General features: G+C 38.4%; 1 protein-coding gene across 1 annotated transcript; it reads left to right on the forward strand.

Moving 5' to 3' along the window:
• The first annotated feature begins 8,106 nt into the window (after positions 1-8,106).
• Positions 8,107-82,787, forward strand: CYLC1 (cylicin 1). The gene is given in 8 exon segments (XM_037004824.1): positions 8,107-8,274; positions 8,330-8,493; positions 55,268-55,308; positions 56,853-56,971; positions 58,322-58,412; positions 58,415-59,755; positions 59,758-59,897; positions 82,566-82,787. Coding segments are annotated over 8 exon segments (2,286 nt in total).
• The last annotated feature ends 61,392 nt before the right edge of the window (positions 82,788-144,179 follow it).

Below are 144,179 nucleotides of genomic sequence, written 5' to 3' on the forward strand. Positions count from 1 at the left end.
ATAGGGAGGGGAATTATTATAGTTTATTTCATTATTCTTTAAACCTGCCTTCTTCAGGCCTTATACATCACTATTACTTTGCACTGCCCCAGAGTAATATGCTTCCTACGAGGGCACATAAAATAACAAAATATATTGGGCATGAAGAGAAACTACTAAGTTTCATTCATATTTATTTGTAAGTACCACTTCGTAACTTCTTTTTTTGTACATGTTTTATTGTGCATGAAATATTTTTCAGTAATAATGCATTTAATATGTATTTATACATAATATGTACAGACAATGTAAATTTCCACCACAGGTCTGTCGGACCACCCAGTTGGCTAGGTGGGAAGAGGCACCCAGCCCTTCAGCCCTGTAAGGGGGTGTGGTGGTGGCTGCGGGGTGAGGGCAGAACTGTAGTCAGCTACAACAGGCAGGAGGATGCATGCTAGGGCAGAGGACGAGGGAACGGGCCGTCTTTGTCCAACACTCTGGGACACGTGGGAGCCATGATATGCCTGAGTGGCCAGCCAGGGGACGCCTTTGGATGGCCCCTACAAATGGCACCTGGCCGTCACCCGGTCGAAGCTGTCACTGCAGAAGTTACTCAGTGATGGGATCCTGAAGGCCGGGAGGCTAATGCAGTCTGTGTGCCCGTTTGGAGGGTGCTGGCTGCCGTGAGACCAGCTGACTGCGAGCTCACTGTGCATGCGTGAGTTGTCTGGGCGTCATTGGTAGCGGCTCACAGTTGTCAGGGCAACGGGCTGGCAGCATTGGGCAGCTGTGTCGTGAGTCTGCTCAGTGCTGCTGGTCGTTGCTCGAACAAGCACTCCAGCCTCTGCCTCCACCCGGGTCCAAGCCCAATCCCATGCCAGTGCTGGAACTACCATTTGTAACTACAAGGAGAGGAAATCCTGGGGCAATAATACCTTTAAAACTGAAATCAGTCAAAGGAAAAGATGAAGTTTAAAACCCATTTATTGCTTGCAAACTGCAGTCCTCGGGCCATCTCTTTCCTACTCTGGTAGAAGCAAGCTAAGCCTCCCCAAATCTCTCAGGTTCAGATAAGCACTTGGTCGCCCAGGTAATTATCCAGTCATATGGAGATGAGCTACTACTCTCTATGCCTCAGGAATGCCCGTTGATATGGAGGTGCACTAAAGCCAGACAAGACATTCTGTAAATTCTGAAATTTTACCCACATCCATGAACAGAAAGCTGGAGAAAGGAGTCCAGGCATCTATGGCAAGACTGGGCAGGGCCAATGGACTGCGTGGCTATCCTTCCCAACAACACCCCTGGGGAGCTTGGTGGCTGCTGCCATCATACATGGGGCCCAGTCGTGCCGCCAGACATACCATCAACTGCTGGTTGCCAGGCTAAAGCAGCTGCCTCTGAAACCTCTGCTGACACACGTCCCTCTGCCTAAAGGCTAGCCAGGAGACCAGGAGAGGCACAGCCACTCTAGGAAAGAGTAGATACAGTTTCTTAAAAAACCAAACATGCCATGACCACATGACTCAGCACTGGCACTCTTGGGTATTTATTGCAGAGAAACGAAAACCTTAAATTCCCAGAGAAACCTACATAGGGGATGCAGACCGAGCATGCGTGGGCAACACAGTTCCCCTAATGCAGGGGCCCACCTCTGGTCAGGGGATGGCTGGCCTGCGGGGGCCAGCAGTGGCAGGGTACTTGGCATGTACTGCGTTCCAGTCCATAATTTACTCCAAGGTGCATCTTCCCTGCGAATGGCCAAGTAGCAGGAAACTGGTCCACAGTGCCAGGGTGTGGATGTGCCAGGCGCCAGACGTTGCGTGAGCCTCCAAATTAGGACACCTGCGAGCCTGTATTGTTGCTCAACCCGGCCTGGGGGTGGACTGACTCTCCCAGTTTTCATGGGCCTCCTCTAGCCTAAGTCCTGTGCCCAGTGGTGTCCCCTGGAGCCTGAGGCCACACCTCTAGACGTGTGCTGCACAGGCACCAGACCCGCGGGCCATGCAGGTCCCAATGGCCATAGAACAGAAGTCGGGCAGCTGTAGGTAGGCAGGGTCTGTGTGCTCACCGGACGGGACTCCCTGTGGGTTCCTAGCAATCGGCCTCCTTCCAGGTCCCATCCAAAGCAGTGGTGCGTGTTTGCCGTGGAGACGGAGACGGAGGAATATGCACTGCCTGGTGCGTACCCCAGGAACCTCTGGAATGAGGAACTCCTGGGCCCCAAGGCTGCCCTAGTTGCCATGGTCCCCATCTTGCAGCCAGACCCACAGTCGAATGCTGGCCTCTAGGCTCAAGTGGCTGCCTCAGGACCCTCTGCTGACATGCGTCCGTCTGTCCAAAGGCTAGGCCAGGAGACTGGGAGAGGCCTAGGTACCCACAGCCCAGTAAAGGGTTGTGGCTGTGGCAGCAGGATGGGGGTGGAGGCCTTGTCATCTTACACAGACAGGCAGATGCAGATGCATGCTGGGGCAACTGATGAGGAACTGGGCCATCTGTAGTCCTAAGGTCAGGGTCACCTGGGAGCCACGATTTGCCAGAGCAGCCAGCTGGGAAACCCCATCGGATGGTCAGGTCAAAGTGCTCTTGACCCTCTCAAGGTCCACGCAGCCGCCCCTGACGTTTCTCTATAGAATAGGACACGTCTGCCAGTGAAGCTAATACAGGCCTTGTTGTTTGGGCTGGGCCCCAAGTCCCAGGGACTGGAGAGTGCCTGCTGCCGTAATGCAGGCTGACCATGAGAGCAGCGTGTATGCGCGACCTGCACATTAGGGGTGCAAGCTCATGGTTGCAAGCTCACAGGGCTGGTGGCAGTAGGCAGCTGTGTCACCAGGCTGTCTCACCGCAGCTGTCAGCTTCCTCTACAACACCTCTGGCTCCCACCTACACCCATTTTTAAGCCTCCATCCATGGCAATGCCAGCATTGCCCCTCAAGACAAAAATGGAGTAAGTCCAAGAGGGCTTTGGCAAGATAGGGCCATTCCTACGGCCTGCACAGCTATAGTTCCCATCCACACTCCTGGGGAGGTTGGTGGCTGGTATCATCAATCCTGGGACCCAGTCATGCAGGCAGCCAGTGCTTTTGCGGACTGTCCCAGAACAAACTACAGCTCCTGCCTCCCAGAGAACTCAGGCTGGATACCTGCCTGAGCTCCATAGGCCTGTGGCACTAGTGGAAGTTTGGGAGTGGTGCGGGGCTTGGAGTTTTGGCATGGGTGTTTGGGCCGTGGGTGTAAGTGAGCAAATGCCCAGGGCTGGCTTACCTCGGGCACGAACAGCACCAGTTTGGTGTTGCTGGGTATCTGGGAGGTGGCATAAGCCTGCATTGGCAGGGTGACTGGACTTCTGCCTGGTTCCAGTGCTCAAACTTACACAAATTGGCTTACTGCCCCTGAAGCATGAGCCATAGGTAGATGGTTGGACTAGCCTGCGTGAGACCCATGGTCAGAGGGCCCTGCGCTGAAAGAAAAATGGGACCCTGAGCACTGGAGGAACCCAGACACCCCAAGAGGCCCCCTACAGTACCCAAGCTCTAAGAGGATCCACAGGAGTGTTCTCAGGCTGTGGGCTTTTCACAACCACAGGCTCTTTGGGTGACTGTCCCACATCATTTCCAAAGGCCTAGAGTGGTATCTCCACTCTTTGGTCTTTTACCGAAATGGTGCTTCTCTAGGCTGTGTTCATGGTAGAGGAGGTGTGTTACAGGTTTTTACATTGAGATCTAGCCATTGCCTTATCTTGGGTGGGCTTCAGAAGGAGGTGCATGGTGTAGGGTTCTCCTGGTTGACTGCCAGTCTTGGTTGTGATGACAGTTTGGCCAGATAAAGAAGGGGCATTGATGAGCAGTCTGAGTTTCTGCCATCTGAGGCCACAATCATGTGATGGCTTAGATCAGATGGGGCACTTGTTTGCTGTATAAGTGTGTACAATCCTCTAGTACTGCTTGATCAATGACAGGCACATTTCAGCACAGGTGAGGGCTTAGAGGCTGCCTTGGTTATATCTGAATTTGTGTACACCCATACTCTTCCCCTATCTGTACTATCTATATTCAGAAGGAATGGAAGGAACAACATTCTCCATCACCTCCAATCCTGGAGTCTTCTATAAGTTTCCCTGCCACTGGCTGAGTGCTTTAGTTCTGAAAATCATCTTCTTTCACTTATAATTTAGTTGCTCTTTTTTTTTTCTGTGGCCCAGGACAAGTGAAACTCCAATCCAGTTCCTCAGTGACATCTTTCTCTGCTGCTGGGCTACACTGGAGTAGAGATTTTGCCATTACTGTGTCTCTGTTCTTACTGAAATTTTAATGTGGTTTTTCTATCCCTTGTTGTGCATTAGATGTTCAGTCATGATTTAGTTCTTCATCAGGAGGAATTGCTCTGTGTGTAGGTGTAGATTCAGTATGTACTTTGGAGATGAGTTCATGGTCTTTCTATGCAGTTATCTTGGACCTCTTTATGTTGGGAAATATTTTTTTATTACAAATTGGGTGTTATTGCTTGTACTCTGCTCATATTTTCTATTTCTTTCTAATTGAGTCTTAGGAGATTGTAGCTTTCAAGAATGTATTCATTTTTTCTAGATTGTCTAATATTTTGGTGTATAATTTTTCATTTTAATCTCTTTAAATCTTTTGTTTATCTGTGGTATCAGATGAAACTTCTTTCATTTCTTATTTGATTTATTTGAGTCCCTCCTCTTTTGGCTTGATTAGTCTGGCTAACGTTTTATTGATATTCTGTATCATTTTAGCCCCTAGTTCATTTATTTCCACCTTGATCTTTATTATTTCCTTCATTATGCTAACTTTGGGCTTTGTTTGTTTTTCTTTTTCTACTTCCTTTAGGTGTAAATTTGAATTTTTTATTTTAGGTATTTCTTGTTTATTGAGGGAGGCCAGTTTCACTATAAACTTCCCCTTTAGAACTGCTTCTGCTGAATCCCAAAGATTTTGAAACATTGTGTTTCTATTTTCATATCTCTTCAAGTAATTTTTTAAAATTTCCTCTTTGATGTCTTTTTTTATCCTTTGGTTGTTTAGTAGTATGTTATACAGACTCCATGTGTTTGTGTATTTTTCCGGTTTTCTTCACGTGAGTGATTTCTAGTTTTATAGCATTTTTTTCAGAAAAGATGTTTTGTATATTCAGTCTTCTTAAGTTTATTGACACATGTTTTGTTGCATGACATTAGATCTATCCTGGAGAATGTACCATGTACACTTAAAAAGAGTGTGTATTCTGCTGTATTTGGATGGAATGTTTTATATATATATGTATATGTACATATATATACACACATATATATACATAAATATACATATATATACATATATATACACACATATACATATATATATGTATACACACACATACATCTGTTAAGTCCATGTGTTCTAATATGTCATGCACAGCCAATGTTTTCTTATTGATTTTCTGTCTGGATTATCTATCCCTTGATGTAAGTGGAATGTTAAAGTCCCCTACTATGGATGAAATAAAAAGATGCATCTATATACTGGCTACAAGAGACTCACTTCACACTTTAAATTACATATACACAAAATTCGCTGTAGACATAAAGACCCTTAGTATGATTGCATTACCCTCAATTTCTCTCTTTATCTGTTCATAATTGCTTTTATATATTTAGATGCTTCTATATTGGGTGCATACATATTTTGAAGTGTTATATCTTCTGGTTGGATTGACTTCTTTGTCATTATGTCCCTTGTTACACTTTGTTTTAAAGTCTATTATTTATCTGGTATGTGTTGCTATACCAGCTTTTTTTCACTGCTATTTGCACAGAGTATCTTTTTCCATACCTTTACTTTCATTCTCTATGTGTCTTTAGGCCTAAAATGAGTCCCTTATAGGAAGCATGTAGCTGGGACTTTCTTTTCCTTTTTTATCCACTCAGTCACCCTATGTTAATATTGGAGCATTTAAACTATTTACATTTAGAGTAGTTATTAATAGGAATATATTGCCATTTGTTCATTATTTTCTGGTTGGTTGATTTTGTGGTTCTTGTCTGTTATTCTGTTCTCCTTTTGATCTTTTCCTTTGTTATTGGAAACTTTCTTTAGTCTATGTTTTGCCTATATATTATAGGTTTTTGGTTACCATGAGGTTCATACGTGATATCCTAAGTATATAGCAGTTTATATTAGGTTGATGGTCACTTAAATTCAAATGCATTTTAAAAGCACTACTTTTTACTACCCCTTCACTTTTTATGTATGTGTATATGTATACACATAGATAAATACACATATTTTTTTATTTTGTGAATCCCTTAACTAATTTTTTAGATGTCATCAATTTTTTTTTTGAGAGGGCATCTCTCATATTCATTGATCAAATGGTTGTTAACAACAATAAAATTCAGTATAGGGGGGTCAATGCTCAATGTACAATCATTAATCCATCTCAAGTCTAATTCTCGTCAGTCTCCAATCTTCTGAAGCATAACGAACAAGTTCTTACATGGTAAACGAATTCTTACATAGTGAATAAATTTTTACATGGTGAACAGTACAAGGGCAGTCATCACAGAAACTTTCGGTTTTGATCACGCATTATGACCTATAAACAATCAGGTCAAATATGAATATTCGTTAACTTCATACCAGCTTTTAAGTGATTGATCTATTACCTTTACTATATGTTTGCTTTTACCAGTGAAATTTTTCCTTTCATTATTTTCCTACATCTAGTTATGGCATCTTTTTCTGTTTGAAAAAGTCTCATTAACATTTCTCATAAGGCCAGTTTTATTGTTATGAACTCTTAATTTTTGTTTGTCTGAAAAATGCTTTATCTTGCCTGCAATACTGAATGATAACCTTGCTGGGTAGAATATTTTTGGCTATAGGTATTTTTCTTCCAGTACTTTGAACATATCATGCCACTCCCTCCTGGCTTATAAATTTTCTGCCAGAAAAATTAGCTAATAGCCTTATGGGGTTTGTGTTTTATGTAAGCAGTTGATTTTCTCTTGCTGTTTTCAAGATTATCTTTTTATTATCTTTAATATGATATTTTAATTATTATGTCTTGGTTTGGAGCCCCTTAGTTTCATTTTGTTTGGAGATCTCTGTGCTTCCTAGATATACGTCATTCCCCAGGTTAGTGAAGTTTTCAGGTGACAATTCTTCAAATAATTTTTCTACCTCTTTCTCTCTTCTCCTTCTGTGCCCCTATAATGCAAATGTTAGTATGCTTGATGTTGTAATAGATGTTCTTTTACTTATCCGCACTTTTAAATTCTTTTTTCATTTTTGCTTTTCAGTTTGAGTGCTTCTAATACCATGTCTTCCAGATTGCTAATCTGTTCTGCATCCTTCAATCTGCTGTTGATTTCCTCTAGTGTATTTTTCATTTCAACTATCATATTCTTCAATTCTGATTGGCTCTTTTTTATATTTCATTCTCTTTTTTTTATTAAGATATCATTGATATACACTCTTACGAAGGTTTCACAAGAAAAACAATGTGATGATTACATTCACTCTTATTATCAAGTCCCTCCCCATGCCCATTGCAGTCACTGTCCATCAGTATAGTAAGATGCCCCAGAGTCCCTATTTGTTTTCCCTGAGCTACACTGTCTTCCCCGTGACCCCCCACATACCATGGCACCAATCATATTTTCATTCTCTTTTTTCCAAATTATCACTGAGTTCATCCACTTTTCTCTCAAGTCTGGTGTGTATCTTTACGACCATTGAATCAAACTCCTTATCAGTTAGATTGCTTAACTCTTTTGTTTTCCTCTTTTTCTTGTTTTAACATGGTCTTTCATTTTCAGCATATTCCTCTATCTCTTTTTTGTTTATCCTTCTGTGTTTTTTCTATGAATTAGGTGAAACAGCTACTTTAACCAGACTTACAGGTGTGCCCTTGTGTAAGAACATGCCTTGTGTAGTCTGTGTCAGTCTGGTGGCTTTGGCTGTCTGGCTGGAACTGTAGTGGCCATGGGCTAGCTTTACTTGGCTCCTTGCAACTGAGCCACCCTGGTTGGGTGATTAGAGTGGGAACCAAGGGGTCCCAGGTTCTCTGAACAGGGCCAGCTCTTGTGGGACTCCTGGAACCAAACTTGGGGTGGGCCAGGGTACCATGGTGCCTTTTGAAAACAGTGCCCTGAAGCAGTGGCTGGAGCTCAAGCAGGTGCTGGGGTATACCAGGGTGCTCTGTGTGAGGGGTGCCCTGGCAGGATGGGTTGGCTGGAGCAGAAGTGGGCATTGTCTGGATATTCCTGGGGCACTCCATTCTGGGAGTTCCCTGGTATGATGACTAGAGCTGAAGTAGGTGCAGGCTTGCGGTGTCCCATTGTGTGCAGCACTGGTGCAGCCATTATGGGGTGTCTGGAGCTAAGGCAGGTGTGGGCATTGTGGTCACCTTTGTGGGACATCTGGAGATGGTTTGGGCCAGGTTTATGGGGCTTGCTGATGTAGCAGGCTGGCTAGTGTGCTCAGATCCTGATCACCTCTGTGCTATCAAGATGTAAGTAGAATATAATGATGCTCACCATCACCTATGATCCCAGAGAGATTTCCATCCATTTCCTCTCCATTTGGTGGACTATGTAATATTAGCAGATGTACTTCCTTTACTTTTATTATAATTGCCCTTTGAAAAATTTATTTTTCTGTGTCCCTGTGTATGTGACAGTTGAGTTGAGGCTCTTAGTATGCTGCCATATTGGATCAAACCTCCATATGCATATATGATTACATATTGCTTGTTTGCCTCTTAACATATACATATATTAGAATTTTAAATGTAAAACATTATATGAAAACATAAAATTATCCATAACCCAATGATTACCATTTTGATGTATTAACTTCCATTCAATTAATAATAAATGTATTTGTTTTGATATAATAGATATCGCACCGTACATAAAGTTTTATGTTCCTGGTTTTCTTCATGCGAATGTTGGGGATACAGTGATGAGCAAAATAGACATGATTCCTATCTTTGTGGAGTTTTATTTATTTATTTATTTATTTATTTATTTTGTTATTTTTATTTTGCTATCATTAATGTACAATTACATGAACAACATTATGGCTTCTAGACTCCCCCTATTATTAAGTCCCCACTACATACCCCATTACAGTCACTGTCCATAAGCCTAGTAAGATGCTATAGAATCACTACTTGTCATCTCTGTGTTATACTTCCTTCCCCCTCATGGAGTTTTAATATAGTGATTTACTTAAAATATTCCTTAATCTTGGACATCACGAGTATTTCCAAATTGTAATATTTTGTGTAAAACTATAATGCATGGCTTTGTGCTGAAATAATAAGTTCCTTAGGAAGCATTCCTAGGAGTGGAATTGCTGGATTAGAGGGAAGGAAAATTTCTCAAGTTTCTTTATACATAGTTGATATTCGTTTATTCTTTTATATGATGGTGGTCCTTTTTTTGACTTAAAAATTAAATGGCTTTGCATGAATTCCTCCAGAAAGTAATACTATTTGACAGGCTTGTGAACTTAGTTTGGCTGATGGAAGGGTTCTGATATATACTGCATAGTATTGCTCAAGTGAAACTAATTTGGTGTCTTTGATCACATTTTCTTTCCATTTTGTAAAATAGGGTAAGTATGATATAATAAATATAACCTTTCAAAAATAAAGAAAAATTTAATGACAAAAGAAGTCAAAAAAAATTAGAATAACTAATGAATTGCTTCTCTTCCAGTAGCCGAAACAATGTTCACCTTCTATTATCAAGATCACATAAAAAGCAGTTGTGCCTGTGCACATCCTTAGCTACTTACTGAGTTTACATTTCATACAATGACAAGTTCACATTTGAAAATTTCCTACAAAGTAATGCTTGATAACTTGTTCTAACAAACTCCATATGGTTTGGGGAGAATAGAAACTATTTCTCAGACTTCTTTGTACTATTTTAATAGACATTTTATCTTTGCTTAATTTATACATCTAAGAATAAACTATATACAAGTTATTTTGAGTAAAATCACTGTGAACATATAATAGTTTTTAGGGAGAAAAGCCTCAATGTGAAGAAAATGTATGATTACAGTTACCTTTACACAGAAGAATGTTTATAGTGTTTTCATTTCAGCCCATATAATTTTTTCACACAAATATAATGTATATTTGTATACATATATATATAATGTATATACAATTACTATATATATATATGTCCCATGTGTACACATACATGCTCAAAACTGTTCAAATATGCTTATATCAAACAATTAGGTGTTTGTTAAACAACCAGATTGATTCAGTCAATGAAAAACTGATTTTTTAAATTCAAGCAGTAAAATATTGTGTGTGAACACAGCTACAATTTTGGAATAAATTTCAGAAGCATCCGTGTACTATAAAATACAATTACTCTGTCTTTCCCCTTTAATTTTCTGTTCACAGTCCGTTTATGATGTCATTACTCAAACATTACCAGTTTGAACTTACAATGCTAAAGTCCTGACAACATATAGGCAGGGGAAATGTCTCTTCCAAGACTATAAGTCCTCTTTTTAGTACTTTTTAGTGTTTTTAATGACTACTAGGCTCAATTTAGCTAAATATTTACATTGTAAAATGTAAATAATGTTTCTCTCATAGTAATTTTATTTATAGATTATAAGTATTTTAAGCACAGGTATGAAATACTCATCAAAATCTTGGTTGTTTTGCTTTGAGATTTAGCTAGTCCAGACTCTTTCACAAAATAGTTGTATGTCTCACCAGTCTATCTTTCTGAGTACTTTTAACCATTATAACTTTCTGAGTATGTGACTTATAACTACATCTTATTTTAGGGAATAAGGGAAGTAATTAATGTGTGTAAAGGCACTTCAAATGTAAAGCAGGATACAACATAGTAAGACTTTATTATACTACTTTATTATAGTTAATTTCCTATGTAAGGAAAATTAGATCATTCAATTGTTCTGATATAAAGGGAGACATTATTTCCAATAAAGGAAAATATTGTGAGCTGATTTTTTAAGCAGTCATTAAGTGGATGATAAAACATTATTTTTATAGAATTAAATAACTCTTTCTGCAGGCTTTGGTGGCTGCATCTTTTAATGTTGTCCTTTATTTTTAAAGCCAATCTCCTCTAAAAGAATATTACTTCGATGAGGATTTACTTATGTGGGTAACTGTTGAACCATTGTATTGTGTACTTCAAACCAATATAACATTGTATATCAACTATATGTCTTTAAAAAAAATTCTAAAAAGTTCTAGGTATGAGCTAAAAAAGAAAATTACTTAAAGTAACGCAACAATTAGGATAAGATAGACCATACCGACTTCAAGCAACTAGCTAATATCCATGCGTATTAAGTTGAACCACATGAGATTGTCGATATTCAACAATTTTTGACCTACAGAAATGGAAAGTTCTTGTGGTACAATATAATATAAACAGCTTATAAAAGTTAGCCAGAGACGGGTAAGATTCCTCAAGGGAGGAACAACCTAAGACAGGCGCAGTCGCAGGGGGCCATCAGGTGAGAAATTGGGGATCAACAGAGGTGAGGCCTAGAACCTCACCCCCCCTGTTTTGAGAGAAATCTTCTGCATCCGTGGATGTTTTATTGCCCTTGTCTAGCTTGGATTAACACTTAGTCTACAGGTACACACCTGATCATCTACATTTGCTCTCTTACAGCACTAAACTATGTTTTCTACCTTTATCTTGCATCTACCTACCACTTCAGCATTTTATTTAAAAAAATAATAGTAATAATAATAATAAGTAATAATAATAATAAGGATTCACATATAAATCAAGTATAAAAATCAAACGGATATTCATATTTGACCTGATTGTTTATAGTTCATAACGCGTGATCAAAACTGAAAGTTTCTGTGATGACTGCCCTTGTACTGTTCACCATGTAAGAACTTATTCACTATGTAAGAACTTGTTCACCATGTAAAAACTTGTTCGTTATGCTTCAGAAGATTGGAGACTGATGAGAATTAGGCTTGGGGTGGATTAATGATTGTACATTGAGCATTGAGTCCCCTATACAGAATTTTATTGTTGTTAACAACCATTTGATCAATAAATATGAGAGATGCCCTCTCAAAAAATAAATAAAAATAAATAAAAATAAATAATTAATTAATTAATTAAAAAAATAAATAAAATCTATAAGAAATATACAATTAAGATGGCATACAAATAGCTGGAGGATATAACAGGTAATGTATAGAAAAAGAAATGTGACTGACAGGTGAATATATGAAAAGGTGCACAACCTCAATAATGAAAAGAAAATTTAGAAAATCTTTGACTCAGAAATTAAAATTCTAAAAAATTACAGTTATTTTCCCTTTTCAAATGGTACATTCTTATAGTGTTTGGATTTTTTCAATGAGTATGTGTTGCTTTTAGAATCAGTAAATTCAATACAGTTTAAAAGAAGGAGAATGATTTGATCTAGAAATTAAAATTGAGCTCCCAAGTGCTTTTATAAAAACATTTGTAGTTTCATGCTTCCTATATATGATCCTCCCTCTTACATTACAAAGGATTCAGGATTATGTCACCTTTGGGCATCATCTTTTTGAAACATGTTGTCATCATCAAAACCCTCTATATCCTCCACTGTCTCTTCTGAATGATACTAACACATTCTTGCTCTATTTGAAACCTGGATCTCTCTCAAACCCACTGCTTTTCCTGAGGCTCTTTCAAGTGGGGATATATTCCTTCCCACAACCCCTCCTATCACTGGACCCAGAGGGGCAGCAGGTGTTTTTCTTGTTTCCTCAGTGACATTTCCAAATCATTCTCCTTTTCTGCTCCCTATAAATACCAGATTTGAATCTCAGGCCATAAGATTTTATCACCTGCTACCTTTCCACATTATATTAATCTGCTGACTCCCAGGTCACTCTCCTTTCTTTTGTCATGATTTTCTGTCTGACCCACTGGCATTTCCTCTAACAGTAATCTTGTCTTAATTTTTGGTGATTTTACTGTGTAGATAATCACTCTCATACCCTAATATATCAATTCTTGGACTTTGTCTTCTCCAGTTATCTTATTTCCCATCTTATTTCAGTGGCTCACCTCCATTACCTAACCTCCAAAATCAGTTTCAAACATTTCACTCTCCAAACACTGCCTCAGGTATTTCTAACATCTTCACTCCAACAATTATTCCACCCATCTAAGACCTTCCAATGATGTACCACCTTTGAACTATCACTAATCAATGGTTTAACTATGGGTTTACTTCTGTTCTCACCCATTATAGATCCCTACCTATTTTAGAGTTTTTACAGGTTCATGGTGAATCAGCACAAATACTTCCCTGCACACATCAATTCCCTTTTGCCCCTCTCCTTGTGACATCTGCTGAAAAACCCTAATTTTAGATAAATTCAGCTCTCCAATTACTCCACAGTGGTACCTTCAAAAGCTGAATGTGCTTGAGGAACAACATGTAACCACGATGACCATCTTCAATTTAAATTTATGGTGGTAGCAAACTGCAAGTGAGCCATCAGTGTTATGATGCTTGGCAATGGTATTAAAATTCTCCCATCTATTGAAGTCTCTACTCTTCTTGAAGACGAATTTTTATCACCTTGTCCTCTTTTCTCAATCCTACAATGCCTTCTCTCTACCCTGCTCTCAGCCAACAGAGACAAATGGAGGAAATTTCACTATTATCGTAACTGGATATGCTAGCCTACATGCATACTTATATCCCTGTTCCCTGCTTTCCTTCCTATTAGAGTGGATGTTGTATTCTTGCTCATACCCAAATATAACTTAGGGTGTATTAGTTTCCTAGGGCTGCCAAAAGAAATCACCACAAACCAGGTGGCTTAAAATATCAGAAGTTTGTTTTCTCACACTTCTAGAAGCTAGCCAAAATCAGAATGTCATTAGGGTTGCCTCTTCCTGGAAGCTCTGAATGAGAACTTGTTCCATGCTTCTGGTAGTTGCTGGCAATCATTTGCATTCCGTGACTTGTAGATGCATTACTCCAATCTCTGCCTCCATCATCACATGGTACAATCTCCCTTCCTGTGAATGTCTGTGTCCAAACTTCCTTCTTATAAAGACAGAAGTCATTGCATTAAGGTTCACCACATTCCAATATGACCTCATCTTAATTTGATTACATCTGCAAAGACCCTGTTTCCAAATGAGGTGAAGTTTACAGATACCAGATGGTAGGACTTGAATATATCTTTATGGGGGATATAACTCAACATGCAACACTGGGAACTGAATTTTCTTCACTACTTATGGATATAGTTTCTGTAATTAACTCTTCTTCTGTATACTCATTTTTTCTTTCTTACCAAATTTCTAGTATATAATATAGTGTTGTTAACTATAGTTACCACACCATACATTAGATCCCCAGAATTTATCCATCTTATAACTGGAAGTTTGTACCGTTTGAATGGCATCTCTGCATTTCTCCCACTCCCAAATTCCAGGCACTCACCATTCTCCTATTTGTCTGTGTTTAGCTACTTTAGAATCCACACATAAATAAGACAATACAGTATTAGTATTATCTTCCTCTGTCTGACTTGTTTCAGTCAGCATAATGCCCTCAAGTTCTAACCATGTTGTCTTAAATGGCAAGATTTCCTGCTTTTTCATGGCTGAATTATGTATATCACATCTTATCAATAGAGTGATTCCATTTCCTTTGGATATGTACCCAGAAGCAGGATTGCTGGATCATATGGTAGTTCTGTTTTTAATTTTTGAAGGACGTCTGTGTTGTTGTCCATAGCAGCTATAAAAGTTTACATTTTCACCAAGAGTGTACATGGTTCTCTTTTCTTTAAAGTCTCACCAATACTTATTTCTTCCATTTTTGATAAGAGACATTCTAACAGGTGTGAGGTGATATCTCATTCTGGTCTTGATAAAGTATTATCCTGATTATTAGGGATGTTGAGCATCTCTTCATGTACCTGTTGGTCATTTCTAAGTCTCCTTTGTGAAAAATGTCTATTCAGTTATTCAGCATACTTTTTAATCACCTTTTTTAACTCTTAAGTTTTATGAATTATTCATATATCAGATAGAATGGTTTGAAAATATTTTGCATTTATATTTTGATGATTGTTTCTTTTGCTGTTCAGAAGCTTTTAAGTTTGATGTAGTCTCACTTGTTTATTTTTGCTTTGTTGCTTGCACATTTGGTGTATCTTTTCATATACATGTCTACCATTTGAGGTTTTCTTTGAAAAATTTCTATTCTGGTCCTTTGTCCATTTTGTAACCAGATTGCTACTTTAGTGTTGAGCTATATGAGTTCCTTAAATATTTTGGATATTAACCACTAATCAGATCATTGGTTTGCAAATATTTTCTCCCATTCCACATGCTACTTTTTTCATTTTATCAGCTGTTCCTTTGCTGCACAGAAACTGTTAAGTTTGGTGTAGTACTACTTGTTTATTTTTGCTTTTGTTGCCTATACTTTTGGTGTCTAAGCCAAACAAAAAATTAGTATCAAGAGAATATGAAAGAGCTTTTCCCCTGTTCTCTTCTAGGAGTTGAAAATTTTCAGTTATTATGTTTAAGTATTTAATCAATTTCAAGTTAATTTTTATGGATTCGACTTTTTCTTTTGCACATGGACATCCAATTTTCCCAGAAATATTCAATGGGATAATCCTCTTCCCAGTGTGTGTTTTTGGTGCCCTCAAAAATTATTAGTTGACCATATATGCATGAGTTTATTACTGGGTTCTTGATTCTGTTCTATTAATCTATGTTTCTGTTTTTGTGACAGTGCCATACTGCTTTTATTATTACAGCTTTATAGTATAGTTTGGAATCAGAAAGTGTGATGTCTCCAGTATTATTTTTCTTTCTCAGGAATGCTTTGGCTATTGGTAGTCTTCTGTGGTTCCATAAAAATTTTAGAATTATGTTTTCTACTTCTGTGAAAAATTCCATTGAAATTTTGATCAGGATTTCACTTAGACCACAAATGGCTTTTGGTAGAATGGACATTTTAACATTATTTGACTGATCCATGAACTTGAGATATTTTCCATTTATTTGTGTTTTCTTCATTTCCATCAACATATTATAATATTCAGTATACAAATCTTTAACTTGGTTAACCATTTTTGTAAGCATTTCTATTGTTTTTTTGTTTTGTTTTTATTTTGGTATCATTAATCTACAATTACATGAGGATCATTATGTTTACTAGACTCCCCATATCACAAAGTTCCCCCCCAAAACCCATTAGAGTCACTGTCCATCAGCGAAGTAAGATGCTCTGGAATCACTACTTGACTTCTCTGTGTTGCACAGCCCTCCCCGTGCCTCCCCCCACATTATAAAATACATGCTAATTATAATGCCCCTTTCTTTCCCCCCCACCTTATCACTCCCTTCCCATCCATACTCCCCAGTCCCTTGCCCTTTGGAAACTGTTAGTCAATTCTTGGGTTCTTTGACTCTGCTGCTGTTTTGCTCCTTCAGCTTTTTCTTTGTTATTTTACTCCACTGATAAGTGAAAACTTTGATACTTGTCTTTCTCCGCCTGTCTTATTTCACTGAGCAAAATATCTTCTAGCTCCGGGGGCAGAGCCAGGATGGTGGTGTGAGTAGAGCAGTGGAAATCTCCTCCCCAAAACACATAGAGCTATGAAAATATAACAAAGAAAAATCTTCCTAAAATAGAGACCACAGGACACAGGACAACATCCAGACCACATCCATACCTGCAAGAACCCAGCGCCTTGCGAAGGGGATAAGATACAAGCCCCAGCCTGGCGGGACCCGAGCGCACCTCCCCCCGGTTCCCGGCAGGTGGAAAGAAACCGAAGCAGTTTTTTTTTTTTGCAAGTGCATTTTGGAAGCCTTAAAGGGACAGGGACCCCATTGCTAGGGAGGCAGGGTGGTGGGACCGGTGAGCGGGTGCCTGGGACCGGCGCCTGAGGATAAAGAATATAGCGCATTTTTCCCTATGGGACCGGTGGGAGGGTGCCTGAGACCAGCGCCTGAGGACGGAGGAAATCGCGCATTCCCCCACCTTTTTTTTTTCTCTTTTTGGCGAGTGCTTTTTGGAAGCTTTAAAGGGACAGGGACCCCAGTGCTAGGGAGGCAGGGTGGCGGGACTTGTGAGCGGGTGCCTGGGAAAGGCGCCTGAGGACAAAGAATATCGCGCATTTTTCCCTGCGGGACCGGTGGGCGGGTGCTTTTTGGAAACCTTGAAGGGACAGGGACCCTGGTGCTAGGGAGGAAGGGCAGCAGGACCAGTGAGCAGGTGCCTGAGACCGGCGCCTAAGGACAAAAAAAATCGCGAGCTTTTTCCTTTTTTTTTTTCTTTTTTTTCTGTTCCCTCTCTCATTGTTGCTGTTGTTATTTTGGTTTGGAGAGTGCTTTTTGGAAGTCTTAAAGGGGCAGGACAGGTCACTTAGACCAGAGGCAGGGAATCTGGGGATCTCTGGGCACTCTAACCCCTGAACAGCAGGGAGCACAGAGGCCCCTTATGGAGATAAATAGCCTCCCGGCCGCTCCCCCTCCAACGGGGCTCCACCATTTTGGAGGAGCAGCCCCAGGCAGGCCACGAACACAGCAACAGCGGAGATAAACCCTATAGCAACCGGGCAGGAAGCAGAAGGCTGTCTGCGCACAGCTGCCCAGCACAAGCCACTAGAGGTCGCTATTCTCCCAGGAGAGGAAGGCCACAAACCAACAAAAAGGGAAGCTCTTCCAGCGGTCACTTGTACCAGCTCTGCAAACTATCTCTATCACCATGAAAAGGCAAAACTACAGGCAGACAAAGATCACAGAGACAACACCTGAGAAGGAGACAGACCTAACCAGTCCTCCTGAAAAAGAATTCAAAATAAAAATCATGAACATGCTGACAGAGATGCAGAGAAAAATGCAAGAGCAATGGGATGAGATACAGAGAAAAATGCAAGAGCAGTGGGATGAAGTCCGGAGGGAGATCACAGATGTCAGGAAGGAGATCACAGAAGTGAAACAATCCCTGGAAGGATTTATAAGCAGAATGGATAAGATGCAAGAGGCCATTGAAGGACTAGAAGCCAGAGAACAGGAATGTATAGAAGCTGACATAGAGAGAGATAAAAGGATCTCCAGGAATGAAACAACACTAAGAGAACTATGTGACCAAGCCAAAAGGAATAATATTCGTATTATAGGGATACCAGAAGAAGAAGAAAGAGGAAAAGGTATAGAAAGTCTCTTTGAAGAAATAATTGCTGAAAACTTGCCCAAACTGGGGGAGGAAATAATCGAACAGATCATGGAATTACAGAGAACCCCCAACAGAAAGGATCCAAGGAGGACAACACCAAGACACATAGTAATTAAAATGGCAAGGATCAAGGACAAGGAAAGAGTTTTAAAGGCAGCTAGAGAGAAAAAGGTCACCTATAAAGGAAAACCAATCAGGCGAACATCAGACTGCTCGACAGAAACCCTACAGGCCAGAAGAGAATGGCATGATATACTTAATGCAATGAAACAAAAGGGCCTTGAACCAAGGACACTGTAACCAGCATGACTATCACTTAAATATGATGGCAGGATTAAACAATTCCCAGACAAGGAAAAGCTGAGGGAATTTGCTTCCCACAAACCACCTCTACAGGGCATCCTACAGGGAATGCTCTAGATGGGAGCACCCCTAAAAAGAGCACAGAACAAAACACACAACATATGAAGAATTGAGGAGGAGGAATAAGAAGGGAGAGAAGAAAAGAATCTCCAGACAGTGTATATAACAGCACAATAAGCGAGCTAAGTTAGGCAGTAAGATACTAAAGAAGCTAACCTTGAACCTTTGGTAACCACAAATCTAAAGCCTGCAATGGCAATAAGTACATATCTCTCAATAGTCACCCTAAATGTAAAGGGACGGAACGCACCAATCAAAAGACACAGAGTAATAGAATGGATAAAAAAGCAAGACCCATCTATATGCTGCTTACAAGAAACTCACCTTAAACCCAAAGACAAGCATAGACTAAAAGTCAAGGGATGGAAAAACATATTTCAGGCAAACAACAGTGAGAAGAAAGCAGGGGTTGCAGTACTAAGATCAGACAAAATAGACTTCAAAACAAAGAAAGTAACAAGAGATAAAGAAGGATACTACATAATGATAAAGGGCTCAGTCCAACAAGAGGATATAACCATTCTAAATATATATGCACCCAATACAGGAGCACCAGCATATGTGAAGCAAATACTAACAGAACTAAGGAGGGAAATAGACTGCAATGCATTCATTTCAGGAGACTTCAACACACCACTCACCCCAAAGGATAGATCCACCGGGCAGAAAATAGGTAAGGACACACAGGCACTGAACAACACACTAGAACACATGGACCTAAAAGACATCTATAGAACACTACATCCAAAAGCAACAGGACATACATTCTTCTCAAGTGCACATGGAACATTCTCCAGAATAGACCACATACTAGCTCACAAAAAGTGCCTCAGTAAACTCCAAAATATTGAAACTCTACCAACCAATTTTTCAGACCACAAAGGTATAAAAGTAGAAATAAATTCTACAAAGAAAAAAAAAGTCTCACAAACACATGGAGGCTTAACAACATGCTACTAAATAATCAATGGATCAATGAACAAATCAAAATAGAGATCAAGGAATATATAGAAAGAAATGAGAACAACAACACTAAGCCACAACTTCTGTGGGACGCAGCGAAAGCAGTCTTAAGAGGAAAGTATATAGCAATCCAGGCACACTTGAAGAAGGAAGAACAATCCCAAATGAATAGTCTAACATCACAATTATTAAAACTGGAAAAAGAAGAACAAAGGAGGCCTAAAGTCAGCAGAAGGAGGGACATAATGAAGATCAGAGAAGAAATAAACAAAATTGAGAAGAGGGAAAATAGAAGAAGAGGGAATACTTCCAAACTCATTCTATGAAGCCAACATCACCCTAATAACAAAACCAGGCAAAGACACCACCAAAAAATAAAATTACAGACCAATACCCCTGATGAATGTAGATGCAAAAATACTCAATAATATATTAGCAAACAGAATTAAACAGTATATCAAAAGGATCATACACCATGACCAAGTGGGATTCATCCCAGGGATGCAAGGATGGTACAACATTCGAAAATCCATCAACATCATCCACCACATCAACAAAAAGAAAGACAAAAACCACATGATCATCTTCATAGATGCTGAAAAAGCATTTGACAAAATTCAACATCCATTCATGATAAAAACTCTCAGCAAAATGGGTATAGAGGGCAAGTACCTCAACATAATAAAGGCCATATATGATAAACCCACAGCCAGCATTATACTGAACAGCGAGAAGCTGAAAGCATTTCCTCTGAGATCGGGAACCAGACAGGGATGCCCACTCTCCCCACTGTTATTTAACATAGTACTGGAGGTCCTAGCCACGGCAATCAGACAAAACAAAGAAATACAAGGAATCCAGATTGGTAAAGAAGAAGTTAAACTGTCACTATTTGCAGATGATATGATACTGTACATAAAAAACCCTAAAGAGTCCACTCCAAAACTACTAAAACTGATATCGGAATACAGCAAAGTTGCAGGATACAAAATTAACACACAGAAATCTGTAGCTTTCCTATACACTAACAATGAATCAATAGAAAGAGAAATCAGGAAAACAATTCCATTCACCATTGCATCAAAAAGAATAAAATACCTAGGAATAAACCTAACCAAAGAAGTGAAAGACTTATACTCTGAAAACTACAAGTCACTCTTAACAGAAATTAAAGGGGACACTAAAAAATGGAAACTCATCCCCTGCTCATGGCTTGGAAGAATTAATATTGTCAAAATGTATATCCTTCCCAAAGCAATATACAGATTTGATGCAATCCCTCTCAAATTACCAGCAACATTCATCAATGAATTGGAACAAATAATTCAAAAATTCATATGGAAACACCAAAGACCCCGAATAGCCAAAGCAATCCTGAAAAAGAAGAATAAAGTAGGGGGGATCTCACTCCCCAACTTCAAGCTCTACTACAAAGCCATAGTAATCAAGACAATTTGGTACTGGCAAAAGAACAGAGCCACAGGCCAGTGGAACAGATTAGAGACTCCAGAAATTAACCCAAACATATATGGTCAATTAATATTTGATAAAGGAGCCATGGACATACAATGGCAAAATGACAGTCTCTTCAACAGATGGTGCTGGCAAAACTGGACAGCTACATGTAGGAGAATGAAACTGGACCATTGTCTAACCCCATATACAAAGGTAAACTCAAAATGGATCAAAGACCTGAATGTAAGTCATGAAACCATTAAGCTCTTGGAAGAAAACATAGGCAAAAACCTCTTAGACATAAACATGAGTGACCTCTTCTTGAACATATCTCCCCGGGCAAGGAAAACAACAGCAAAAATGAGCAAGTGGGACTACATTAAGCTGAAAAGCTTCTGTACAGCGAAAGACACCATCAATAGAACAAAAAGGAACCCTAAAGTATGGGAGAATATATTTGAAAATGACAGATCCGATAAAGGCTTGACGTCCAGAATATATAAAGAGCTCACACACCTCAACAAACAAAAAACAAATTACCCAATTATAATTGGGCAGAGGAACTGAACAGAGAGTTTTTTAAAAAAGAAATACAGATGGCCAACAGACACATGAAAAGATGCTCCACATCGCTAATTATCAGAGAAATGCAAATTAAAAGTACAATGAGGTATCACCTCACACCAGTAAGGATGGCTGCCATCCAAAAGACAAACAACAACAAATGTTGGCGAGGCTGTGGAGAAAGGGGAACCCTCCTACACTGCTGGTGGGAATGTAAATTAGTTCAACCATTGTGGAAAGCAGTATGGAGGTTCATCAAAATGCTCAAAACAGACCTGCCATTTGACCCAGGAATTTGACTCCTAGGAATTTTCCCTAAGAACGCAGCAATCAAGTTAGAGAAAGACAGATGCACCCCTATGTTTATCGAAGCACTATTTACAATAGCCAAGAATTGGAAGCAACCTAAATGTCCATTGGTAGATGAATGGATAAAGAAGATGTGATACATATACACAATGGAATACTACTCAGCCATAAGAAGTGGAAAAATCCAACCATTTGCAGCAACATGGATGGAGCTGGAGAGTATTATGCTCAGTGAAATAAGCCAAGCAGAGAAAGAGAAATACCAAATGATTTCACTCATCTGAGGAGTATAGGAACAAAGGAAAAACTTAAGGAACAAAACAGCAGCGGAATTACAGAACCCAAGAATGGACTAACAGGTACCAAAGGAAAAGGAACTGGGGAGGATGGGTTGGCAGGGAGGGATAAGGGGGGGGGGAAGAAGAAGGGGAGTATTAAGATTAACATGCATGGGGGTGAGGGAGAAAGGGGAGGGTGGGCTGCACAACACAGAGAGGACAAGTAGTGACTCTACAACATTTTGCTAAGCTGATGGACAGTAACCATAATGTGGTTGTTAGGGGGGACCTGATATAGGGGAGAGCATAGTAAACATAGTATTCTTCATGTAAGTGTAGATTAAAAATTAAAAAAAAAGAGAGGTACTCTTTTCTGATAATATTCCTTTATCTTAATAAAAAAAAATAGCAGTTACTGTGTGCTGACCTCCAATGAGTTCTGCACAGTGGTATAGAGGGCATGTCAAAGTGTGGGCAAAATTTCTGTTTGTTTCTATGCAGAAGATCAAGGCCTAGCTTGGATACCCAGAAAATGAACTAAGATACTATATGAGGAGGAGCTTCCAGCATCAGCACTCTCTGGAGGACTTGTGCCGGGGGATGATCATCAAAAAGCCTCCATAGGGATCCAGACGATGCTGCGCTTGTGGCTGCATCCAGCCCACCATCTCCTGGACTTGCCATAGGAATGAGGAGGGAGATGTCTAGGCTGGCATGTGCATACAGTGAGACAACGAATTTGACCGGATCTGTACTGTTGGAATTCAACCAGGAGTTGGGAGGGGTGCAAATTGTAGCACTCCAAAGTCTTACGACTATAGACTATCTACGGTTAAAAGAACATATGGGATGTGAACAGATCCCAGACATGGGCTGCTTTAATTTGTCTGATTTCTCTCAGACTGTTCAAGTACAGTTGGACAATATCCATCATATCATAGACTAATTTTCCCAAATGCCTAGGGTGCCTAAATGGTTTTCTTGGCTTCACTGGAGATGGATGGTAATTATAGATTTGCTTTGTTTATGTCACCGTATTCCTATTATGTTAATATGTGTGTGCAAATTAGTTAGTAGTTTAAAACCTATATATACTTAAGGTACTCTACAAGAAGATATGTCAAAGAAATAATCAATCCTCCCATGTTTCCTTCCATATGCTACCTCTATAGCTTTTCTTCTTCCTTCCTAATTACAACCCTTAAATAGAATTCGTGCCTCATATCGAATTTACTGAGTATCATAATTCCTCCAGGTGGTAAAGATACCTCGAGACAAGTGCTGGGCATAGAAGCCACAGGGCATAAATCTGCAAAGAATTAAAAAGCTAACCTTTTCAAACAATATGGCTTCTCTCTCACTTACCAACTTTACATTTCCCTGTATGGCCCCGGAAGATGACTGGTTAGCCAGAGATGGGTAAGATTTCTCAAGGGAGGAACAACCTAAGATAGGCACAGTTGCAGGGGGGCCATCAGGTGAGAATTTGGGGATCAACAGAGGTGAGGCTCAGAACCTCACCCCCCCTGCTTTGAGAGAAATCTTCTGCATCCATGGATGTCTTGATGCCCTTGTCTAGCCTGGATTAATACTTAGTCCATAGGCACACATCTGATCATCTGATCATCTACATTTGCCCTCTTACAGCACTAAACTATGTTTTCTACCTTTATCTTGCATCTACCTACCACTTCAGCATTTTATTAAAAAATATAATAATAATAAAGGGAGAAATGTGGGATCAACATATAAATCAAGTACAAAAATCAATCGAATATTCATATTTGACCTGATTATTTATAGGTCATAATGCGTGATCAAAACCAAAAGTTTCTGTGATGACTGCCCTTGTACTGTTCACCATGTAAGAATTTATTCACTATGTAAGAATTCGTTCACCATGTAAGAACTTGTTCGTTATGCTTCAGAAGATTGGAGACTGATGAGAATTAGGCTTGAGATGGATTAATGATTGTACATTGAGCATTGACCCCCCTATACTGAATTTTATTATTGTTAACAACCATTTGATCAATAAATATGAGATGCCCTCTCAAAAAAAAAAATCTTCTAGCTCCATCCATGTTGTTGCAAATGGTAGTATTTGTTATTTTCTTATGGCTAAATAATATTCCACTGTGTATATGTACCATATATTCTTTATCTATTCATCTACTGATGGACACTTAGGTTGCTTCCATTTCTTGGTTATTGTAAACAGTGCTGTGATAAACAGGGGTGCATCTGTCTTTTTCAAACTGGGCTGCTGCATTCTTAGGGTAAATTCCTAGGAGTGGAATTCCTTGGTCAAATGGTATTTCTATTTTGAGCTTTCTGAGGAACCTCCATACTGCTTTCTATAATAGTTGAATTAATTTACATTCCTACAAGCAGTGTAGTAGGGTTCCCCTTTCTCTACAACCTCACCAACATTTGTTGTTGTTTGTCTTTTGGATGGTGGAGATCCTTACTGGTGTCAGGTGATATGTCTTTGTGGTTTTAATTTGCATTCCTCTGATGACTACTAATGTGGAGCATCTTTTCATGCATCTGTTGGCCATCTGAATTTCTTCTTGGAGGACTGTCTGTTCAGCTCCTCTGACCATTTTGTAATTGGATTATTTCTTTTTGTTTGTTGAGGTGCATGAGCTCTTTATATATTTTGGATGTCAACCCTTTATCATATCTGTCATTTATGAATATATTCTCCCATGCTGTAGGATGCCTTTTTGTTCTATTGGTGGTGTCCTTTGCTGTACAGAAAATTTTCAGCTTGATATAGTCCCACTTGTTCATTTCTGCTTTTGTTTCCCTTGCCAAAGGAGATAGACTTATGAAGAAGTTGCTCATGTTTATGTCCAAGAGACTTTTGCCTATGTTTTTTTCTTAGAGTTTTATGGTTTCATGACTTACATTCAGGACGTTGATCTTTTTTAATTTACTTTTGTCTATGGGGTTAGACAATGATCCAATTTCATACTCATACATGTAGCTGTCCAGTTTTGCTAACACCAGCTGTTGAAGGGGCTGTCATTTCCCCATTGTACATCCATGGCTCCTTTATCATATATTAATTGACCATATATATTTGGCTTATTATCTCAATACTCTATTTTGTTCCACTGCTCTGTGGGTCTGTTCTTGTGCCAGTACCAAATTGTCTTAATTACTCTGTCTTTGTAGTAGAGCTTAAAGTTGGGAATTGGGATCTCCCCTGCTTTATTCTTCCTTCTCAGGATTGCTTTGGCTATTCAGGTCTTTTGTGGTTCCATGTGAATTTTAAAACTATTTGTTTCAGTTCCTTGAAGAAAGTTCTCACTATTAAGATAAGGATTGCATGGAATCTGTAGATTGCTTTAGGCCAGATGGCCATTTTGATAATATGAATTCTTCCTAGCCAATAGCATGGGATGAGTTTGCATTTGTTAGTGTCCTCTTTAATTTATCTTGTGTGTCTTGTAGTTTACAGGGTATAGAGCTTTCACTTCCTTGGTTAGGTTTAATCCTAGGTATTTTATTCTTTTTGATGCAATTGTGAACGGAATTGTTTTCCTGATTTCTCTTTCTGCTAGTTCATTGTTAGTGTAAAGGAACGCAACAGATTTCTGTGTATTAACTTCATATTATGCAACATCGCTGAATTCAGATATTACTTCTAGTAGTTTTGGAATGAAGTTTTTAGAGGTTTGTATGTACAATATCATGTCATCTGCAAATAGTGACAATTCGACTTCTTCTTTACCAATCTGGATGCCTTGTATTTCTTTGTTTTGTGTGATTGCCGTGGCAAGGACCTCCAGTACTATGTTGAAAAACAGTGGGGAGAGTGGGCATCCCTGTCTTGTTCCCGATCTCAGAGGAAAAGCTTTCAGTTTCTCACGGTTAAGTATGATGTTGGCTGTGGGTTTGTCATATATGGCCTTTATTATGTTGAGGTACTTGCCCTCTATACCCATTTTGTTGAGAGTTTTTATCATGAACTGATGTTGAATTTTGTTGAATGCTTTTCAGCATCAATGGAGATGATCATGTGGTTTTTGTCTTTTTTGTTGATGTGGTGGATGATGTTGTTGGACATTTGAATGCTGTACCATCCTTGCATTCCTGAGATAAATCCCACTTGATCATGATGTGTGATCCTCCTGATGTATTTCTGAATCGGTTTGCTAATATTTTATTGAGTATTTTTGCATCTACATTCATCAGGGATATTGGTCTGTAATTTTCTTTCTTGGTGGGGTCTTTGCCTGGTTTTGGTATTAGAGTGACGCTGGCTTCACAGAATGTATTTGGAAGTACTACCTGCTCTTCTATTTTTAGGAAAAATTTAAGGAGAATGGGTATTATGTCTTCTCTGTATCTCTGATAAAATTCAGTGGTGAATCCATCTGGCCCAGAAGTTTTGTTCTTGGGTAGTTTTTTGGTTACAGATTCAACTTTGTTGCTGGTAATTGGTCGGTTTAGATTTTCTGTTTCTTCCTCGGTCAATCTTGGAAGGTTGTATATTTCTAGGAAGTTGTCCATTTCTTCTAGGTTTTCCAGCTCGTTAGTATACAGATTCTCATAGTATTCTCTAATAATTCTTTGTATTTATGTAGTTCCATCATGATTTTTTCTTTCCCATTTCTGATTCTGTTGATGTGTATAGATTCTCTTTTTCTCTTAATAAGTCTGGCTAGAGTTTATCTATTTTGTTTATTTTCTCAAGGAACCATCTCTAGGTTTCATTGATTTTTTTCTATTCTTTTATTCTTCTTAATTTTATTTATTTCTTCTCTGATCTTGATTATGTCCCACCTTCTGCTGACTTTAGGCCTCATTTGTTCTTCTTTTTAAAGTTTCAATAATTGTGACTTTAGACTATTCATTTGGGATTGTTCTTCCTTCTTTAAATAGACCTGGATTGCTATATGCTTTCCTCTTAGAACGGCCTTTGCTGCATCCTGCAGAACTTGGGGCCTTGTGCTGTTGTTGTCATTTGTCTTCATATATTGCTTGATCTATATATTAATTTGGTCATTGATCCATTGATTATTTAGGAGCATGTTATTAAGCCTCCATGTGTTTGTGAGCCTTTTTGTTTTCTTTGTACAATTTATTTCTAGTTTTATACCTTTGTGGTCTGAGAGGTTGGTTGGGAGAATTTCAATCTTTTTGAATTTACTGAGTCTTTTTTTGTGTCCTAGTATGTGGTCTACTGTAAAATGTTCAATGTGCTCTTGAGAAGAATGTGCATCCTGTTACTTTTGGGTGTAGAGTTCTACAGATATCTATTAGGTCCATCTGTTCTAATGTGTTGTTCAGTGCCTCTGTGTCCTTAATTATTTTCTGTCTGGCGGATCTGTCCTTTGGAGTAAATGGTGTGTTGAAGTCTCCCAGAATTAATGCATTGCATTCTATTTCCTCCTTTAGTTCTCTTAGTATTTGTTTCACATATGCTGGTGCTCCTCTATTGGGTGCATATATTTTTATGATGGCTATATTCGATTGTTGGACAGACCCCTTTATCATTATGTACTGTCCTTCTTTATCTTTTGTTACTTTCTTTGTTTTGAAATCTATTTTGCCTGATATAAGTACTACAACACCTGCTTTTTTCTCCATATTGTTTACATGAAATATCTTTTTCTATCCCTTGGCTTTTAGCCTGTGTATGTCTTTGTGTTTGACGTGAGTCTATTGTTAGCATCATTTGGATGGGTCTTGCATTTTTATTTATTCTATTACTTTTGTCTTTTGTTTGGTTCATTCAGTCCATTTACATTTGGGCTGATTATTGAAACCTATATACTTATTGCTATTGCAGGCTTTAGATTCGTGGTTACCAAATGTTCAAGGGTAGCTTTTTTACTTCTTTACTATCTATCCATCTAAATTAACTTGCTTATTAAGCTATTATAAACAGATTCTGATATTTCTTTTTATCTCCCTTCTTATTCCTCCTCCTCTATTCTTTTTATGTTAGCTGTTTTATTCTGTACTCTTCTGTGTTTCCTTTAACTCCTTTTGTGAACAGTTGATTTAATTTTTTGCCTTTAGGTAGTTGGTTGGTCTCCTTTCTTTGGTGTGATTTTATTTTCTCTGGTAACATCTATTTAGCCTTAGGAGTGCTTCCATCTAGAGCAGTCCCTTTAAAATATCCTGTAGAGGTGGTTTGTGGGAGGCAAATTCCCTCAACTTTTGCTTGTCTTGGAATTGTTTAATTCCTCCTTCATATGTAAATTATAATAATGCTGGATACAGTATTCTTGGTTCAAGGCCCTTCTGTTTCATTGCATTAAATATATCATGCCATTCTCTTCTGTCCTGTGAGGTTTCTGTTGAGAAGTCTGATGATAGCCTCATGGGTTTTCCTTTGTAGGTGACCTTAATTCTCTCTCTGGCTGCCTTTAACACTCTGTCTTTGTCTTTGATCTTTGCCATTTTAATTATTATATGTCTTGGTGTTGTTCTCCTTGGGTCCTTTGTGTTGGGGGATCTGTGGGATTCCATGGTCTGAGAGACTATTTCGTCTCCCAGTTTGGGGAAGTTTTCAGCAATTATTTCTTCAAAGATACTTTCTATCCCTTTTTCTCTCTCTTCTTCTTCTGGAACCCTTATAATGCAAATATTTTTCTATTTGGATTGGTCACACAGTTCTCTTAATATTCTTCCATTCCTAGGGATGCTTTTATCTCTCTCTGCCTCAGATTGTCTGTATTCCTTTTATCTGATTTCTATTCCATTAACAGTCTCTTGCACCTCATTCAGTCTGCTCTTAAGTCTCTCCAGAGATTGTTTTATTTTGGTATTCTCCCTCCTCACTTTATCCCTTAGCTCTTGCATGTTTCTCTGCAGGTCCATCAGCATGGTTATGATCTTTATTTTGTATTCCTTTTCAGGAATATTGGTTATATCTATCTCCCCAGTCCCTCTCTTGGTGTTTGCCTGGTTAGTTTTGGACTAGACCAGAATTTTCTGCCTTTTCATGGTGATAGAGGTAGTCCTAGGCAGGTGGCATGTGTATCAGCTGGGAGAACAAAGTCCCTTCCTGCTTGCTGTTTACCTTGCCCTTCTCTGCTGCCTGTGTCAGTTACCCCACATACCGGGATCAGTATCTGTGTTAATAACCTGAGCCGCCATGGGCGGGGAAGCCCTCAGGTTAGCCCAGAGCCTTTCACAGAGTGGCAGCTATGCTGTGTGTGCTCTCCTGAGAGAACAGAGCCCCTTCTCACCTTGCCCCAGCTTCCTCTGCCTGCTCCATGTAGCTGCACGCCTATGGCAGCCTCTTGGTCTGGCCCAGGTGGCTATACACCTGGAGGAGACACTGTGTGGGGGTTGTGCTGGAGGAGGAATGAATGGCAGGCTGTTTATCATCATGAGGGACTTCAGAGCTGTGTTGCCACCCAGGTGGCTGGGGTGCCTGAAGTTCCTCAGGATTCCCAGCCTGCTGGGATGAGTGTGCCAGGACAACTCCATCCAGCTATGAAGCCCCTGTCCCTTTAAGACTTTCAAAAAGCACTCACTTTTCTTTTGTCCCAGGGGAGCTGGCTGTGGGTGCCTGCTCTCAGATTTACTTTTCCATTTCCCTAATGTCAACACACCATGCAATGTGTGTCTGTGCTCCCAGTGCGGATTACTAGGGCTGGCTAATTAGCAGTCCTGCACTTCCACTCCCTACCCGCTCTGACTCCTTTCCTCCCACTGGTGAGCTAGGGTGGGCGAGCACTTGGGTCCCACCGGGTTGTGACTTGTATCTTATCCCCTTCATATGATGCTGAGTTCTCGCAGATGTAGATGTAGCCTGGCTGTTGTACTGTATCCTCTGGTGTCTCTTTTAGGAATAGTTTTATTTGTTGTATTTTCAAAACTATATATGGTTTTGGGTGGAGTTTTACACTTCCCTACTCACTCTGCCATCTTGGCTCCTCCCCCCAATTCTATTGCTTTTAACTACTGTGAATTAGATTATTTTTATGCTTATTTTTCAGATTATTTTGACATCTGTAGAAATGCACCAGATTTCTGTATGTTGATTTTGCATACTGCAACTTTACTGAATTAGGTGGTTATTTCTAACATTTCTTGTGGAGTCTTTAGGATTATATATATATATATATATATATATATATAAGATTGCATATCTGCTAAGAAAAAATTTTAATTCCTGATTTTGCTTGCCTTTTATTTAACCTTTTGCCCAGTTGCTCTGGCTAGAACTTCCAGTGCTATATTGAGCAGGAGTGGTAAGAGTGGGCACACATGTCTTTTTCCTGATCACAGAGGAATAGCTTTCAACATTTCACTACTGAGTTATAACAGAAGATGTGGGTTTGTTGTATATGGCCTTTATCATATTGAGGTACATTTCTTCTGCACCCAATTTGTTGAGTTTTGAAATGGAAGCATGTACTTTGTCAAGTGTTTCTTCTGCATCTACTGAGATTTTTTATCTTTCATTCTATTATTGTAGGATATCACACTTACTGATTTGCATATATTGATTTGCATCCTTGTATCCCAGGGATGAGTTCCACTTCTTCATGGTGTATAATCATTTTAATGCATTGTTGAGTTTGGTTTGCTAATATTTTGTTGAGGATTTTGCATTTCTATTCAGCAGGGATATTGACCTGTGTTTTCTTTCTTTGTAGTCACCTTATATGGCTTTGATATCAGAGAAATTCTTCCTTGCATTGTAAAATATGTTTGGCAATATTATTTCTATTTTTCAATTTTTGGAGGTGTTTGAGAAGGATTTGATTCATTCTTCTTTAAATGTTTGGTAGAATTAATCAGAGAAACAATTTGGTACTGGTTATTTCCTTGTTGGTAGGTCTTAACCACTGTAGCAATTTCTTTACTCATTATTATTTCAAATTTCTATTTCTTCTTGATTCAGTCTGGGTATGTTACATGTTTCTTGGTATTAATCCATTTATCCTAGGTTGAAATTACAGGCTTTTCTATTTACCATCCCACTTTATTTCATCTTTATGTAGCAAAACCCTTTGAAAGAATTATCCATATTAGTTATCACTACTTTTCTCCATTATCAATGTCTATTTTAACTGGATTTTAATTGAATATTTTAATACATACATATAGTATAAAAATTAAAAAGAATAAAAGTACAAGTGATAGAAAGTTACTTTCCCATACTAGACCCCCAAACCTCTTCCTTGGATTTCCAGTGTACTCACTATTACTAGTTTCCCTTCTCCCTTGAACTTATCCTAGACTTTTGTCCTTACCACTCCATGGAAATAAAATTCTCTAGTAACTTTCATATTTTCAGATCCACTAGCAGCATTTGTTACAGTTGATTCAATCCTGTAAATTATTTTCCTTTGGTTACTGTATCACTGTGTTTTATTTTTTCCCCATCTACTATACAGTTATTCGTTTTCAAACTCTGTTGGTGATTTTTTTCTGTCTTCAAGCTTTATGCATTGGAAAGCCCTAAAACTCAGCCCTTGGATCTTCTCTCTTTCCTATCTATAACCATCCAGCATATTACACCATCCAGTCCAATGGCATTATTTGTCATGCATATGCTAATTAATTCCAAATATGTATTTCTATCCCACCCATACCTCTCCTCTAATTTCCTTACTCATATATGAAACTGCTTTATTGACATCTCCACTTGGATGTCTAGTAGATATCTCAAACTCGGTATGAAAACAAAAATTTTGCTTCATTCCAAACCTGTTCATCCATATATATTCTCCTTCTCAGAAACTGGCACGACTATTCACTTAGTTTCTAATACAAGCACACACACAGAGATATACATACACACATACCAACATGTCTTTGGTATCATCCTTGACTTCTCTTACTAGCAGCTCACATTCAGAACATCAGTAAATCCTGCTGTGACTATCTTCAAAACATCTAGAATGGTGTTACTTCTCATCACCAATTCTGTCACTAATGCTGAATCATCTTGTTCGTTATGTAGATTATTGTGAAATCCTCTTCACTTGTTACCTTGTGTATGTTTCCAATTGTCTCTGTGCACATTACAAGAAGGAAGTCATGTTTATAAAAACTGGATTTGAAGTAAGGGTATCAAGGCTACATTCTTCTTTTAGATCAAATAAGTGTTTCACACAATAATTCAGATTTTCTACTTACCCTTACTTCAGCTTTCATATGTGTTATTTTTTAAGGAATTTACCTACTTAATCTAAATTAAAAAATTTGTAGGCACAAACCTTTTCTTTTCTCTTTCAGTGTTTTCTTTTGTTATCGTTATTATTTTTTTCCTCCTACTTAAGATGGCTTCAATTTACTGTTCTATTTCTAGCTTCTTGAGATGGGTACTTAAATTATTGATTTTTAGCCTCTCTTCTTTTCTAACATATGAATTTAAAGCCATAAAATTCTAAATAAGACTTTGTGAACCATTAAGTATGCAAATATATTATTCTTTTGATATCCAAAATATTGTTTAAAATTGTTTCTAATTTCCATTGTTATTTATTTCCAAATGTTTAGGTATTTTTAGTTTTCTTTTTATCAATGATTTCTAGATTTATTCAAATGGTCAGTAAACACATGCTATAGGATTTTAGTATTTTGACACTTTCTGAGACTTGCTTTATGTTCCTGTCTATGAGCACTTTTGTTAAATATTCTATCTGAACTTGAAAATAATGTGTAGTGTACAGTTATTTGATATAGTTTCTATATTATGTATTTTTGTTAATCATGTTATTCAAATTTCTATACCTCTACTGATATATGTTATCTTCTTGGTCTATTAGTTACTAAAGTAAGTATGCTAAAGGCTCCAGCTATAATTCTGAATGTGCATATTATTACTTTGACTTTTCTATTTTTTCTTTATGTATTTTAGAGCTATGTCAGTGGGTACACAGAAATTTAGAATTGTTACATCTTCCTATTGGATTAACACTTTTACCATTTTAAAATGTCCCTACTTATCTTTATCTATCTTAAAGTTAGCTTTGTTTGACATTAGTATAGCTCCACGAATTGGCTACATATTAGTGTGAGCACAGTATCTCTTCTCCACTTCTAAAAATACTTAAACTTTATGTGTAATTAAATTTTAGGTGTATCCTCGTAATTGACTGTGACATTTTTGTCTCTTAAACTGTGTATTTAGTCCATATGCTTTTTTATGATAAAAACACTTAAAATGAGGTCTACACTCTTAACAGATTTTTAAGTGTACAACATAGTATTATTAAATATAGGCACTATGTTATTCAGCAGATCTCTAGAATTTATTCATCTTAGTCTACTTAATTTTAATATAATAACTTTATATTTGGATTGAATCTAATATTTCATTTTTATTTAGTATTTGTCCCATGGTTTTGCTCTTTATCTTTCCTTTCTTGCTTTCTTTTGTATTAATCAAGGATTTTTCCTCCATTTCCCCCTGTATAATCTTGTTATACAGCCTTTCATTATTCTTTTATGGTTATCTTAGAAATTAAAACATATTTCTTTGATTTATTAGCATTTGCTTCATATTAGCATTTTTACTACTCAGACAATGCAAGCACATTATGACATTTTAACTCCATTTATTCCACCCACTTGTATGCACTATTTCATCTATAAATTTTACTTTCATAAAATTTGTATTGTATTTTAAACTCAACAGATTATCATTATTATTTGTAAATACTTAATATTAATATCATATTATATACCCACATATTTGTTCTTTCTGATGGTATTTATTTCATTTTGTATTAACTGTGCATCTTCTTTGGTCATTTCCTCATACCTGAAAAATCATTATTTGTATTGATTTTAGTGCTTTTCTCTGCTGGTAATGAAACTCTCAATTTTCATTTGTGTAAAAATGCTCTTATTGTATGTTCATTTTGGAAGAATATTTTTGCTGTATTAAAAATCTTAAATTGGTAGATTTATTTTCCTTTACAACTTTAAAAATATCATTCCAGTTGTCTTCTTTCATTCATTTTTCCCAATATGTCAAGATATATTAGGATTACCTATGTACCAAAGAAATATATAATAATCATTTATAACATAAAATCTAATAAACTCTGAAATAAAGAAAACTGTTCAGAGTCTTAACTATATTTGAATTTCCAATAATTTGAGACAAAACACAAACATATATGTATAAAGCTAGAATGTTATGATATTTGGTTAAATTCTCTCTTTCTAACTTAACTGTACCTTGATTGACTTTTCTAGTGTCTTCTAAATGATATACTTATGCAAACAATGCATTGGAATGTGAAAATAAGATAGAACTTCAATTTATATATATATTTTTTCACCTTTCAAAATTTTCTCTTAATGTATTATTTAGAAGGTATATTGTTACAGCAGAATATGATTTCAACACACACATACTGAGCTGTGCTCAAAGAAAATTTGGAAAACACTATTTTTGACTGTAGAAAAGAAGTAGAAATCCATGCAGGTGGAAAATGTTTACCCAGAATATGAAAGGATCAATCAAGCCAGTATGTCACACTTCTAAAATGCTAAATTCCCAACATCCCAGGCTATAAAATCTTATAGCTACTCTTTTGAATGAATGTGGTTTCAACAGAGTAATAGATCATTGATCAATTGCTTTTTGGAGAAGCAAAGAACAAAAGCTTGAACTATTTTATAAATCTATGATGTTTTCTTTTTCAAGACCATTCAGAGCAGTGATTGTTAACCAGAGCTGAGTACCCAAATCAACTTGGAGAGTTTTTAAGTCCAGATTTCATTAAGCCACACACACAGATTCTGCTTCAAAAGTCTAGGAGTAGTTCTCAGGCATGATTACAGTTTTTAAATTTCCAAGTTAATTCTGATGTTTACTTCCAGTTGAGAACCACCAGAGTAGATATTTTTTATTACTCAGTTTCTCCAAAATCCTAAGTATGTCAATAGTTTTTTGAAAATTTTGTTTTTTGGTATCATTAATCTGCAATTACATGAAGGACATTATGTTTACTAGGTTCCCCCCTTCAAGAAGACCCCCCACATACCCCTTCACAGTCACTGTCCATCTGCATAGTAAGATGCTGTAAAATCACTACTTGTCTTCTCTGTGTTGCACAGCCCACCCCATGCCCCCCGCCCCACACACTATACATGATAATCATAATGCCCCCTTTCTTTTTGCCCACCGTTCTCCCTCCCTTCCCACCCATCCTCCCCAGTCCCTTTCCCTTTGGTAACCGTTAGTCCATTCTTGGGTTCTGTGATTCTGCTGCTGTTTTGTTCCTTCAGTTTTCTTTTGTTCTTATACTCCACAGATGAGTGAAATCATTTGGTACCTGTATTTCTCTGCCTGGCTTATTTCACTGAGCATAATACACTCTAGATCCATCCATGTTGTTGCAAATGGTAGGATCTGTCTTTTTCTTATGGCTGAGTAATATTTCATTCAGTATATGTACCACATCTTCTTTATCCATTCATCTACTAATGGACATTTAGGTTGCTTCCATATCTTGGCTATTGTAAATAGTGCAGCGATAAACATAGGGGTACATCTGTCTTTTTCAAACTGGAGTGCTGCATTCCTAGGGTAAATTCCTAGAAGTGGAATTCCTGGGTCAAATGGTATTTCTATTTTGAGCATTTTGAGGAACCTCCATACTGCTTTCCACAATGGTTGAACTAATGTACTTTCCCACCAGCAATGTAGGAGGGTTCCCCTTTCTCCACAACCTCGCCCACATTTGTTGTTGTTTGTCTTTTGGATGGTAGCCATCCTTACTGCTGTGAGATGATATCTCATTGTAGTTTTAATTTGCATTTCTCTGATGACAAGCGATGTGGAGCATCTTTTCATGTGTCTGTTGGCCATCTGAATTTCTTCTTTAGAGAATTGTCTATTCATCTCCTCTGCCCATTTTTTCATTGGGTTATTTGTTTTTTGTTTGTTGAGGTGTGTGAGTTCTTTATATATTTTGGATGTCAACCCTTTATTGGATCTGTCATTTACGAACATATTCTCCCATAATGTAGGATATCTTTTTGTTCTATTGATGGTGTCCTTTGCTGTACAGAAGCTTTTCAGCTTGACATAGTCCCATTTGTTCATTTTTGCCTTTGTTTCCCTTGCCCAGAGAGATATGTTCATGAAGAAGTCACTCATGTTTGTGTCTAAGAGATTTTTGCCTATTTTTTTTTCTAAGTTTTATGGTTTCATGACTTACATTCAAGTCTTTGATACATTTCGAGTTTACTTTGTGCATGGGGTTAGAGAGTGATCCAGTTTCATTCTCTTACTTGTAGCTGTCCAGTTTTCCCAGCACCATCTGTTGAAGAGACTATCGTTTCACCATTATATGTCCATGGCCCCTTTATCGAATATTAGTTGACCATATATGTTTGGGTTAATGTTTGGAGTCTCTATTCTGTTCCATTGGTCTGTGTCTCTGTTCTTGTGCCAGTACCAAATTGTCTTGATTACTGTGGCTTTGTAGTAGAGCTTGAAGTTGGGGAGTGAGATACCCCCCACTTTATTCTTCCTTCTCAGGACTGCTTTAGCTATTTGGGGTCTTTGGTGTTTCCATATGAATTTTTGAACTATTTGTTCCAGCTCATTGAAGAATGCTGTTGGTAGTTTGATAGGGACTGCATGGAATCTGTATATTGCTTTGGGAAGGATGGCCATTTTGACGATATTAATTCTTCCTAGCCAAGAGCATGGGATGAGTTTCCATTTGTTAGTGACCTCTTTAATTTCTCTTAAGAGTATCTTGTAGTTTTCAGGGTATAGGTCTTTCACTTCCTTGGTTAGGTTTATTCCTAGGTATTTTACTCTTTTTGATGCTATTGTGAATGGAATTGTCTTCCTGATTTCTCTTTCCATTACTTTATTGTTAATGTATAGGAAAGCCACAGATTTCTGTGTGTTGATTTTGTATCCTGCAACGTTGCTGAATTCCGATATTAGCTCTAGTAGTTTTGCAGTGGAGTCTTTAGGATTTTTTATGCACAATATCATGTCATCTGCAAATAGTGACAGTTTAACAACTTCTTTACCAATCTGGATTCCTTGTACTTCTTTGTTTTGTCTAATTGCCGTGGCTAGGACCTCCAGTACTATGTTGAACAACAGTGGAGATAGTGGGCATCCCTGTCTTGTTCCCGATCGCAGAGGAAAAGATTTCAGCTTCTTGCTGTTCAGTATGCTGTTGGCTGTGGGTTTATCATGTATGGCCTTTATTATGTTGAGGTACTTGCCCTCTATACCCATTTTGTTGAGAGTTTTTATCATGAATGGATGCTGAATTCTATCGAATGCTTTTTCAGCATCTATGGAGATGATCATGTGGTTTTTGTCTTTCTTTTTGTTGATGTGGTGGATGATGTTGATGGATTTTTGAATTTTGTACCATCCTTGCAACCTTGGGATGAATCCCACTTGGTCATGGTGTATGATCCTTTTGATGTATTTTTGAATTCGTTTTGCTAATATTTTCTTGAGTATTTTTGCATCTACGTTCATCAGGGATGTTGTTCTGTAGTTTTCTTTTTTGGTGGGGTCTTTACCTGTTTTTGTATTAGGGTGATGTTGGCTTCATAGAACGAGTTTGGGAGTATTCCCTCCTCTTCTATTTTTTGGGAAACTTTAAGGAGAATGGGTATTATGTCTTCTCTCTTTGTCTGATAAAATTCCTAGGTAAATCCATCTGGCCTGTGTGATCTGCTCTAGGGTAGTTTTTTTTATTTTGGATTCAATTTCGTTGTTGGTAATTGGTGTGTTTAGATTTTTTGTTTCATTCTGGGTTAGTCTTGGAAGGTTGTATTTTACTAGGAAGTTGTCCATTTCTCCTAGGTTTCCCAGCTTGTTAGCATATAGGTTTTCATAGTACTCTCTAAAAATTATTTGTATTTCTGTGGGGTCCATAGTGATTTTTCCTTTCTTGTTTCTGATTCGGATGATGTGTGTTGACTCTCTTTTCCTCTTAATATGTCTGGCTAGAGACTTATCTATTTTGTTTATTTTCTCGAAGAACCAGCTCTTGGTTTCATTGATTTTTGCTATTGTTTCATTCTTCTCAATTTTATTTCTTCTCTGATTTTTATTATGTCCCTCCTTCTACTGACCTTAGGCCTCATTTATTCTTCTTTTTCCAATTTCAATAATTGTGACATTAGACCATTCATTTGGGATTGTTCTTTCTTCTTTATATATGCCTGGATTGCTATATACTTTCCTCTTAAGACTGCTTTTGCTGTATCCCACAGTAGTTGGGGCTTTGTGTTGTTGTCGTCATTTGTTTCCATATATTACTGGATCTCCATTTTAATTTGGTCATTGTTCCATTGATTATTTAGGAGCATGTTGTTAAGCCTCCATGTGTTTGTGGGTCTTTTTGCTTTCTTTGTATAATTTATTTCTAGTTTTATACCTTTGTGGTCTGAAAAGTTGGTTGGTAGAATTTCAATTTTTTGGAATTTACTCAGGCTCTTTTTGTGGCCTAGTATGTGGTCTATTCTGGAGAATATTCCATGTGCACTTGAGAAGAATGTATATCCTGTTGCTTTTGGATGTAGAGTTCTGTAGACGTCTATTAGGTCCATCTGTTCTAGTGTGTTGTTCAGTGCCTCTGTGTCCTTATTTATTTTTTGTCTGCTGTATCTGTCCTTTGGAGTGAGTGGTGCGTTGAAGTCTCCCAAAATGAATGCATTGCATTCTATTTCTTCCTTTAATTCTATTAGTATTTCTTTCACATGTTGGTGCTCCTGTATTGGGTGCATATATATTTATAATGGTTATATCCTCTTGTTGGACTGAGCCCTTGATCATTATGCAATGTCCTTCTTTATCTTTTGTTACCTTCTTTATTTTGAAGTCTACTTTGTCTGATACTAGTGTTCTAACATCTGCTTTTTTCTCTCTTTTGTTTGCATGAAATATCTTTTTCCATCCCTTGACTTTAAGTCTGTGCATGTCTTTTGGTTTGAGGTAAGTCTCTTGTAAGCAGCATATGGATGGGTCTTGCTTTTTTATCCATTCTATTACTCTGTGTCTCTTGATTGGTGCATTGAGGCCATTTACATTTAGGGTGATTATTGAAAGGTATGTACTTATTGCCATTGCAGGCTTTAAGTTTGTGGTTACCATAGTTTCAAGGTTAGCATCTTTACTATCTTACTGCCTAACTTATCTCGCTTATTGAGCTATTATAAACACGGTCTGATGATTCTTTATTTCTCTCCCTTCTTATTCCTTCTCCTCCCTTCTTCATATGTTGGGTGTGTTGTTCTGTGCTCTTTTTAGGAGTGCCCCCATCTAAAGCAGTCCCTGTAAGATGCCCTGTAGAGGTGGTTTGTGGGAGGCAAATTCCTTCAACTTTTGCTTGTCTGGGAATTGTTTAATCCCTCCTTCATATTTAAATGATAATCGTGCTGGATACAGTATTCTAGTTAAAGGCCCTTCTGTTTCATTGCATTAAGTATATCATGCCATTCTCTTCTGGCCTGTAAGGTTTATGTTGAGAAGTCTGATGATAGCCTGATGGGTTTTCCTTTGTATGTGACCTTTTTTTCTCCCTGGCTGCCTTTAATACTTTGTCCTTGTCTTTGGTTTTTGCCATTTTAATTATTATGTGTTTTGGTGTTGTCCTCCTTGGATCCCTTGTCATGGGAGTTTTGTGTACCTCTCTGGTCTGAGAAGCCAGTTCCTCCCCTAGTTTGGGGAGGTTTTCAGCAATTATTTCTTCAAAGACACTTTCTATCCCTTTTTCTCTCTCTTCTTCTTCTGGTACCCCTATAATGCGGATATGGTTCTGTTTCAATTGGTCACACAGTTCTCTTAAAGTTCTTTCATTCCTGGAGATCCTTTTATCTCTCTCTGCCTCAGCCTCTCTGCGTTCCTGTTCTCTGTTTTCTAGTCCATTAATGGTCTCTTGCATCTCATCAATTCTGCTTTGAAGTCCTTCCAGAGATTGTTTTATTTCTGTGTTCTTCCTCCTTAGTTCTTGCATATTTCTCTGCAAGTCCATCATCATGGTTAGGACTTTTGTTTTGAATTCTTTTTCAGGAAGACTGGTTAAATCTATCTCCCCAGGTTCCTTCTCAGGGGAAGTTGTAGAAGATGTTGAAGCTGTCTTGGTCAGTCTTCTCTGAATTTTATTTTTTTGCCTTTTCATGTTTATAGGTGCAGTGGTATGCTATTGACGCATCTGTCAGCTGGGAGAGCATAGACTTTTTCCAATTGCTCCTGGCCTTTCTCTTCTGGGACAACTGCGACCCCTAGTGGCTTGTGTTGGGCAATTGCATGTTGACTGGGTCTCTGTATTGTGCCCAGCAGGTATGGAAGGAGCTCCCTTGCTGTGGGCATGGCCAGCCTCAGACTGCTGCTCTGCTATGGCAGGGCCCTGGAGGGGTAATGGATGGGGAGCTCTTTGGCTGTTTACCTCTGTGAGGGATCTCAGAGCTGTTGCCCAGGGGGTTAGTGCACCCGGAGTTTCCTGGAATTTCCAGCTCCTGGAATGTGACCCAGGATGCTTACATCTAGCTGTGGGGTCCCTGTCCTTTTAAGACTTTCAAAAAGCACTCGCTTTTCTTTGTCCCAGGAGTGCCGGCTGCAGGACCCGCTCACAGGTCTTACTGTCCTGCTTCCCTAGTTTCTGGCACCCCACGCACGCACTGTGTGTCTGTGCTCCAGTGTGGATGGCTAGGGCTGGGTGTTTAGCAGTCCTGTGCTCCCTCTCCCTCCCTGCTCCACCTCCTCTCCTCCCGCCAGGAGCTGGGGTGAGGGGCCTCGGGTCCCGCCAGGCTGCATCTTGTATCTTACCCCTTTCACCAGGCGCTGGGTTCTCACAGGTGTGGATGTAGTCGGGCTGTTGTCCTTTGTCTTCTGGTCTCTCTTTTAGGGATGGTTGTATTTGTTGTATTTTCAAAGATATATATGCTTTTGGGAGGAGATTCCCACTGTCCTACTTATGCCGCCATCTTGGCTCCACCTCCAAGGTGTCAATAGTTTTTTAATGATGAGTATGTTCTAGGCTTTTTGCTGGGTATTAGAGCTTTACTTAGGAAATGAACATAGATTTCATTCAGATAAACACACACACATGCGTATTTGCATATATACATATATATATACATATACATTGGACATTCTGACTTATTGTTGTTTTCATTTACTAATCTGATGGGCTAGGTCAGTCAAAAAATAAAGTTCTAGGGTATATGTGTATATAAGTACAATCCCATTATTAGCAATGGTGGCAACTCCCTGTTACTGCTTATAAGGAAGTAGTATTTTTAAAACAAATTATACCATATGCATCCTTAATAGGCAATATGATTATTACCAAATCAAATGTAGTATTACCCAAATGGAAAATATTATGAACAAGTTTTCCTGAGTGTAGGAACAATTTAAAATACAGATAAACACTTATATGTGTCCTTTCCACACACTATTAGTGATGATATAAGTTCTGAAAACATTCAATAGTTGTGGGGATTTTTCAGAAATTATTTAATGGATTTAGAAATATTATGGTTTCACTACTGGTTTGACTTTTTCACTAGAGGACTGGGTGAGGACTAGTTTGATTTACTACCCTGTATAATTAAATGAGATTTTATATATTTTAGAATTTGTCTAATCAGTATTTTTACAGATTTGGGTCTTTGGTTTATTCATTTTTTAAATTTCAGTTTTATTGAGGTATATATATAATTGATATATACATTTGTAAATATTTAAAGTGTACATCATAGCACTGATTGTGAAAGGATTCTCTCCATTTAGGTAATTAATACATCCACAAATCCATCATCCCATATAGTTATCTTTGTGTGTGTGTGTGTGAGAACATTTCAGTTCTGTTCTCTGAGCCAAATTCAATTATACAATACAGTGTTTTCAACTACAGTCCCCATGTTTTATGTTAGATTCTGAGACCTATTCATCTTTTTATTTTATTAAGATATCATTGATATACAATCTTAGGCCCAGGTTTCACATGAGCAACATTGTGGTTACTGCATTCCCCCCTATTATCAAGTCCCCACTGCATAGCCCTTAATAGTCATTGTCCATTACCATAGTAAGATGCTATAGTGTTACTACTCTTCTTCTCTGTGCTATACTGCCTTCCCTGTGCCCCCCATATATTATGTGCACTAATCATAATATTCCTTAATCCCCTTATCCCTCCCTTTCCACCCACCCTCTCCAACTCCTTTCTTTTTGGTAACTGTTAGTCCATTTTTTTTTTTTTTTTTTTTTTTTTTGAGAGGGCATCTCTCATATTTATTGATCAAATGGTTGTTAACAACAATAAAATTCAGTATAGGGGGGTCAATGCTCAATGTACAATCATTAATCCATCTCAAGCCTAATTCTCGTCAGTCTCCAATCTTCTGAAGCATAACGAACAAGTTCTTACATGGTGAACGAATTCTTACAGAGTGAATAAATTCTTACATGGTGAACAGTACAAGGGCAGTCATCACAGAAACTTTCGGTTTTGATCATGCAATATGACCTATAAACCATCAGGTCAAATATGAATATTCATTTGATTTTTGTACTTGATTTATATGTTGATCCCACATTTCTCCTATTATTATTATTATTTTTATTTTTAATAAAATGCTGAAGTGGTAGGTAGATGCAAGATAAAGGTAGAAAACATAGTTTAGTGCTGTAAGAAGGCAAATGTAGATGATCAGATGATCAGGTGTGTGCCTATGGACTAAGTATTAATCCAGGCTAGACAAGGGCAGCAAGACATCCACGGATGCAGAAGATTTCTCTCAAAGCAGGGGGGGTGAGGTTCTGAGCCTCACCTCTGTTGATCCCCAAATTCTCACCTGATGGCCCCCCTGCGACTGTGCCTGTCTTAGGTTGTTCCTCCCTTGAGGAATCTTACCCGTCTCTGGCTAACCAGTCATCTTCCGGGGCCATACAGGGAAATGTAAAGTTGGTAAGTGAGAGAGAAGCCATATTGTTTGCAAAGGTTAGCTTTTTACTTCTTTGCAGATTTATGCCCTGTGGCTTCTATGCCCAGCACTTGTCTCGAGGTATCTTTACCACCTGGAGGAATTATGATACTCGGTAAATTCGATATGAGGCACGAATTCTATTTAAAGTTTGTAATTAGGAAGGAAGAAGAAAAGCTATAGATGTAGCATATGAAGGAAACTTGGGAGGATTGATTATTTCTTTGACATATCTTCTTGTATAGTACCTTAAGTATGTATAGGTTTTAAACTACTAACTAATTTGCACACACATATTAACATAATAGGAATACGGTGACATAAACAAAGCAAATCTATAATTACCAGCCATCTCCAGTGAAGCCAAGAAAACCATTTAGGCACCCTAGGCATTTGTGAAAATTTATCTATGATATGATGGATATTTTCCAACTGTACTTGAACCATCAGACAAATTAAAGCAGCCCATTTCTGGGATCTGTTCACATCCCATATGTTCTTTTAACCATAGATAGTCTATAGTCATGAGATTTTGGGGTGCTACAACTTGCACCCCTCCCAACTCCTGGTTGAGTTCCAACAGTACAGATCCAGTCAAATTCGTTGTCTCACTGTATGCACATGCCAGCCTAGACATCTCCCTCCTCCTTCTTATGGCAAGTCCAGGAGATGGTGGGCTGGATGCAGCCACAACCGCAGCATCGTCCGGATCCCTGTGGAGGCTTTTTGATGATCATCCCCCGGCACGAGTCCTCCAGAGAGTGCTGATGCCGGAAGCTCCTCCTCATATCGTATCTTAGTTCATTTTCTGGGTATCCAAGCTAGGCCTTGATCTTCTGCGTAGAAACAAACAGACCCTTTGCCCACACTTTGACATGCCCTCTATACCACTGTGCAGAACTCATTGGAGGTCAGCACACAGTAACTGCTTTTTTTTTTTTTTTTTTAATTAAGAGAAAGGAATATTATCAGAAAAGAGTACCTCCATAGCTGATCATCTGACACCCTTTAAGTGATCAACATTAAGGATATTTAAAGCATGCGTTGATCTTTGATTTACCAATAGTTTTATCCTGTTAAGGAGTAATCCCCCTTTTCTTTCTTTCTTTCTTTTTTTTTTTTTTTAAATTTTTAATCTACACTTACCTGAAGAATACTATGTTTACTATGCTCTCCCCTATATCAGGTCCCCCCTAACAACCACATTACGGTTACTGTCCATCAGCTTAGCAAAATGTTGTAGAGTCACTACTTGTCCTCTCTGTGTTGTGCAGCCCACCCTCCCCTATCTCCCTCCCCCCCATGCATGCTAATCTTAATACCCCCCTTCTTCTTCCCCCCCCTTATCCCTCCCTGCCCACCCATCCTCCCCAGTTCCTTTCCCTTTGGTACCTGTTAGTCCATTTTTGGGTTCTGTAATTCTGCTGCTGTTTTGTTCCTTCAGTTTTTCCTTTGTTCCTATACTCCTCAGATGAGTGAAATCATTTGGTGTTTCTCTTTCTCCGCTTGGCTTATTTCACTGAGCATAATACTCTCCAGCTCCATCCATGTTGCTGCAAATGGTTGGATTTTTCCACTTCTTATGGCTGAGTAGTATTCCATTGTGTATATGTACCACATCTTCTTTATCCATTCATCTACAGATGGACATTTAGGTTGCTTCCAATTCTTGGCTATTGTAAATAGTGCTGCGATAAACATAGGAGTGCATCTGTCTTTCTCAAACTTGATTGCTGCGTTCTTAGGGTAAATTCCTAGGAGTGGAATTCCTGGGTCAAATGGTAGGTCTGTTTTGAGCATTTTGATGCACCTCCATACTGCTTTCCACAATGGTTGAACTAATTTACATTCCCACCAGCAGTGTAGGAGGGTTCCCCTTTCTCCACAGCCTCGCCAACATTTGTTGTTGTTTGTCTTTTGGATGGCAGCTATCCTTACTGGTGTGAGGTGATACCTCATTGTAGTTTTAATTTGCATTTCTCTGATAATTAGCGATGTGGAGCATCTTTTCATGTGTCTCTTGGCCATCTGTATTTCTTTTTTGGAGAACTGTCTGTTCAGTTCCTCTGCCCATTTTTTAATTGGGTTATTTGTTTTTTGTTTGTTGAGGCGTGTGAGCTCTTTATATATTCTGGACGTCAAGCCTTTATCAGATCTGTCATTTTCAAATATATTCTCCCATACTGTAGGGTTCCTTTTTGTTCTATTGATGGTGTCTTTCGCTGTACAGAAGCTTTTCAGCTTAATGTAGTCCCACTTGCTCATTTTTGCTGTTGTTTTCCTTGCCCGGGGAGATATGTTCAAGAAGAGATCACTCATGTTTATGTCTAAGAGGTGTTTGCCTATGTTTTTTTCCAAGAGTTTAATGGTTTCGTGACTTACATTCAGGTCTTTGATCCATTTTGAGTTTACCTTTGTATATGGGGTTAGACAATGGTCCAGTTTCATTCTCCTACATGTAGCTGTCCAGTTTTGCCAGCACCATCTGTTGAAGAGACTGTCATTTTGCCATTGTATGTCCATGGCTCCTTTATCAAATATTAATTGACCATATATGTTTGGGTTAATTTCTGGGGTCTCTAATCTGTTCCACTGGTCTGTGGCTCTGTTCTTGTGCCAGTACCAAATTGTCTTGATTACTATGGCTTTGTAGTAGAGCTTGAAGTTGGGGAGTGAGATCCCCCCTACTTTATTCTTCTTTTTCAGGATTGCTTTGGCTATTCGGGGTCTTTGGTGTTTCCATATGAATTTTTGAATTATTTGTTCCAATTCATTGAAGAATGTTGCTGGTAATTTGAGAGGGATTGCATCAAATTTGTATATTGCTTTCGGCAGGATGGCCATTTTGACGATATTAATTCTTCCTAGCCATGAGCATGGGATGAGTTTCCATTTATTAGTGTCCCCTTTAATTTCTCTTAAGAGTGACTTGTAGTTTTCAGAGTATAAGTCTTTCACTTCCTTGGTTAGGTTTATTCCTAGGTATTTTATTCTTTTTGATGCAATGGTGAATGGAATTGTTTTCCTGATTTCTCTTTCTATTGATTCGTTGTTAGTGTATAGGAAAGCTACAGATTTCTGTGTGTTGATTTTGTATCCTGCAACTTTGCTGTATTCCGATATCAGTTCTAGTAGTTTTGGAGTGGAGTCTTTAGGGTTTTTTATGTACAGTATCATATCATCTGCAAATAGTGACAGTTTAACTTCTTCTTTACCAATCTGGATTCCTTGTATTTCTTTGTTTTGTCTGATTGCCGTGGCTAGGACCTCCAGTACTATGTTAAATAACAGTGGGGAGAGTGGGCATCCCTGTCTGGTTCCCGATCTCAGTGGAAATGCTTTCAGCTTCTCGCTGTTCAGTATAATGCTGGCTGTGGGTTTATCATATATGGCCTTTATTATGTTGAGGTACTTGCCCTCTATTCCCATTTTGCTGAGAGTTTTTATCATGAATGGATGTTGAATTTTGTCAAATGCTTTTTCAGCATCTATGGAGATGATCATGTGGTTTTTGTCTTTCTTTTTGTTGATGTGGTGGATGATGTTGATGGATTTTCGAATGTTGTACCATCCTTGCATCCCTGGGATGAACCCCACTTGGTCATGGTGTATGATCCTTTTGATATACTGTTGAATTCTGTTTGCTAATATTTTATTGAGTATTTTTGCATCTACGTTCATCAGGGATATTGGTCTGTAATTTTCTTTTTTGGTGGGGTCTTTGCCTGGTTTTGGTATTAGGGTGATGTTGGCTTCATAGAATGAGTTTGGGAGTATTCCCTCTTCTTCTATTTTGTGGAACACTTTAAGGAGAATGGGTATTATGTCTTCTCTGTGTGTCTGATAAAATTCCGAGGTAAATCCGTCCGGCCCCGGGGTTTTGTTCTTGGGTAGTTTTTTGATTACTGTTTCAATTTCTTTGCTTGTAATTGGTTTGTTTAACTTTTGTGTTTCTTCCTTGGTCAGTCTTGGGAGGTTGTATTTTTCTAGGAAGTTGTCCATTTCTTCTAGGTTTTCCAGCTTGTTGGCATATAGGTTTTCATAGTAGTCTTTAATAATTCTTTGTATTTCTGTGGAGTCTGTCGTGATTTTTCCATTCTCATTTCTGATTATGTTGATTTGTGTTGACTCTCTTTTTCTCTTAATAAGTTGGGCTAGAGGCTTATCTATTTTGTTTATTTTCTCAAAGAACCAGCTCTTGGTTTCGTTGATTTTTGCTATTGTTTTATTCTTCTCAATTTTGTTTATTTCTTCTCTGATCTTTATTATGTCCCTCCTTCTGCTGACTTTAGGCCTCATTTGTTCTTCTTTTTCCAGTTTTAATAATTGTGATGTTAGACTATTCATTTGGGATTGTTCTTCCTTCTTCAAGTGTGCCTGGATTGCTATATACTTTCCTCTTAAGACTGCTTTCGCTGCATCCCACAGAAGTTGGGGCTTAGTGTTGTTGTTGTCATTTGTTTCTATATATTCCTTGATCTCTATTTTGATTTGTTCATTGATCCATTGGTTATTTAGTAGCATGTTGTTAAGCCTCCATGTGTTTGTGAGCCTTTTTGTTTTCTTTGTAGAATTTATTTCTACTTTCATACCTTTGTGGTCTGAAAAATTGGTTGGTAGAATTTCAATATTGTGGAATTTACTGAGGCTCTTTTTGTGAGCTAGTATGTGGTCTATTCTGGAGAATGTTCCATGTGCACTTGAGAAGAATGTATATCCTGTTGCTTTTGGATGTAAAGTTCTATAGATGTCTATTAGGTCCATCTGTTCTAGTGTGTTGTTCAGTGCCTGTGTGTCTTTACTTATTTTCTGCCCGGTGGATCTATCCTTTGGGGTGAGTGGTGTGTTGAAGTCTCCTACAATGAATGCATTGCAGTCTATTTCCCTCTTTAGTTCTGTTAGTATTTGCTTCACATATGCTGGTGCTCCTGTATTGGGTGCATATATATTTAGAATGGTTATATCCTCTTGTTGGACTAAGCCCTTTATCATTATGTAGTGGCCTTCTTTATCTCTTGTTACTTTCTTTGTTTTGAAGTCTATTTTGTCTGATATTAGTACTGCAACCCCTGCTTTCTTCTCACTGTTGTTTGCCTGAAATATGTTTTTCCATCCCTTGACTTTTAGTCTATGCTTATCTTTGGGTTTAAGGTGAGTTTCTTGTAAGCAGCATATAGATGGGTCTTGCTTTTTTATCCATTCTATTACTCTATGTCTTTTGATTGGTGCATTAAGTCCATTTACATTTAGGGTGACTATTGAGAGATATGTATTTATTGCCATTGCAGGCTTTAAATTAGTGGTTACCAAAGGTTCAAGGTTAGCTTCTTTAGTATCTTACTGCCTAACTTAGCTCGCTTATTGAGCTGTTATATACACTGTCTGGAGAGTCTTTTCTTCTCTCCCTTCTTATTCCTCCTCCTCCATTCTTCATATGTTGTGTGTTTTGTTCTGTGCTCTTTTTAGGGGTGCTCCCATCTAGAGCAGTCCCTGTAGGATGCCCTGTAGAGGTGGTTTGTGGGAAGCAAATTCCCTCAGCTTTTGCTTGTCTGGGAATTGTTTGATCCCACCATCATATTTAAATGATAGTCGTGCTGGATACAGTATCCTTGGTTCAAGGCCCTTCTGTTTCATTGCATTAAGTATATCATGCCATTCTCTTCTGGCCTGTAGGGTTTCTGTTGAGAAGTCTGATGTTAGCCTGATTGGTTTTCCTTTATAGGTGACCTTTTTCTCTCTAGCTGCCTTTAAAACTCTTTCCTTGTCCTTGATCCTTGCCATTTTAATTATTATGTGTCTTGGTGTTGTCCTCCTTGGATCCTTTCTGTTGGGGGTTCTGTATAATTCCATGGTCTGTTCGATTATTTCCTCCCCCAGTTTGGGGAAGTTTTCAGCAATTATTTCTTCAAAGACACTTTCTATCCCTTTTCCTCTTTCTTCCTCTTCTGGTATCCCTATAATACGAATGTTTTTCCTTTTGTATTGGTCACATATTTCTCTTAGTGTTGTTTCATTCCTGGAGATCCTTTTATCTCTCTCTATGTCAGCTTCTATACGTTCCTGTTCTCTGGCTTCTATTCCTTCAATGGCCTCTTGCATCTTATCCATTCTGCTTATAAATCCTTCCAGGGATTGTTTCACTTCTGTGATCTCTTTCCTGACATCTGTGATCTCCTTCCGGACTTCATCCCACTGCTCTTGCATTTTTCTCTGCATCTCATCCCACTGCTCTTGCATTTTTCTCTGCATCTCATCCCATTGCTCTTGCATTTTTTTCTGCATCTCTGTCAGCATGTTCATGATTTTTATTTTGAATTCTTTTTCAGGAGGACTAGTTAGGTCTGTCTCCTTCTCAGGTGTTGTCTCTGTGATCTTTGTCTGCCTGTAGTTTTGCCTTTTCATGGTGATAGAGATAGTCTGCAGAGCTGGTACAAGTGACCGCTGGAAGAGCTTCCCTTCTTGTTGGTTTGTAGCCTTTTCCTGGGAGAATAGCGACCTCTAGTGGCTTGTGCTGGGCAGCTGTGCGCAGACAGGGCTTCTGCTTCCTGCCCAGTTGCTTTGGGGTTTATCTCCACTGTTGCTGTGGGCTTGGCCTGGCTGGGGCTGTTCCTCCAAAATGGTGGAGCCCCGTTGGAGGGGGAGCAGCCAGGAGACTATTTATCTCCGTAAGGGGCCTCTGTGCTCCCTGCTGCCCAGGGGGTTAGAGTGCCCAGAGATCCCCAGATTCCCTGCTTCTGGTCTAAGTGACCTGTCCTGCCCCTTTAAGATTTCCAAAAAGCACTCTCCAAACCAAAACAACAACAGCAACAATGAGAGAGGGAACAGAAAGGAAAAAAAAAAGAAAAAACACGCGATTTTTTTTTTTTTTTCCTCAGGTGCCGGTCCCAGGCACCCGCGCACTGGTCCTGCTGCCCTGTCTCCCTAGCACCAGGGTCCCTGTCCTTTCAAGGCTTCCAAAAAGCACCCACCCACCGGTCCCGCAGGGAAGGAACGCTCAATATTCTTGGTCCTCAGGCACTGGTCCCACGCACCCGCTCACCAGTCCCGCCGCCCTGCCTCCCTAGCACCGGGGTCCCTGTCCCTTCAAGGCTTCCAAAAAGCACTTGGCAAAAAGAGAGAAAAAAAAGAGGAAAAACGCGCGATTTCTTCCGTCCTCAGGTGCTGGTCTCAGGCACCCACCCACCGGTCCCACAGGGAAAAATGCGGGATATTCTTTGTCCTCAGGTGCCGGTCCCAGGCACCCGCTCACCAGTCCCGCCGCCCTGCCTCCCTAGCACCGGGGTCCCTGTCCCTTTTAGGCTTCCAAAAAGCACTCGCAGAAAAGAGAAAAAAAAGGGGAAAAACGCGCGATTTCCTCTGTCCTCAAGTGCCGGTCTCAGGCACCCGCCCACCGGTCCCGCAGGGAAAAATGGGGGATATTCTTTGTCCTCAGGCGCCGGTCCCAGCCACCCGCTCACCAGTCCCGCCACCGTGCCTCCCTAGCACTGGGGTCCCCGTCCCTTCAAGGCTTCCAAAAAGCGCTTGCCAAAAAGAGAAAGAAAAAAAAAAAAAGGGGAAAAACGCGCGACCTCCTCCGTCCTCAGGCACCGGTCTCAGGCACCCGCCCCCAGGTCTCGCAGGGAGAAACGCGGGATATTCTTTGTCCTCCGGCGCCGTTCCCAGGCACCTCCTCACCGGTCCCGCCACCCTGCCTCCCCAGCAACGGGGGCCCGTCCCTCTAAGGCTTCCAAAAAGCGCTCGCCAAAAAAAAAAACTGCTCCGGTTTCTCTCCACCCGCCGGGAGCCGGGGGGAGGGGCGCTCGGGTCCCGCCGGGCTGGGGCTTGTATCTTACCCCCTTCACAAGGCGCTGGGTTCTTGCAGGTGTGGATGTGGTCTGGATGTTGTCCTGTGTCCTGTGGTCTCTATTTTAGGAAGATTTTTCTTTGTTATATTTTCATAGCTCTATGTGTTTTTGGGAGGAGATTTCCACTGCTCTACTCACGCCGCCATCTTGGCTCCCGCCCTGTTAGTCCATTTTTGAGTTCTGTGAATCTTCTGCTGTTTTATTCTTTCAGTTTTGCTTTGTTCTTATACTCCAAAGATGAGTGAAATCATTTGGTACTTGTCTTTCCCTGCCTGGATTATTTCACTGAACATAATATACTCTAGCTTCATCCATGATGTTGCAAATGGTAGGATTTGTTTACTTTTTATGGCTGAATAATATTCCATTGTGTATATGTACCACCTCTTCTTTATCCATTCATCTACTGATGGACACTTAGGTTGCTTCCATTTCTTGGCTATACTAAATAGTGCTGTGATAAACATAGGGGTGCGTGTGTCTTTTTCAAACTGGGCTGCTGCATTCTTAGGGTAAATTCCTAGCAGTGGAATTCCTGAGTCAGATGGTATTTCTATTTTGAGTTTTTGAGGAACCTCCATATTGCTTTCCACAATGGTTGAATGAATTTACATTCCCACCAGCAGTGTAGGAGGGTTCCCATTTCTCTGCACCCTCACCAACATTTGTTGTTCCTTGTCTTTTTGATGTTGGTCCTCCTAAACTGGTGTGAGGTGATATCTCATTGTGGTTTTAATTTGCATTTCCCTGACAATTAGCAATGAAAAGCATCTTTTCATCTGCCTGTTGGCCATCTGAATTTCTTCTTTGGAGAAGTGTCTATTCATATCTTCTCCCCAGTTTTTAATCAGGTTAGTTTTTTGGGGGGTGTTGAGGCACATGTGCCTTTTATATATTTTGGATGTCAACTCCTTATCAGATATGTCATTCATGAATATATTCTCTCATACTGTAAGACACCTTTTTGTTCTAATGATGGTGTCCTTTGCTGTATAGAGGGTTTTTAGGTTGATATAGTCCCACTTGATCATTTTAGGCTTTTGTTTCCCTTGCCTAATGAGATATGTTCATGAAAAAGTTTTTCATGTTTATATTCAAGAGAGTTTTGCCTATATTTTCTTCTAAGATTTTTATGGTTTCATGACTTACATTCAGGTCTTTGATTCATTTCGAGTTTGCTTTTGTGTATGAAGTTAGATAGTAATCCAGTTTCATTCTCTTACATGTACCTGTCCAGTTTTGCCAAAACCAACTGTTGAAGTGGCTGTCATTTTCCCACTGTATGTCCATAGCTCCTTTATGATATATGAATTAGCCATTTATGTGTGGGTTTATACCTGGGCTCTCTATTCTGTTCCATTGATTTATGGCACTGTTCTTGTGCCAGTACCAAATTTTCCTGATTACTGTGGTTTTGTAGTAGAGCTTGAGGTTGGGGAGCAAAATTCCCCCTGCTTTATTCTTCTATCTCAGGATTGAGAGTTCTTTTGTGGTTCCATATGAATTTTAGAAATATTTGTTCCAGTTTACTGGGGAATGCTGTCAGTGTTTTGATAAGGATTGCATTGAATCTGTACTTTGCTTTAGGCAGGATGGCCATTTTGACAATACTGATTCTTCCTACCCAAGTGCATGGGATGAATTTCCATTTACTAGTGTCCTCTTTAATTTATCTCAAGAGTGTCTTGTAGTTTTCAAAGTTTAGGTCTTTCACTTTCTTGGTTAGGCTTATTCCTAGGTATTTTATTCTTTTTACGCAAGTGTGAATTGAATTGTTTTCCTGATTTCTCTTTCTGCAAGTTCATCATTACTATATAGGAATGCAGCAGAATTCTGTGTATTAATTTTGTATCCTGCAACTTTGCTAAATTCTGATATTAGATCTAGTAGTTTTAGAGTAGATTCTCTAGGGATTTTTAAGTACAATATCATGACTTCTGAAAACAGTTTACAGTTTAACTTCTTCTTTACCAATCTGGATGCCTTTTATTTCTTTGTGTTGTCTGAACTCTGTGTCTAGGACCTCCAGAACTATGTTGAATAAAAGTGGGAGGAGTGGGCATCCTTGTCTTGGTCCTGATCTTAGAGGAAAATCTTTCAGCTCTTCACTGTTAAGTATGATGTTAGCTGTGGGTTTGTCATATATGGCCTTTATTATTTTGAGATCCTTGCTCACTTACAGATTTTGTTGAGCGTTTTTATCATGAATAGGCATTGAACTTTGTCAAATGCTTTTTCAGTATCTATGGAGATGATCATGTGATTTTTTGTCCTTATTTTTGTTGATGTTGTGGATGTTGTTGATGGATTTTCAAATATTGCACTATTCTTGTATCCATGATATGAATCCCACTTGATCATGATGCGTGATCTTTTTTATGTATTTTTGAATTCAGTTTGATAATATTTTGTTGTGAGTTTTTGCATCTGTGTTCATCAGGGATATTTGTCTGTAATTTTCTTTTTTTGTGGTGTCCTTGCCTGGTTTTGGTATTAGAGTGAGGCTGGCTTCATAGAATGAGTTTGGAAGTATTCCCTCCTCCTCTATATTTTGGAAATCTTTAAGGAGGATGGGTATTAGGGCTTCTCTAAACGTCTGATAAAAGTCAGTGGTGAGGCCATCTGGAGATTTTGTTCTTGCACAGTTTTTTGACTACAGATTCAATTTCATTATTGGTAACTGGTCTGTTCAGATATTCTGTTTCTTTCTGGGTCATTCTTAGAAGTTTGTATTCTTCTAGAAAGTTGTCCATTTCTTCTAGGTTATTCTGTTTGTTAGCATATAATTTTTCATAGTGTTCTCTAATAAATATTTGTATTTGTTGCTGTCCATAGTGATTTTTCCTTTTTCATTTCTGATTCTGTTTGTGTATGTAGACTCTCTTTTTTCTTGATATGTCTGGCTAGGGATTTATCTATTTTGTTTATTTTCTCAAAGAATTAGCTCTTGGTTTCATTAATTCTATTTTTTTATTCTTCTCAATTTTGTTTATTTCTTCTCTGATCTTTATTATGTCCCCCTTTCTACTGACTTTGGGCCTCATATGTTCTTTTTCCATTTTCATTAATTGTGAATTTAGACTTTTTATTTGGGATTGTTCTTCCTTCTTTAAATAGGCCTGAATTGTTATATACTTTCCTCTTAGAATGGCCTTCACTGCATCCCACAGAAGTTGGGATGTTGAGTTATTATTTTCATTTGTCTTCATATATTGCTTGATCTGTTTTAATTTGGTCATTGATCCATTGATTATTTAGGAGCACGATGTTATGCCTCCATGTGTTTGTGATCCATTTTATTTTCTTTGTACAATTTATTTGTAGTTTCATACCTTTGTGATCTGAGAAGTTGGTTGGTATGATTTTAATGTTTTTGAATTTACTGAGGCTCTTTTTGTAGCCTAGTATGTTATCTACTCTGGAAAATGTTCCATGTGCACTTGAGAAGAATGTGTATCCTGTGTCTTTTGAATGGACTGTTCTGTCGATGTATTTTAGGTCTATCTCTTCTAACGCGTTTTTCAGTGCCACTGTCTCTTTACTTATATTCTGTTTGATCTGTCCTTTGAAGTGAGGATGTGTTAAAGTCTCCTAAAATGAATGCATTACATTCTGTTTCCTCCTTTAATTCTGTTAGTATTTGGTGTACATATTTGGGTTCTCCTATGTTGGGTGCATAGATGTTTATAATGGTTATATACTCTTGTTGGACTGACCCCTTTATTATTATGTAATATCCTTCTTTGTCTATTGTTATTTTCTTTGTTTTGTAGTCTATATTATTTGATACAAGTATTTCAACCCCTGCTCTTTTCTTCCTATTTTTTGCATGGAATATCTTTTTCTATCCCATCACTTTTAGTCTGTGTATGTCTTTGGGTTTGAATTGAGTCTCTTGAAGGTAGCATATAGATGGGTCTTGCTTTTTTATCCAGTCTGTAGCTCTATGCATTTTGATTGGTGCATTCAGACCATTTACATTTAGGGTTATTATCAATAGATATGTACTTATTGCCATTGTGGGCTTTCGGATTTCCTTGATTTATTCTTATTCAAGTGTCTGGTTAGACTACACTTTTGTTCATCTATAACTTAGATTATGGGTAAGGAACTGTGATGTGAATTACTGGCAGACATTCTTAGAAAATGGAGTTCAGAGAATGAATAAAATTTCTCAAAGTGTTACTGTTGAAGACTTATTAACATCATCATTATTATTATCCATATTGCAAATTCAATTAAAAGATTTCTTTTTATTAAACAGACAAGAAGTAAACATCAGACCTTATAATAATTATATACCAAGTAAGAATTTACTCTTTGGAGTTCAATAATATTCATATTATATTTGAGAATAATTTTAGGGACAACTAACACCTTCCATTCGATGTGAAAAAGCATAAAATGCCCTGAATTTTTGTGATAATTTATGGGAATCCTGTTTCTGAGTATATTTGTATATTTTTATGTGGGTTTGTTTATAATATTTCTGGTATTGATGTGGATTTGTATTAGTTATTTTATAAGGCCATATTTAGTTTGTTCTTCATTATTATAAAAAAGCAGCCTTAACTGCATAAGCTTTTCATGTTTAAAATGCACAACCACAAAACACAAAGTAGAGAAGGAAAATGTAGTCAGAAAGATGAAACTGGACAGTCCATTTATTAAACAGCTACAACTTTAGGAAAATTCTCCTTAATGTATTGAGCTGAAATATGCCTGAACTGCTACAACTTTTACCCATTGGGTCTAGTTCTTCCTCAGGAAACACATAAAATAAATCTTTAACATTGTTTTTAAGAGCACAGATGGTAAAGCTAAACTGTGTTTGAATCTTACCTTTTCAACTTTATGATTTTGGGCAAGTAATTTGACCTCTCAGTACTTCATGTTTCTACATCTGCAAAGCAGAGGTGATTATCAACTATCTAATTAATAGAGTTGCTATGAGGATTAAATGAGTTGATATGTAGAAAGTGCTTAAAACGCAGTCTGGCACATAGTAAGTACTATGTAAGTATTAGCAGTTTCTGCCATTCTATTACTATTACTACTACTCTTCTATATAACAGTTATTTAAATATTTGAATATGGTGAGCACATCTTTCATTGTCTCCTTATCTCCCGGAAAACTATCCTGAGTTACCTCACCAGTTCCTCTTTTTATATAGTTCCTAGATACTTTGATTCTCCTGATTACTCTATTCTGGATCTACTCAAGTGTGTATATTTGCCTGTGTATATGCTGTTCTTTAAACAAGGTTCCAAGAACTGAATGCAATATTTGGGTCTGTGGCTCTAATTTCTATGGCTTGAAATATCATTGAAGTGAGAGGAGGGCTAAAATTAACACCTAGATTTAATCAATAAAATCTTTAATTCACTACTTTATGCTTAGCATTGTGTTGGCTATTATGGGGAGTGTATAGAAAAAGTCATATTTTCTGCAATCTAACCAAAACAATGTAAAGAAAAATAAACCAAATAGAGGAGAAAATGGAGATGTTTGAAAGGAAACAGTGAATCTTTCCCTATTTTCCATTCCTACTATTTGATTGTATTATTTCAACTATTATGATTTAAGTAACTATCTGTGAAAATTGGTTTAATCTAGAAAATAAAATTACAGGTGTGATTTTAAACATAATTCAGTGCTAAATGAGGAAACCAACTTTTATTTTCCTTAACTGATATGCAAGTAAAGTATAAACTCTAGGGGGGAAATCTGTAATTTAGGTTACAACTTAGTTTAATTTAAGCAGCATATTTCTTATTCAAGAATATTTCAGTGCTGATGAAAGTCTGGCTATTAACTGCATGTTGCTTATTAGCCTCTCTCATTTTAGTCAGTGAATCAAGCAGAAAATTATGGAATCAAGTATACTTTCTTTGACATTTTCCAAACTACCAAAGCCAGGTGGAAAAAAACAGGTCAAGAATGTCAGAATTACAAATCGCAGTTCCCGTAAATATTGAAAAAGTAATTTTTAAACTAAATTATGATGACATAACAATACATAAATATAAATAATATATACATAATTTGAATTTTGATACCTACTGGAAGCACATTTTTAGTTTATAATTTCCTGTACAACAGATTACCCCCACATGTTTTAGATTAAATTTTTATTTATAGATGGTTATCCATTTCTAAGTCATTACATAGCTAGTAGTCTAGGCAAACTGAAGAACCTAATGGTGCAATTGGTAAGATGTTTTAGGAAATATTAACCAGCAGATAGAACAACTAAAATTTGAATCTTAGAACAGGAGGCAGTCTTGATAAGGTTTTAGGTCCTCTCCATTTTCTTTAATTTGGCACTTAGGACACTAGATACTGAGAAATTCAAGTTTTTTCCTGCTTTTATAAAGTAGGATAACAATTATCCTTAAAAGTAGGACAGAATAGGATACAATAGGAGTTACCCTATCAACTTGAAAAAGTAAAAGGCCTACAGAAGTCACCTAATCATATCAAAATATATTATATATATATTAAAGGCATCACCCAAAACAGAGTTATAGCCAATGTTTTTTATTCAAGGGCATCCATTACATTCATGATGATCCAAATTTCATGTTTCTTTTCATGGCCCTCCTTTAATTCCACATGAACTTTTTATTGACTGTGTGCCCCACTGTATAGCTGAAGAAATGTAAGAAGTAAATGTAAAAGTAGTCTATGTGGTCACTATCACAACAAGATTTGACAAACATTTGTTTGGGAGTGAAAAAATTACACTACTGATAAACAAAGTAATGTACATCAAACATTTATTTCATTTTATATCCTTATTTTTGGCAGTACTGCTCTCCAGCTGGCAGCAATGCTCTCCAGCTCTCGATTTGATCAGAGACTTTGAAGGCAGGAGTAGAAATCAGACTAGGCCTAAAGCATATACTTTCACAAGAGTTTTCATAACAAACTTCAAGGGATCAACTTATTTCTGAGCTATCGTGAGGGTGACAGGTGCTCCAAAATAAATCTCCTATATAAGGGTCCAAAAGGAGCCCACTATTAATTAATTGTGAGGATAGGTCCTGAGATGTCATGGATCAAAGTAAGTCTGCTCCAATCCCAATATGAATCATTAAATAAATCCTAAAATTTCTCTTGAGGTTATTTTGTTTTCTAAGTGGTGTTACATCACATACATACAAAAACACACACAGAACATTGAAAATTTTTAAATATATATATATTTAAATTTTAACTAGATGGTTAATGAAAAGCTAGACTACTTTTATGTTTCAATATAAAAAGATATAACCCATTCAAAAAATCTTGTCATTATTCTAACCAATTTTTCAGCGATATAACAAAAGAAAGGAAGTTAAAAAGCCAGCTCATATATGGATAAGACATTCTTTAAGAAAAAATTTCCAAAGGCCATCTATTTACTTAACTTTAGGAGAGAGGCTCCATTCTGAAGTCCTTTTACTCCTAAAACTCATCCTGAAAAGGCAGAATCTGAAAAGCCCAATGACAAAAAGGAGCCACTTTGGAGAAAATTTTCAAGAAAAATACAAGGTCATATGAATAACTCCAAAATCCAAAAAAGTGTAAATCATGAGAAACCTAAAAGAGCAAATAAAGAAGATGAAACTTCATCAAAATCATCACATTAAAGTAAACTTTCTAAAAGGCCAAATTCTAAATCAGAAACAAACCCAGAATCCAAAGATTTTAAGCCAGTCTCAATGAATGATCAAAATAAAGATAAAAGAGATTCAAGAAATTCTAAGGAGACAGGTTTTGAATCCATATATACAAAAAAGTATTCTAAGAGCTCAAAGAACATTTCTGATGTCAAATCAGAGACTTGCTTAAAAAATAGTTCAAATATGGATTTAATTATATATTTAGAGGAGTTTGGTGCAGAATCAATGGAATTTGATATGTGGTTAAATAATTACTCACAGAATAATTCAAAGAAGCCTTCAAAGAAGGATGCAAAGAAGAGCTCTGGTGCTGAATCTGTAGATTCAAAAGATGTGAAGAAAGATGCAAAGAAAGATAAGAAAAGTGCAAAGAAAAACAGCAAGAAGAAGGATACAAAGAAGGGCAAAGAATCTACTGATGCAGAATCTGTGGACTCAAAAGATGCAAAGAAGGCAAAGAACGATTCAAAGAAAAATGACAAGCAAAAGGATGCCAAGAAGGACACAGAGTGTACTGATACAGAATCTGTAGACTCAAAGGATGCAAAAAAAGATTCAAAGAAGACTAAGAAAGATTCAAAGAAAAATAACATGAAAAATGATGCCAAGAAGGACACAGTATGTACTGATGCTGATTCTGAATCTGGATGGGACTCAAAAAAGGGTAAATAGGATGAAAAGAAGAATAAGAGAAGTTCAAAGAAAAATGACAAAAAGAAGTATGCAAGGAAGTCTGAAGAGTCTACTGAAACTAAATCTGATTGGGAATCAAAGAAGGGTAAGAAGGATTCAATGAAGGCTAAGAAAGGCCCAAAGAAAGATGTGAAGAAGCAGGATGCTAAGAAGGGCATAGAGTCTACTGATGCTGAATCTGATGAATTTTCCAAGAAAGGTACAAAGAAGCCTGAGATGATCAAAAGTGCAGATGCTGAATCTGAAGAGTTGTTTTATAAACATGGGGCTAAAAAGAGAGGATTTTATGAATCAGATGCCACATCTACAGATTCAAAGAAGGAAGTACCTGAAATAAAGAGAGAATTCAAAATTTCATACAAAAAGACTACATTCAAAGAAAAAGGGCAACAACAGGAAAAGGTAGAGTTACTCCATCAAGAGAAAGACCACCACTAGCTCCTTGTGAGCCTTTACTACTATCTCCTAAGGTTAAACATCTCTGTCGGTGCAAGATGCCTCTTCCACTTCCAAAACCAAGATGTGCTCCTTTGGTATGTTTACTCCTGTTTTATTTTTAGAGAAATTTGCATTTAAAAATGAAAGATATTTTCAAGGTGTGAGTTTATATTTTCTCTAAAGAACAGTTCTCCTTTAACTTTTGTCAAGAATATTGATAAGATTAGATTGGGACTTGAAGGTAAGAAAGATGGAGAATACTTCAAAAGGACTCAAAAGAGTTGCAAAAGAAATGCCAAAAAATAAGAATAATATTCACAGTGTATCAGAGAGAGCTGAATTTTGATTTAAGAAAACATTTAAAATTATTTGTAAGGAGAGCCCTATTACAAAAGTGGTTAATTGTTCTGTACCTAAGAAAGAACAGTAATGAAAATTGATATTTCTAAAGGAGCAGATTTAAAAGACAAAGATATTTCCTATGAAGTTGCTGAATATAGTAAACATTTAACTGAAATCCAAACATAGCAAGATAGAAGTATACTAGGATTCAGATAAGCAAAAAATTGAATTATTTAATCCATATCTGAACTGAATTTTTGATACATTTTTTGAAGTATAGTTGATATACAATATTATATTGGTTTCAAGTACACAATGTAGTGATTCAACAGTTATACATATTATTAAATCCTCACCTCAACTAGTGTAGATGCTATCAACATAGAAAGATGTTAGGGAACCATTGACTATATTCTCCATGCTGTACTTTCATCCTCATGACTAATTTATATTATGAATGAGATTTTGTGCCTCTTTATCTCCCTCACACACCCATCCCAACCCTCCCTCATGGTGACCGCCAGAAACTTCTCAGTGTCTATGAGTCTATTGCCATTTTGTTCATTTGTTTTGTTTTGTTTTTAGATTCTATATATAAATGTTATCGTATTTCTCCACCTGGCTTATTTCACTTGGCATAATATTCTCAAAGTCCACACATGTTGTTGCAAATGTCAGGATTTATTAATTTTTAATGATTGAATAATATTCAATTGTGTATATGTACCACAGTACCACAACTTACTATCCATTCATTTATTGATGGGCACTTTGGTTGCTTCCATATGTTAGCTATTGTAAATAATGCAGCAATAAACATAGGGGTGCATATAGCTTTTTGAATCACAGATTGTGTTTTCTTCAGGTAAATTCCTAGAAGTGGAATTACTGGGTGAAATGGTATTTCTATTTTTAGTTTCTTTGAAGAACCTCCATACTGCTTTCCACAGTGGTTGTACCAATTTATATTCCCACAAGCAGTGTTAGTGGGTTCCCATTTCTCTTCATCTTCACCAACACTTGTTATTTCTTGTTTAGATTATACTAGCCATTCTGACAGTTGTGAGGAGATATCTCATTGTAGTTTTTATTTGCATTTCTCTGATGATTAGCAATGTGGAGCACCTTTTCATATGCCTGTTTGCCATCTGTATGCCTTCTTTGGAAAAATGTCTATTTAGTTCCTCTGACCAATTTTTAATTGGGTTACTTGATGTTTTTATTTTGTGTTGAATCATATAAATTCTTTATGTATTTTGGATGTTAACCCCTTATAAGATATATCATTTTTGAATATATTCTTTCATACCTGTAGGTTGCTTTTTCTTTTGTTGTTGGTTTTCTCTGCACTACAGAAGCTTCTTAATTTGATGTAGTCACACTTGTTTATTTTTTCTCATTTCCTTTGCCAAGGAAATGTGTACTGGAAAAAATTGTACATGCTTATATTCAAGAGATTTTTTCCTGGGTTTTCTTCTAAGAGTTTATGGTTTCAGGCCTTATATATAGTTCTTTAATCCATTGCAAATTTACTTTATTGTATGGTGTTAGACAGTAATCCAACTTTATTCTTTTGCATGTAGCTTCCAGTTTTCCCAAAACCCATTATTGAAGAGACTGTGTTTTCAACATTTCATATTCTTGCCTCCTTTGTCATTTATTAATTATGTGTTGATTTATGTCTGGGCTCTCTATTCTGTTCCATTGATCTATGGGTCTGTCTTGTGCTAGTAACATATTGTTTGATTACTGTAGCTTTGTAGTATTGCTTGAAATTGGGGAGTGTGATGCCCCCAGCATTATTCTTTCTCAAGATTGCTTTGGCAATTCAGGTCTTTTGTATCCCCATATAGATTTTAGGATTATTTACTCTAGTTCACTGAAAAATGCCATTGGTATTTTGATAGGTTCTGCATTGAATCTGTAAATTGCTTTGGGCAAGATGGCCATTTTAACAATATGAGTTCACCCTATCCGTGAACATGGGATAGGATTCCATTTATTTTTCTCTTTAATTATTTTCATCAGTGTGTTACAGTGTTTAGAATACAGATATTTCACCACTTTGGTTAGGTTTATTCAATTTTGTGTTTTATTCTTTTTGATGCAATTGTAAATGGAATTGTTTACTTGGTCTATCTTTCTGGTAGTTTTTTGTTAATATACAGAAATGCCAAAGATTTGTGTATGTTGATTTTGTATTCTGAATTTGGCTGAATCCAGTTATTAGCTTTAATAATCTTTTGGTGGAGTCTTTAGGATTTTCTATATGTAGTATCATGTCATCTGCAAACAGTAACAGTTTTAATTCTAAGTGAATTAACAATGTGGATGCCTTTTATTCTTTTGTTTTGTCTGATTTCCATTACCAGGACTTCCAGTACTATGTTGAATAAAAGTGGATGATGGGAGGGATTCATAGTTGTAAACTGGCATGATAAGCATAATGAAAGGTTGAAGTGTATAAAAACAGCAGTAGAGGATTGTAATGCCTCTATGAGTTTTTTGTTTGCTTGAAATGCTAAACTATAAAATAAATGGAGGGAAAATGAACAAAGGTCTGATTTGTATGAAGATTTATTTGACTTTTTAAAATTGTATACTTTCAAGATATTTTTTTCTGTTTTATAACACTATTCATGTGCTACTGCTTTGCTGTGTTGTAAATGTGCAATTATTCTACCCCTTTCTCTTCACTCATTATTAGGTTTGGTATCTTGTGTTTGACCTGACTGTCATGAATAAACTCTAATTCCAGGACCTGCCTTCCTAAAACAATATTCCATTTTCTGAACAGTCCTAAAACTCTTTCCTGTATGGAAAAAAATTCTATCACTTACTACCACTACTTGAATTGTTAACATAAATCCTCATTAAGTTATTAAAAGCTTTACTTTGATTACTGTCTTAGTTGGCATGGATGCTATAACAAATAATATAGAATGGGTGGCTTAAACATTTCTTTTTCACAGTATTGGAGGACAGAAGTCCAATATCAGGGTACAAGCATGGTTGGGTTCTGGTAAAGGTCCTCTTCCTAGCTTGTAGATGCCATTCTCATGCAGTATTCTCACATGGAATTGAGAGAGAGCTTTGGTGTCTTCATTCCTTTATAACACCAGCAATGCTATCATGGCAGTTTCACCCTTATGACCTCACATAAACCTAATTATATTCTAAAGGCCCTACCTCCAAATACCATCATATTGAAGGATTAAAACTGCAAAATATGGATTTTAGGGAGATACACACAGTCCATAAGAGTAATCACTCATGTGTTAACTATAGTTTAATTGAGGAATTCAAAAATCTTAAAGCCAAAATATAAGTGAATTTCAGATGTTTGAAGTTAGGGTAATGTTAAATGGTTTAGAAAGTAGTATTTCTAGTACCTCTTCCAAATCACAATATGTACTTATGTTATACCACTTATATTTAAGGTCAATCCAGTCAACCTCCATCCCAATTATTTGAGAAGCATCATGATCTAGGAAAGAATACTGAAATATGAATCAAGAGTGTTAGTGATAAATACAGTTTTGAAAATAAAATCAAGGTGATTTTATTAAATGTTTAATAGGAACAAATAATTTATACAGGAGGAAATAAATATAAGAAACAAAATCATGAAAAATTATTGACCATGGTTTTCCAGGAAAAGATGGCAGAGTAGGAGGGAAATGTGGAAACATCCTCACATAAACACATGAAAGAAGAAAATACAGCAAATACAAATAAACCTGAAAATGACCTGAAGACTGCAGAATAGACAACCTACACCTGAGGAAGAAGAGAATACCACACAGAAAAGGGTAAAATGGCAAGAGCCAAGATCAAGAGTGGGACTCAAGCCCTGCCCCCACACCGGCCTATAGTCAGGAGAAAGAGGAACAGAATTGGGAGGAAATAAGAGCCCAGAAGAACTGTGCACACAACCCTGGAGATCTTCCCCTAGATCATGAGCTCACATTACATTGGATCCTGGTGGTTAGAAGGGCTGGACACCAGAGATAAGTCGAATACTCTTGGAGGCTTGGATTCTGGCCATTGTGGAGAATGGGAGTACCCTACCAGTCTGGAGACCCAGAGCAGAGGCAGTGGTTTGAAAGACTTTGCTGGCAGTGGGAGGGGTGCCAAAGGGGCTATGGTTGGATGGAACTCTCTCCACAGGATAAAGAGCAAGTAGAGGATACCACCCCAGCCCTTCTTTGCTCCAACAGATCAGAAAATCTCAGGAGACCCAGATGATTGATCCCCAAAACTGGCAATGCAGCCCTGAGGCTCCTCCCTCTCTGCACTGCCAGGAGTCAAACCACTCAGCCCACAGCATCGGACTTTGCTGGTAGGAAGAGGGAGATTCTCCCAGCTTCCTTGGCTCTTTTTTAGCCCAAGTAAGGAGGTGCTTACACCAGCCCCAAGAGCTCCTCACTCCCTGTGGGTGTCCAAGCCCAGTGCTGCACATCCAGCTTTACAGGATATCGGCCTACACACCCCTTATCCTTGCATCCCTGCCATTGCTGCCATGCCCATAGAGCTCAACAGAGATACTCCTGAGCTGATCACAAAGGCAGAGATCGATGAAGTAAACTGCCCACATAGATGGAAAGTCACCCCACCCACTGCAAAACAACTGCTGGGACACCAAAAAAATAGAACCAAACACTAGAGAGTAAAGCATCTTGAGGTTCTGTGTACCATAGGTGTCAGATGCCTTCTTCTTTATGATGCCTTTTTCATAAAGCTATTACTCTACAGGCCAGGAAGCATAGCAGAGCCATCTAATACAAAGAAGAGAACACCAAAACCCTGTCAAAATGAGCAGGCAATGGAATACATTCTAACAAAACTACAGGACCAGATACCAGAAAGTGGGCTAAATGAAATGGAGATCACCAAACTTCTTGATAAAAATTTTAAAATAAAAGTCATCAATATGCTCACAAATTTACAGGAAAGTATTCAAGATCTCAGAGAGGACTTCAACAAAGATAGAACAACTGCAAAAGAACCACTCAGAGCTGAAGAATACAGTATCTGAATAAAACATACAGTGGAGGGATTAAAGAGTAAATTAGTGCAGATAGAGGACATGGTGGATGAAATGGAAATTAGAGAGTAAGAAAAAAACAAGCTGAGGGACAGAAAGAAAAAAGGGCCCCTAGGAAAAAATGATAAAAGAGCTATGTGACCAATCCAAATGAAACAATATTTCCATAATAGAGATACTGAAAGGAGAAGATAAAGGCAAATGGAAACCAAGTCTCTTTGAGGAAATATTTGTTGAAACCTTCCTCAATATTGGGAAGGAAATAGACACCTAGTCCATGAAAGCACAGACATCTGCTAGCAAAAGGAACCCCAGGAAGACAACACCAAGACATATAATAAAAATAGCAAAGATCAAGGGTAAGGAGAGAGTTTTGAAAGCATCCAGAGAGGGAAAAAAATTTACTTATAAAGGAAATTCCATCAAGATATCAGCAGACTTCTAAGCAGAAACTCTTCAGGCCAAAAGTGAATGGCATGAAATATTTAATGTACTGAAACAGAAGGACCTCCAGTCAAGAATCCTGTACCCAGTAAGATTATCACTTGAATTTGAAATAGGTATTAAACAATTTCCAGATAAACAAAACTTGAAGGAATTCACTACCACTAAGACAGCTTTACAGGGTATGTTAAGCAGACTGCTACAGATGAAAATGTCCTTAAGTCTAAATAGAGTTCACCAGTTAAAATAAATGCACAGTAAAGGTAGTAGGCCAACTAATTATCAAGCAAGTATGAAATAAAACAAAACAAAAGAAGCAAAATCACCTATATACAAAATCAGTCAAGGGAAACACAAAAGGTATAGATTATGACACTAATACGAAAAATGTGGAGGAAGAAGAAGAAAAAATAGAGTACCTTTAGATTGTGTTTGAAATAGAGTAATCATCAATTGAAGATAGACTACTATAGATGAATGGATAAAGAAGATGTGGTATATATACACAATGGAATATTATTCAGCTATAAGAAGAAAACAAATCCTAGCATTTGCAAAAACATGGATGGAGCTACAGGGTATTATGCTCAGTGAAATAAGCCAAGTGGAGAAAGACATGTACCAAATGATTTTCTTCATCTGTGGAGCGATAGAACAAAGCAAAAACTGAAGGAACAAAGCAGAAGCAGGCTCACAGAACCCAAGAATGGACTAACAGTTGCCAAAGTTAAAGGGACTGGGGAGGGTAGTTGGGAAGGGAGGGAGAAGGGGAATAAGCGGTTTTGCGATTAGCACACATAACATGGGGTGGGGCATGGGGAAGGCAGTATAGCAGAGAGAAGACAAGTAGTGACTCTATAGCATCTTAATATGCTGATAGTGACTGTAATGGTGTATGTAGTGGGGAACTGATAATGGGGGGAATCTAGTAACCACAATGTTGTTCATGTGATTGTATATCAATGATACAAAAATTTAAAAAACAGCAGAAATTTTAAAAAAGAGGGAGAGAGAGAGAGAGATCCTTCCATTTGCAAAAGTATGGATGGATCTAGAGGGTATGAAAGCTCAGTGAAATAAGCCAGGTGCAGAAAGACACATACACACATAAACAAAAGATAGACTTCTATATAGCAAAGAAGCTAGCTATCCTTGAACATTTGATCACCACAAAACTGAAGCCTACAGTAAATACATACAAACACACAAAACTAAATAAAAAGAGAAGTCCAATTACAACACTAAAGAAAACCATCAATAAAAGAAAGAGAACATAGAGAAAGAAAAGAACAGTGAGGAAGTATTAAAAAAAACAGCCAGAAAAGAATTACTAAAATTTAAAATAAGTAGATATCTACCAATAATCACCTTAAAAGTAAAGGGACTGAATGCACCAATCAAAAGACAGAGTGGAAAAATGGATAAGAAATGAGACCCAACTATGCTGCCTACAAGAAACTCATTTGAAACCCAAAGATATAGAATAAAAGTGAAGGTATGGAAAAAGATATTTCATGCAAATAATGGGGAGAAAGAGGATGAATAGCAGTATTTATATCAGAAAAATTTGATTTCAATACAAGGAAAGTAACAAGAAAGAAAGAAGTATATTATGTAATGATAAAGGGATCAGTCCAACAAGAGGATATAACCAAAATAATTATCTATGCATCCAACATAAGAGCACCTAGATATGTAAAACAAATACTAACAGAATTAAAGAGGAAAACAGATTGCAGAGCCTTTATGGTAAGAGAATTTAATACACCATTCACTTCAACAGACATATCAATGATACAGAAAATAAGGTACAGAGGCACTGAATACATTAGATCAGATGGATTCAAAATATAGCTAAAGAACACTCCATCCAAAAGCAGCAGGCTACACATTTTTCTCAAGTGCACATGGAATGTTCTCCAGAACAGATCACATACTAGGCCACAAGGAAGCCCTCAATAAATTAAAAAAGATAGAAATTGTATCAAGTAGCTTCTCAGACCACAAAGGTATGAAGCTAGAAATAAATTACAAAAAGGAAAGAAAAAAGTCTACAAACATATGGAGGCTAAGCAACATGCTTCTAAATAAGCACAGGATCAATAAACAAATTAAAACAGAAATCAAGCCATACATTGAGAAAAATTAAAACAAAATCTCAATAGCCCAAAACCTTTGGGATACAGTAAAGGCAATTGAAAGAGGAAAGTACATCACTATACAGGCCTGCCTCAAGAAACAAGAACAATCCAAAATAAACAGTCTAAAATCAAAATTAAAGAAACTAGAAAAAGAATAACTGAAGCCCAAAGTTAGTAGAAGGAGGGACAAAGATCAGAGCAGAAATAAATAAAAATAAAGAAAAAAATCAGTGAAAACAGTAGCTGGTTCTTTGAGAAAGTAAACAAAATAGATAAAGCCCTAGAAAGACTTATCAGGAAACAGAGTATACACATGTAAACAAAATCAGAAATGAAAAAGGAATAATCACAATAGACACCACAGTAATACAAAGAGTTATTAGAGATTATTATGAAAAATTCTATGCCAATAAATTGGACAACTAAGAAGAAATGGACAACTTTCTAGAAAAATACAAACTTCCAAGACTGACTCAGGAAGAAATAGAAGATCTAAACAGACCAATTACCACAATGAAATTGAATCTGTCATCCTAAAACTAACTAAAAAAAAAAAAACCCAGGTACAGCTGGCTTTACAGACAAATTCTACCAAAGATTTAAAGAAGACATAATATTCATCCTTCCTAAGTATTCCAAACAGTTGAAGATGAGGAAGTACTTCCAAACTCATTCTATGAGGCCAGTATCACTTTAAATCAAAACCAGACATCACGAAAAAGAAAATTACAGACCAATATCCCTGATGAACATAGATACAAAGACCCTCAACAAAATATTAGCAAATTGAATTCAAGAACACATCAAAAAGATCATCCATCATGATCCAGTGGAATTTATTCCAGGGATGCAACAATAGTAAAATATTCATAAATAAATCAATATTATACACCACATTAACAAAAAGAAGGATGAAAACAACATGATCATCTCAATAGATGTTGAAAAACCATTTAACAAAATTCAGTTTCCATTCATGATAAATTCTCTCAACAAAATAGATATAGAGGTATGTACCTCAATATAATAAAGGTCATATATGACAATCCCATAGCCAATATCAGACATAATACCAAAAAGCTGAAATTTTTTCCTCTAAGATGAGGAACAATACAAGGATGCCCATTCATCTTTTATTTAACATAGTACTGAAGGTCCTGGCCCTGGCATTCAGAAAGCACAAAGAGATAAAAGGTATACAAATTGGTAGGGAAGTAGTTAAACTGTCACTATTTCTAGATAACATGATATTATACTTAGAAAAACATAAAGAATTGACAAAAAACTATGAGAACTAATAAGTGATTTCAGCAAAGTTGCAGGATAACAAATTAATTCACAGAAATCTGTTGCATTTCTATATACTAACAACAAACTATTGGAAAGAGAAATCAGGAAAACAGCTTCACTTATAATTGGATCAAAAAGAATAAAATACCTAGGAATAAACATAACCAAGGAGGTGAATCATCTATACTCAGAAAACTTCAAGAAAAACCCTAATTAGAGAAATTAAAGAAGACACCAACAAATGGAAATCTAACCTGTGGTCATGGATAGGAAGAATTAATATTGTCAAAATGACCTTCTTTCCCAAAGGAATTTACAGATTCAATAGAATCTCTATCAAAATACCAATAACATTCTTCAATGAACTAGAACAAATAGTTCTAAAATTCATATGGAAGCAAAAAAGACCATGAATAGCCAAAGCAATCCTGAGAATAAAGAACAAAGCTGGGGGTATTATGCTCCCTAACTTCAAGCTCTACCACAAAGTACAGTAATCAAAACAATTTGGTACCAGCACAAGAACAGATCCACATATCAATGGAACAGAGTAGAGAGCCCAAATATAAACCCACAGATATATGGTCAATTAATATATGATAAAGGAGCCATGAATATACAATGAGGAAAAGACAGCCTCTTTAACAACTAGCTTTGTGAAAACTGGACAGCTACATGTAAGAGAATGAAATTGTATTACTGTCTAACTCCATACAAAAGAGTAAATTTGAAATGGACAAAAGACCTGAATATAATTCACGGAACCAAAAAACTCTTAGAAGTAAACATAGGCAAAAGTCTCTTGGATATAAGCATGAGCAGTTTTTTTTTCTGGACAAATGTCCTTGGGCCAGGGAAACAAAATATGAGCAAGTGGGACTACCTCAAACTAAAAAGATTCTGTACAGCAATGGACACCATCAGCAGTACAAAAGCAACCTACAGTATGGTAGAATATATTCATAAACAACTCATCTAGCAAGGGATTAACATCCAAAATATATGAAGAACTCATATGCTTAACACCCAAGAAAACCAATAACCTGATTTAAAAATGGGTGGTGGACCTGAAAAGACACTTCTCCAAAGAAGAAATACAAATGGTCAACAGGCACATGAAAAGATGCTCCACATCACTACTCACCAAGGAAATGCAAATTAAAACCACAATGAGATACAACATCACATCAGTTGGGATGGCCAACATACAAAAAAAAAAAACAGGAAACAACAAATGCTGGTGAGGATGCAGAGAAATGGGAAGTCCCCTACACTTTTGGTGGGAATGTAATTTGGTGCCACAACTGCAGAAAGCAGTATGGATTTCCTCAAAAAACTAAAAATAGAAATTGATCCAGGAATTCCATCCTAGAAATTTACCTGAAGAAAGCAATCCCTGATCAAAAAGGCATATGCACCCCTATGTTTATCATTGCCCTATTTGCAATAGCCAAGAAAAGGAAACACTCTAAGTGCCCATTAATAGATGAATGGATAAAGAAGGTGTGGTAAAGATGCACAATGGAATATTACTCAGCCAATAAAAAGACATCCTGCCATTTGCAGCAACATGGACAGATCTAGAGGGTTTTATGCTTATTCAAATATGCCAGGCACAGAAAGATAAATACCACATGATTTCACTTATTTGTGGAATATAAAAACAAAACAAAACAGAAGGAAGAAAATAACAGTAGACTCATAGACACTGAGAAGTGACTAGTGGTTACCAATGAGGAGTAGATGGTGTGGGAGGGGGCAGGGGGCTAAAGGGGTACAATAATTTGCAATCACAACATAAGTTGATCATGGGAACTGCTGAACCACTGTGATGTACATTAGAAACCAACATAAGATTGTATATTAATGATACTTTAGTAGAAAAAAATTGACCATGGTTAGTAATCAAAGCAACTCTATATAATTTTTCATCTAATAATACAGTAAAATATATATAAATTACAGAAATACATAATATATAAATTTCATATGTATTCTATATGTAAGATAATTTACATAGAAATAAAATGTTTATGTTTATCTTATATAGAACTGTTGCAGTTTCAGGGACACTGGTACATTTATTTATGGCTGATTACATTAATGGAACAGCAAAAATGGTTTAAACTTCCTCTGGACCCATGTGGGACTATATAGGAAGAGTAAAAAATCTGACAGTAGTATTTGACTCAATAATCCCATGACTAGAAATGTAATAAAAAATAACAGAAGAGAGTAGGGATTAAAGATGGCAGCATGAGATGTGAGACAGAGGCTTCTTCCCAAAACTGCATATAATACCAAAATATACTTAATACAACAAATCCTGAAAAAGCAACAGGGAAGAGTGCTGTGCCAGACTGCATACACCTGGAGAAAAGAGCAGACCTCATGGAACAGGGTAATGTACCAAAGCCCTTCCCCCACCCCAGCTCACTGGCAGGAGGAAGAGAAATGGAGCAGGGAGGGAGTGGAGGCCTGGGACTGCTGAACACCTAGCTCTGGAGATCTGCTCGGGGATCACAAACCTATATTGAATGGTGCTCTGGTGATTTGGGGGTAGGGGTAGAAAGCTAAGACAGGTAGAATACCTAGAGAGACTAAGGTTCCAGCCACTTGTGGAAAACACAGATCCATATCTGGCTACTCTGGGACAAAAGAAAGGTGGGGAGTCTGAGATATTTCTTATCACTGAGAAGGATGCTAAAGGGGCAAGGATTGCACAGAGCTTAATGCTCAAGAGAAAGGACAGGTAGACAAAATTGTGCAGGTGCACTCTGCCCAGAAGATTAGGAATTTTAATGATCTTCAGGCGCTCCAGCTCCTTGGCTGGCTATACAGCTCCATGGCCCCCTACCATGAAAGGCAGCCTACTGTGCCTTCCTCCTGGCCAGCCCACACCTGGCTCACAAACTGGCAAACCCTGCCCTGGCATCAGGCCAGCCAGATGGAAACCCCACCTACAGCAGCTACAAACGCAAAGCATAGAGGCATACCTGTGGCTTGACCCTCTGGTTCTGGCAGTGGAGACAGGCATAGCAGCTGGGAAGCGGGAAACAGCTCTTTCCTTGCCCCAGGCACCAACACCTCTCCCCTGTGAGTACTGACATTGCTCCAGGGGCTGCGCAGTGCCAGAGATTAGAGCTTCTGGGCACCAGAGGGCGCCACATACAGATATGAAAAGTCAAAGGAACCTGGTTCAAAGCAAAATCATAAATACATTAAAGAGTCAAATGAAACAGATCTCATGAATCTTCCTAAAGGAGATTTCAAAATGAAATCATAAACATGCTCATGGAGGTAAAGAAAAATATTCAAGAACTCAGGAATGAATTCTGGTCAGAGATCTAAACATTTTGGAACAGAGTATCAGAAATAAAAGGTACAATAGAAGGTTTTATAAGCAGATTAGATATGGTTGAGACGATAAATGAAATAGAAATTAGAGGAGAGGAATACAAAGAAGCTGAGGCACAGAGAGAAAAAAGGATCTGTAATAATGAAAGAATACTGAGAGAACTGTGTGACCAATCCAAATGGAACAATGTTTGTATTATAGGCATACCAGAAGAAGAAGAAGAGAGAAAAAGGGATAGAAAGTGTCTTTGAAGAGGTAATTCCTGAAAACTTCCCAATCTGGGGAAGGAGATAGTCTCTCAGGCCATGGAAGTGCACAGATCTCCAAACACAAGGGACCCAAGGAAGACAACATCAAAACATATAGTAATTAAAATGGCACAGATAAAAGATAAAGACAGACTATTAAAAGCAGCCACAGAGAAATAAGATCACATAGAAAAGGAAGTCCATCAGGCTATCATCAGACTTCTCAGCAGAAGCCTTACAGGCCAGAAGGGAGTGGCATGATATATTAAATGCAATGAAGCAGAACAGACTCAAACCAAGAATTCCTCATCAAGCAAGATTATGTTTTAAATTTGAAGGAGAGATTAAACAATTTCAGATAAGCAAAAGCTAAGAGAATTTACCTCCCACAAATCATCTCTGCAGTGTATTTTGGAGGAACTGCTATAGATGGAAGTATTCCTAAGGTTTTGATAGCTGCCACCAGAGGTAATAAAACCATATTGCAATACAGGCCTAACTCAGGAAAGAAGAACAATCCCATATGAACAGCCTAAACTCCCAATTAATGAAACTAGTAAAAGAAGAACAAATGAGGCCCAAAGTCAGTAGAAGGAAGGACATAATAAAGATTGGAACAGTAAAGAAAGTTAATTACTAAGCAAATGCAAAATTAAATCAACTACTCCCAAAGTCAATCAACAGAGAGACAAAGAGTACAGAATATGATACCTAATATATAAAGAATAGAGGAAGAAGAAAAAGGAGGATAAAAAAACATCTTTAGATTGTGTTTTTAATAGCATACTAAGAGAGTTAAGTTAAACTCTTTGATAGTAAGGAAGTTAACCTTGAATATTTGGTAACCATGAATCCAAAGCCTTCAATGGCAGTAAGTACATACGTATTGATAATAACCCTAAATGTAAATGGTCTAAATACACCCATCAAAAGATGAAGATTCACTTAATGGATAAAAAAACAAGACCCAACTATATGCTGCCTACAAGAGACTCACTTTAAACCCAAAGATATACACAGACTAAAAGTGAAAGGATGGAAAAATATATTTCATGCAACTAATAGGTAGAAAAAAACAGGAGAGGCAGTACTTGTATCAGACAAAATAGACTTCAAAACAAAGAAAGTCACAAGAGACAAAGAAGGACATTACATAATGATAAAGAGTTCACTCCAGCAAGAGGATATAACCATTATAAATATCTAAGCACCCAACACAGGAGCAGCTAGATATATGAAACAAATACTAACAGAATTAAAAGGGGAAATAGAATGCAATGCATTCATTATATGAGAACTCAACACTCCATTCACTCCAAAGTACAGATCAACCAGACAGAAAATAAGTAAGGAGACAGAGGGACAGAACAACACATTAGAACAGATGGACCTAACAGACATGTATGGAACTCTACACCCCAAAGCAGCAGAATACACATTCTTCTCAAGTGCACATGGAACATGTTCAATAGTACATCATATACTAGGCCACAAAAAGAGCCTCAGTAAATTTAAAATGATTGAAATTGTACCAAACAGCATCTCAGACCACAAAGGTATGTAACTAGAAATAAATTACACAAAGAAAATGAAAATTCCCACAAACACATGGAGGCTTCACAACATGCCCTACATAACCAACAGATCAATGACCAAACAAAAACAGAGATCAAGCAATATGTGGAGACAAATGACAACAATAATTCAACACTGCAAAATCTGTGGGACACAGCAAAGGCCATGCTAAGAGGGAAATATATTGCAATACAGGCCTACCTCAGGAAAGAACACCATATGAACAGCCTAAACTTCCAATTAATGAAACTAGTAAAAGAAGAACAAATGAGGCTCAAAGTCAGTAGAAGGAAGGACATAATAAATATTGGAGCAGAAATAAATAAAATTGAGAAGAATAAAACAAAAGAAAGAATCAATGGAATCAAGAGCTGGTTCTTCAAGAAAATAAACAAAATAGATGAACCCCTAGCCAGACTTATCAAGAAAAAAAGAGAGTCTACACACAGAAACAGAATCAGAAATGAGAAAGGAAAAATCACAATGGACACCTCAGAAATACAAATAATTATTAGAGAATACTATAAAAAATTATATGTTAAAATACTGGGTAACCTAGAATAAATAGACAACTTTCTAGAAAAAGGCAAACTTCCAAGGCTGACCCAGAAAGAAACAGAAAATCTGAACAGACCAATTACCAGCCACAAAATTGAATTGGTTATCAAAAATCTACCTATGAACAAAAACTGAGGACAAGATGGCTTCACCACAGAATTTTATCAAATATTTCATGAAGATGTAACACCCATGCTCCTTAAAATTTTCCAAAAAGTTGAAGAATAGAGAATACTTCCAAACTCATTCTATGAGGCCAGCATCACTCCAATACCAAAACCGGGCAAAACACGACAAAAAAAAGTTACAGACCACTAGATGCTAAAATACTCAACAAAATATTAGCAAATAGAATTCAAAAATATAAAAAAAAGATCATCCACCATGATCAAGTAGGATTTATTCCACGGATGCAAGGATGGTACAATATTAGAAAATCCATCAACATCATCCACCACATCAACAAAAGAAGGACAAAAACCACATGATCATCTCAATAGATGACAAAAAAGCATTTGAGAGAATTCAAAATCCATTCATGATATAAACTCTTAACAAAATGGCCATAGAGGGCCAGTACCTCACATTATAGAGGCCATATATGACAAGCCCATAGCCAACATCATACTTAACTGCAAGAAGCTGAAAGCCTTTTCTTTAAGATTGTGAACAAGACAAGGATTCCCACTCTCTCCACTTTTATTCGAGATAGTTCTGAAGGCCCTTGCTACAGCAAATAACAACACAAAGAAATAAAGGGCATCCAGTTTGGTAAGGAAGAAGTTAAACTGTCACTGTTCGCAGATGACATAATATTGTACATAAAAAACCCTAAAGAGTCCACCCCAAAACTGCTAGCTCTAATATTTGAATTAAGCTAAGTTGCAGGATACAAAATTAATACACAGAAATCTGTTGCATTCCTATACACTAATGATGAACTAGTAGAAATAGAAATCAGGAAAACAATACCATTAACAATTGCATCAAAAAGAGTAAAATACCGAGGACTAAACCTAACCAAGGAAGTGAAAGAACGATACTCTAAGAACTACAAGACACTCATGAGAGATAAAGAAGACACCAATAAATGGAAACACATCCCGTGCTCATGGATATGAATAATTCATATTGGCAAAATGGCCATCCTGCCTAAAGTAATCTACAGATTCAATGCAATTCCTATCAAAATGCCGAAAGCATTCTTTAATGAACTGGAGCAAATCATTCTAAAATTCATATGGAACCACGAAAGACCCCGAATAGCCAAAACCATCATGAAAAGGAAGAATAAAGCTGGGGGGATTATGCTCCCCAACTTGAAGCTGTACTACAAAGCCACAGTAATCAAGACAATTCAGAACTGGCACAAGAACAGACCCATAGACCAATGGAAGAGAATAGAGAGCCTAGAAATAAACCCAACCATATATGGTCAATTAATATACGATAAAGGAGCTATGGACATACAATGGGGAAATGACAGCCTTTTCAACAACTGGTGTTGGCAAAACTGGACAGCTACATGCAAGAGATCAGGGAAATACAAATTAATTAATACAACAATGAGATATCACCTCACACCAGTAATGATGCTCAGCATCGAAAAGACTAAAAACAACAAATGCTGTCAAGGATGCAGAGAAGGGGGAACCCTCCTACACTGCTTGTGGGAATGTAAGCTAGTTCAAGTATTGTGGTGAGCAATATGGAGGTTCCACAAAAATCTAAAAGTAGAAATACCATTTGACCCAGGAATCCCACTCCTAGGAATTTACCCAAAGAATACAAGTTCTCAAATTCAAAAAGACATATGCACCCCTATGTTTATCACAGCACTATTTACGATAGCCAAGATATGGAAGCCACCTAAGTGTCCATTAGTAGATGAATGGATAAAGAAGAAGTGTTACATATACACAATGGAATACTATTCAGCCATAAGAAAGAAACAAATCATACCATTTGCCACAACATGGTTGGAGCCAAAAGATATTATGCTCAGTGAAATAAGCCAGGTGGAGAAAGGCAAGTGCCAAATGATTTCCCTCATTTGTGGAGTATAACAACAAAGTGAAAGTGATGGAACAATACAGCAGGGGACTCACAGACTCCAAGAAGGGACTATCGGTTACCAAAGGGGAGGAATATGGGAGGGCGAGTGGGGAGGGAGGGAGAAGGGGATTGAAGGGTATATGTTTAGTACACATCGTGTGGGGAGTCACGGGGATGACAGTGTAGCAAAGAGTAGGCAAATAGTGAATCTGTGATATCTGACTACACTGATGGACAGTGACTGCAGTGGGGTATTGGTGGGGACTTGATAATATGGGTGAATGTAGTAACTGCATTGTTTTTCATGTGAAACATTGTATGTATATACACATACATAAGGGTGTATATCAATAATACTTTTAAAAAAACTCAAAAAAAATAACAGAAGAAATTGGTGTAGCCAATGTGGAAAGTGTTATGGAGGTTCCTCAAAAAGCTAAAAATGAAAATACCATATTATCCAATAATTCCACTTTAAGAATTTACAGGAAGAAAACAAAATTCCTGTTATTGAAAAGATACATGCACTGCTATCTTTATTGCCACATTATTTACAATAGCAAAGATATGGAAACAAAGTGTCCATCAATAGATAAATGGATAAAGATTAATTGGTACATATACAAAATGGAATATTATTCAGTCATAAAAAAGAAATAAATCCTGCCATTTGTGACAACATAGATGGATCTAAAGGGTATTATGCTAAGTGAAATAAGCCAGGTGAAGAAAGACAACTACCATATTATTGCACTTATATATGGAATCTAAAAACAAATTAAAATAAAATGAACAAAACAACAGTGGACTCACAGACACTGAGAAGTGACTGGCAATTACCATGGGGGAGGGGATGGAGTGTATGGGTGGGGAAGGTGAGAAGATAAGTAGCACAAAAATTCTCAACCATAACGTAACTCGGTCACAGGGATGGTAGTACAGCATGGAGAATATAGGCAATGATTTGGTACCATCTTCCTATGTTGGATGATTATGACTGCACTAGCGGGGGTGAGGATTTAATAATGTGGGTAACTGTTGAATTATTATGTAATATACATGAAACCAATATAAGATTGTATATCAACTCTACTTAAATAAAAATAATCATAATTGTGATCAAAAATAGCAGAAGAAGCAAGTTTTAGACACACTGATGATGACTGCCATAGTCTATAAGAGAAATACTTTGAAATTAAACTAAATGCATCAAGTTAAAAGAATGGTTTAGAAAAATATAAAGCAGAATAGTATATGTTCACTGAAATTATAATTATGAAATCTTGTGGATTGGAAAGTTCATGCAACAGTGTTAAGAAAAAGAAATAGTAAATACTATGGGATTGCAACTAAGTAAAACTGTATTTGTGGACAATTAATAGACAGTAATATGCAAATGTGAAAATACTTGTATTAGTGTGGTAGAATATGGAGTGACTATAATTATTTTAAACATGATTTTGTGTTTTTATATTATATTTTCAATTTTAAAAGTCCTAGCCATTAATATAGTTGTGATACCTTAGGGTTATAATGTAACATTGCTAGGACTTGGATCTTACACAAATGCTGGTAGTTAGATTAGCATTCCGTACTTCTCATCTTTCAGTGAACATTAGGATCACCCAGGGAATTTGTTGACTCCATCTCAGACTTTGTCTTGGTAGGCCTGGTGTGAAGTTTAGGAACCTTCACTTTTAATAAGAAGTAATAAAAATGATATCCAGGTTCCCTTCCACTTAAGACATTCTGTGTTTTGGTGTGATCCTTAACGCAGCAGTCACTATCTACAATTAATAGATAAGTAAAATTTTACTTACTATTTTTTTATTTTATTCCTCAGCCTGAAGCAAAGTGGATTCATAAGCTGCTTTAAATAACTGATATCTTGGTTTCACAGAATAGCCTTACTCTAGTAAACACTAGCTACTAAAACTAGCCTTTCTACTTCTGTGGAACTGTATTATATAAAATCAAGTACTGCATGAGTACCGTGAGCTGAATATTTGCATGTAATTTATAGAGGTGATTTTTTAGATTGTGTGCTTTATTTGTTAAATGCTTGAACTACTGACTCCAAAATACTGTAGTATTTTACACCATGAAGTTTCAATTTCTGAGTTTAGGTTGAAAATTAGCAATCTTCCTTTGAATACACTTATCATGTTTTGTTAAATTTCTAATTTACTTAAGCATTAAGAAAAAGTAACAGAGAATGGGGAAAGGAACAAATTATTTTCCACCCTTAAAAGAAATAGAAAGCTATATGTACATAAAAATACCCACCTCCCACATACATATACAAAGTTCTCAATGTAATCATTTAACCTTAGAAAAGTTTTATAGTTTATTACTTTTCAAATGATAAAATGCATGTATCCCTGGAAGACTAACAGCTATTTATCAATTACTTTTAGATATTGCCATGAATATGCTTGTCACATTCTTTCCTGAAAGCAAGAAAGAGGTGTGGAAGTAGAGATGATAGATGATGTAGAGAGATGAGATAGATATAGATACAGACAATAGAGATAGATTAATTGAAAAATACTTCTGAAACAGTTGGTAAATTGCAGCTACATTGTTCACCCTCCACCATAGATGTTACTCTGGCCCTTTCCCCTAGAACTCTGGGAATCAAAACCTAAGCCATGAGAAGTATAAAATACTTATTAAGGTAAACACTGGTGATGGGTAAAGGAGAAAGGGAGCAGAAGTAAGTGGGGAGATCCTTCAGATTACCATGCAATTGTGGCCCATGTAAAAGCGGAAAGGAAATAAAGGGGAGCTGATTAGGAAGAGCCTCAGACTATGCTACAGCTTAGAGAAAGTCTCAACCAGGCCAATGAGGAACCCTAAGAAAAGAATCCTCTATAGAGGTGTCTGTGTTGAGTAGAAATAACCTGGCCTTAGTACCCTCATGGTGCTAAATCATTGGCTGGGAGCAATCTAGTGAGAGTTTGGCCCCAGCTTGCCCACTGGTAGATCTTAAGTTTGCAGAAGCTAGAAGTGACTACAGTCCTCACATTAGGATGTTTCTTGAAGTGAGATATGAACAGCAAACTCCCATAACTGTCACTACACATATCCACTTCTCTATCTGTATTTACTCCTCCAAAATTTCCATGGATTTCTTTTCCTTTGGGGAAACTAAAAAGAGCAGAGATAGTGGAAAATACGATACCTCCATCACTCCAGTTAATCCTGTGGCCACAATTAGCCTCCTATGCTCTAAATTCTAAATTACCCTTGTCCTCAGCTATCACTTCTACAGGGCTTGATGCCTTACCTAGTTGTATGATCCCCAACTTCATTCTTGAAGTGTCTGAGCCCCTAGTAATCATACCTTCTTCAAACTCCATTCACAGTTATGGGCATCACCAAGAGATGCCCAAGTGGATAATGTGGCTTCCATAGCTATCCAATCCTTCCCACACTGTGAAAAGTAACTCTGCCTCCTCCTGCTCATCAGGTTAAATTACCCTCTTCAAGATGTTGATTCTTTGTCACAACAGCTTGCCTCTAGGTATAGGGAGTCCAAAGTGCCTTTTCAGCAGCCATAACTTATACTTCACTGTGACTATTGCTTTATCCCCTGGCAAGACTATGTCCCTCTTTTGGGATCAGGACCTATAACTACAGCAGCCAGCGCAGATGTAACAATAACACAAGTTCCCAGTGAGACACTGGAAGTAACTGGCAAGTGAGGCCACTCCTGAGAGTATCCCTTGGTTTCTGGGTACATGAGTTCTTCCTATTGAAGACACAATATCATATGGAAGTCTCTGATTTAATGCATTTACTGACACCTGATCAGGATGGCACCTGATCTTGCAAAATATTGAATCCAAGCTAATTATTCTTCCTTCAATAAGTCATTCAAACTTTCTCTGAGGCCAGCTATTTTTGCAGAGTGCAATACGTAATATGAACACTGGATCTCAGCATCAGAAGCCCACCCATACCTCCTTTGCTGTGAACTGGATCCCCTGGCCAGATGCTCTACTCCAAGTCCACCCCTGAATGTGGCTGTAATATAGGTGCCATCCATTTTCAGCTTGAACACACATTCCAAGCCAACCTATTTATAAACCAGGTTCAGTCTTTCTCTCTTCACTCATATATCCATAGGCACAAGCTGAGGGTACAACTATGTCTGTTACCTGTTCATACAACTTACTTATACTGTCTGGTCCTGCTTGGAATTGATCCGAGAATGACCATGTCCATTTTATGATAGACAGATGCTGGGGGACTGTCTGATTTTTTGACTTGGTAGGTCCAACAGAACCTGGGTTATAATTAGCAGTTCTGGATGCATAGTCATTTGGTGTCCCATGGTATAGCATTTTGTCTCTATTATAGCCCAGTACCATTTCAAGTGCTCTCTCTCAAAAGACACATAATTTTCTCCTATAGATGGCATAGCCTTGCTCCAGAATTTCATGGGGCCTGCATTGAGATTCTCACACTAGAGCCTGTCATAAACTCCACCTTGCTTTGCCTTACTGATACCTCCAAAGTATAGTGTCTCCTTGATTATGTAATATAGGCATCAGGGCTCCTGACACCACAACCTTCATTTGATTCCAAACCCTTTCCTGTTTCCAGTCCCCACTGAAATAAAGCAGCCTTTAGTCTCACCCAGTGAGTGAAATGAAGCAGTTTTCTTAAAGTGTGGAATATGTTGCTCCAGAGTCCAGTGAAGCCCACCAGACATTGTGTTTCCTTCTATGTAGTAGTAAATACAAGAAGCTGCACATTTTCTTTTCTGTAGAGGGTACATCTCAATGTGCCCTTGTCCACTGGATTCCTAAAAAGTGTACTGAAGTGGCAACTTCCCGAATATTTTTAGGTTTTTTCTTCCATTCTCTGGAATAAATGTGCCTTAATAAAATCTTACAGCATATTATTCACCTTTTTGATTATCCTGCCTGATCAACAATATATAATCAATGTAATGGATCAGTGTGATATTTTGTGGTATGTTTCAGAATTTTTTGAACTGTATAATAAAGAATGGGAAGCATAACACAGTCAAGAGCAAAACTGTAAATGAATACTGTTGTCTGTCACATGTGAAGGTGAAATTTTTCTGTTCCTTTTTTCTGATTGGATAGAAAATAATTCATTGCCCAAATCAGTACACCTGAAGTCTTACTAACCTTCATGTAACTGATGTCAATATCTCTCCTCAGATTTGGTAAGTTTTCAGACATTATATTTTTAAATAAGATTTTGCTTTCTCTCTTTTGCTTCTGGGACTCCCATAATATAAATATTTTACTTGATGCTGTCCTAGACTTCACAAAGACTTTCTTTCATTTTTTTCTCCTATCACTGTATAATTCTAAATGATCTGTCTTCAAGTTCACAGATTCTTTCTTTTGCTTCTTGCTTCAAGTCTGAAGTTGATGTTCCCCATTGGATTTTTATTCCTTCAATTCATTGTATCCTTCAGCTCTGGCCTTTCTATTTGGTTCTTATTTATAATTTATTTGTTGAACTTCTCATTTTGTTCATGCATTGTTTTCCTGATTTTGTGGAGTTGTTCATCTGTGGTTTTTTACAGCTTACTGAGCTTCTTTAAAGCAATTATTTTGAATTCTTTACCCAGAAATTTGTAGATTATTTTCTTGAGGGTAAGATACTGGAAAATAATTGTGTTCCTTTTATGTCATTTTTTTATTTTTGTGTTTTTATAGAATTGTATTGATTTATACACATTTGATGGAACAGTCATCTCTTTCAGATTTTATGGACCAGTTTCAGTGGTGAAAGTCCATCACCTGTGGGAGAGTGTGACTACTAGTTGGGTAGGGTGTAGTAGTTCTGGCTCTGAGAAAAGCCTAGTATCTGTCTCTGTGCAGCTAGCAGCTGAGGCTAACATTGGCCAGTTTGCAGATGTCCTTAATGTGCAAGGATGAGGATGTCTGCAGTGGCAGCAAGAGCTCTTGTGGTCTTTAGTGGTGAAGACTTCTGGGGTCTTCCTGATCTTTTTTTTCTCCCACAAGAGATGTCATGGTCAACAGCATCCCTCTTGAGACTGGATCTGGATCACAGTAGTGGTGAAACTGGTTTCTGTTATGCAGGAACACATCTAGAAGCCACAGAGCCAGGATGTGGAATGAAGATATTTATGGAGTGACAGCAGTTTCAGGGTCCAGGATACTAGCTACCTTGCAGTAGTGGTTGCTGCAGTGATTGAGATGTGGGTGTGTGCTGAGCAGCCATGGAGTAAAGGTCCATAGCATGAGTGCATATTGAAAGACAGCAGCTCTGGGCCCATGGAAGTGGAAAGCTTGCTGCAGTGGTGGCTCTGGTTCCTGAAGCACAGGCATAAGTAGTTGTGGAGCTTGCATCTGGAGCACTAGTCCATGTAGAGTAGCTGCAGTGCTGGGTTCTAGAGTGTGAGCATGCATGGAGTGGCCACAGAGCTAGATTCTGAAGTGTGGACACATATGGAACAGCTGTGGCTCTGTAGTTCAGGACATGAACAGTGGCGGCCCTGGTACAAGGCAGTGCAACAGAAACTCCTTATGGGGACGAATAGTAGTGTATCTTTCTTTCGAGAATCAGCAGGGCCATGGATGTTGGTTATTTTAGTGGTGAAGGCTGCCAGTGTCATATGTGGAGCAGGCCAGTGGGGTTCACTCTAGTGAACATTACAGGGTCATCCACCATAAGAACTATGGTGAGGTGGCAACTGTCGTGGGGGCTGTTGAGGTCCTCAGCAGCAAAGGCTACCGGGGCCCTCCACAGAGCAAGCCACTGAGGAATGTGATAGCACCCACTGCATGGCTGATACTCATAGCCCTCATATTCCTTTGTTACTAGCCATCTCCATACATCTTAGTGAAGTTCATATCCCTGTGGTCCTTTATATGTGGTTATTCTCCATTTTTTTTTTTTTTTTTTTTTTGCTCCACTGTTTTGCTTCAGGTTCTTATTTGGGCTCTTGAGCCCTCCCAAGGTTATCCATTCATGGATAGCTATCTAATTGATTTTTATTGTGGGGGTGTGAAGACTAATATCTCCTATTCTGCCATCTTCCTGATGTCACTCCCCTTAGCATCTTTATCCCTGTCTCTATTATCTACTCAGGCACTTCAACTTTACTCATCATGATTTGTCATTTTCTACAGATTTCTTAAACCATCCTAGCAGCCAGTTTTCCATATTTCCTGTGTTCCTTGCCAGAAAGTTGTATCCTGTTTCTCAAGAAAGTATTCCTAATTAAAAGAGTTCTTACTTATTTAAGTTTATGTTCTAGCCTCCTCTATCATGCACCTTCAAAATATAATCCCAACCAAATTCCCATGACTCATTCTGGTACGTTTATCTCCCACAGGTCCTTTGTTGTATAGTCTCATTTCTTCCTTATCAGGATCAGTATACCCCCATATGGGTTATCACTATTAACCTAGTTATTAGCCTGACAACCATGAAAAGACGTGGGGGAATCGCCTGAAACAACACTTGTTCCTCTGTAGAGGACAAACCCCTGCAGTGTATTTCTTAATAGGTGAAATCATAGTTCTTATTGAGGGGCAGACCATGTCTGCAAACTCTGTAGGTCCCGTGGAGTCTGCAGATACATAATTCTTAGAAGTATCTACTCAGATATCCTCATCTCATCTTTTAGGGTCCCAAGTTCTCCCAGCCAGGTCCCAAACGTAGCATAAGAGACGAGCCTTACCTGAGCATTTTAAATATCTCTGAAGTTCCATGACTGTTTATTAAACTGAGTTTGCCTTGCAGTTGTGTCTTCTCTTCCACTGAAAGAGATAATAGCTTTTCTGTAAGCTACAAAGAAAGATCTCTAGATTTTAATTACAAAAGATCTCATATTTAATCTTTGTCTGTTAACCACTCTCTAAAGGATGTTAAAACAACTTAGCATGAAACAGCCAACTTAACTGTTCTTATTTTCAATGCCACCACCCCCCATATACTTCATAGATCCTAATTATTACACTGACAATGGTATTTCCTTTTGTTGGAATATTTTCCTAGATCGTCACAAATAAGTTTTAGCATATGGACCATCATCATATGCACATTCGGGATGTGGTCCTCATTTCTAGATGAACAGGGACCCATCCAGTACAAAAATAATTTCATACTACTGGCTTTCTCAGACCACTTCTGGTAAAAAGTGTGTCAATTCAGATACTTCAAGAAGCAGATTACATGACAAAAATGTAGGATATTTAAAGAAATGTTTATGAAGGATAAAGTAAAGAGGAGCTAGGGTAGGCAGAGAGACAGTGATGCAAGTTTGCCATCTGAAAAGAAGGCCAACAAGGGAAATTGAATAGGAAGAGGTAGGCCAAAAGGGAGTCCAAGAACAGGCTGTCCACTAAAGCAGTCCCTCATTGACCTAGAAAGGCTCAGCTGTAGTATCTCCAGCATGCTCAGTCATTGACAGAAAGCAACCCTGTAAGAACATGGCCTCAGCAGTAATGTTGTGGTAGATTCCAAAGATTTCACAGTCTGAGCATGCATGTGCAGAAAGCTCCCCTAAGTCATCGGCCAGCGTAAGGTCAGTGGATAGAGAGGGGCAGACTCCCGGGCGGGGGCCGGCCTTGGCCAGGCACAAGCTTCCTCCTGGTCCAGAACTTGTGACAGTGTGCATCATCTCTGTGATCACAGACCCGTAGGAAACCAATGCCAGGGCTGGGCTTCGCCGGGCGCCAGGCATCCTGTGAGCCTTCAAAACGGGACACCTGCAAGCCTAGATTGTCGTGCAAGCCGGCCTGGAGGCGGACTGACTCTCCCCAGTTTCAATGGACCCCTCTGGCCAAAGTCTTGTGCACTGTGGTGCCCCTTGCAGCCTGAGGCCGCCCTTCGAGATGAGCACTGTGCAAGCGCAGGACCTTCGGCAGCGCAGTTCCCAGTGGCCAGATAACAAGAGTCGGGCAGCTGAAGGTGTGCAAGGGGTCTGTGTTCACCAGAGGGGGCTTCCTGTGGGTCCCTGGCAATAGGCCTCCTTCCAGGCCCCATCCGATGCAGGGGTGCGTGTTTGCCGCGTAAGCGGAGCGGGAGAAATATGCGCCACCTAGCGCGTCCCCCAGGAACCTCTGGAATGAGGAACTCCTGGGCCCCAAGGCTGCCATAGTTGCCGTGGTCCCCATCTTGCAGCCAGACCTAAGGGTCAACTGCTGGTCGCCAGGGTAAAGTGGCCACCTCAGGACCCTCTCCAGGGGTGTGTTCGACCCCCCATTTGGCTAAGCAGGGAGAGGCACCCAGCCCCACAGTCCTGTAAGGAACGACGCGGGCTGAGGTTGGAACTGTGGTCAGCTACCACAGACGGGAGGACGCGTACTAGGGCAGAGGACGAGGGAACCGGCCGTCTTTGTCTGACACTCTGGGACACGTGGAAGCCACGGTGTGCCTGAGCGGCCAGCAGGGGGACCCCTTGGGGCGGCCCCTACAAATGACACCTGGCTGTCTCTTCCCATCTGAAGTTACCTGAAGATTATCTAATGAAAAATTCATTCTACCTTTTCCAAGCCAGAGCATTTTTTATTTATTTCAGAACATTAATGTCTCTCCTTTATCTGCCTAAGATGACACAAGTCATTTTGTAGCTACTGCATGCTAGGCACTTGGTCATGCTTTATAGCATGAAAAATTAGGCTAGATATCATTGTTTATAGAAAAGTACATTCATCAGAGCTCACAGCTTGTTTTAAAATAAGCTGTGCAGAAAAGGATTGGAGGTTGTTACAGTATTTAGTCAGGGAAAATCCATAACAAAATATAATTAATAATGATAACAATATAAGGGTTGTGAGAGTCAAGTTACTTTTATACATAAAGTGTTCAAAAGAGTATTAACACATAGTAGACAATAAATTTCAGTTATTGTTATTAGTTCTACTCTTACTAATACTATTAATTCCTGAGATAAGTAACATTGGAGAAAGATCAGATTTGGGAGAAAAAAGCCTGTGCAATTTTAGAAAAGGTAACAATTAATAGAAATTGAAGTAAAACAACATAGTCATAACAGTGTACAGGCAATGTGGTAGGGAGAATAATGTTCCCCAAACATATTTACAACCTAATCCCTGGAATCTATGAATATCTTATGTTACACTGCAAATGGGAATTAAAGTTACAAGTGGAATTAAGTTTGCTAATCGTCTGACCGTAAAATGAGATTATCCTAGATTATATGGGCCCAATATCATAACAAAAAACATTTAATGGGGAAGAAAGAGGCAGAAGAGTTGGTGTCAGGGCAATGTGTTATGAAAAGGACTCAACCAGCCATTGCTAGTTTTTTTTTTTTGAGGGGGCATCTCTCATATTTATTGATCAAATGGTTGTTAACAACAATAAAATTCTGTATAGGGGGGTCAATGCTCAATGCACAATCATTAATCCATCTCAAGCCTAGTTCTCATCAGTCTTCAATCTTCTGAAGCATAACGAACAAGTTCTTACATAGTGAACGAATTCTTACATAGTGAATAAGTTCTTACATCGTGAACAGTACAGGGGCAGTCATCACAGAAACTTTCGGTTCTGATCACGCATTATGAACTATAAACAATCAGGTCAAACATGAATATTCGTTTGATTTTTATACTTGATTTATATGTGGATCCCACATTTCTCCCTTTATTATTATTATTATTTTTATTTTTAATAAACTGCTGAAGTGGTAGGTAGATGCAAGATAAAGGTAGAAAACATAGTTTAGTGTTGTAAGAGAGCAATTGTAGATGATCAGGTGTGTGCCTGTAGACTATGTGCTAATCCGAGCTAGACAAGGGCAATAAAACATCCATGGATGCAGAAGCTTTCTCTCAACACGGGGGGGGGGGGGGGGTGGATAAGGTTATAAGCTTCACCACTGTTGTTCCCCAATTTCTCACCTGATGGCCCCCCTGTGACTGTGCCTGTCTTAGGTTGTTCCTTACCCGTCTCTGGCTAACCAGTCATCATCTGGGGCCATACAGGGAAATGTAAAGTTGGTAAGTGAGAGAGAAGCCATATTGTTTGCAAAGGTTAGCTTTTTACTTCTTTGCAGATTTATGCCCTGTGGCTTCTATGCCCAGCACTTGTCTCGAGGTATCTTTACCACCTGGAGGAATTATGATACTCGGTAAATTCGATATGAGGCACGAATTCTATTTAAGGGTTGTAATTAGGAAGGAAGAAGAAAAGCTATAGAGGTAGCATATGGAAGAAAACATGGGAGGATTGATTATTTCTTTGACATATCTTCTTGTAGAGTACCTTAAGTATGTATAGGTTTTAAACTACTAACTTGCACACACATATTAACATAATAGGAATATGGTGACATAAACAAAGCAAATCTATAATTACCAGCCATCTCCAGTGAAGCCAAGAAAACCATTTAGGCACCCTAGGCATTTGTGAAAATTAGTCTATGATATGATGGATATTGTCCAACTCTACTTGAACAGTCTGAGAGAAATCAGACAAATTGAAGCAACCCATTTCTGGGATCTGTTCACATCCCATATGTTCTTTTAACCGTAGATAGTCTATAGTTGTAAGATTTTGCAGCGCTACAACTTGCACCCCTCCCAACTCCTGGTTGAGTTCCAACAGTACAGATCTGGTCAAATTCATTGTCTCACTGTATGCACATGCCAGCCTAGACATCTCCCTCCTCATTCCAATGGCAAGTCCAGGAAATGGTGGTGTGGATGCAGCCCGGATCCCTGTGGAGGCTTTTTGATGATCATCCCCCAGAACAAGTTCTCCAGAGAGTGCTGATGCCGGAAGCTCCTCCTCGTATCTTATCTTAGTTCATTTTGTTGGTAGCCAAGATAGGCCTTGATCTTCTGCATAGAAACAAACAGGCCCTTTGCCCACACTTTGACATGCCCTCTATACCACTGTGTAGAACTCATTGGAGGTCAGCACACAGGAACTGCTTTATTTTATTTATTTATTTATTTATTTATTTATTTATTTATTTATTTATTTATTTTTATTAAGAGAAAGGAATATTATCAGAAAAGAGTACCTCCAGAGCTGATCATCTGACACCCTTTAAGTAATCAACATTAAGGATATTTAAAGCATGCATTATTCTTTGATTTACCAATTGTTTTATCCTATCAAGGAGTGATCCCCCTTTTCTTTCTTTCTTTCTTTTTTCTTTTTTTTTTAATCTTTAATCTACACTTACATGAAGAATACTATGTTTACTATGCTCCCCCCTATATCAGGTCCCCCCTAAAAACCACCTTACGGTCACTTTCCATCAGCATAGCAAAATGTAGAATCACTACTTGTCCTCTCTGTGTTGTAGAGCCCTCCCTCCCCTTTCTTCCTCCCCCCATGCATGCTAATCTTAATATGCCCCTTATTCTTCCCCCCCTAATACCCCCCTGCCCACCCATACTCCCCAGTTCCTTTCCCTTTGGTACCTGTTAGTCCATTTTTGGGTTCTGCAATTCTGCTGCTGTTTTGTTCCTTCAGTTTTTCCTTTGTTCTTATACTCCTCAGATGAGTGAAATCATTTGGTATTTCTCTCTCTCCACTTGGCTTATTTCACTGAGCATAATACTCTCAAGCTCCATCCATGTTGCTGCAAATGGTAGGATTTTTCCTCTTCTTAGGACTGAGTAGTATTCCATTGTGTATATGTACCACATCTTCTTTATCCATTCATCTACTGATGGACATTTAGGTTGCTTCCAATTCTTGGCTATTGTAAATAGTGCTGCGATAAACATAGGGGTGCATCTGTCTTTCTCAAACTTGATTGCTGCGTTCTTAGGGTAAATTCCTAGGAGTGGAATTCCTGGGTCAAATGGTAGGTCTGTTTTGAGCATTTTGATGAACCTCCATACTGCCTTCCACAATGGTTGAACTAATTTACATTCCCCCAAGCAGTGTAGGAGGGTTCCCCTTTCTCCACAGCCTCGCCAACATTTGTTGTTGTTTGTCTTTTGGATGGCAGCTATCCTTACTAGTGTGAGAAGATACCTCATTGTAGTTTTAATTTGCATTTCTCTGATAATTAGCGATGTGGAGCATCTTTTCATGTGTCTGTTGGCCATCTGTATTTCGTTTTTAGAGAACTGTCTGTTCAGTTCCACTGCCCATTTTTTAATTGGGTTATTTGTTTTTTGTTTGTTGACAGGTGTGAGCTCTTTATATATTCTGGACGTCAAGCATTTATCGGATCTGTCATTTTCAAGTATATTTTCCCATACGGTAGGGTTCCTTTTTCTTCTATTGATGGTGTCTTTTGCTGTACAGAAGCTTTTCAGCTTACTGTAGTCCCACTTGCTCATTTTTGCTATTATTTTCCTTGCACGGGGAGATATGTTCAAGAAGAGGTCACTCATGTTTATATCTAAGAGGTTTTTGCCTATTTTTTTCCCAAGAGTTTAATGGTTTCATGACTTACATTCAGATCTTTGATCCATTTTGAGTTTACCTTTGTATATGGGGTTAGGCAATGGTCCAGTTTCATTCTCCTACAAGTAGCTGCCCAGTTTGGCCAGGACCATCGGTTGAAGAGACTGTCATTTTGCCATTGTATGTCCATGGATCCTTTATCAAACATTAATTGACCATATATGTTTGGGCTAATTTCTGGAGTCTCTAATCTGTTCCACTGGTCTGTGGCTCTGTTCTTGTGCCAGTACCAAATTGTCTTGATTACTATGGCTTTTTAGTAGAGCTTGACATTGGGGAGTGAGATGCCCCCTACTTTATTCTTCTTTCTCAGGATTGCTTTGGCTATTCAGGGTCATTGGGGTTTCCATATGAATTTTTGAATTTTTTGTTCCAATTCATTGAAGAACGTTGCTGGTAATTTTATAGGGATTGCATAAAATCTGTATATTGCTTTATTCAGGATGGCCATTTTGACGATATTAATTCTTCCTAGCCATGAGCATGGGATGAGTTTCCATTTGTTAGTGTACCCTTTAATTTCTCTTAAGAGTAACTTGTAGTTTTCAGAGTATAAGTCTTTCACTTCTTTGGTTAGCTATATTCCTAGGTATTTTATTCTTTTTGATGCAATTGTGAATGGAATTGTTTTCCTGATTTCTCTTTCTATTGGTTCATTGTTAGTGTATAGGAAAGCTACAGATTTCTGTGTGTTAATTTTGTATCCTGCAACTTTGCTGAATTCCGATATCAGTTCTAGTAGTTTCTGAGTGGAGTCCTTAGGGTTTTTTTATGTACAGTATCATATCATCTGCAAATAGTGACAGTATAACTTCTTCTTTACCAATCTGGATTCCTTGTATTTCTTTGTTTTATCTGATTGCCGTGGCTAGGACCTCCAGTACTATGTTAAATAACAGTGGGGAGAGTGGGCATCCCTGTCTGGTTCCCGATCTCAGAGGAAATGCTTTCAGCTTCTCACTGTTCAGTATAATGTTGGCTGTGGGTTTATCATATATGGCCTTTATTATGTTGAGGTACTTGCCCTCTATTCACATTTTGCTGAGAGTTTTCATCATGAATGGACGTTGAATTTTGTCAAATGCTTTTTCGGCATCTATGGAGATGATCATGTGGTTTTTGTCTTCTTTTTGTTGATGTGGTGGATGATTTTGATGGATTTTCGAAAGTTGTACCATCCTTGCATCCCTGGGATGAATCCCACTTGGTCATGGTGTATGATCCTTTTGATATACTGTTGAATTCTGTTTGGTAATATTTTATTGAGTATTTTTGCATCTACACTCATCAGGGATATTGGTCTGTAATTTTCTTTTTTGGTGGGGTCTTTGCCTGGTTTTGGTATTAGGGTGATGTTGGCTTCATAGACTGAGTTAGGGAGTATCCCCTCCTCTTCTATTTTTTGGAACACTTTAAGGAGAATGGGTATTATGTCTTCTCTGTGTGTCTGATAAAATTCCGATGTAAATCCGTCTGGCCCCGGGGGTTTTTTCTTGGAGAGCTTTTTGATTACTGTTTCAATTTCTTTGCTCGTAATTGGTTTGTTTAACTTTTGTGTTTCTTCCTTGGTCAGTCTTGGGAGGTTGTATTTTTCTAGGAAGTTGTCCGTTTCTTCTAGGTTTTCCAGCTTGTTGGCATATAGGTTTGCATAGTAGTCTATAATAATTCTTTGTACTTCTGTGGGGTCTGTCGTGATTTTTCCATTCTCATTTCTGATTCTGTTGATTTGTGTTGATTTGCTTTTTCTCTTAATAAGTTTGGCTAGAGGCTTATCGATTTTGTTTATTTTCTCAATGAACCAGCTCTTGGTTCATTGGTTTTTGCTATTGTTTTATTCTTCTCAATTTTATTTATTTCTTCTGTTATCTTTATTATGTCCCTCCTTCTGCTGACTTTAGGCCTCATTTGTTCTTCTTTTTCCAGTTTCCATAGTTGTGATGTTAGACTATTCATTTGGGATTGTTCTTCCTTCTTCAGGTGTGCCTGGATTGCTATATACTTTCCTCTTAAGACTGCTTTCACTGCGTCCCACAGAAGTTGGGGCTTTGTGTTGTTTTTGTCATTTGTTTCTATATATTCCTTGATCTGATTTGATCATTGATCCATTTATTATTTAGAAGCATGTTGTGAAGCCTCCATGTGTTTGTGAGCCTTTTTGTTTTCTTTGTAGAATTTATTTCTAGTTTTATACCTTTGTGGTCTGAAAAATTGGTTGGTAGAATTTCAATATTTTTAATTTACTGAGGCTCTTTTTGTGAGCTACTATGTGGTCTATTCTGGAGAATGTTCCATGTGCACTTGAGAAGAATGTATATCCTGTTGCTTTGGGATGTAGAGTTCTATAGATGTCTGTTAGGTCCATCTGTTCTAGTGTGTTGATCAATGCCTGTGTGTCCTTACTTATTTTCTGCCCGGTGGATCTATCCTTTGGGGTGAGTGGTGTGTTGAAGTCTCCTACAATGAATGCATTGCAGTCTATTTCCCCCTTTAGTTCTGTTAGTATTTGTTTCACATATGCTGGTGGTCCTGTGTTGGGTGCATATATATTTAGAATGGTTATATCCTCTTGTTGGACTGAGCCCTTTATCATTATGTAGTGTCCTTCTTTATCTCTTGTTACTTTCTTTGTTTTGAAGTCTATTTTGTCTGATATTAGTACTGCAACCCCTGCTTTCTTCTCGCTGTTGTTTGCCTGAAATATGTTTTTCCATCCCTTGACTTTTAGTCTGTGCATGTCTTTGGGTTTGAGGTGAGTTTCCTGTAAGCAGCATACAGATGGGTCTTGCTTTTTTATCCATTCTATTATCTGTGTCTTTTGATTGGTGCATTAAGTACATTTACATTTAGGATGACTATTGAAAAATATGTATTTATTGTCATTGCAGGCTTTAAATTCGTGGTTACCAAACGTTCAGGGTTAGCCTCTTTAGTATCTTACTGCCTAACTTAGCTCCCTTATTGAGCTGTTATATACACTGTCTGGAGATTCTTTTCTTCTCTCCCTTCTTATTCCTCCTCCTCCATTCTTCATATGTTGGGTGTTTTGTTCTGTGCTCTTTTTAGGAGTGCTCCCATCTAGATCAGTCCCTGTAAGATGTCCTGTAGAGGTGGTTTGTGGGAGGCAAATTCCCTCAGCTTTTCCTTGTCTGGGAATTGTTTAATCCCTCCATCATATTTAAATGATAATCATGCTGGATACAGTATCCTTGGTTCAAGGCCCTTCTATTTTATTGCTTTAAATATATCATGCCATTCTCTTCTGGCCTGTAAGGTTTCTGTCACGACATCTGATGATAGCCTGATGGGTTTCCCTTTATAGGTGACCTTTTTCTCTCTAGCTGCCTTTAAAACTCTTTTCTCATCCTTGATCTTTGCCATTTTAATTATTATGTGTCTTGGTGTTTTCTTCCTTGGGTCCTTTCTGTTGGGAGTTCTGTGGTCTGTTTGATGATTTCCTCCCCCAGTTTGGGGATGTTTTCAGCAATTATTTCTTCAAAGATACTTTCTATTCCTTTTTCTCTCTCTTCATATTCTGGTACCCCTATAATATGGATATTGTTCCTTTTGCATTGGTCACACAGTTCTCATTGTATTGTTTCATTCCTGGAGAGCCTTTCATCTCTCTCTATGTCAGCTTCTATATGTTCCTGTTCTCTGATTTCTATTCCTTCAATGGCCTTTGCATCTTATCCATTCTGCTTATAAATCCTTCCAGGGTTTGTTTCACTTCTGTAATCTCCTTCCTGCCATCTGTGATCTTTCTCTCGAGTTCATTCCATTGCTCTTGCATTTTTCTCTGCATCTCCATCAGCGTGTTCATGATTTTTATTTTGAATTCTTTTTCAGGAAGACTGGTTAGGTCTGTCTCCTTCTCTGGTGTTGACTCTGTGACCTTTGTCTGCCTGTAGTTTTGCCTTTTCATGGTGATAGAGATAGTTTGCAGAGCTGGTATGAGTGACGGCTGGAAGAGCTTTCCTTCTTGTTGGTTTGTGGCCTTCCTCTCCTGGGAGAACAGCGACCTCTATTGGCTTGTGCTGGGCAGCTGCATGCAGACAGGGCTTCTGCTTCATGCTCGGCCGCTATGGAGTTTATCTCTCCTGCCACTGTGGGCGTGGCCTGTCTTAAGCTTCTGGTCAAAAATGGTGGAGCCCTGTTGGAGGGAGAGCGGTCAGAAGGCTATTTATCTCTGTAATGGGCCTCCATGTTCCCTGCTGCCCTGGGGGTTAGAGTGCTCAGAGATCCCCAGATTCCCTGCCTCTGGACTATGTGTCCCACCCTGCCCCTTTAAGACTTCCAAAAAGCACTCGCCAAACCAAAACAACAAGGAAAAAAAAAAAAGAAAAAAATTAAATAAATAAATAATGAAAAAAGAAAAAAAAGGAAAATGTACGATTTTCTTTGTCTTCATGTGCTGGCCTCAGGCACCTGCTCACTGGTCTTGCTGCCCTGTTTCCCTAGTATCCAGGAACCCACACATGCACAGTGCCTACGCTCTTGTGCGGATGGCTGGGGCTGGGTGCTCAGCACTCCTGGGCTCTCTCCCAATCCCTGCTCTGACTCTTCTACTCCCACCAGGAGCTGTGGGGAGCGGCGCTCGGGTCCTGTGGGGCTGGGGCTTGTATCTTACCCCCTTCACAAGGCGCTGTGTTCTCGCAGGTGTGGGTGTGGTCTGTATGTTGTCCTGTGTTCTCTGGTCTCTATTTTAGGAAGAGTTGTCTTTGTTATATTTTCATAGATATATGTGGTTTTGGGAGGATATTTCCGCTGCTCTACTCATGCCGCCATCTTGGCTCCACCTCTTGTTGACAGTTTTTATCATGAATGAATGTTGAATTTTGTCGAATGCTTTTTCCATATCTATGGAGATGATCATGTTGTTTTTGTCCTTTTTGTTGATGTGGTTGATGATGTTGATGGATTTTGGAATGTTGCAATTGCATAACTGAGACGAATCCCACTTGATGATGGTGTATGATCCTCTTGATGTATTTTTTAATTTTGTTCGCTAATATTTTGTTGAGTATTTTTGCATCTATGTTCATCAAGGATATTGGTCTGAAATTTTCTTTTTTGGTGGGTTCTTTGCCTGGTTTTGATATCATAGTGATGTTGGCTTCATAGAATGAGTTTGGAAGTATTCCCTCTTCTTCTATTTTTTGGAAAACTTTAAGGAGAATGGTTATGACGTCTTCTCTATATGTCTGATAAACGTCATCAGTGAATCCATCTGGTCCTGGAATTTTGTTCCTGGGTAATTTTTAAAATCCAATACAATTTCATTGCTGGTAATTTGTCTGTTTAGATTTTCTGTTTCTTCCTTGGTCAGTCTTGGAAGGTTGGATTTTTCTTGAAGTTGTCCATTTCTTCTAGGTTATCCAGCTTGTTAGCATATAGGTTTTCATAGTATTCTCTAATAATTCTTCGTACTCCTATGGGGTCCATCATGATTTTTTGTTTCTCATTTCTGATTCTGTTTATGCATGTATATTTCCTTTTTCTCTTAATAAGTCTGGCTAGGAGTTTATGTATTCTTTTTATTTTCTCAAAGAACCAGCTCTTGGTTTCATTGATTTTTTCTATTGTTTTATTCTTCACAATTTTATTTACTTCTTCTCTGATCTTTATTACATCCCTCCTTCATCTGACTTTGGGCCTCATTTGTTCTTATTTTTCCAGTTTCTATAATTGTGACTATTCATTTGGGTTTGTTCTTCCTTCTTTAAATAGGCCTGGATTGCTATTTACTTTCTTCGTAGAACTGCCTTTGCTCTGTCCTACAGAAGTTGGGGCATTCTGCTGTTGTTGTTATTTGTTTTCATATATTGCTTGATCTCTGTTTTAATTTGGTCATTGATCCATTGATTATTTAGGAGCATGTTGTTAAGCATCCATGTGTTTGTGAGCCTTTTTGTTTTCTTTGCACAATTTATTTCTAGCTTTATACCTTTGTGATCTGAGAAGTTGGTTGGTAGAATTTCAATCATTTTTAATTTACTGAGGCTCTTTTGATGCCCTAGTATGTGGTCTGTTCTGAAAAATTCTCTGTGTGTACTTTAGAAGAATGTGTTTCCTGCTGTTTTGGGGTTTAGAGTTCTGTAGATGTCTGTTAGGTCCATCTGTTCTAGTGTGGTGTTCAGTGCCTCTGTGTCCTTACTTATTTTCTATCTGGTTGATCTGTCCTTTGCTGTGAGTGGTGTGTTGAAGTCTCCTAAAATGAATGCACTGCATTCTGTTTCCTCCTTTAGTTCTGTTAGTATTTGTTTCACATTTGTTGGTGCTCCTGTGTTGGGTGTATATGTATTTTTAATGGTTATATCCTCTTGTTGGACTACCCTTTTATCATTATGTAATGTCCTTCTTTATCTCTTGTTAGTTTCTTTATTATAAAGACTATTGCATCTGATACAAGTATAATTACTCTAAGTGCTTTTTTCTCCCAATTGTTTGCATGAAATATCTTTTTCCATCCCTTCACTTTTTGTCTATGTATGTCTTTGGGTTTGAGGTGAGTCTCTTGTATATAGGTCTTGCTTTTTTATCCACTCTATTATTCTGTGTCTTTTGATTGGTGCATTCAGTCTATTTACATTTCATGTGATTATCGATAGATATGTACTTATTGCTATTTTAGGCTTTGGATTCATGGTTACCAAAGTTTCAGGGGTAGTTTCTTTACCATCTAACCATCTAACTTAACTCTCCAATTATGCTATTATAAACACAGTTTGATGATTCTTTATTTCTCTCCCTTCTTGTTCTTCCTCCTCCATTCTTTATATGTTAGGTATTTTATTTTGTACACATTTCTGTTTGAATACTTTTGTGGATAGTTGATTTTGTTTTCTGCCTTTAGTTAGTATTCAGTTGATCTGCTTTCTTTGTTGTGATTTTATTGTCTCTGGTGACATCTATTTAGCCTTAGGAGTGCTTCTATCTAGAGCAGTCCCTTTAAGATATCCTGTAGAGGTGGTTTGTGGGAGGTAAATTCCCTCAACTTTTGTTTATATGGAAAATGGTTTAATCCTTCCTTCACATTTAAATGATAATCATGTTGGATACAGTATTCTTGGTTCAAGGCCCTTCTTTTTCATTGCATTAAATATATCATGCCATTCTCTTCTGACCTGTAGGGTTTCTGTTGAGAAGTCTGATGATAGACTGATGGGTTTTCCTTTGTAGGTGACCTTTTTTCTCTCTCTGGCTGCCTTTAAGGCTCTGTCCTTGTCCTTGATCTTTGCCATTTTAATTATTATATGTCTTGGTGTTGTCCTTCTTGTGTCCCTTTTGTTGGGAGATATGTGGGCTTCCATGGTCTAAGAGACTATTTTCTTCCCCAGCATTGGGAAGTTTTCAGCAATTATTTCTTCAAAGACACTTTTTATCCCTTTTTCTCTTCTTCTTCTGGTACCCCTATAATGTGAATGCTTTTCTATTTGGATTGGTCACATAATTTCGTTAATTTTCTTTCATTCCTAGAGATCGTTTTATCTCTCTCTGACCCAGCATCTCTGTATTCCTGTTCTCTGGTTTCTATTCCATTAACAGTCTCTTGCATGTCATCCAGTCTGCTCTTTAGATCTTCCATTGATTGTTTCATTTCTGTTATCTCCATCTTGACTTTATCCCTTAGCTCTTGCATATTTCTCTGCAGGTCCATGAGCATGGTTATGACTTTCATTTGAATTCTTTTTAGGGAAGATTTGATATATCTATCTCACCAGGCCCTCTCTCTGTGGTTGTCTGAGTGATTTTTGAGTGGACCAGATTTTTCTGCCTTTCATGGTGACAGAAGTGGTCACAGGCAGGTGGCAAGTGTGTCAGCTGGGAAAATTAAGTCCCTTCCTGCTTGCTGGTCATCATGCCCTTCTCCACTGCCTTTGCTGGTTACCCACACACTGGGAGCAGTCTCTGGGATAACTTCATGAGCTCCTGTGGGTGGGGCTGCCCTCAGGATAACCTAGGGCACTGTGGGGTGTCGCAGAAGCTTGGGGTGTATTCTCCTGTGAGAACGGTGCCCCTTCGTACCTTATGGACCTTGCTCCAACTTCCTCTGACTGTGCCTGGCAGCTGTGCACCAGTGTCAGCCTCTGGGTCTGTCCCAGTTAGCTGCTTTCTGGGAGAAGACTCTGTGTGGTTGCTGTGGGTGGTGCTGTTCTCCATCTGAACCACAGCTGTAGTGGGTCAGCTGGTTTGCTTGCAGTGCCGGCCGGGAGAATGAGTGGCAGGCTGCTTTTCACTGAGAAGGTCTTTGGGGCTTTATTACCCCCAGGGGTTAGGGCACCTGAAGTTCCTTAAGATTGCCAACCTGCTGGGTGAGTGTGCTGGGACTATTTTGTCTAGATGTAAAGCCCTTGTCCCTTTAAGACTTTTAAAAAACTTGAATTTATTTCAAGTTTCATACCATTGTGGTCTGAGAACTGCTTGATACAATTTCAGTCTGTTTTTATTTATTGAGCATCCTTTTGTGGCCTAGTATGTGATCTATTCTGGAGAACATTCTGTCTACACTTGAGAAAAATGTGTATCCTGCTGCTTTTGGATGAGACATTCTGTAAATATCTGTTAAGTGCATCTGATCTAATGTATTGTTCAGTACCTCTGTTATTTTCTGTCTGGTTGATCTGTCAGTTGATGCAAGTTGTGGGTAAAGTCTCCTAAAATGAAGGTGTTGCGATCTTTAACCACTTTAATTTTCTGGTGTTTGTTTTTTATAGATAAGTGCTTTTATGTTGGGTGCATAGGCATTTATAATTTTTATACCCTCTTGGTCAGACCCTTTTATCATTATGTAATGTCTTTCTTTGTTTCTTATTACTTTCTTTGTTTTAAAATATATTTGGTCAAGAGGTGGAGTGAAGATGGCGGCGTGAGTAGTGCAGTGGAAATCTCCTCCCAAAATCACATATATTTGTGAAAATATAACAAAGAAAACTCTTCCTAGAATAGAGACCAGAGGACACAGGACAACACCCAAACCACATTCATACCTGCGAGAACCCAGTGCCTTGCAAAAGGGATAAGATACAAACCCAGGCCCAGCAGGATCTGAGCACCCATCCCCCCAGCGGGAGGAGAGGAGTTGGAGCGGGGAGGAAGAGGGAGTTCAGGACTGCTGAACACCCATCCTCAGCCATCTCGACCAGAGCGCAGACACAGTACATGCATGGGGTCCTGGACACTAGGGAAACAGGGCAGCAAGACCAGTGAGCAGGTGCCTGAGGCCAGTGCCTGAGGACAAAGAAAACCGAGCGGCTTTTTAAAAAATTATTATTTATTTAATTTTTTTCTTTTTCTTTTGTTGTTTCATTTTGGCAACTGCTTTTTGGAAGTCTTAAAGGGACAAGGCAGGACACTTAGTCGAGAGGCAGGGAATCTGGGGACGTCTGGGCACTCTAAACCCATGGGCAGCAGGGAGCGTGGAGGGCCCTCATGGAGATAAATAGCCTCCCGGCCACTCCCACTCCAATGCAGCTCCACCCTTTTAGAGAAGCAGCCCGAGCCAGGCCATGCCCACAGCAACAGTGGAGATAAACTGCATAGCAGCCGAGCACAAAGCAGAAGCCCTGTGTGCACGAAGCTGCCCAGCACAAGCCACTAGAGGTCTCTGTTCTCCCAGGAGAGGAAGGCCACAAACCAACAAGAAGGGAAGTACTTCCAGCCGTCACTTGGCCAAGCTCTGCAAGCTATTTGTATCACCATGAAAAGGCAAAATTAAAGGCAAACCAAGATCACACAGACAACACCAGAGAAGGAGACAGACCTAACCAGTCTTCCTGAAAAAGAATTCAAAATAAAAATCACAAACATGCTGACGGAGATGCAGAGAAAAATGCAAGAGCAATGGGATGAAGCCCAGAGGGAGATCACAGATGCAGGAAGGAGATTACAGAAGTGAAACAAACCCTGGAAGGATTTATAAGCAGAATGGATAAGATGCAAGAGGCCATTGATGGTATAGAAACCAGAGAACAGGAACATATAGAACCTGACATAGAGAGAGATAAAAGGCTCTCCAGGAATGAAACAATACAATGAGAACTGTGTGACCAATGCAAAAGGAACAATATCCATATTATAGGGGTACCAGAATATGAAGAGAGAGAAAAAGGAATAGAAAGTATCTTTGAAGAAATAATTGCTGAAAACGTCCCCAAACTGGGGGAGGAAATCATCGAACAGACCATGGAAATACACAGAACTCCCAACAGAAAGGACCCAAGGAGGAAAACACCAAGACACATAATAATTAAAATGGCAAAGATCAAGGATGAGAAAAGAGTTTTAAAGGCAGCTAGAGAGAAAAAGGTCACCTATAAAGGGAAACCCATCAGACTATCATCAGATGTCATGACAGAAACCTTACAGGCCAGAAGAGAATGGCATGATATATTTAAAGCAATAAAATAGAAGGTCCTTGAACCAAGGATACTGTATCCATCAGGATTATCATTTAAATATGATGGAGGGATTAAACAATTCCCAGACAAGGAAAAGCTGAGGGAATTTGCCTCCCACAAACCACCTCTACAGGACATCTTACAGGGACTGATCTAGATGGGAGCACTCCTAAAAAGAGCACAGAACAAAACACCCAACATATGAAGAATGGAGGAGGAGGAATAAGAAGGGAGAGAAGAAAAGAATCTCCAGACAGTGTATATAACAGCTCAATAAGGGAGCTAAGTTAGGCAGTAAGATACTAAAGAGGCTAACCCTGAACGTTTGGTAACCACGAATTTAAAGCCTGCAATGGCAATAAATACATATTTTTCAATAGTCACCCTAAATGTAAATGTACTTAATGCACCAATCAAAAGACACAGATAATAGAATGGATAAAAAAGTAAGACCCATCTATATGCTGCTTACAGGAAACTCACCTCAAACCCAAAGACATGCACAGACTAAAAGTCAAGGGATGGAAAAACATATTTCAGGCAAACAACAGCGAGAAGAAAGCAGGGGTTGCAGTACTAATATCAGACAAAATAGACTTCAAAACAAAGAAAGTAACAAGAGATAAAGAAGGACACTACATAATGATAAAGGGCTCAGTCCAACAAGAGGATATAACCATTCTAAATATATATGCACCCAACACAGGACCACCAGCATATGTGAAACAAATACTAACAGAACTAAAGGGGGAAATAGACTGCAATGCATTCATTGTAGGAGACTTCAACACACCACTCACCCCAAAGGATAGATCCACCGGGCAGAAAATAAGTAAGGACACACAGGCATTGAAAAGCACACTAGAACAAATGGACCTAATAGACATCTATAGAACTCTACATCCCAAAGCAACAGGATATACATTCTTCTCAAGTGCACATGGAACATTCTCCAGAATAGACCACATAGTAGCTCACAAAAAGAGCCTCAGTAAATTCCAAAATATTAAAACTCTACCAACCAATTTTTCAGACCACAAAGGTATAAAACTAGAAATAAATTCTACAAAGAAAACAAAAAGGCTCACAAACACATGGAGGCTTCACAACATGCTTCTAAATAATAAATGGATCAATGATCAAATCAGATCAAGGAATATATAGAAACAAATGACAAAAACAACACAAAGCCCCAACTTCTGTGGGATGCAGTGAAAGCAGTCTTAAGAGGAAAGTATATAGCGATCCAGGCACACCTGAAGAAGGAAGAACAATCCCAAATGAATAGTCTAACATCACAATTATCGAAACTGGAAAAAGAAGAAAATGAGGCCTAAGGTCAGCAGAAGGAGGGACATAATAAAGATCAGAGAAGAAATAAACAAAATTGAGAAGTATAAAATGATACCAAAAATCAACGAAACCAAGAGCTGGTTCTTTGAGAAAATAAACAAAATAGATAAGCCGCTAGCCAAACTTATTAAGAGAAAAAGAGAATCAACACAAATCAACAGAAACAGAAATGAGAATAGAAAAATCACGACAGACCCCACAGAAATACAAAGAATTATTAAAGACTACTATGAAAACCTATATGCCAACAAGCTGGAAAACCTAGAAGAAATGGACAACCTTCTAGAAAAATGCAACCTTCCAAGACTGACCAAGGAAGAAACACAAAAGTTAAACAAACCAATTAAGAGCAAAGAAATTGAAACGGTAATCAAAAAACTACCCAGGAACAAAACCCGCGCGTCAGACAGATTTACCTCGGAATTTTATCAGACACACAGAGAAGACATAATACCCATTCTCCTTAAAGTTTTCCAAAAAATAGAAGAGGAGGGAATACTCCCAAACTCACTATATGAAGCCAACATCACCCTAATACCAAAACTAGGCAAAAACCCCACCAAGAAAGAAAATTACAGACCAATATCCCTGATGAATGTAGATGTAAAAATACTCAATAAAATGTTAGCAAACCAAATTCAAAAATATATCAAAAGGATCATACACCATGACCAAGTGGGATTCATCCCAGGGATGCAAGGATGGTACAACATTCGAAAATCCATCAACATCATCCAGCACATCAACAAAAGAAAGACAAAAACCACATGATTATCTCCATAGATGCTGAAAAAGCATTTGACAAAATTCAACATCCATTCATGATAAAAACTCTCAGCAAAATGTGTACAGAGGACATGTACCTCAACATAATAAAGGCCATATATGATAAACCCACAGCCAACATTATACTGAACAGTGAGAAGCTGAAAGCTTTTCCTCTGAGATCAGAAACAAGACAGGGATGCGCACTCTCCCCACTGTTATTTAACATAGTACTGGAGGTCCTAGCCACAGCAATCAGAAAAAAACAAAGATATACAAGGAATCCAGATTGGTAAAGAAGAAGTCAAAATGTCACTATTTACTGATGACATGGTATTGTACATAAAAAACCCTAAAGACTCCACTCCAAAACTACTAGAACTAATATCAGAATACAGCAAAGTTGCACGATACAAAATTAACATACAGATATCTGTGGCTTTCCTGTATACTAAAAATGAACCAATAAAAAGAGAAATCAGGAAAACAATTCCATTCACAATTGCATCAAAAAGAATGAAATACCTAGGAATAAACTTAACCAAAGAAGTGAAAGACTTATTCTCTGAAAACTACATGTCACTCTTAAGAGAAATTAAAGGGGACACTAATAAATGGAAACTCATCCCATGCTCATGGCTAGGAAGAGCTAATATCGTCAAAATGGCCATCCTGCCCAAAGCAATATACAGATTTGATGCAATCCCTCTCAAATTACCAGCAACATTCTTCAATGAATTGGAACAAATAATTCAAAAATTCATATGGAAACACCAAAGACTCCAAATAGCCAAAGCAATCCTGAAAAAGAAGAATAAACTAGGGGGGATCTCACTCCCCAACTTCAAGCTCTACTACAAAGCCACAGTGATCAAGACAATTTGGTACTGGCACAAGAACAGAGCCACAGACCAGTGGAACAGATTAGAGACTCCAGAAATTAACCCAAACATTTATGGTCAATTAATATTTGATAAAGGAGCCATGGACATACAATGGCAAAATGACAGTCTCTTCAACAGATGGTGCTGGCAAAACTGGACAGCTACATGCTGGAGAATGAAACTGGACCATTGTCTAACCCCATACACAAAAGTAAATTCAAAATGGATCAAAGACTTGAATGTAAGTCATGAAACCATAAAACTCTTAGAGAAAACATAGGCAAAAACTTTTCAGACATAAACATGAGTGACCTCTTCTTGAACATATCTCCCCAGGCAAGGAAAACAACAGCAAAAATGAACAAGTGGGACTATATTAAGCTGAAAAGCTTCTGCACAGCAAAAGACACCATCAATAGAACAACAAGGTACCCTACAGTGTGGGAGAATATATTTGTAAATGACAGATCCGATAAAGGCTTGAAGCCCAAAATATATAAAGAGCTCACCCACCTCAATAAACAAAAAACAAATAATCCAATTAAAAAATGAGAGGGGGTGGAGCCAGGATGGTGGCGTGAGTAGAGCAGTGGAAATCTCCTCCCAAAAACACATAGAGCTATGAAAATATAACAAAGAAAAATCTTCCTAAAATAGAGACCAAAGGACACAGGACAACATCCAGACCACATCCACACCTGCAAGAACCCAGCGCCTTGCGAAGGGGGTAAGATACAAGCCCCGGCCCGGCGTGACCCGAGTGCCCCTCCCCACGGCTCCCGGTGGGTGGAAAGAAACCGGAGCGGTTTTTTTTTTTGGCGAGCACTTTTTGGAAGCCTTAAAGGTACGGGCCCCCATTGCTAGGGAGGCAGGGTGGCGGGACCTGTGAGCAGGTGCCTGGGACCGGTGCCTGAGGACAAAGAATATCCTGCATTTCTCCCTGCGTGACCGGGACCGGCGGGGGTGCCTGAGACCGGTGCCTGAGGACAGAGGAAATCGCGCGTTTTTCCCCCTTTTTTTTCCCCTTTTCTGCAAGTGCTTTTTGGAAGCCTAAAAGGGACAGGGACCCCGGTGCTAGGGAGGCAGGGTGGCGGGACTGGTGAGCGGGTGCCTGGGACCAGTGCCTGAGGACAAAGAATATCGAGTGTTCCTTCCCTGCGGGACCGGTGGGTGGGTGCTTTTTGGAAGCCTTGAAAGGACAGGGACCCTGGTGCTAGGGAGACAGGGCAGCAGGACCAGTGAGCGGGTGCCTGGGACCGGCACCTGAGGACAAAAAAAGAAAAAAAAAATCGCTTGTTTTTTCCTTTTTTTTTTTTCTTTCTTTCTGTTCCCTCTCTCATTGTTGCTGTTGTTGTTTTGGTTTGGAGAGTGCTTTTTGGAAGTCTTAAAGGGGCAGGACAGGTCACTTAGACCAGAGGCAGGGAATCTGGGGATCTCTGGGCACTCTAATCCCCTGGGCAGCAGGTAGAACAGAGACCCCTTATGGAGATAAATAGCCTCCTGGCGGCTCCCTCTCCAACAGGGCTCCACCATTTTGGAGGAACAGCTCCAGCCAGGCCAAGCCCACAGCAACAGCGGAGATAAACCCCAAAGTAACTGGGCAGGAAGCAGAAGCCCTGTCTGCGCAAAGCTGCCAAGCACAAGCAACTAGAGGTCGCTATTCTCCCAGGAAAAGGCTACAAACCAACAAGAAGGGAAGCTCTTCCAGCAGTCACTTGTACCAGCTCTGCAAACTATATCTATTACCATGAAAAGGCAAAACTACAGGCAGACAAAGATCACAGAGACAACACTGAGAAGGAGACAGACCTAACTAGTCCTCCTGAAAAAGAATTCAAAATAAAAATCATGAACATGCTGACAGAGATGCAGAGAAAAATGCAAGAGCAATGGGATGAGATGCAGAGAAAAATGCAAGAGCAGTGGGATGAGATGCAGAGAAAAATGCAAGAGCAGTGGGATGATGTCCGGAAGGAGATCACAGAAGTGAAACAATCCCTGGAAGGATTTATAAGCAGAATGGATAAGATGCAAGAGGCCATTGAAGGAATAGAAGCCAGAGAACAGGAACGTATAGAAGCTGACATAGAGAGAGATAAAAGGATCTCCAGGAATGAAACAACACTAAGAGAAATATGTGACCAATACAAAAGGAATAACATTCGTATTATAGGGATACCAGAAGAGGAAGAAAGAGGAAAAGGGATAGAAAGTGTCTTTGAAGAAATAATTGCTGAAAACTTCCCCAAACTGGGGGAGGAAATCATCGAACAGACCATGGAATTACACAGAACCCCCAATAGAAAGGATCCAAGGAGGACAACACCAAGACACATAGTAATTAAAATGGCAAGGATCAAGGACAAGGAAAGAGTTTTAAAGGCAGCTAGAGAGAAAAAGTCACCTATAAAGGAAAACCAATCAGGCTAACATCAGACTTCTCAACAGAAACCCTACAGGCCAGAAGAGAATGGCATGATATACTTAATGCAATGAAACAGAAGGGCCTTGAACCAAGGATACTGTATCCAGCACGACTATCATTTAAATATGATGGTGGGATTCAACAATTCCCAGACAAGCAAAAGCTGAGGGAATTTGCTTCCCACAAACCACCGCTACAGGGCATCCTACGGGGACTGCTCTAGATGGGAGCACCCCTAAAAAGAGCACAGAACAAAACACACAACATATGAAGAATGGAGGAGGAGGAATAAGAAGGGAGAGAAGAAAAGAATCTCCAGAGAGTGTATATAACAGCTCAATAAGCGAGCTAAGTTGGGCAGTAAGATACTAAAGAAGCTAACCTTGAACCTTTGGTAACCGCGAATCTAAAGCCTGCAATGGCAATAAGTACATATCTCTCAATAGTCACCCTAAATGTAAATGGACTTAATGCACCAATCAAAAGACACAGAGTAATAGAATGGATAAAAAAGCAAGACCCATCTATATGCTGCTTACAAGAAACTCACCTTAAACCCAAAGATAAGCATAGACTAAAAGTCAAGGGATGGAAAAACATATTTCAGGCAAACAACAGTGAGAAGAAAGCAGGGGTCGCAGTACTAATATCAGACAAAATAGACTTCAAAACAAAGACAGTAACAAGAGATAAAGAAGGCCACTACATAATGATAAAGGGCTCAGTCCAACAAGAGGATATAACCATTCTAAATATATATGCACCCAATACAGGAGCACCAGCATATGTGAAGCAAATACTAACAGAACTAAAGAGGGAAATAGACTGCAATGCATTCATTGTAGGAGACTTCAACACACCACTCACCCCAAAGGATAGATCCACCGGGCAGAAAATAAGTAAAGACACACAGGCACTGAACAACACACTAGAACAGATGGACCTAATAGACAGCTATAGAACTCTACATACAAAAGCAACAGGATATACATTCTTCTCAAGTGCACATGGAACATTCTCCAGAATAGACCACATACTAGCTCACAAAAAGAGCCTCAGTAAATTCCAAAATATTCAAATTCTACCAACCAATTTTTCAGACCACAAAGGTATGAAAGTAAAAATAAATTCTACAAAGAAAACAAAAAGGCTCACAAACACATGGAGGCTTAACAACATGCTACTAAATAGTCAATGGATCAATGAACAAATCAAAATAGAGATCAAGGAATATATAGAAACAAATGACAACAACAATACTAAGCCCCAACTTCTGTGGGATGCAGCGAAAGCAGTCTTAAGAGGAAAGTATATAGCAATCCAGGCACACTTGAAGAAGGAAGAACAATCCCAAATGAATAGTCTAACATCACAATTATTAAAACTGGAAAAAGAAGAACAAAGGAGGCCTAAAGTCAGCAGAAGGAGGGACATAATGAAGATCAGAGAAGAAATAAACAAAATTGAGAAGAATAAAACAATAGCAAAAATCAACATAACCAAGAGCTGGTTCTTTGAGAAAATAAACAAAATAGATAAGCCTCTAGCCAAACTTATTAAGAGAAAAAGAGAGTCAACACAAATCAACATAATCAGAAATGAGAATGGAAAAATCACGACAGACTCCACAGAAATACAAAGAATTATTAAAGACTACTATGAAAACCTATATGCCAACAAGCTGGAAAACCTAGAAGAAATGGACAACTTCCTAGAAAAATACAACCTCCCAAGACTGACCAAGGAAGAAACACAAAAGTTAAACAAACCAATTACAAGCAAAGAAATTGAAACAGTAATCAAAAAACTACCCAAGAACAAAACCCCAGTGCCGGACGGATTTACATCGGAATTTTATCAGACACACAGAGAAGACATAATACCCATTCTCCTTAAAGTGTTCCACAAAATAGAAGAAGAGGGAATACTCCCAAACTCATTCTATGAAGGCAACATCACCCTAATACCAAAACCAGGCAAAGACCCCACCAAAAAAGAAAATTACAGACCAATATCCCTGATGAATGTAGATGCAAAAATACTCAATAAAATATTAGCAAACAGAATTCAACAGTATATCAAAAGGATCATACACCATGACCAAGTGGGGTTCATCCCAGGGATGCAAGGATGGTACAACATTCGAAAATCCATCAACATCATCCACCACATCAACAAAAAGAAAGACGAAAACCACATGATTATCTCCATAGATGCTGAAAAAGCATTTGACAAAATTCAACATCCATTCATGATAAAAACTCTCAGCAAAATGGGAATAGAGGGCAAGTACCTCAACATATTAAAGGCCATATATGATAAACCCACAGCCAGCATTATACTGAACAGCGAGAAGCTGAAAGCATTTCCACTGAGATCGGGAACCAGACAGGGATGCCCGCTCTCCCTACTGTTATTTAACATAGTACTGGAGGTCCTAGCCACGGCAATCAGACAAAACAAAGAAATACAAGGAATCCAGATTGGTAAAGAAGAAGTTAATCTGTCACTATTTGCAGATGATATGATACTGTACATAAAAAACCCTAAAGACTCCACTCCAAAACTCCTAGAACTGATATCGGAATACAGCAAAGTTGCAGGATACAAAATTAACACACAGAAATCTGTAGCTTTCCTATACACTAACAACGAATCAATAGAAAGAGAAATCAGGAAAACAATTCCATTCACCATTGCATCAAAAAGAATGAAATACCTAGGAATAAACTTAACCAAAGAAGTGAAAGACTTATACTCTGAAAACTACAAGTCACTCTTAAGAGAAATTAAAGGGGACACTAATAAATGGAAACTCATCCCATGCTCATGGCTAGGAAGAATTAATATCGTCAAAATGGCCATCCTGCCCAAAGCAATATACAGATTTGATGCAATCCCTCTCAAATTACCAGCAACATTCTTCAATGAATTGGAACAAATAATTCAAAAATTCATATGGAAACACCAAAGACCCCGAATAGCCAAAGCAATCCCGAAAAAGAAGAATAAAGTAGGGGGGATCTCACTCCCCAACTTCAAGCTCTACTACAAAGCCATAGTAATCAAGACAATTTGGTACTGGCACAAGAACAGAGCCACAGACCAGTGGAACAGATTAGAGACCCCAGAAATTAACCCAAAGATATATGGTCAATTAATATTTGATAAAGGAGCCATGGACATACAATGGCAAAATGACAGTCTCTTCAACAGATGGTGCTGGCAAAACTGGACAGCTACATCTAGGAGAATGAAACTGGACCATTGTCTAACCCCATATACAAAGGTAAACTCAAAATGGATCAAAGACCTGAATGTAAGTCATGAAACCATTAAACTCTTGGAAAAAAACATAGGCAAAAACCTCTTAGACATAAACATGAGTGATCTCTTCTTGAACATATCTCCCCGGGCAATGAAAACAACAGCAAAAATGAGCAAGTGGGACTACATTAAGCTGAAAAGCTTCTGTACAGCAAAAGATACCATCAATAGAACAAAAAGGAACACTACAGTATGGGAGAATATATTTGAAAATGACAGATCCGATAAAGGCTTGACGTCCAGAATATATAAAGAGATCACACGCCTCAACAAACAAAAAACAAATAACCCAATTAAAAAATGGGCAGAGGATCTGAACAGACAGTTCTCCAAAAAAGAAATACAGATGGCCAAGAGACACATGAAAAGATGCTCCACATCGCTAATTATCAGAGAAATGCAAATTAAAACTACAATTAGGTATCACCTCACACCAGTAAGGATAGCTGCCATCCAAAAGACAAACAACAACAAATGTTGGCGAGGCTGTGGAGAAAGGGGAACCCTCCTACACTGCTGGTGGGAATGTAAATTAATTCAACCATTGTGGAAAGCAGTATGGAGGTGCATCAAAATGCTCAAAACAGACCTACCATTTGACCCAGGAATTCCACTCCTAGGAATTTACCCTAAGAACGCAGCAATCAAGTTTGAGAAAGACAGATGCACTCCTATGTTTATCGCAGCACTATTTACAATAGCCAAGAATTGGAAGCAACCTAAATGTCCATCGGTAGATGAATGGATAAAGAAGATGTGGTACATATACACAATGGAATACTACTCAGCCATAAGAAGTGGAAAAATCCAACCATTTGCAGCAACATGGATGGAGCTGGAGAGTATACTGCTCAGTGAAATAAGCCAAACGGAGAAAGAGAAATACCAAATGATTTCACTCATCTGAGGAGTATAGGAACAAAGGAAAAACTGAAGGAACAAAACAGCAGCAGAATTACAGAACCCAAAAATGGACTAACAGGTACCAAAGGGAAAGGAACTGGGGAGGATGGGTGGGCAGGGAGGGATAAGGGGGGGGAAGAAGAAGAGGGGTATTAAGATTAGCATGCATGGGGGGAGGGAGAAAGGGGAGGGTGGGCTGCACAACACAGAGAGGACAAGTAGTGACTCTACAACATTTTGCTAAGCTGATGGACAGTAACCGTAATGTGGTTGTTAGGGGGGACCTGATATAGGGGAGAGCATAGTAAACATAGTATTCTTCAGGTAAGTGTAGATTAAAAATTAAAAATTAAAAAAAAAAAGAAAGAAAGAAAGAAAAGGGGGATTACTCCTTAACAGGATAAAACTACTGGTAAATCAAAGATCAACGCATGCTTTAAGTATCCTTAATGTTGATCACTTAAAGGGTGTCAGATGATCAGCTATGGAGGTACTCTTTTCTGATAATATTCCTTTCTCTTAATTTAAAAAAAAAAAAAAAAGCAGTTACTGTGTGCTGACCTCCAATGAGTTCTGCACGGTGGTATAGAGGGCATGTCAAAGTGTGGGCAAAGGGTCTGTTTGTTTCTATGCAGAAGATCAAGGCCTAGCTTGGATACCCAGAAAATGAACTAAGATATGATATGAGGAGGAGCTTCCGGCATCAGCACTCTCTGGAGGACTTGTGCCGGGGGTTGATCATCAAAAAGCCTCTACAGGGATCCGGACGATGCTGCGGTTGTTGCTGCATCCAGCCCACCGTCTCCTGGACTTGCCATAGGAATGAGGAGGGAGATGTCTAGGCTGGCATGTGCATACAGTGAGACAACGAATTTGACCGGATCTGTACTGTTGGAACTCAACCAGGAGTTGGGAGGGGTGCAAGTTGTAGCACTCCAAAATCTCATGACTATAGACTATCTATGATTAAAAGAACATATGGGATGTGAACAGATCCCAGAAATGGGCTGCTTTAATTTGTCTGATGGTTCAAGTACAGTTGGACAATATCCATCATATCATAGATAAATTTTCACAAATGCCTAGGGTGCCTAAATGGTTTTCTTGGCTTCACTGGAGATGGATGGTAATTATAGATTTGCTTTGTTTATGTCACCGTATTCCTATTATGTTAATATGTGTGTGCAAATTAGTTAGTAGTTTAAAACTTATACATACTTAAGGTACTATACAAGAAGATATGTCAAAGAAATAATCAATCCTCCCATGTTTCCTTCATATGCTACATCTATAGCTTTTCTTCTTCCTTCCTAATTACAACCCTTAAATAGAATTCGTGCCTCATATTGAATTTACTGAGTATCATAATTCCTCCAGGTGGTAAAGATACCTCGAGACAAGTGCTGGGCATAGAAGCCACAGGGCATAAATCTGCAAAGAAGTAAAAAGCTAACCTTTGCAAACAATATGGCTTCTCTCTCACTTACCAACTTTACATTTCCCTGTATGGCCCAGGAAGATGACTGGTTAGCCAGAGACGGGTAAGATTCCTCAAGGGAGGAACAACCTAAGACAGGCACAGTCGCAGGGGGGCCATCAGGTGAGAATTTGGGGATCAACAGAGGTGAGGCTCAGAACTTCACCCCCCCTGCTTTGAGAGAAATCTTCTGCATCCGTGGATGTCTTGCTGCCCTTGTCTAGCCTGGATTAATACTTAGTCCATAGGCACACACCTGATCATCTGATCATCTACATTTGCCCTCTTACAGCACTAAACTATGTTTTCTACCTTTATCTTGCATCTACCTACCACTTCAGCATTTTATTAAAAATAAAAATAATAATAACAATAGGAGAAATGTGGGATCAACATATAAATCAAGTACAAAAATCAAACGAATATTCATATTTGACCTGATTGTTTATAGGTCATATTGCATGATCAAAACCGAAAGTTTCTGTGATGAATGCCCTTGTACTGTTCACCATGTAAGAATTTATTCACTATGTAAGAATTCGTTCACCATGTAAAAACTTCTTCATTATGCTTCAGAAGATTGGAGACTGACGAGAATTAGGCTTGAGATGGATTAATGATTGTACATTGAGCGTTGACCCCCCTATACTGAATTTTATTGTTGTTAACAACCATTTGATCAATAAATATGAGAGATGCCCTCTCAAAAAAAAAAAAATGAGCAGAGGAACTGAACAGGCAGTTCTCCACAAAAGATATACAGATGGCCAACAGACACATGAAAAGATGCTCCACATCACTAATTATCAGAGAAATGTAAATTAGAACCACAATGAGGTATCACCTCACACCAGTAAGGATGGCTACCATCCAAAAGACAAACAACAACAAATGTTGGCGAGGTTGTGGAGAAAGGGGATCCCTCCTACACTGCCGGTGGGAATGTAAATCAGTTCAACCATTGTGAAAAGCAGTATGGACGTTCCTCAAAATGCTCAAAATAGATTTACCATTAGACTCAGGAATACCACTCCTAGGAATTTACCCTAAGAATGCAGCACTGAAGTTTGAAAAAGACAGATGCACCCCTATGTTTATCGCAGCACTATTCTACAATATCCAAGATATGGAAGCAATCTAAGTGTCCATCAGTACATGAATAGATAAAGAAGATATGGTACATATACACAATGGAATATTACTCAGCCATGGTAGAAAACAAATCCTACCATTTGCAACAACATGGATGGAACTACAGGGTATGATGCTCAGTGAAATAAGCCAAGTGGAGAAAGAGAAATACCAAATTATTTCATTCATCTGCAGAATATAAGAACAAAGGAAAAACTTAAGGAACAAAACAGTAGCAGAATCACAGAACCCAAGAGTGGACTAAAAGGTATCAAAGGGAAAGGGACTGCGGAGCATGGGTGGGTAGGGAGGGATAAGGGGTGGGAAGAAGAAAGGGGATATGATGATTAGCATGCATAATGGGGGGTGGTGGGAGAAACGGGAGGTCTGTACAACACAGAGAAGACAAGTAGTGATTCTACAACATTTTTGTATGCTGATGGACAGTGACTGTAAAGGGGTTTGTGGGGGGGACCTGGTATAGGGGAGAGCCTAGTAAATATAATATTCTTCATGTAAGTGTAGATTAATGATAACAAAAAAAAGAAAAAAAAAGAAAGTAAAAGGGGATTACTCCCTGATAGGATAAAAATAACTGTAAATCAACAATGCATGCTTTAAATATCCTTAATTTTGATCATTTAAATGGTGTCAGATGATCAGCTATGGAAGTACATTTTTCTGATAATATTCCTTTCTCTTAAAAAAAAAAAAGCAGTTCCTGTTTGGTGATCTCCAATAAGTTCTTCACAATGATATAAAGGGCATATCAAAGGGTGGGCAAAGGGTTTGTTTGTGTTTATACAGAGGATCAAAGCCTAATTTGGCTACCCAGGAAACAAATTAAGTTACGATACGAAGAAGAACTTCCAACATCAACATTTTCTGGAAGAGTCATTCCAGAAGATGATCATCAAAAAACTTCAACAAAGATCCTGGTGCTGTTACAGTCGTAGCTGCATTCATCCCACCAGTTCCTGGACTTGCCATTGGAATGAAGAAGGAGATATCTAAGCTGGCCTGTGCATACAGTAAAACAACAAATTTGACTGGATCTATACTGTTGGAACTCAACCAAGACTTAGGAGAAGTGCAAGTTGCAGCGCTCCAAAACCCTGCAACTATAGACTATTAAAAGAACATATGGGATGTGAAGAGTTCCCAGGAACATGTTGTTTTAATTTGTCTGATTTTTCTCAAACTATTCAAATTCAGTTAGACAATATCCATCATATCATTGATAAGTTTTCACAAATTCCTAGGGTGCCTAACTGGTTTCACTGGGGATGGCTGGTAATTGTAGGTCTGCTTTGGTTATGTAGCTGTATTCCTTTTATGTTAATGTGTGTATGCAATGTAATTAGTAGTTTAAAACCTATACATGCTTATGTTACTCTACAAGAAGATGTGTCAAAGAAATAATCAATCTTCCCATGTTTTCTTCCGTCTGCTACTCCTATAGCTTTTCTTCTTCCTTCCTAATTACAACCCTTAAGTATAATTCGTGCCTCATAACGAAATTACCGAGTATCATAATTCTTCCAAGTGGTAAAGATACCTCAAGACAAATGCTGGGCATAAAAGCCACAGGGCATAAATCTGCAAAGAAGTAAAAAGCTAACCTTTTCAAACAATATTGCTTGTCTCTCACTTACCAACTTTACATTTCCCTGTATAGCCCCGGAAGATGACTGGTTAGCCAGAGACGGGTAAGATTCCTCAAGGGAGGAACAACCTAAGACAGGCACAGTCGCAGGGGGGCCATCAGGTGAGAATTTGGGGATCAACAGAGGTGAGGCTTAGAACCCCACCCCACCCCCCTGTTTTGAGAGAAATCTTCTGCATCCGTGGATGTTTTGTTGCCCTTGTCTTGCTTAGATTAATACTTAGTCTATAGGGGCACACCTGATCATCTACATTTGCCCTCTTACAGCACTAAGCTATGTTTTCTACCTTTATCTTGCATCTACCTACCACTTCAGCATTTTATTAAAAATAATAATAATAATAATAATAATAATAACAATAATAAGGGAGAAATGTGAGATTCACATATAAATCAAGTATAAAAATCAAACAAATATTCATATTTGACCTGATTGTTTATAGTTCATAATGTGTCATCAAAATTGAAAGTTTCTGTGATGACTGTCCTTGTACTACTGTTCACCATGTAAGAACTTATTCACTATGTAAGAATTTGTTCACCATGTAAGAACTTGTTTGTTATGCTTCAGAAGATTGGAGACTTTTGAGAACTAGGCTTGGGGTTGATTAATGATTGTGCACTGAGTCCCCTACACAGAATTTTATTGTCGTCAACAACCATTTGATCAATAAATATGAGAAATGCCCTCTCAAAATATATATACATATATTTGGTCTATTATAAGTACTGCTACTCTTGCCTTTCTCTCCTTATTATTTGAATGAAATATATTTTTCCATCCCTTCACTTTCAGTCTGTCTATGCCTTCTGGTATGAAATGAGTCACTTGTATGCAGCATATAGATGGGCCTTGTTTCTTTATCCATTCTGTCACCCTATGTCTTTTGATTGATGCATTCAGTCCACTTATATTTAATGTAAATATTGATAGGTATATACTTAATACCATTGTGTTAATTGTTTTCTGGTTGTTTTTATAGTTCCCCTCTGTTGCTTTCTTCCTCTATTATACTCTTCTGTTGTTATTTGATAGTATTAGTGTTGTGACCAAATTCCTCTTTTTAATTTTTTGTGTATCTATTATATGCTTTTGGTTTGTGGTTACCATGAGGTTCAAGGATAGCTTCCTGATTATGTAACAGCATATATTAAATTGATGATTGTTCTGTTTTAAACACAATCCAAAATCTTTTTTCCCTTCTCCACACCTTATATATTAAATGTCATAATCTCCACTTTTTGTGTATCCCTTCACTGATTATTTGTATATTTGGTTTTACTACTTTTGTTTTGTTTTGATTTCATACTTGCCTGGTAATTAATTGGTCTACTAGCTTTACTGTGGGTTTATTTTCACTGGTGAAATTTATTTAGCCTTAGAAACATTTCCATTTATAGCAGTCCCTTTAACATATACTGTAATCCTGGTTTAGTGGTTATAAATTCTTTGAGCCTTCATTTATCTGGGAATTGTCTAATCTTTGCTTCAATTGAATAATAGTTTTGCTGGGTAGAAGACTCTTGGGTGAATGTCCTGTTTCAATACTTTAAATATTTTTATATCACCCTTCTGACTTGTAAAGATTCTTCTGAGAAGTCTGCTGATAGGCTGATCGGGTTTCCCTTTTAAATAATCTTCTTTTATCTCTTTCTGTCTGTTTTCAATGTCATCATTTTATCCTTAAATTTTGTTATTTTAATTATTATACATCTTGGTGTTTTGTACCTAGGGTTCTCTCATTAGACTCTCTCTGCACTACCATGACCTGGGTATCTACTCCCTTCCCTAGTTTGGGGAATTTTTCAACAATTATTTCCTCAAAGAGACTATATATTCATTTCTTTCTCATCTCCTTCCTCTGTTCATATTTTGAAAATATCATTTTGTTTAGATTTGTCAGACAGCTCTGTCATCAATCTTTGATTTCTAAAAATTCTTTTTTTCTCTGTTGCTCCACTTCATTGTGTTCCTATTCCTTTATTTCCATCTCATTGATTGTCTCATTTACTTACAGCAATCTGTTATTCATTCCCACCATTGTATGTTTCATTTCAGTTCCTGTTTTCTTCAGCTCTGAGTGGTTCTTTTTTTAGCTATTATATCTCCTTGTTGATGTATTCCCTGAGACCTTCAATACTTGTCTGCAGGTCTGTGTGTATGTTTATGAATTTTATGCCTGAATCATTGTGGGTGGAGCTGCCTTCTACCTGCCCTGCAGCAATGTCAGGGATGCCCTCCTGTAAGGGCAGTGTGGCCATCCAGTTCTGGGGTAGGGTGGGGTGAATTTCTCAGTGGCCTGAAGTTTTGGGGCAGCAGGTCACACAGGCACCCCATAGTAGTGTTAAGGCTCACAGCACTAGTCTTAGCACCCTGTGGGAAGAAAGGAGTTCTCAGGTTTGATTCCACAGGCACTTCCACTGTTGGGATAAGACAGGGCTGATATAGTTGGGGAAGCATACCTCTGCCTTTCATGCAGCAAGGTCTGGCTCTGTTGGGTCAAGTGGACTGGCACACCAGTGGTGTGCAAGCTAGTACCTCAAGCCTGAGACATGAGTGAGGGGGATTGTTTATCTGTTGGGCTGAAGGAGGGTCAGGGAGGTATTTCCATCTACTTTTTCTACTGTGGAGAGGGAGCTCCTTCCAACCCTAATCCCTCTGGCACCCCTTTCACTGCTGACAAGTCTTTCAAACTTCTGCCTCTGCTTTGGATCCCGGCAGAACTGGTGGATCATGCCTATCCTCCACAAGCAGCTAGAGTCTCAGCCTCCCTGAGTGTTCCAAATGTCCCTAGTTTCAAACCCTGCCAATCACCAGAACCCTATGCAATGTGGACTTGTGATCCCAGAGTAGATCTCTGGGGGAAGGTGTACAGAATCCCTGGGTGCCTATCCCTTCCTTACTCTATTTGGCTTCCTCTGCCTGTGGTCTGGGAAGTGTTTGGGTCCTGCTCAGTTGCATGTATCACATTTTACCCTTTTGTGTATGGTCTTCTCTTCTTCCCCAGCTGTAGGTTTTCTGTTCTGCAGTCTGAAGGTCATTTTCTGGTTTAGTTGTATTTACTATAGTTGCTTCCTTGGTGTGTTTGTGGGAGGAAGTTTCCAGCTTGACTTCCTACTTTGTCATCTTTTTCCATCAAATTTGTACACTTTAAATATACACAATTTTATTTCTCAACTATACTGCAATAAAGCTGGGAAGAACAGAGAAAAAAAGTGAAAAGAGAATCTAGAATATAAAATGTAAGTGACTTGTATCCAGAGTATATAAAAAATGTTTAAGAAAAATTCAATTGAAAATGAACAAAATGATTTTAATCGAATGTTCTTTAAAGATATTTAAATGGTCAATAAGCACACAAAAATGCCTAACATTATTATAGTCATTAGAGAATTGAAAATGAAAAGCACAGTCAGATGCCACTTCACAACATTTGAATATCAATAATTAAAATGACAGGAGAGAGGTGACAAAAGCTGGTGGAGTAGGAAGGCAAAGCAGAAACCTCCTTCCACAGACACCAAAGAAGCAACTACAGTAAATACAACTAGCCAAGAAATCGTCTGAATACTGCAAAACATACCATCTTATGAGGTGAAGAATAGAACACTGCACAGAGAAAGGGAAAGTGGTAGGACCAAGACAGATCAGGATGTAATCCCTTCTCCCATCCCAGCCCACAAGTGTGAGATAAAAGAACAGAGTGAGGAGGGGACAAGTTCTGAATAATTCTGCACACGTGGCCCTGGAGATCAGCTCTGGGAACATGCGTACACATTGAATTGGGCTTTGGTGATTAATGGGGCTAGATGTCTGGGAAATCTGGAGCACTCTGGGAGGCTGAGACTCCTGCTGGTTGTGGAGGATAGGTATGCTCCATCAGTCTCTATTATACCCAACACAGGGGCAGCAATTTGAAAGATTTACCAGCAGTGGGAAGGGTGCCATAGTGGTAGGGGTTGGACAGAGCTCCATACCACTTGTTGGCATCTCAGTTCTGAGGCACTTATTTGTGCTCCACCTGGCCTGCTCAGCCCAGCAGCAGACTTTGATGCCTGGCTGGCAGGGGGAGATATTGTTGCCTGGCAGGTGGAGGGAGGCTTTCCTAGCTTTCCTGACTTTCTTTCAGTCAACTGGAGAGGTTCATCCAAGAGCCAGCTCCAAATGTTCCTTCCTTTTTGATGGGGAAGCCCCAAAACACACTCTCCTGTGCACCTGCCTTGCACACCCCATTGGTCCAGCAGTGCTGCCATAGCTGCTGGGCTAGCATATGGCAGCCCAAGTCACAAGAGGTACTACATGGTTCACAAAGGGCTTCTGCTGACAGAGATCAGCCACTGCCACCAGACAGGCAAAAAGGAGGCCACACCCATAGCCAAGTAACAGAAACTGCAGCTCCACTGTAAAAATTAAGTAGGTGCTGGTGAGCAGAGTCTTCAGCATCTAGGCACCACAGGATGCCTTCTTCATGAAGCCATTACTTTCTAGACCAGGAGGCATAGTGGATCTATCTATACAAAGGAAGAAACCCAGAATCCCAGGGAAAATCAGGAGGCAGAATATGTTCAAAACAGAATAACTGAATAAGACAACAGAAAGAGGTCTAAATGAAATGGAGAACCCCAGTCTTCTTTATAAATATTTCCAAGAAACAGTTATAAATAGGCTCACTGATCTGCAGAAAAGTATTGAGGCTCTCAGGGAGGATTTCAACAAAAGGTAGAAAATTTGAAAAAAAGCTACACAGAGTTAAATAATACAGTAACTGAAATGAAAAATATAATGGAGGGAAAGAATAATAGATTACTACATGTAGAGAAGACAATCAATGAGATAGAAATTATAGAAGAGGAAAACAACAAAGCTGAGGAACAGAGATAAAAAAGAATCTCTGGAAATGAGAGGATGTTATGACAGCTGTGTGACAACACCAAATGAAACAATATTCACATAATAGAGTTAAGAGAGAGACAAGAGTAGAAAGGCTCTTTAAGGAAATATTTGCTGAAATCTCCCCCAATATGGGGAAGGAAATAGACACCCCGGTCCTGGAAGCACAAAGAGTTCCTAACAAAAGGAATCCCAGGAAGACAATACTAAGATATATAATTATAATGACAAAGATTAAGGATAAAGAGAGGTTTTTGAAAGCATCGAGAGAGACAAAAAATGCTTATAAGGGCATCCCCATAAGGCTATCAGCAGACTTATCAGTAGAAACCTTATAGGCCAGAAGGGAGTGATGTGAAATATTTAATGTTTTAAAATAGAAGGACCTTCATTCAAGAATCCTCTACCCAGCAAATGAAAGACAGATTAAATGTTTCCCAGACAAATGAAGGTTAAAACAATTCACTATCACAAAACTTGCCTTACAGGGACATCTGTAGATGGAAGTATTCATAAGCCTAAATATTTTTAATCGTGAAAATAAACTCACAGAAAATATAATAGACCAATTATTGTCTAAGCAAGTATAAAGTTAAAAACAAAAACAAGTGGTAAAATCAGCTATACAGAAAATCAGTCAAGGGATATGCAAAAAATGCAGGTAATGACATCTAATACGTAAGTGTGGAGGAAGAAAGAGAATTAAAAGGAAGTACATTTAGATTGTGTTTGAAATAGAGTAACCATCAACTTAACATTGACTGTTATACATTTAGGAAATTATACAAGAACCTTGTGGTAACAACAAATGTAAAGCTTAAAACAGAGGCACAAAAAAGTGGGAAAAAAAAGAAATGCATTCAAAATACTAAAGAAAACTATCAAATAACAAGATAAGAGTATAAGAGTAGAAGAAAGAGAACAAATACAAAACAACCAGAAAACAATTAATAAAATGGCAATAAGTACATATCCATCAAAAACTGCCTTAAATCTAACGGACTCAATGCACCAATCAAAAGACATAGGTTGGCAGAATGGATAATGAAACTAAAACTATCTATATGTTGCCTGCAAGACTCATTTCAGACTGAAAGACATATATAGACTGAAATGAAGGTATGGAAAAGATATTTCATGCAAATTATAGGCAGAAAAATGCAGGAGTAGCAGTACTTATATCAGAGAAAATAGACTTCAAAACAAAGTAACAAGAGACAAAGAAGGACATTACATAACTATGAATAAAGGAATGAGTGCACCTAAAAGATAAGAGAATTATAAATATTTATACACCCAATATAGGAACACCTAAATATGTAAAAGAAACACTAACAGAATTAGAGGAATTAATAGTCTGTGACTTATCCCTATTAGGGGACTTTAACACCCCACTTACATCATAAGGAAAAAGTAAAACTGTTACTATTTGCAGATGACATGATACTATACATAGAAAACTTTTAGACTCCTTCAAAAACTATTAAAATTAACAACTGGATTCAGGGAAAACTTCAGGATACAAAATTACTATACAGAAATCTGTGTATTCCTATATCTTAGTAATGAACTAACAGAAGGAGAAATATGGAAAACAATTCCATTTATAATTGCATCAAAAAGAATAAAATACCTAGGAAGAAACCTAACCAAGGAGGTGAACAACCTGTACTCCTAAAACTATAACACACTGATGAGAGGAAGTAAATAAGACACAAACAAATGTAAATCTAAGTCATGCTCATAGATAAGAAGAATTAATATTGTCCAAATGGCCATCTTGCCAAAAGCAATTTACAGATTCAATGCAATCCCTATCAAAATACCAATGACATTTTTCAATGAAGTAGATAAAATAATCCTAAAATTCATATAGAACCACAAAAGACCCTGAATAGCCAAAGCAATCTTGATAAAAAAGAAAAAGCTGGTGGTATTATACTCCCTGACTTCAAGCTATACTACAGTAATGAAAACAGTATGGTACTGGCACAAGAACATATCCACAGATCAATGGAAGAGAACAGAGAGCCCAAATATAAACCCACACATATTTTGTCAATTAATATATGATAAAGGAGCCATGAATATACAATGAGGAAAAGACAGCCTTTTCAACAGCTGGTGTTGGGGAAACTGGACAGCTACATGCAAGAGAATGGAACTGGGTTGCTGTCTAACTCCATACACAAAGGTAAACTCCAAATGTACTAAAGTCTTAAATGTAAGACATGAAACCATAAGATAAAATAGGTAAAAATCTCTTGAACATAAGCATGAGAAATTTTTTTCGTCACACTTCCCTGGGCAAGGGAAACAAAATAAAAAATGAACAAGTAGGTCTACATCAAAATAAAAATCTTCTGTACATCAAAGGACACTATCAACAGAACAAAAAGGCACCCTACAGTATGGCAGAATATATTCATAAATGATTTATACAATAAAGGGTTAACATTCAAAACATATTAAGGACACATATGACCCCACACCAAAAAAAAGCCACCTGAATAAAATATAGGCAGAGTATGTGAATAGACATTTTTTCAAAAGAAGAAATACAGATGGCTAACAGGCACATGAAAGATGATCCAGATTGCTAATCATCAGGGAACTGCAATTAAAATCACAATCAAATATCATCTCATAACAGTTAGAATGGCCACAATCCAAAAGGCAAGAAATAACAAGTGTTGGTGAATATGTGGATAAAAGGGAACTCTCCTACACTATTAGTGGGAATGCAAATTGGTGTAGCCACTGTGGAAAATACTGTGGAGTTTCCTCAGAAAACTAAAAATAGAAATTCCATACAACGCACTCATTCCATTTCTCAGCATTTATCTAAAGAAAGCAAAATCCCTTATTTTAAAAGATATATGCACCCCTGTGTTTATTGCCACATTATTTACAATAGTCAATATATGAGAACAACAAATGTGTCCATCACTAAATGAATGGATAATGAAGACTTGGTACATATACACAAAAAAATACTATTCAGCCAAAAAAAGGAAAGAAATCCTGCCATTTGTGATAACATGGATGGACCTAGAGGGTATTATGCTATGTGAAAGAAGCCAGACGAAGACAAATACCATATGACTTCACTTATTTGTGGAATCTGAAAGGAAAACAACAAAATGAACAAAAAACATCAGTAGAGTCAGAGATACTGGGAAGTGACTGGTGGTTACCAATGGGGAGGGACTGGGGTGGGTGGGTAGGGAAAGGGAGGGCATTAATTCAGCACAAAAATTCTCAATTACAATACAAGTTGATTAAGAGGATGGTAGCACAGTATGGAGAATAAAGCCATGATTCTGGAACATCTTTCTATGTTGACAGATAGTAACTTCACTAGTTAAGGTAAGGATTTAATAATGTGGTTACTTGTTAAACTGCTGTGTTGTATACTGGAAACCAATACAAGATTGTATATCAACTATACTTCATTAAAAAATGGCATACTTTCACCCACATCATTTTGTTTAAAATGTACAATTTTATTTAGGAGATGTAAACATACATTTTTGCTCATGTATATTTTATAAATAAAGATTTTGAATTATTTGTAAACAGGATGTATCATATAAAAGTCATTGGCTCAAACTCCATTGTAGCAATTTGACAAGTCTAAGGTCAAGTGATGTGGTTACAGATTATAAAAAGAACAATTCTTACATTAAAACTGAGATAAGTTCACAAGTACTCAGTGACCTGTTATATAGGTAACACTTGTTCATTCATAACCTCTTGCCTTAGTACTTGCTTGCTCACAGTAAATGTTCACTATATGGCAACTGACTGACCTATCCCCCCTTAGAGCACAAACAGTACCTTCTTCCACTGAACCTACTTTTTGTACTCCTCCTTTGACATCATATGTGTGGCCTCCTGCATGGATCTCCCCAGAATCCACTAGAGATGAATCAAAGAAATAAATATTTCTTTAACCTCTACTTTAGAGGGGACCTTGACTGGAAGAGCTGAGGTATAATATGTGACTCCTGCTCTCTAGGAAACCTTATTCAGTGGTTTAAATTTTTGCAGGCTAGAATAGGATACATTTTGTGAAACAAAATTTTATGAATAATTTCATGTTATAAATTATAAAAAGTGGATTGTTTTTAGATATGCATGGAATGGACTGAAGCTCCAAATATTTGGGGTTTGCCCCTCTCCAGAGGTATTTTAGTTTGCAAGAAAAAGGCTACTCAGGTTTCCTCAACTGAAGAGGATTATAAGTATTGAAAATTATTTTATTGAGAGGGTAACTTGAGCCTTGTTTTCATACTGCAGAAGATTCATGAAGACAGAACTATTTGTATTTTCCTTTTCCCAGTTTAAAAATTAAATTTTCCCCAGTGGATTACAGATGGTGGCATGAAGAATGAGACAGAGGTTTCCTCCTAAAACCACATATAATATGAAAATATAATTAATACAATGAATCCTGAAAGAACAACAGGAAAGAGGACTGCGCCACACTGCATACACCTGGAGAAAAGCACAGAACTCACAGAAAAGGGTAACATACCAAAGCTGTAGCCTAGCAGGACACAAGCCCTTCCCCCACCCTGGCTCACCACGTGGAGTAGAAGAAATGGAGCAGGGAAGGAGTGGAGGCATGGGACTGCTGAATACCTAACTCCGGAGATCTGCTCTGGGAGCACAAACCTACATTGCATGGTGCTTTCATCATACTGTCGTTATTATGGGGTTGGAAAGCTAAAACAGGCAGAATTCCTGGAGAGGCTGAGATTCCAACCACTTGTGGAAAGCAGGCATCCATATCTGGCTGCTCTGGGACAAAAGCTTATAACTGTGTGCTCAGCCCACTGGTTCAGGCAATGGAGACACGCATAGCATCCAAGAACCAGAAAACAGCTCTTTCCTCCCCCCAGGTACCAATACCACTCCCCTGCAACCCCCGACATTGCTTTAGGGGTTGAGCAGCTCCAGAAACTAGAGTTTCTGGACACTAGAGGACGACATATAAAAATATGAAATGCCAAAGGAATCTGGTTCAGAGTAAAATTAATATAACTCCTGAGAAAGATGACATAGACCTCATGACTCTTCCTGAAAGGGAATTCAAAATAAAAATCATTAACATGCTCATGGAGGTATGGAAAGATTCAAGAACTCAGGAATGAATTGCGGTCAGAGATCCAATCATTGAAGAGCACAATGGAGGGTATTAAAAGCAGATTAGATATGGTGGAGGAGATGATAACTGAAATAGAAACTAGAGAAGAGAAATACAAAAAAGCTGAGGCACAGAGAGAAAAAAGGATCTCTAACAATGAAAGAATATTGAGAGAACTGTGTGACCAATTCAAATGGAACAATACCCACATTATAAGAGTACCAGAAGAAGAAGAGAGAGAGAAAGGGACAGAAACTGTCTGAGGAGGTAATTGCTGAAAACTTCCCCAATCTGGAGAAGGAGATAGTCTCTCAGGCCATGGAGATTCACAGATCTCCCAACACAAGGGATGTAAGGAAGACAACACCAAGACATATAGTAATTACAATGAGAAAGATCAAGGATAAGGAAAGACTATTAAAAGCAGCCAGATGAGAGATGCCCTCTCAAAAAAAAAAAAAAAAAGCAGCCAGAGAGAGAAATAACATCACATACAAAGGAAAACCCATCACGCTAACATCAGACTTCCCAGCAGAAAACTTACATGTCAGAAGGGAGTGGCTTGATGTATTTAATGCAATGAAGCAGAAGGACCTGGAACCAAAATTACTTTATCTGGCAAGATTATCATTTAAATTTGAAGGAGGGATTAAACAATACCCAGATAAGCAAAAGCTGAGAGAATTTACCTCCCATAAACCATCTTTACAGTCAATTTTGGAGGGACTGCTATAGCTGGAAGTATTCCTAAGGTTTAATAGGTGTCACCAGAGGTAATGAAACCTCAGTAAAGAAAGTAGAACAGCTAATGACTAGGCAAATGCAAAATTAAAAACTGTCCCCAAAGTCAATCAAGGGATAGACAAAGAGTACAGAATATGACACCTAATATATAAAGAATGGAGGAGGAAGAAAAAGGAGGAGAAAAAGAGAAGAACCTTTAGATTGTGTTTGAAATAGCATATTTAGTGAGTTAAGTTAGACTCTTAGATAGTAAAGATGTTAACCTGGAACCTTTGGTAACCACAAATCTACACCCTGCAATGACAATAAGTACATACTTATCGATAATCACACTAAATGTAAATGGACTGAATGCACCAATCAAAAGACAGAGAGTCACAGAATGGACAAAAAAACAAGACATATCTATATGCTGCCTACAAGAGACTAACTTTAAACACAAAGACATACACAGACTAAAAGTGAAGGGATGGAAAAAGATGTTTCATGCAACTAATAGAGAGGAAAAAAAGCAGGAGTTGCAGTACCTGTATCAGATAAAATAGACTTCAAAACAAAGAAAGTCAAAAGAGGCATAAAAGGACATTACATAATTATTAAGGGGTCAAACCAACAAGAAGATATAATCATTATAAATATCTGTGCTCCCAACACAGGAGCAGCTACATACGTGAACCAAATACTATCATAATTAAAAGGGGAAATAGAATGCAATACATTCATTTTAGGTGACTTCAACACTCCAGTCACTCTAAAGGTCATCCAGACAGAAAATAGTAAGGACACAGAGGCACTGAACAACACATTAGAACAGATGGGCCTAAGAGATATCTACAGAACTCTACACCCAAAAGCAGCGGAATACACATTCTTCTCAAGTGCACATGGAACATGTTCAAGAATAGATCATGTACTATGCAGAAAATAAAGCTTCAGTAAATTAGAAATGATTGAAATTGTACCAAAGAGTTTCTCAGACCACAAAGGTATGACACTAGAAATAAATTTCACAAAGAAAATAAAAAATGTCACAAACATATGGAGGCTTCACAACATGCTCCTAAATTACCAATGGATCAAGGACCAAATAAAAACAGAGATCAGGCAATACATGGAGACAAATGACAATGATAATTCAACACCACAAAATCTGTGGGAAGCAGCCAAGGCTGTGCTAAGAGGAAAGTATACTGCTGTACAGGCCTACCTCAGGAAAGAAGAACAATCCCATAAAGCAGTCTAAATTCATAATTAATGAAACTAGAAAAAAAAGAATAAATGAGGCCCAAAGTCAGCAGAAGGAGGGACATAATAAAGATTAGAGCAGAAATAAATAAAATCGAGAAGAATAAAACAATAGAAAGGATCAATGAGAGCAAGAGCTGGTTCTTTCAGAAAATAAACTAAATAGATAAACTGTCAGATTTATCAAGAAAAAAAGTGAACCTACACACATAAGCAGAATCAGAAATGAGAAAGGAAAAATTACTGTGGACAGCACAGATACACAAAGAATTATTAGAGAATACTATGAAAAATTGCATGCTAACAAACTGGATAACCTAGAAAAAATAGACAACTTTCTAGAAAAATAGAACCTTCCAAGGATGACCAAAGAAGAAACAGAAAATCTGAGCAGACCAATTACCAGCAAGGAAATTGAACTGGTATTCAAAAAACTACCTAAGAATAAAAACACTGGACCAGATGGCTTCACTGCTGAATTTCATCAAACATTTAGTGAAGAACTAATACCATTCCTCCTTAAAGCTTTCTAAAGAGTAGCAGAAGAGGGAATTCTTCCAAACTCATTCTATGAGGCCAGCATCACTCTAATATCAAAACCAGGCAAAGAAATCACAAAAAAAGAAAACTAGACCAATATCCATGATGAACATAGATGTAAAAATTCTCAACAAAATATTAGCAAACTTAATTTAAAAATACATCATAAAGATCATCCATCATGATCAAGTAGGATTTAGTCCAGTGATGCAAGGATGGTACAACATTCAAAAATCCATCAACATCATATACCCCATCACAAAAAGAAGGACAAAACCACATGATCATCTCTATAGATGCTGAAAAACTGTTTTGACAAAATTAAAAATGCATTCATGATAAAAAAAAACTCTCAACAAAATGGGTATAGAGGGAAAGTACCTCAACATAATAAAGGCCATATATGACAAATCCACAGCCAACATCTTACTTAACGTTGAGAAGCTGAAAGCTTTTCCTTTAAGATCGGGAACAAGACAAGGATGTCCACTCTCCCCACTTCTATTTAACATAGTACTGGAGGTCCTAGCCATTGCAATCAGACAACACAAAGAAATAAAATGAATCCAGATTGGCAAGGAAGAAGTTAAACTGTCCCTGTTTGCAGATGATGAAGTATTGTACATAAAACACCCTAAAAAATCTGCTCCTAAACTACTAGATCTAATATCTGAATTCAGCAAAGTTGCAGGATACAAAATTAATACACAGAAATCTGTGGCATTCCTATATACTAACAATGAACCAGCAGAGAGAGATATCAGGAAAACAATTCCATTCACAATTGCATCAAAAAGAATAAAATACATAGGAATAAACCTAACCAAGGAAGTGAAAGACCTATGCTCTGAAAACTACAAGACACTCATGATAGAAATTAAAGAAGATACCAGTAAATGGAAACACATCCCATGCTCATGGATAGGAAGAAATAATATTGTCAAAATAGCCATCCTGCCTAAAGCAATCTACAGATTTAATGCATTCCTATCAAAATACCAACAGCATTCTTCAATGAACTAGAGAAAATCATTCTAAAATTCATATGGAACCACTAAAGACCTCACATAGCCGAAGCAACTCTGAGAAGGAAGAATAAAGCTGGGGGGATTATGCTCCCCAACTTTAAGCTCTACTACAAAGTGACAGTAATCAAGACAATTTGTTATTGGCACAAGAACAGACCCATAGAGCAATCGAACAGACTAGAGAGCCCTGATATAACCCAATGATATATGGTCAATTAATATATGATAAAGGAGCCATAGACATACAATGGGGAAATGACAGCCTTTTCAAGAGCTGGTGTTGGCAAAACTGGACAGCTACATGCAAGAAAATGAAACTGGGTTATTGTTTAACCGCATACACAAAAGTAAACTCGAAATAGAATAAAGACTTGAATGTAAGTCACGAAACCATAAAACTCTTAGAAGACAACATAGACAAACATCTCCTGAATATGAGCACGAGCAACTTCTTCATGAATGCATCTCCTCGAGCAAGGGAAGCAAAAGCAAAATGAAATCATGGGACTACATCAAACTTAAAGAATTCTGTATGGCAAAGGACACCATCAACAGAACAAAAAGGCATCCTACAGTATGGGAGAATATATTTGTAAATTACATATCCAACAAGGAGTTAACATCCAAAATATATAAAGAACTTACACGCCTCAACACCCAAAAAACAAATAACCCGATTAACAAATGAGCAGAGGATATGAAGACTGTTCTCCAAAGAAGAAATTTGGATGGCCAGAAATGCAGAAAAGCAGACACTTAGAATGCCAAAATAGCCATCCTTTTTTCTCTCCCTTTTACTAAACATTTTATTTAAACTTTGGTATCCATTTCTTCATGTAGCATTCAAAAGTAGGGAAACAAGGGCCTAGTAATTACCTGTTCTGCCTTTGACACCTTAAGTCAAATCAATTCACCCAGGTGCCACAGAGCATCTGGCTCATAAGAAAAAGTCACAAATACCTAGCATTTCATGCCGTTTGTTCAACCCCATTTCTACCCCTAAAAAAGACTCATACCATCTGGTTCTGCACATGAAGAGCTTGAAACCCATCACTCCATGATAACAAGAAAAAGTTGAACAGACTGAAAAATCAACAGCTCTCTTCTATTATCTGTAAGATTGGTGAGGATACAGGGAAAACTGCTGTCCCCAAGATTAGAGAGACCTAAAGGCAAATACAGAGAATAATAACTTACCAAAGCAGAGACTCATGAACAGAAACCACCTACCAGGGCCAGAGTATGAAAACTAGAATTGTAATTAATGGATGCTGGATTCTAAGTGTGAACAGCTCTGAGACTTGAAAATTCCAGGGCCACCATTTATAAGGGCCCCCACAATTTTGTGAGATTTAAATCCAGAAGCTAGACCAGATTCACACCATAAATAACGGAGAAAAATCTCCTCCTGCTTCTGTAAGGGGGAGAGGAAAATATACCATTTTGAAATATGCCAGAGCACTATGTCCTTCTTAACAAGGCCTGTCCTGAGGAGAAACTAACCTGTAGGGTTATTATCAGATCCTAACCTGCTAAGGTATTATTGGAACCTAACTGAACTGACAAAGGAAATGCACAACCCCTGTTAGTGCTAGTCTTCCATGTTGAAGGGAAATACAACTCCAGCTCACTCTACTACTTCTCCCACTTAAAAGGGGAGAAAAATGTTAAAACACTTGTGAAGTTCACAATCCAGAGGCATAGGTCTACTTAAAGATTGAGACTTAATCAAAGGACTGTAGTCCATTTTCCCTTTCTACACACCTTATCACATTACTAAAGGCCTATCTATAGCAGTTCTCTTTACCTGGTATATTATGTCTGGCTATGAAGAAAAAATTACAAGGTATGCTAAAAACCCAAAAACACAACTTGAAGAAACATAAAAAACATCAGAACCAGACATGGCAGAAATGGTGAAATTACCACACTAGAAATTTAAAACAACTATGATTAATATGCTAAGGGATTGTTTTGCACCAATATCAAACTATCAATAACCAATGTTGTGATTGGACTGACTGATAAAGTCCATACAAGGGTACCACATTTTTTAATAAGCCCACCTGCCATCTCAGAGACCTAAGTTCTTCTTACTTAGGCTACAAGCATTTTCTGGAGGACATGTCAATAAGCCACAAGTCCACCTTTTCCCTGGCCCCTCCCCTCAAAAGCCCACGAAAATACCCAGCCATGAAAAGCCTCATCCTGTAAGAGATGCCTTCTTTGTTATGCTCACCAGAACACAGGGGTCCCTCTCAGGTTTAGCAATAAACCTGCTTGGACTCTTGAGTTCACATCCTTTCTTTTCCTTTTATCTGGTGCAGAAACCTGGGAGCAGGAGCTGAGAGCAGGATCCCTTTTGCAACTTACGAAGCAGTGGTCAGTAGCAGCTCATTCCAGGCTAACTCCTAGATCCTGAGAGCCTGCTGTGTCTTGCCCCATTTCCCTTCCCTCCCTCACCCAACACCAGCCCCTTGTGAACTCGAGTTAGGGGACTGTCCTGTCAGACCTCAATCTACACATCCACCACCTACCACTAATCCATTGCCATTCCCAGGAGGGTAAGATTCTGGCCTCATTGGCTTTAATTTAGCACCCAGAGAAAATAGACCCGCTGTCCCCTTTCTCTTTTATCCTTCCCTTCCTCTCTGTTTTTCATTTGAGAACACCATAACAAAAGGGAATCTCCTTTACTCTGCCTACTGGGGGTCACTTTCTTTCAGCATGCAGGGCAATCTTCTCCGACTCCGGGAGCCCACCACTCTGGTTGGGAAGCAAATTGCAGGGAGACATTCAGGTGTGCTGTTTCTCAACTCGACACCTTTCTCACCCTCCCATGATGGACAATTCTCCCTCAAAAACATCGGGAGACACTCCCCCTCAGCTGTCTCCTATTTAATCTTTCCCAATTTGGATTAAAAGGAGATACCAAATCGAAAAAATGATCTTTAACTCCACTTCTGTGGAGTAATACAACCTCAATAACAGGTCACACTGGCCAGCTGAGGGTACTTTCAATTTCCAAATCCTCTGAGATCTTGAAAACTTCCTCGAGAGGACTGGCAAATGTTCAGAGTTTCCCAAACCCAAGTATTCTTCACCCTCCATGAGCAACCCTCTATTTGTTCCTCTTATCTCTTCAAATCCTTCTCACCAAATCAAAACCCCCTAAATCTCCTCCTGCCAAAAAAATTCCCTCTAAAGTTCTCCTTGCTGAACAAAAACCCCATGCCCCTTCCCTGACAACATTGCACATTTACCCTCCTTCTCCTTCCTCTGTTGATAAGTTTGACCCAGCTGATAACCTGCTGCCTTATCATCCTTCTCTTCCCCAACAGCCTCAGCAAAGTCCAAATTCTTCCCCACCATTGGCTCCCTTTAAACACCCCTCCCCCTCTTCCTTTCCAATATCTTTGGGCCTGTCTGACCCTTTTAACCCAATCCACTCTCCAAACCCACCCTTTACCCTACTCAAGCACACTATCACACTCTTGCTTCCCACCCAATACATCCCCAGAGTGCTTCTCACCCTATCCTATTCCTCCGTGAAGTAGCAGGCATTGAAAGGTCTGTTTGTATTCATGTCTCCTCTTCAATTAATGATCTGGATCATATTGAACAAAAGATGGAGTCCTTCTCAGAAAATCCTGATAAATTCAGGAAAGAGTTCCTCCACATTACTGAAATATATGACTTCACTTGGGAGGGCATTTACCTCATCCGCTTGTCCACCCTCATGGCTGATGACACAGAACACATTTGGCATGAGGCCAAAAATCATGCTGACTAGTTGCACTGCCAGCACCCTGCTAATCTGGCAGCTTGAGTGGTACCCAGGTCTGAGCCCCAAAACCTCTAATGGACATACCAACTCGGTGACCCTGGTAGGGCAATTTGTGATCACATGATCACTTGCCTCCTGGCAGGGGTGGAAAGAAATAAAAATAAACAGGTCAACTATAAGCACCTCAGGGAAATTACCCAGGGGCAGATGAAAACCCAGCCCTCTTTATGAAACTGCCTTTCAGAGAACATGATCAAATATATAAACACCAGCCCTAAATCTCCTGAGGGTCTTAGTCTCCTACACCTCCACTTCATTTCCCAGTATTACCCAGATATTCATAAAGAGCTTCAAAAATTACAAAATGGACCCCATACAACCAAAAAAGAGCTTCTAGATTTTTCCTTTAAAGTTTTCAACAACCATGATGAGGAACAGAAAACCTAGACAGAAAAACAGACTAAAGCCAAATGTCAGATTCTGGCTTCCCTAATTCAACCTCTCGCTAACAAGTCCACAAAAGGCTCCACCCCCACACCCACCTAGCAATTCTTTTCACTGTGGCAATCCAGGCCACTGGGCAAAAGCTTACCCCAGGACTCCTACAATGCCGTGTCTGAACTGAAGACAGTGGGGTCACTGGAAAATGGATTGCCTTCTATGGAAGTCAGCCCCTCCCTTGAGTTCTCTCTCCTCCAGGTGACTGGACATATCTAGAGAGGACCTGGAGGACCTTATGGCCTTGTCTTCAGAGAATGATTGATGTGGCCTGGATCCCAAGGCCCCACCCATGAGGACACCAGCAGATCCATGGGTAACAGTGGTGGTGGGCAGAAGTCAGGTTTCTTTTCTGGTCAACACAGAGACCAGCCTTACTGAATATTTTGGACCTTTGCTCTTCTCTATCTTGGTTGTTGAGACAAAAGGCTTAATTAAAACACCAGCCCAAACCCCTACTTTAAATTGTTCTTTGTGCCATATTACTTTCACTCACTCCTTTCTGGTAATTCCCCACTGCCCCACTCCTCCTTCTGGGAAGAGATATTCTCCACTGCATGGGGCATACTTACACATTCCCTCACTTCCCTTGGAACCCTCCCTCATTCTCCCAGTTATACCCCCTAAAGAGGCTCGCCCCTCTGAGGTGGTACAGCTTATTAAATCACAAGTTGACCCTATCATTTGGGAAATAAAAAACCTATAGCCTCTCATCACCAACCCTTCAAAATAGCCCTGAGAGACCCTACTTGAGCTGTTACAGTTAACCAATACCCTCTGAGCTCCGACAGCCATCTTGGCTTCCAGCCTATCATCAACCTCCTTTTTCAAGGCCAAATCCTCATCCCTACCCTACCACCATATTCCCATCCTTCCTGTAAAAAATCGTGATGACTCCTTCTGTTTAGTCCAAGATCTCAAAAAGATTAATGAACCTATTGCTCCCACCCACACAGTAGTCCCCAACCCCTACACTCTCCTGTCCCATATCACCCCCAGTACTCAGTGCTTTACTGTCCTAGACTTCAGACACCTTCTTTACTATTCCCCTCATCCCTGATTCCCAACAACATTTTTCCTTCACCTGGACAGATCACATAGCTCTGTTCACCCAATAGCTCACATAGACAGTTCTTCCCCAGGGATTTTGGGAAAGTCCTCACTTCTTTGGCCAAGCACTACACTCGACCTCACCCCTAGCCATGTGCTCCAATATGTCGATGACCTCTTGCTTTGCATCCCCTCAAAAAATATCACACACACCATCTTCCTTCTTAGATTCTTGGGGAAAAAGGGATACCATGTTTCAGAACACAAAGCTCAACTGATACAGCAAAAGGTCACCTACCTTGGTCTTGACCTCACCCCTACCACTCGCTGCATACCCGCCTTCTGAAAACAAGCTATTAATAATCTCCCTTTCCCCACCACAAAGTGATATTTTCTTTCCTTCCTGGGGTTCTTAACTATTTTAGAGTCTGGATCCCAAATTTCTCACTCATTGCAAAACCCCTTTAGGATGCCTCCCACAGGGATCTCCAAAAAAGGGTGCCAGAGACAGACTTAATTCCTGCTTCTTTCTGGGCCCTTAAATAAGAACTTCAAGGCACCTGCTTTGATACTACCTAACCGTAATTAACCTTTCTTTCTAGTCTGAACCAGGAAAAAGGTACAAGCATTAGAGCTACTCTCACAATCAGCCGGGGACTCCCTCCAGCAAGTTGCCTATTTTTCCAAACAACTCAACCTTTTGATAAAAGGCTGGCCTCTCTGCTTAAAAGTCCTAGTGTCAGCTGCACTCCTTATCCCCAAAGCCCAAAATATTGCCCTCCATCAGTCCCTACAGGGACATTCTTCACAAAACCTCTCCAATCTTACCAGCCCCTGGGCTCTATCCTTTCTCTCCCCGGCCTGTGTCCAAGTCTTATCCTCTCAGTTTCTACAACTGTTGGTTACCTGCTACCTCTTCTGACCCCATTAGCCTTTATCACCCTCCTCCTTCTTTTCCTTCCCTGCCTAATTAGCCTATTCCAAAGATTTTTTACAGGATTGAATGGCAGCCATCTCCTGGGAAACTACTTGACAGCACCCCAAACTGCCTTCCCGCTTCAAAATATCAGAAAACACGCTTTATCACCCTCTTTCAGCAGGAAGCATCCAAGAAAAGAATGGTGAACCATCTTCCTATACCCCTTTAGAATCAGGAATGATAGAGCCTGGACAGGAGTACTGCCTTTTTGAATAAGCCCACCCACCATTTCAGAAAGACCTAGGTTTCATCTTACTTAGGCTACAAGCATTTTCCAGGGGACATGTCAGCAAGCCACAAGTCCTGACCCATCCCCTCAAAATCTCGCCAAAAAGCCCAAATATAAAAAGCCTTTTACCCTGTAAGAGATGCCTTATTTTTCTGCTCAATGGAAAAGAAGGTTCCCTCTCAGGTTTAGCAATCAAGATGCTTGGGCTTTTACGTTTGTGCACCTTCCTTTCCTTTTACTGACCCTAGTGGTTCTTATGATTGCAAGATGCCCTTAACAATAACCACCAGGAAACTGAAAGAGACAAGTGTTATTACTTACAAGCCCTAAAATTTACACAGCACACCTGGAACTACACAGTGATGTGGGGAGAGAAAGCAGATCTTGAGGTTTAAGAGTGGAGACATAGGGTTTTGCAAGCTCACTCTTTTTTGCTGAATTTAAAACATGAGTGGAAATTTAAAGTGTGAGAAAAGAAAAAATTTAACTGACCGAAATGGTCACTTACTGAAATCAACCAATATCTCTAAGACAAAGTAGTCTGGTTGTGGGTGGTGTAGCTCTTTATATGTGGCTATCAGTGTGCTTATTCAGATAGCTTTCATTGAAGTGGATATTGAGTGGATGCTTCAGCAATCAAAACTAAGTCATTCATTTACATGACAAAAGAAAACCCCCCAATTGTCAGGACTTATACTACACTGGTCTAATGATAATGTAGACAACATGCAAGAAGATATTGTCAATGTAAGTAGAGAGATGGAAATTTTAAGATAAAACAAAAAGAAATGTTAATGATAAAGGAATTGTAACATAAATTAAAAATACCTTACATAGACGTATTAGTAGACTGGACATGGCTAAAGAAAGAATCTCTGTGCTACAGGATAGAACAATAGAATTCAAAAACAAAGAAAACAAAGACTGAAAAGAAACAGAATATCTAGGGACTACTAGAATATGTAGTGGAACAACTGCAAAAGATGCAGCATACACATAATGCGGATACCAGAAGGAGAAGAGAGAAAGGAACAGAATAAATATTTTTTAAAAAATAGTGACTGAGAATTTCCTCCAAATAATCTCAGACACCAAATAACAGATATGGAAAGCTCAAAAAATACTGAGCAGGATAAGTGCCAAAAGGGAAAAAAAACACTACAACTGAGCATATCATTTTCAAATTATAGAAAATCAAAGATAATGAAAAATCCTGAAAAAAGTAGAGGAAAATAAACTTACCTATAGAGGAACAAACATAAGAGTTGCATCTAACTTCTTTTCAAAAACCATGCAAATGAGAGAGCGGAGTAAAATATTTAGAGTGTTGAGAGAAAAGCCCATCAACCTAGAATTGTGTATCTTGCAAAATTATTTTTCAGAAGTGAAGAAGCAATTAAGGCTTTCTCAGACAAGTAAAGATTGAAATTTGTTGCCAGTAAACCTGCCTTACAAGAAAAAATAAAAACAAGTTATTTAGATAGAAGAAAAATAATACAGGTCAGAATCTTGGATCTACACAAAGTAAAGAACAGCTTCTGAGAAGGATTAAGCACTGTGAAAGAAAAACTTTTATTTTTCTTATACTCAATTGATCTAACAGATAACAGTTTGTTCAGAATAGTAATACCAACAATTTATTTGCTTATGTATGTTTACTAAATCATTCTAAAAGGCCAGACTTATGCTAGTACCCAAAACAGGCCAAGACATTACAAAGGCTACAAATTGCTATCTCTCATTAATATAGATGTAAAAATCCTCAACAAAATATTAGCAAATTGAATCAAACAATGTATAAAATGAATTATACACCATGACTAAATGGATTGATCCCAGACATGCAAGGTAGGTTCAACATTAGAAAATCAATTAATGTAACCGATCATATCATTAGACTAAATTTTAAAAATCAGAGTATCATATCAATAGATGCAGAAAAATCATTTGAAAAAATCCAAAAGAGATGTTAGTGGGTCAGGATGTATGTATCTACAGAGTGATGGACTTATGAACTTAACACCCTTAAAGTTGCACATATCATATAGTTTATTTTTTATTGCTTATACAACACTCAAAGGGGAGATCAAGCATATCTGAAAATCACACATATCACTGATCAATACATCTCAAACCTGTCATGACAGATGATTCAGTTCTGGGATGCCCCAATCAGCTTCTTGTATTTCCCAAGGGGGAAGTGATGCAACCAAGACAGTTCCAGTGGAGTGATGAATCCATGACGGAGCAGGACCACAGGCAGATGAGCAAGAGCAAGCCTTGTAGCAAACATCTGAGGTCAGGAGTAAATGACAAGCTTACCACAAGGGCTCAGTGTCCAGTCTCTTATACAGTCCAGTCCATTCATCTGGGGCTTGAAGATAATAGGGGACAGTCTAAATGTGGTGTTATCCACTTTAGGCATTCACTGGCATGCCTGACATATGAAGTTATCTGGTTTGGGCATTCACTGGCATGCCTTTTAGGGAGGGGTATATTTACAAAGACACTCAGTGCAAAAGCAGGGAAGCCTGACATAAGCAGCTCCATATAGGAAACCTGACATAAACAACTCTATGTTGGATGCTCACATCAGTCATTCACAATTAAAAAAATAAAACTCTCAGTAAACTATAAATAGAGGTGACCTTTCTCAACTTGATAAAATATCTATGAAAAATATAAGCTGATGGAGAGGATTAAAGATGGCAGTGTGAGAGGTGAGACAGAGGCTTCCTCCTAAGACTGTGTATAATATGAAAATATAATTAATACAATTAATCCTGAAAGAGCAACAGAAAAGAGGGCTATGCCAAACTGCATACACCTGGAGAAAAGAACAAACCTCATGAAACAGGGTAACATACAAAAGCCATGGCCTGGCGGTACCCAAGCCCTTCCCCCAAGCCAGCTCACTGGCAAGAGGAAGAGAAATGGAGTGAGGAGGGAGTGGAGGCCTGAGACTACTGAATACCTAACTCTGGAGATCTGCTCTGGGAGCACAAACCTACATTTCATGGTGCTTTCATGGTACTTTCGTGATTAGGGGGTTGGAAAGCTAAGACAGGCAGAATACCTGGAGAGACTGAGATTCCAGCCACTTGTGGAAAGCAGGGATCCATATACAGCTGCTCTGGGACAAAAGAAAGGCAGGCAGTCTGAGAGACTTCCTAACAGCAAGAGGGCTGCTAAAGGGGGAAGGATTGCACAGAGTTTACTGGTCAGGAGAAAGGACAGGTAGACAAAATGATCCAGGTGCACTCTGCCCATAAGGTTTGGAACTTTCATGATCTTCAAGCTCTACAGCTCCCTGGCTGGCTACACAGCTCCAAGGATCCCCTCTGTGATATGCAGCCCAATGCTCCTTTCACCTGGCCAGTCCCACCTGACTTGAAAACTGGCAAAACCTACACTGGTGATAGGCCAGCTAGAGGGAAGCCCCGTCTACAGCAGCTACAAACACAAAGCATAGAGGCTTATACCTGTGTGCATGGCCCACTGGTCCTGGCAGTGGAGACCAGAATAGCAGCTGGGGAGCAGGAAACAGCTCTTTCCTCCCCCCCAGGAACCAATTAGGCTCCCCTGCATGCCACAACATTGCTTCAGGGGCTGAGCAGCTCCAAAGAGTAGAGCTTCCAGATACTAAAGGGTGCCATATACAAATCTGAAAAGCCAAAGCAACCTGGTTCATAGTAAAATATGAATGCAATACTTACAAAAGATTCAAATGAAATTGACCACATGAATCTTCCTGAAAGGGATTTCAAAATAAAAATCATTAACCTGCTTATGAAGGTACAGAAAAATATTCAAGATCTTGGAAATGAATTCCGGACGGAAATACAATCATTATGGAACACAGTATCAGAAATGAAACATACAATGGAAAGTTTTAAAAGCATATTAGATACAGTGGAGGAGATGATAAATGAAATAGAAATTAGAGAAGAGGAATACAAAGAAGCTTAGGTACAGAGAAGAAAAAGGATCTTTAAGAATGAAAGAATATTGAGAGAAATATGAGACCTATCCAAATGGGAAAATGTTTGCATTATAGGGGTACCAGAAGAAGAAGAGAGAGTAAAAGGATAGAAAGTGTCTTTGAGGAGGTAATTGCTGAAAACTTCCCCAATCTGGGGAAGAGATAGTCTCTCAGGCCATGGAGGTACACAGATCTCCCAACACAAGGGACCCAAGGAAGACAACACCAGGAAATATAATAATAAAATTGGCAAAGATCAAGGATAAGGACCGACTATTAAAAGCATCCAGAGAAAGAAATAAGATCACATACAAAGGGAAGCCCATCAGGCTATCATCAGACTTCTCAGCAGAAAGCTTCAGGCCAGAAGGGAGTGGCATGATGTATTTAATGCAATGAAACAGAAGGGCATCAAACCAAATATATTTTATCCTACAAGATTAGCATTTAAATTTGAAGGAGGGATTAAGCAATTTACAGATAAGCAAAAGCTGAGAGAATTTACTTCCCACAATCATCACTACAGATTATTTTGGAAGGACTGCTATAGATGGAAGTATTCCTAAGGTTTAACAGCTGTCACCAGAGGTAAAAAAAAAAACAACAGTAAAGAAAGTAGAACAGTTCATTACTAAGCAAATGAAAATTTAAATTAACTATCCCCAAAGTCAATCAAGGGATAAACAAAGAGTACAGAATATGATACCAAATAAATAAAGAATGCAGGAGGAAGAAAAAGGAGGAGATAAAAAGAACCTTCATAAAATTGAGAAGAATAAAACAATATAAAGAATCAATGAAAGCAAGAGCTGGTTCATCGAGAAAATTTAAAAAATAGATAAACCCCTAGCCAGACTAACCAAAAAAAAAAAAGGAAGTCTGCACACATAAACACAATCAGAAATGAGAAAGGAAAAGTTGCCACAGACACCACAGAAACACAAAGATTATAAGACAATACTATGAAAATTTATATGCTAACAAACTGGATAACCTAGAACAAATGGACAACTTTCTAGAAAAATACAACCTTCCAAAGCTGACACAAGAAGAGGCAGAAAATCTGAATAGACCAATTACCAGCAAAGAAATTGAATTGGTAATAAAAAAACTACCTAAGAAAAAAACTCCTAGACCAGATGGTTTTACTGCTGAATTATATCAAACATTTAGTGAAGACCTAATACCCATCCTCCTTAAAGCTTTCCAAAGAGTAGCAGAAGAGGGAATACTTCCAAACTCATTCTATGAGGCCAGCATCACTCTGATATCAAAACCAGGCAAAGAAATCAAAAAAAGAAAACTACAGACCAATATCCATGATGAACATAGATGCAAAAATTCTCAACAAAATATTAGCAAACTTAATTTAAAAATACATCAAAAAGATCATCCATCATGATCAAGTAGGATTTAGTCCAGTGATGCAAGGATGGTACAATATTCAAAAATCCATCAACATAATATACCCCATCACAAAAAGGACAAAAACCACATGATCATCTCTATAGATGATGAAAAACTATTTTGACAAAATTCAAAATGCATTCATGATAAAAACTCTCAACAAAATGGGTAGAGGGAAAGTACCTCAACATAAGGCCATAAGTGACAAATCCACAGCCAACGTCTTACTTAACATTGAGAAGCTGAAAGCTTTTCCTTTAAGATCAGGAACAAGACAAGGATGCCCACTCTCCCCACTGTTATTCAACATATTTCTGGAGGTCCTGGCCACAGCAATCAGACAACAAAAAGAAATGAAAAGCATCCAGATTGGCAAGGAAGAAGTGAAACTGTCCCTGTTTGCAGATGACAAGATATTGCACATAAAAAACCCCTAAAGAATTCACTCCAAAACTACTAGAACTAATATCTGAATTCAGAAAATTTGCTGGATACAAAATTGACACACAGAAATCTGTTGCATACTTATACACTAACAATGAAAAAACAAAAAGAGAAATCAGGAAAACAATTCCATTCACAATTGCATCAAAAACAATAAAATACCTGGGAATAAACCTAATCAAGGAAGTGAAATACCTATACCCTGAAAACTACAGGATACTCTTAAAAGAAATTAAAGAGGACACTAATTAATGGAAATTAATCCCAAGCTCTTGGCTAGCAAGAATTAATATTATCAAAATGGTCATCCTGCATAAACCAATCTACAGATTCAATGCAATCCCTATCAAAATACTAACAGCATTCTTCAATGAACTAGAGCAAATAGCTCTAAAATTCATATGGATCCAGAAAAGACCCCGAATAGCTAAAGCAATCCTGCGAAGGAAGAATAAAGCAGGGGGAATTATGCTCCCTGACTTCAAGCTCTACTACAAAGCCACAGTAATCAAGACAATTTGGTATTGGCACAAGAACAGACCCATAGACCTGTGGAACAGACTAGAGAGTCCAGATATAAACACAACCATATATGGTCAATTAATATATGATAAAGGTTCAATAGATATACAATGAGGAAATGACAGCCTTTTCAACAGCTGGTGTTGGAAAAACTTTACAACTACGTGAAAGAGAATGAAACTGGATTATTGTCTAACTCCATACACAAAAGTAAACTCAAAATGGATCAAAGCCTGAATGTAAGTCATGAAACCATAAAACTCTTAGAAAAAACTGTAAGCAAAAATCTCTTGGACATAAACATGAGCAACTTCTTCATAAACATATCTCCCCAGGCAAGGGAATCAAAATCAAAAATGAACAAGTGGGACTATATCAAACTAAAAAGCTTCTGTACAGCAAAGTATACCATCAGTAGAACAAAAAGACATCCTACAGTGTGGGAGAATATATTCATAAATGACAGATCCGATAAAGGGTTGACATCCAAAATATATGAAGAGCTCATGCATCTCAACAAACAAAAAGCAAATAATCCAATAAAAAAAATGGGCAGAGGATCTGAACAGACACTTCTCCGAAGACGAATTTCAGATGACCAACAGACACATGAAAAGATGCTCCACATCGCTAATCATCAGGGAAATGCAGATTAAAACCACTGTGAGATATCACCTCACACCGCTGAGGATGGCCAACATCCAAAAGACAAACAACAACAAATTAGGCGAAGATGTGGAGAAAGGGAAATGTAAACTAGTTCAACCACTGTGGAAAGCAGTATGGAGGTTCCTCAAAATAGAAATACGATTTGACCTAGGAATTCCACTCTTGGGAATTTACCCTTTGAATGCATCAGCCCAGCTTGAAAAAGACATATGATATGTACTCCTATATTTATCACAGCACTATTTACAATAGCCAAGAAATGGAAGCAACCTAAGTGTCCATCAGTGGATGAATTCATAAAGAAGATGTGGAATATTATTCAGCCATAAGAAGAAAACAAATCCTACCATTTGCAACAACTTTGATGGAGCTGGAGGGTATTATGCCCAGTGAAATAAGCCAGGGGGAGAAAGACAAACACCAAATGATTTCACTCATATGTGGAGTATAAGATCAAAGAAAAAACTGAAGTAACAAAACAGCAGCAGACTCACAGAATCCAAGAATGGACTAACAGTTACCAAAGAGAAGGAGACTGGGGAGGATGGGTGGGAATGGAGGGATAAGGGGGAAAACGGGGCATTACGGCTAGCACACATAATGTAGGCGTATGGGGTCATGGGGAAGGCAGTATATACAGAAAAGACAATTCTATAGCATCTTACTATGCTGATGGACAGTTACTCTAATGGGGTATGTGAGGGGACTTGATAATGGTGGGAGTGTAGTAACCATAATGTTGTTCAAGTATTTGTACTTTAATGATATTTAAAAAAACAACCATAAATAAAAAGAACCTATAGTTTGTGTTTGTGATAGCACACTAAGTGAGTTAAGTTAGACTCTTATATAGTGAGGAAGTTAACCTTGAGCCTTTGGGAACCACAAATCTAAAGTCTGCAATGGCAATAAGTACATACTTATCGGTAATCACCCTAAATCTAAATGGTCTGAATGCACCAATTAAAATACATAGAGTCACTGAATGGATAAAAAATGTGACCCATCTATATGGTGCCTACAAGAGACTCACTTTATACCCGAAGACATACACAGAATAAAAGTGAAGGGATGAAAAAACATATTTCATGCAATTAAAGGGAGAAAAAAGCAGGAGTTGCAGTACTTGTATCAGAAAAAATAAACTTCAAAACAAATTAAGTCACAAGAGACAAAGAAGGACATTATATAATGACAAAAGGGGACAGTTCAACAAGAGGTTATAACCATAATAAATATCTATGCACCCAACATAGGAGCTCCTACATATGTGAAACAAATACTTAACTGAATTAAAAGGGGAAATAGAATGCAATGCATTCATTCTAGGAGACTTCAACCCCCTATTCACTCTAAAGGACAGATCAACCAGAAGGAAAATAAGTAAGGAGACAGAGGCACTGAACAACACATTAGAACAGAAGGACCTAACAAACATCTACAGAGCTCTACTCCCAAAAGCAGCAGAAAACACAGTTTTCTCAAGTTTACATGGAACATTTTCCAGAATAGATCATATAGTAGGCCACAAAAAGAGCCTCAGTAAATTAAAAAATACTGAAATTGTAACAACCAGCTTCTTAGACCACAAAAGTATAAAACTAGAAATAAATTATGCAAAGAAAATGAAAAAGCCCACAAAGACATGGAGGCTTCACAACATGCTCCTAAATTACCAATGGATCAATGACCAAATAAACACAGAGATCAAGCAATATATGGAGACAGATGACAACAATAATTCAACACCACAAGATGTGTGGGATGCAGCAAAGGTCATGCTAAGAAGGCAGTATATTGTAATACAGGCATACCTTAGGAAAGAAGAACAATCCCATATGAACAGTCTGAACTCACAATTAATGAAACTAGAAAAAGAAGAACAAATGAGGCCCAAAGTCAGCAGGAGTGACATAATAAATATTAGAGCATAAATAAATAAAACTTAGAGGAACAAAACCATAGAAAGAATCAATGAAAGCAAGAGCTAGTTCTTCGAGAAAATTAACAAAAAAGATAAACCTCTAGCCATACTTATCAAGAAAAAAATAGTGTCTGCACACATAAACAGAAATGAGAAAGGAAAAATCACTATGGACACCATAGAAATACAAAGAATTATTAGAGAATACTATGAAAAAGTATATGCTAACAAACTGGATAACCTAGGAGAAATGGACAACTTTCTAGAAAAACACAACCTTCCAAGGGAGACCCAGAAAGAAACCAAAATCTGAACAGACAAATTACAAGCAACATGAATGAATTGGTAATCAAAAATCTATCTAAGAGCAAAACTCCTCAACCAGATGGCCTCATTACTAAATTTTATCAAACCTTCAGTGACCTAATACCCATCCTCCTTAAAGTTTTCCAAAGAATAGAAGCAGAAAGAATACTTC

This window comes from Manis javanica, chromosome X (assembly GCF_040802235.1).
Source record: "Manis javanica isolate MJ-LG chromosome X, MJ_LKY, whole genome shotgun sequence".
Lineage (NCBI taxonomy): Eukaryota > Metazoa > Chordata > Mammalia > Pholidota > Manidae > Manis > Manis javanica.